Consider the following 124,826-nt stretch of genomic DNA (forward strand, 5'->3'; position numbering starts at 1 on the left):
ATTTGTTGGACCCTTTACATACCCCAGAGGGGCTGGACACAGCCTGTGACCCAGCCGGAGGGCGAGACAGGAGGGGACAGACAGCACAGGGTGGGAGCGGCTACCAACAGGGGGCACCAGGACAGAGAGCATCTGTCATGCCCTCCCCTGACCACTAGGTGGGAGCTGTGGGCTCAGATCCCTTCCCTGGCCCCGATCTCGGGCACCGTGTGTCTGTGCAGCGACCGGGGTAGCACAGAGAGCCTGGAGCACTGGGCCTGGGGCAAGATTTGAGGCCTGAACCGGAGGCTGTGAACCAAAGTCAGGCCGTGGGTTAGAGCAAATGCTGACAGGTTTGCTGTGCAGTTCACGTACTCGGCAACGTTGTCGCTAGTGTCCTAGGTACTAGAGATTTACGTAAATATAGCGTAGGTGGGACAAATACATTCACTTTAGTGCAAAATAAGATGATTGGACAAAATAATAAACAGGGGGTGTTTTGTCCAAGATCTCAGGCCCCAGGGGAGGTGACAGGTGAATGTGGTGACACACGGAAGGTGGGACGGAAACTGTTTGTCTCAGTCTATTGCTCTCGGGTACCTCATCGTCAGTCTGTGTGTGGCCTAGGAGACAGCGGCGATTCCCGTTGCCGACTGAGCCGCTCCTTGCCACGGGGCACTCGTGTTAGTGAACCTGTAACCACGGAGCCAGGGAACTAGGACTGCACCTTCAGGGCAATGAACCTGGCCGAGGGTCTTTGTCACCAGACGACTGTGCTCTGGTCTGTCTTTATAAGTAGCACATCCTGTCTTGTCTGCTCTTAGTGCTGACCTCAGTCACTGTGGGTCTGGGCAGCGCCCGGCCCAATGCAGGACTGATGTTGGTTGGGACCTATAGGCCCTGCCTTAATGCAGCGGGAGCTGGGGCACACAGCGTCTCTGGATCGGTCGGAGCAGGAAATGGTGGCACGGACGGTGGCTGACGTGCTGTCCCCCCGGTGCGGCGTTCCCCAGCTCTCCAGGCCGGTCTGTGCTCTGTGCCCAGCCTTGCCCAGGTTGGGATGAAGGTTCTGCCCCCGGGATCGCGCTGCCAGACCAGAATCGCTCCCTCCCACTCGGACGCAGTCTGTCGGCCCTGGTGCTGCTACAGACCCCTGAGCCCTGCTGCAAGAGCCCGGCTTGGTCTTCAGCAACCGCAGCCCTGGTGAAATCCCCCCAATCGTTCCTCCACGGTGGCTGGGCTCTCAAACAGCATCGGCACGACGGTTTATTGACCAACTACCTGGCCCCACCCCCGTCGCCCTGGCAGGTGCTTATAGAGAGCAGCAGGTGCCGGTGCCGGGAGCTCACTCTCCTCCCACCTCTGCAGGAATCCAGGTGGGCACATGCCAGCCCCCCTCTGCACCCCGCAGGGCGCCGGTCTCCATAGCCCAGCTCTGCCCCCAGCCCGGCTCTTCTCCCCACAGACCCAGCTGGGCAGTGTTAGTACAGCTGGGGCCAGCACTGAGCCTGCAGCTCAAGGGGCTGCCATGGGGACCCGGGGAGCTCGGGGGAAAGGGGGATCTGGGCAGGGCTGGGACGCTGCCCTCAGGCGACAGGCCGGGCTGGGAGCCCAGGGCAGCCGGAGCGCAGGGGGATCTGCTACCCAGGGGCTCTGGGTATGTTTGGCTCCGGCCCAGCAGCGCCCCCTCCTGCGGGTGGCAGGCGGCTGTGACAGGCGCGTGTCCCCACAGGGCCGAGCGAGAGGAAGATGCTGCTGCTGACGCGGGTCGTGTTGCTCTCAGCGCTCTGCGCCGCGGCGCTCGGTGAGTTTGGATCCCCCCGGGCCGGGGGTGGGGGGCAGGGCTGGGAATCCCTGATGCAGCGCAGAACCCAGGAGGCGGAAACGCAGGCATGGGAAATTAACGATGGAGGCGCCCAACTAACCCAGCCCCTGGCCTGGCGCCCGGGGCTGGACTTGCCCCTGCAGAGCTAGAGATGCCCCTCGGCTTCAGTCCAGCCCATCCCTCCATGAGGCAGGGCTGGGTCGTCCCCTGCCGCCCGTTCCCAGAGCCCTAGTGTTCATCGGCCCACGGGACGAGGCCCCTGGCCCTGCCCATGGGGAGCCGATCCCAGAGTGTCTTGTCGCACACCTCCCGCCCAGGCCGTGTCCCCTGCCAGCCCAGCTCAACCCGAACTGCCCTGGGGCAACCAAGAGCCAGAAAGGGCCAGCTCCCAGCAGCAGAGGGGCAGCGAGCTGAGGCTGTGTGGGGAGGGCAGGGGAAAGGGGGCTGGGGAGGGGGAGAGCAGGGGCAGAGGTGGGGGTGGGGGGGAGCTGTAACAACACTAGCTGGTCCCCAGCTCCCACCAAGGCCCCGTTAGCAGGATTCATGCTGGGAATGTCCCTGCAGCCAAGAAATCGCCCCCGGATCAGAGCAGGGCCCATCTACCCCGGTGCTCCAGCAGTGGCCAGTGCCAGATGGTCCAGAGGGAGGTGACTGGCACCCCCTAGTGGCCCATGATGGAATAACCCGGCCACAGGGCAATTTCCTTTCTGTTCCCATCAGTTAATGGCCCCAAGCCCTGGGGCGGGAGCCCGTCCAGTCCCACGCTGGCTGGTCTCGTTCTCCGTAGAAACCTCTGAGCCGTTGCTGGATCCTGCTCGTGGCCCAGTGACAGCCAGTGGCAGCGAGTTCCACAGGCTGATTGTGCCCAATGAGCCTTTTCTCAGGGTCGGATGCTCTGACCTTCCAGTTTCTGGGGCACTGGGCTCCATCCTGGTCACCCCGACTCGGACGTTCCTGGCAGAGGGGCAGGGGGGTCAGCAGTGGGAGACCAGAAGGATCAGGGGCCTCCCGGATGCAGAGAGAGCGGAAAGGCTGTACAGCGGAGGGGACAGGCTGGAGGGATACAAGTGACCGGAGGGGGCAGAGGAGACAGACGGGTTCTGAGCCGCACACCCTGGGTGGGAGCTTCCCCAGCCCGGGGTGAGTTTGGAGCACCAGCCCCACCCACGTTCTCCAGCCCAGCCCTTGTTTGGCCTCCCTCCAGCCTGGCCTGGCTCCCCGTTCGCCCCTTTCCTGCCAGCGGCGGGTGCTGCTGCACGGCGAGCAGGCTTCCGGCCAGGCCTCTCCCCAGCCCCGTCTCATTTAACGCAGGGCTGCGCGTCCCTCCTGCGCCGTGCACGGCCTTTGCTGGCCCCACCCCCACCCCATTGCTGCGGCCCCACTCAGAGCACCAGCTCTGGGCCCGATCCTGCTGCGTGGGCTGGGGCAGGTGGGGGGCAGCCACATTAACCCAGCCCTTTCTCCCCTCCCCCGCATGGCACAGGCTGCCCCCGCATCATCTCACGCCGACAGTGGGGGGCCCGGCCCCCGAGAAGCAGGGTCCCACTGAGGACCCCAGTGCCCTACATCATCATCCACCACACGGCAGGGAACCGCTGCACCTCACAGGCCTCCTGCAGCCGGCAGGTCAGGGGCATCCAGAACTATCACATGGACACCCAGCGCTGGCCCGACATCGGCTACAAGTGAGTGCGGCAGGGTGGGGCGGGGGCCTCCACAGAGCTGAGGGGCATATGCCCCCAGGCAGCCATGGGGGGCAGGAGGGGTGAAATGTGGGTTATACAGACTCCCTTCCATCGGGGGGGGGGAAGCACCCTGCGAAGGGGGGGCTGAGGGATGATGGGGAGCCAGGGTTGGTGCTGAGACTTGGAAGTGTGGGAACCGGATTTAGGCTGGGAAGGGCCAACCCAGTAGTTCCTGACTCTGTTTCTCAGGCAGTTCCTCAGCAGTTGGCCCCCCGTGTGCCCCCTCCGCCATGCCCTGCCCAAGTGCTGGTGCCCTGTCCCATCCCTCGCCCCACCCCAGCAGCTGCCGTTCATGCTCCTGCCCCTCCCCCAGGCCGGGACCCAGGGGGGCTGGAACACGGGACCAGGCTGGGCTGTGGCTCCAGACCCTCCCCCAAGTCCTGCCCCCCCATGAGTCACTGGGGGAGGGGGGCAGGTGCAGAGATGTGTTTGCACCCCCAGCCCTCCCAGCACTGCGAGCCCTGCCTGCCCTGGAGGGGGACGGGGGCCACAGAGCCCCTGGCAGGGGGAGATTGGGGGGGGGGGCTGAGGGAGTCCCTGAAGAGCAGGGGATGGGAAGGGGGCAGTCATGGAGCTGGTGGGGGGGATGGAGGGCCACAGGGAGCCCCTGGGCCATGCCAGGAGCTTGGCTGACAGATGCTGCGTGGCCTGTGCCCTGCTCATCTCTGACACTGCCCCCATGCCGGTGTTATCAACACCTTTCCGTGGGGCCGGCCTGACGCCCCGCAATGAAAACCTGGCCGGAGATTTTGCTCTGTGAAATGTTTTGAGATGGTGACGTCGGGGGATGGAAACCCAGCTGGGAATTTCCCGCAGGGCGGCGGGTCCAAGGGCTGTTCTCCTGCCCCACATCTGGGCCGGCTACAGCCCTCCCTCACCCCCCACCTGTGTCCAGGTGAAGCCCAGTACTGCTTCCATAAGGGGCATTACTCAAAGCGCCACCTAATGGCCAAACAGTGCAATACAGGTTCCCCCCCCCCCCGCCTTCCAGTCCCTTTACTCACTGGGTCTTTAGCTGCATGGCAGAGGAATGAGCTTCTAGCTCCGAGGGTCCCAGGTTCAAACCCGGGCAGGGCCAGCGACGACCCTGGGGGAGCTCCCGGGAGCGATGGGGAGGGGAGGCTGCGGCCGACGTGCCTGTGCGGGTCTCACACTGCGCTCTGCCTGCAGCTTCCTGATCGGCGAGGACGGCAGAGTCTACGAGGGCAGAGGCTGGAGCAGCGTGGGGGCCCACGCCTACAACTGGAGCGCCAAGTCGCTGGGATTCAGCTTCCTGGGCAACTTCTCCAGTACGTGGGTCCCGCCCCAGTCTTTGTTTCTAAGGTGTTTCCAGCAGCCATCCTGGGCCGGGATTCCGTGAAGAACGAGCGTTGATGATGTCACTCCCCTGCCTTAAATAGCCTTACAGATGGCGGGAATCCTTTGGGCACTCACAGGGCGGCTGCAGCTGGGGGCACTGGGCACCGTGTGCCCCCTCCCAGCTGAGAGCTCAGGGGCAGGGGTTTGGATTCAGCGAGAGATCTGCCCCGGGGCTAACCCAGCTGGCTTCAGCGCCATCCCGCCGGGCTATGCCACGGTCGAGCTCCCCCCTGTGGGGCACCAGGCTGGGGCACAGGGCCAGGAAAGGGGGGAGGGACCTTGGCTAAGCAAATGCAGCTGAGCGGGGGGGATGCATTACCGAATGTGTGGGAGGGAGTGACACTGACGTGGCCAATGGAGAGCGTGGGCAGAGGGGGGTTATTTATTCAGGCCACAGTCACATCCCCTGAGCAGCAGAGAGGGGCCGAGGGCCAGGGTGAGATTAACAGGGGGCTGTTCTGTCCTGCAGGCAGAGCCCCCAACGCTGCCGCCCTGAACGCCGCCAAGAGCCTGATCCAATGCGCCGTCTCCAAGGGCTTCCTGAGACGCAGCTACACCCTGACGGGGCATCGCAACGTGTTCCCGACCAGCTGCCCCGGGAACGCCCTCTACAGGGTCATCAGCAAGTGGCCCAGGTTCAAAGGCAAACCCTGAGTCACTGCCACCTCAGGGCAGCCCCTGCGCCCATCGCTGACCCCGCCTGCGGCTTCTGCCTTCTCAAGCAGCACCTCCGTCCTCCAGCAGGGGGCAGCCTCACGCTTCCCGCCCACCTGCTGCTCCTGGGGCCCGGAGAGCAGGGATCTGAGAGTTGGGGTTACGCTAGGGTGACCAAACAGCAAATGTGAAAAATCGGGACAAGGGTGGGGGGTAATAGGAGTCTATATAAGAAAAAGACCCAAAAATCGGGACTGTCCCTATAAAATCGGGACACCTGGTCACCCTAGGTTACGCTCCCGTCTCCCCTGGGCTCTGCTGCTCCCCCCCGGGGGGCTCAGATTTCTAATGGCACCTGGGAGCCACCTGCCTCCCCCAAGCTGTTTCCTTCGGCAGAGGCCAGGCCTAGCCCCTCGCTCCCGCCCGGAACGGGCACGTCGGCTCAGCCCGGCTCCACACACAGCCAGGCCCAGGGTCTGACAGCATCCAGGGGGTGGGGCCAATCCTCAGCCGAGCTCCGTGGCGACGGCCCTGCCAATTCCTGGGCAGCTCAGGGAATGTCGCCTCCATTCCCGGGTTAAATGTCCGAGCAATTCTCACTTCCAGAGTCAAACCCTCCTCTGCCCCCAGCCCCCTGACAGCTGCAGCGAAATTCAGCTGGACTCCCCCAGAAATTGGTCGCTATTTACCCCACCCCACAAAGGGAACCCCAGTGTCCCCGAGCCCTGACCCGCGGCTCGGCCTGGCCCCCGCAGGGTCTGGTTCTCAAAGCTTTCAGCCCCAGCCCCTTTCGCTCTGACAGTCCATTCCCGCCAGCCTCTCACCGAGGGGGGGTGAAGTGTTTGGATCTTCACACGGCAGGTGCCTGGGAAGGACCCGGCGGGTGGTTCGCAGAGTCCCACAAAGGGGTTTTAATTCAAGTGCAATTTGCCTCTAACCCAGCGCCCCTGCGGCTTAGCGCTTGCTTTGCTTGGGAGCTACTGAGCGGTGACAATAAACCAGCTTCTAGCACATGAAAAGTTGAAGCGCCGTGAATCATTTCATCTCCTGTTAAACCATAACCACCCCCCACCGCTGGGCTGGGCTGGGAGAGCTCAGAGGGTGAGATTATGGTCTGTCAGAGTGGCACTGACACCCCCTTGTGCTAGGTACTTTACACACAGAACATAAAACAGACAGGCCCTGCCCTAAAGAGCTCACAGTCTTACTAGACACAGGGTGGGAGGGGAAACTGAGGCACAGGGAGGGGAAAGGGTTTTACCCAAGCTCACAGAGCCAGTCAGTGGCAGCGCGTGGAACAGACCCAAGGGCTGCAGTCAAGTGCTCTGCCCACTAGGCGGTGCTGCCTCTCAGTCCAGAGGGAGGAAATAGAGGGAAACCAGGGGGCGCTGGTTCTGCACGGGTTACACACAGACAGGCCCGGCAGGAAGGGGAGGGGAGCTGGGGTTGGCTCCTGGTGATGGGAGCTGGGGCTGCGGCTGGAGCGAAGGAAACAGCCATGCCAGCAGCAGTGTCCCAGCCCCGCAGTGCCCAGGGCTGCCCAGCGTGAGGGGCGCTATGGGGAGGGGGCAGCAGCCCTGATGGGGCAGCTCTTTGTTACCAGAGTCGCTGTGGAGCAGCCCCCGAGCGAGGCTGGGAGCCCGGTGCCCCCAGGGCTGAACGGGCCCCAGAAATGGGAGCAGCAGCTGGAGGCCTCGTTGCAGAGAGCACAGGCCTGGACCCCCCGCAGCCCCCGGTGTCCTGCCCCCGGCACAGTCCGAGTTCAGCCCAGTTATTCCTGCTTCTGAGCCGTGGGCCCAACCTCAAGGGGCTGAAGCAAGAGGTTTCACAGACGCAGCACAATCTCCCTTCCCGTCCTCTCTGAGACGCCACCATCGTAACAGCTCCCCCGGCCCCTGCGGGGCTGCCACAGCCTGGGCCCCCCAAGCCGCCTTGCCTGGTCCCTGGGGTGTTTTGGCCACTGGCCCCATGGAGCTCGGCCCAGGAGGGGCGAAGGATCCCGCGAGGCCCAGGGAGAGGTTGGTCCCCTCGCCAGGGGAGGCTCTGGGCAGTCACAGCCACAGGTACTCGGCCAGGAAGGCAGCCAGGATCTTGCAGAGGTTCTCCACGGTCGGGGGGTGCAGGTTCTGCTCCGTGTCCTCCATCGTGTGCCAGACCCACGGGAAGGGGGTGGCGATGAGGTGCAGCACCGGCACTCCTGCAGCCAGACAGATACATGGACGGTCAGCGGGGAACCAACCCGGAACCTGCAGCGCTGCAAGCACCAGCCTCTATTGCTGGAGCTACAGGAGTAATTCCACTAGTGTCAGCAGTAGTAGACTATTATCCTTATGTGGCCCAGCCACTAGAGGGCGACGTGTGACACATTCTAAACCCACACACCGCCTCAGCAGATGAAGCCAGGCCCTCAGGGATCCGGGCACAACCTGACCTTACATCTAGGAGCCCTGTGCTCCCCTGACCTAACAACGAGCAGCAGGCCAGGTGCATTATGGGAACCAGGTTGGCCAGAGACATCAAACAGGTCAGGGCCAAGTGGCGAGATAGCAATGGTGTGTTTATAAAGTCTTTCACCCCCAAGGATCCCAGAGCCTACGTTCAAATTGCAGCCACCTCTGGGGTGAAGCGTGCCAGGCAGGCAAACAACATTTATAAAGCATTTTACCCCCTTAAATAACACCACTTAGCTCTTGCATAGCCCTTGTCCTCAGGGGATCCCAAAGCACTTTACAAAGGGGGTCAGAATGATTCCCCCCACTTCACAGATGGGGAAACTGAGGAAGACAGCAGCAAAGTCACCCAGCAGGGCATCGGTAGAGCCAGGACCTGAACCCAGGTCTCAGTCCCTTGCTCCACTCACGAGGCCAGGCTTGTGGGGGAGCCTGGGGGAGTCTCACCACACATTCTGCCCTAGCTCCTCCAGGGAGGCCCCCCCAGCTGTCCGCCCCCACTGCTCTGCGCCTGGACGCCCGGTAACCAGGGGCAGGGCAGGTACCTTTGCGGAGGAAGGGGACGTGGTCGTCTTCGACAGGCCCATACGCAGGCTCCCGCTGGAAGTACGTCTGCTCCCGGGGGTGGGATTGCAGCAGGCCCAGCTGGTGCAGACGCTTCTCTGGGCGAGACAGAACAGAGGGTGAGGAATGGGCTGGTTAATGGGACCTGCGAGGCTGGGGACGTGGTGAGACGAGCCCCACAGCGGCCTGTCCGCTCACACCAGAGCTCCCTGAGGGCATGGAGACGCTGCTGTCTCTGGGAGCAGGCAGGGGAAAACGCCAGAAAGGGAGGGGGGATTTCAAACCTGACATGTTGTGTTTGAGGGAAATAAAGTGTTGGTGAAAGATGCCAGGTCAACAGCCCGGGGGGACTGAATCCCCAATTCCCAGCTCTTTCCCACAGCTGGGGCTAGAACCCAGGAGTCCTGGCTCCCAGCCCCCTGCTCTAACCACTAGACCCCACTCCCCTCCTAGAGCTGGAGCGAGAACCCAGGAGTTCTGGCTCCCAGCCCCCCTGCTCTAACCACTAGACCCCACTCTCCTCCCAGAGCTGGGGCTAGAACCCAGGCACTTTTATTCATTATCAGACAGATGCAGGACCATCAGGACTGGGGGGGGAAGGGGGAGGGAGAGTAGCTGTCCTGCTACGGGTGCCTGGGGGGACAAGCACCTCCCACCCTTGGAAGGAAGGACGGTTCAGTACCGATGCCGACGAGCCGGTCGAACCAGGAGGCGGTGAGGGGGAAGTGGTTCTGGATGGTCGGGTTTCGGGCCCCCAGCAGGTCCAGCAGGACAAACAGGCTCTGGAAGGAAGCAACGAGGGGTTAAATCTGCAGGGGCCCAGTCACCCCGGGAGGCTCTGAGGTAGAGATTGGTACAAGATCCAGTGCACAGAGTGACACCCCCCCCCCCCCCCAGACAGGCACCCCCCCATCCTGAAAGATCCCCTGTGCAGAGCTCCCCAGAGGGGCAGGCGGGCGGCTCTCACCATAGCCTGGAGCTGGCTGGTGCCCGGCTGGTGTTGAGCCTTGGCCATGTGTTCAGCCAGGTGGCGCGCCCCGTACAGGGAATCCCTCTCGCTCCACTCCCCGAAGGCCTCCTCGCCGTCCAGGAACAGCAGCTGCAGCGTCACCTCGGAGCCCTGGGGAGAGACACGGGCTCGCTCAACCCCGGCACTGCCGGATAGGTGAGGGGACTGCACCAGGACAGCAGCAGAGCTGGGGATAGAACCCAGGAGTCCTGGCTCCCAGCCCCCTGCTCTAACCACTAGACCCCACTCCCCTCCCAGGGCCAGAGATAGAACCCAGGAGTCCTAGCTCCCAACTCCAACCATTAGACCTCACTCCCCTCTCAGAGCCAGAGATAGAACCCAGGAGTCCTGGCTTCCAGCCACCGCTGATTTTACCCACTAGACTCCATTCCTTTCCCCAAGCCAAGAGTAAAACCCCCAACCTGGGAAGCACTCACCTGCTCCTTGGCCTTTAGCAGCTCTGCATCCAAGGCTGTGGCCAGCTCCAGCAGGATGGCGCAGGGCACGGCCGAGTCGGTGGCCCCCAGGAAGGTGCGGCCCTGCCGGTCGCGGGGGAAGTACTTGGAGTCATAGTGGCAGGCCAGGACCAAGCGCCGCCCGGCAGCGGGGTCCAGCGTGGCCACTACATTGGCAAAGCTCACGACACCCCGCGGGGTCCGATCCTCGAAGGCGTCCAGCTCTACCCGCCAGCCCGCAGCCAGCGTGGCCAGGCTATCCACAATGAACTGGGACAAGATGGAAAAGCCGTCAGGGTGCTGTTGGGGGTGGGGGTGGGGGGCAGATGGCGGCGGTTTTGGGGATATCAGCAGGGAGGCCTGGGGGGGACAGTCTCACCCTTCTAAGGCAAGGGGCAGGGTCGGAGAGATGCTCACTATCTCCAAAGGGATCTGCCCAGTGCAATGGGGCTAGGATGCTCCGAGGCGGACCCCACGCGCTGCCTGACAGGATCAGAGATGCAGCCCACCTAGCCTGGCATCCCACCTCTGACGGTGCCCAGCACCAGCTGCTTCAGAGGAAGGCGACAGAACCCTGCAGTAGCAGCCGTGGGATGATCTGCCTCCCACGTTTGGGCTCATCCTAACTTAGAGACCAGCTCGATGCCTGGCACGGGTTCACTCTCTCCACCAGATTCTTGGTACTGACCACCCACTGCTCTGGGTATCCTTGTTCTCCATACAAATGTCCTGTTCCTTTGAGAATCTTAGTAAGTTCTCAGCCCTGGTGAATTCCTGTGGCAGTGAGTTCCACTGGCTAATCACACATCACAGGAAGCAGGTTTTCCTTTTACCAGATTTGACTCCCCCACCTTTTAATTCCCTGGAACGTCCCCTTCCAGGCGCAGGAGAGAAGCATCCTATCTCCCCTATCAAGTAACAACTGGTCTGGAAAGATTGCTGCCAAGATCCCTCTTGCTCATCCCACCCCAGAGTAACGATTCCGATCGGTCCCAGCTACACCCAAGAGGTTTTCCCGACTCTGCTCAGTCTTGTCCCCGGTCTCTGGACCCCCTTTGTTCGGTGCTATCCCATGTGAGATGGGGGCCATTCCTGAGCGTATCCAACTGGGTTAGCACCCGGGAAAAGCCGGAGGAGTTTGCATTCAGCGTGTGTTATGCTGCCCGTCACCAGTGAATTCCATCGGCATCGCGTCACCCCCCCCCCCATTGTTATTTGTTATTGTTATTTTTTTTTGTTATAATGGAGATATCCTGTCTCCTAGATACTGGAATGGACCTTGTAAGGTCATCAAGTCCAGCCCCCTGCCTTCACTAGCAGGACCAAGTACTGATTTTGCCCCAGCTCCCTAAGTGGCCCCCTCAAGGATTGAACTCGTAACCCTGGGTTTAGCAGGCCAATGCTCAAACCACTGAACTATCCCTCCCCTCAGTTAACTAATTAACATATATGCTAATAAGCTTGAGGTAGAAGGCCTAGTGAACTATGAGAGAAGGGCACCCTGACATTAGTAGGGTGAGGAAATACAGATGACGGCCGCGCGGCTTGGAGGGAACTTAGGTCGCAACCATGCACGTCGGGTCTTAGTCATTCTAACCACACTCGGCTTGATCTTGGGCCAGGAACCCACCAAACCTCAGCCCGGTGGTTGGGAAGATAAGTAATCAATGTAATTAATACACAATCAATAGATGAGGGAACAGTCTACACTGTGACCCAGGCCAGCTGACTCGGGCTCGGGCTGCAGGGCTAAAAGTTGCCATGTAGATGTTCGCTCTCGGGCTGGAGTCTGGGCTCTGAGACCGTCCCTCCTCATGGGGTCTCGGAGCCGGGCTCCAGCCAGAGCCTGAACATTTGCATGGCCGTATTATAAACCCACAGCCCCAAACCGCATCAGCTGAGCCGGGCCAGCTGCAGCGACGCCCCGGGTCTTTCATGGCAGTGTAGACACGCCCTGAAGCAGCTCTTTGCTTCCTGCCTCTTGGCCAGTTTTGGATCCAAGACAATATTTTGTCTCTCACGCCTTGGTGACTTCGCTTCTTTAGTCCCAAGTGGCGCTTAGAAGTTGAAATAACCTTCTCCATCAAGCAACGAGACTCTGAAGTCCCCTCTGCTTGCCTGGAACCGGTAGCCTCTCCGAGAAAGCTGGTACTGAGGTCTCGACCCCAACCTCCTTCCTATTTTCCACACCATTGGTACCAACGTGCACCATGAGCTCCGCCCCAGAAACCCATCTAGGGATCTCGTGACCTTTGCACCTAGCTGGTTTCATGGTCACCAGGTCCCCGTTGTCTACATTCCCAACGGTCCACTACCCCACAGCCCGTCTTCCCTCTCTGCTGCAATTCCACCCCCTGGAGCCATCTCCACAGGGCAGGAGAATCGCCAGGCTTCACTAATTGGGGGGCTTGGAGGATCCCCCACATCCTGCCTCAGGGTCCGTCCATCAGGCGATCGGACGGTGGGGGAAACCAGCCCAATCCCCAGTATCCTCCCCCTTCTTCCCCCCCCCAAACCAGTTGGGACATTTCTGACAAATCGTTTGTCCGTCAAAAAACACCAACTCATCCAAATTGTGTGAAACAGGGTCAGGTTCGACAATTCTCCCGCCTCGAAAAAATGTTCCAACTGTCCACATAAAACGTTTTGATCACTTCAAACAGTCCCATTTTCTGGGTCAAACCAAGAACGTTTTGCTCTGAAATTTCGGCTAATCAGACTGAAGAAAGGTCAAAACTGAAATTAAACATGGGAAACTGATCAAAACGAACCGTTTCCATTGACCCAAACTGGCAAAGAAACGGTCTTGGGGGGTTGCACATACCCGAGATTTTTGTCCTGATTCGAGACAGGAAAATATTTGGAACTTTCAAAAATATTTGCAGAACGGGAAAACCAATTCTCAACGGCTTGAACCTCGGCATGCTGGGTCTGCAATGGACATGTCGTTCGCACAGACGCTTCCAAAATGCACTGCGCTTTCGGCACCCACTTCAAAGCGGGTGTAGCTTCCCCAAGAGGTGCAGCAGACCCAACCCCAAAGATCTTCTGCATCTCTAGTTCAGGCCAGGGTGACTCCACAAACCCAGCTTAGCTTTGTCGTTTGGGTTGTGGAAAGAAAAAAAACAATATACCCTGGCTGCCAAAACCCCCAGTGTAGATGCAGCTGCCATGGAAGTGTCGTTCAGGGAAATTGTTCCTACACGGGCAAAACTCTTCTGTCAGCGTCCACACTAGGGGCAGTGCCAGAGGACAGCTATACCAGTACGGCCATATCTGCAGATCTTGTGTAGTGTAGACAAGGCCACAGACTAACCCTGTCCCCATTGCAGCCAGGGCCCTGTCACTCCTTGGGGCTGGATTCTCCCTCGTGCGATTACAAACACCAGTGCCCTGCGGACACTGAGTTAGCGGGTCTCTCGCGCCCACTTTGCACCAATGGCAGTGACTGCCCAGGGTCCCGGGTGCAGGGAGGCAAAGCCGCTGTTTGCACCGGAGCCTGAAACAGACGAAGCTGCCCCAGGGCAATTCCTGGCCTCGAGCCACTGGCTGCAGCTGGGGCAAACCCCTGGAGTGTGCAGGGCCCGAGTTTACTCTGGGGTCCCACATTCCAGGGTGTCCTCTGAGCCCAGGATGCGCCCCAATCTTCAGCACAGCACCAGGACCACACATCCCCAAGGCTTCGCCAGGCCACAGCCCACACTCACCTGCCGCACCTTCCTGTTGCCCGGGCTGCCCGGGTACCGCTCGATCAGCATGGGCCTCAGGAAGGAGCCCCAGAGGCGCTGGAGGTCCACCAGGGAGGCCAGTCGCTTCACCTGGCTGCTGGAGAGGCTCCGGGGCTTGTGGCCGAGCTGCGGAAAGGAACAGCGCTGGAATCCAAGGGACCGTTCAAAACACACCCCGCACCAGGAACGGACCCAGACCATCCAACCAACAGCAGAGGGGTCCTGCGGGCTGGGTCTCGAGCCAGTGGCTGTCTCCTTCCTCGTGTTCGTACAGCGCTGAGCACAACGGGGCCCTGCTCCGTGACTACGGCTCCCCAGGCATCCTGTCCCCAATACAGGCAGTGGCTGCGAACGGGGGGCGCCCTCCCACTGCGTCCCCCTGCGCTGCACGACCCCGCTAGGGTGACGGAGAACAGACCACAAGAGCCAGTGAGAATTAAAGGGGCTCTCCCTGCCCCCACCAGAGTCAGTGGAGGGGAGATGCCAGCGCTGGTGTTGCTACTGCCTTTCCAAGGGCTCTGGGCACCCGCACGTCACACCCAGGGCCTCCCCTCCAGCCTGCCAGCCCCGGGACTCAAATCGCCCAGCTCCCCTGCACCTTCCATGCCTCACTGCAACACCCCCCCACCCCGTCCCCCTCCTCCCAGGCACCCTGACTCCACACCCCCTCCCTCCCGGGCACCCTATCCCATCCATGCCTCACTGCAACACCTACCCCCCCCCATTACCGGGCACCCTGCCCCCACGCCCCCTCAGACACCCTGCCCCCATGCCTCTGGCACCCTGCCTCTACGCTCAACATACTCCCTACCCCCCCTTCCCCCCAGGCACCCTGCCCCCCCGACCCCATTCTTCCGAGGCACCCTATCCCATCCATGCCTCACTGCAACACCTCCCCCCCCCATTACCGGGCACCCTGCCCCCACACCCCACCCCCTCAGACACCCTGCCCCCGTGCCTCTGGCACCCTGCCCCTACGCTCAACATACTCCCTACCCCCCTCCCCACCCTCCAGGCACCCTGCTCCCACACACCCCATGCTCCCTACCCCAACTTTCTTGCCCCTCCCTGGGCACCCTGCCCCCCCCATGCTCCCTACTCCCGCCCCCACGTCCCCCAGACACCCTGCCCCGCGCACCCGGGCACCTGCCCCCCATGCTCCCCACCCGCACCCCCTGCCCCTCACCTGAGCGCCGGGCGGGCCCCGCGGCTGCCCCCCACCGGTCCCCCAGCCCAAGTACAGGCCGGCGCCGGCCACCAGCAGCAGCAGCAGGAGGAGAAGGAGGCGCGGGGGGGCGCGGCGCGGGGGGGCGCTGGGCTCCGGGCCGCCCCCTCCCCGGCCGCGCCGGGCCCCCGCACCCGGCCCTTTCCGCATGGCGCCGCTGGCAGAGACAGCGAGCCCCGCCCACGGGGAGGAGCCGAGAGGAGCCCGCAGCCAGAGGGGCGGGGCAAACGCAAGCCACGCCCCTGCGCGGCGGGTCCCATATAAAGCCCCAGCCGCTTGTGGGCGGGGGCGAGCCGCAAGACCCACCCATAGGAGGAGGGGCCACAACGTGTTACGCCCTGCTGGGGCGGGGACGCGTCCTTGGGGGAGGGGCTACACCCACAAGGGGGCGGGGCCAGGGAAGGACACCTCATCACATAACAAGAGCATATTACAAAATGTAACCCCTCCTCCCCCCGTGCACCCCTGGGTCCAACCCCCTCCCCAATACAGCCCAGGGTCTGACCCCCCCTGCACCCCTGAGTCCTACCCCCCACCACCATACCCTTGGGTCCAACCCCCCTTCCCCTAACACTCCCCTGGGTCCTACTCCCCCACTGCACCCCTGCCCTGGCTCTGACCCCCCTTCCCATAAACCATCTCTGGGTCTGACCCCCCCTCAACACACCCATGGGTCCGACCCCCCTTCCCCTAACAAACTCATGGGCACAACCCGCCCCCCCAACACACCCCTGGATACAAACCCCGCCCCCACTGCACCCATGAGTCTGCCCCCCCTTTGCCTATCATTCCCATGGGTACAACCCCACCGTGCCCCCATGGGTCCGACCCCTTTTCCTGTAATACACCCCGAGGTCTGACTCCCCCGCACCCATGGGCCTGACCATCTCCAGCACATCCCTGGATCCGATGCCTCATTCCTCTAATACACCAATGGGTCCGACCCACCCCATACACCCAAGGTCTGACACACACCCCCCATGCACCCAAGGGTCCGACTCCCCCGCAGCGCACCCATGGATCTGAATCTCCCCTCTCCAGTGCACCCAAAGGTCCGACCCCTCCCCGCACTGGGTCCCGATGACATGGGGATGAGTGCACATGGATGACAGGTCCATAGGGAGAGAGCAAGCCCATGGAAGGACAGAAGGACAGACTGACTATTGCAGCTGGGCCTGGAAAACCGGGGGCAGGGGAGCGTACAGGGATGGATGGGTGACTAGATAGGGGGTGCCCCTGCCCCCTGTGCCCCTCAATATACCAGCAAGGAAAACAGTGCTTAGAGCCCAGCTGACAGCAGCTGGATTGACCCCCCCCCCCCCGCTTGCTGCTGGCACAGGGCCCGTCTGCAGCATTGATGTCGCTGGGTCGTTCTAACCTCATGGGTCCCGCTGAGGGTGGTCCCTGCGTTCGACCTTCCTCCTGGGCTGTATAACAGGGTTTATCACAGGATTTGCCCCTCACTTACATGGCCAAGAGCACTGTGTGTGAGGTTGTGTGACACACACAGGGTGCTCCCAAGTGGCCAGTGCTTGTGGTTTCATCACGGTTCCCCTGGTATTTGGTGTGTCTCTTAAAGCACCAGCTCCCGGAGTCATGGGATGGAGTGAGATACTCGGCTTCCATTGAAACATAAGTTTCTAGGTGTCCATGCCACCAGCAAATAAAAAAATCTCCCCATTTTTTTAAGCTAATGATTTTTAAGCCCATGGCATGATTTTGGGGACCACTCCTGCGGTTTGAACGCTTGGGACTGGCGATGCTGTGTTCTGACAACTCCCTGACACAGCAAAATGTCCCAGGCAGAGCGGCTTGTGGATCCAAAAGTGTCAGAGAACGAGGAGAGGGGGCAAGTGGAAAGGAAGGCTGGATATCGTGATCGTGGAGCTCTCCGGGCCCAGGGGCAGGCTGTCCTGGCCTTAGTACCGCACAGCTTGGATCTGAAGCGGAAGAGTGCGTCCCTTGGATAACCAGACATGGTATGGTTCGGTTTACACTGCAGACCGGAACCGCACCGCGGCTGACCCAAGCGCAACCAGCTGCCTCCTTGAAATCATTATTTATTATACAGATAACTGTAGTGCCTTAGAGCACCAATCCCAGGACATGACCCCTTGCGCTAGGTGCTGTACAAACACAAAGCAGTCCCTGCCCCAAAGAGCTGACAATCTCCGGATAAGACACAAGCTGGCAGGTGGATTCAGACCGACCGGGGAGTCCTTGCTGGGCAGCACGACCGTCTGTGTGCTTGGAGCCTTTCTGGCTACAGAGGCATCTCCCGGAGGGAGCCCTAGTGCTGCTGGGGTATTTAAACCCAGACTGGATGCTGGGGAACGGATTCTCCCCTCCATAGACACTGGGTCCCTCCACTCGGCCCCACGGCAGCGTCACCCATCGGCTGGCAGCAGGCAGGGTTCCCTCAGCTTCATGCGTACTGGGGCAGCTCCTCCGAGGTGCTCAGGGACTGACTCCCACTTTGGGCCTACACGCTGCCCTTTAGTTTCTCCATCTTCCGCCCGCTGTGCCACCCGGGGCCACAAGGTGGGGGAATCAGCAGCAGCTCCCCACACACACACAGCGGGAGGAAAGCAAACAGGGATGCCAGGACGTGGCAGAAGAGGACTAATGGAGCGGGGAGAGGCTGGAGCTGGGGGAAAACAGGGGTGCGTGGGTGAGACCCAACGAACTCATCCCACCCAATTTCTAGCTTCTGGCCCCTTGGGCTGGCATCAAACCAGAAGAGAGGCCAGGCCTCCTGGCCTCTTACCCTGCAGGACCCATCATGCCCTTTGGAGGCCTTGGCTCTGGCTTGGTGCCATCTGTCACGGAGCCCCAGGATCGGGGCTACGCCCCAGCTTTGGAACAGCCTCTCGGAGGAATCCGTCAGTGGGCCAGGTCCCTCGGGTCTTACTCGTCCTCCAGGATCAGCCATGTGGCCTCCCCACCTCCGAGACTGAACCTCTGGGCTCCAGCCATCCTGCTGCACCCTGCGAGCTCTGCCCAGCGGGGCCAGCCAGGCGCCTGGGAGAGCCTTGTCCCCCTTGCAGGGACTGACGCCCCAGCAGCACTTGCAGGGACGCTCGGCAGCACTGGCAGACCTGTCGGGTTTATTGGTCCCTGAAGCCCACCACGGGATGGCCCCAGCTTAGCGCCAAGACACGGAGGTTAAAGCATCGTCCGGCCTGGTCAGCCCACGCCCAGCCAAGCTGGAATGGCTCCCACAGCCAGACTCTGTATCTCTCCCCATCTGACCTCCTTGGTCAGTTCCCAGGTGTCCCTTAGCCTGCCCTGAGGCAAACAATCCCTTTCCCTTCCACTAGGTAACCATGAACATCTAGGGGAAACTGAGGCACACGTAGGATTCATTCCAATATTACAGGAAATCCCCACTTTGTCACACCATCACTGCCCCCCATGCCCGGACACTGGGAGGATGAGCACCCCGCCCCTGGTGCCAGTTTTGTATTCCCACTGCCGCCTCTCTCTACTTACATGGCCGGCATTTAAATGCCCCTAAGCCACACTGGCTCTGGAGAGGATAGCAGCTTCCACCTGCCCTGCTGATACACAGCAACCAGCAAATGCTCTGGCTTCCCCGGACTCATCTCGCCCAAGGATCATGAGTCTCAGGGAAATTTGGCCATACACAGCCATGCCTCCGAGTCCTGTGTCATTGCATTCTTGTGCTCAACAACATAAGAGCGGCCAGACTGGGTCAGAACAAAGGGCCAGTATCCTGCCTCTGCCAGTGGCCAGATGCTTCAGAGGGAATGAACAGAACAGGGCCATTATCGAGTGATCCACCGCTGTCGTCCAGACCCAGCTTCTGACAGTCAGAGGTTTACGGACGCCCAGAGTATGGGGCTGCGTCCCTGACCATCTTGGCTAATAGCCACTGATGGACCTGTCCTCCAAGAGCTTATCTCATTCTTTTTTGATCCCTGTTATAGTTTTGGCCTCCGTGACATCCCCTGGCAGTGAGTTCCACAGATTGACTGTGTGTTGGGCGGAGAAGTACGTCCTTGTGTTTGTTTTAAACCTGCTGCCTGTTAATTTCCTCCAGTGACCCCTCATTCTTGTGGTAAGTGAAGGGGTAAATAACACTTCCTTATTCATGTTCTCCACACCAGTCCTGATTTTATAGACCACCTCTGGGGTGAATCACAACAGCTCTTTATACAGGAATCCTATCCGCTCCCACCAAGCACTGAAATGCAGCCACCTCTGGGGTGGAACACAGCAGCTGTTTATACAGGGCACAGCAATGCTACATTGCAGTTCAGGACACATCTACAATTTGCAAGTCTCTTCCCAAAGTCTGAGGCGCTCCCTCCTCCCAGATCTTGAGGCTCATACCAGACTTCCCCTGAGGCAGTGGGAGAAGTTGTTTTGAGTCATCTGGAGGCGGCAAGGTGCAGGTTATGTTTGTGGCTTGGGCGTGCGGGGAACAGGCAGGGAATTATACAAAGCAGAAGAGCCCTGAGGGCTGATTGAAACGATTCTGCTGCTACCCAGGAAAAGCCCCTAAATCCCCTTGGCCTTTATAGCCCCAAGAAAAGCCTAAAATCAGGCCATGCAGGAAAGAGGAAACCAAGGTGAAGGGCAGACTGGCTCTGACGTCCCTAGAGGGAATGGCAGATCGATGGGCCCAGCTGCTGTGGAGGGCTAATTGCCACAAATGGGGACTTAGCCCCAAAAGGCGTGCGTAGGACGGCTGGGTTAGGACCCAGCAGCCATGGGTTCTAATCCTTACTCTCCTGCATTCTCCTTACGTGACATTTAGCCAGCCACGATATTGCTCCGAGCCTCAGTTTCCCTGTGTAGAACGACCCAGCTCATAGGGCTGTTGGGAGGGAACTGCCCCTCCCCCCCTCTGTGTGTGAGGCTCAGTGACAATGATGGGGGGCCCATACAGAGCGGGGAGCTGAGAACTTGGCGATTCTCGGGGGTGGGGGTCAGGGCCTTGTGAGAATGTACCATGCTCAAGTGTGAGCCAAAGAGTCCCCTGCTCTTTGCAAACAACTCTCACCTCAGACCGGGCACACTCATTACATCAAATACGTTGCTTGCAGGGTACTTGACCATAAAAGGTAACATGGGAGGTCTCTACTGAAAGCTGGCAACGTATCAACGTTCACAATCCTGGCGTGATTTGTGTAGAAGTGAGAGTTATATAGTGAGAGTGTCACTATATTGGCATTTATGCCCTTTTGGTCTTAAAGTGAAAAGGAGGATGGGGGCAGGGAGATCCCTCAGGGACGGCCTGTTGGGGGGAGCTGCTACCCTCCCTGGCTCACTGCTGGTGATACAGCGCCACTGCCCTACCGCAGAACAGTCAATAGAAAGCCACCAAAGACAACTGCAAACAACCCAGACCAGGTGGAGGTGGAAGGGAACATTGCGCCAGACAGGGGATCTGCCGGTGAATAGAGAAACGACTGTTCAGTAGAACACCGAGTGGGGAGATGCCCTCTGCATCCATTCACTGAGGAGCGGCTTGGGGAGTGGGGTTTTCATGCAGGTTTGGATCCCGGGGAGCCAGCCAGCTGTGCAACGACTGAACCTTGGGATGGGCAGGACTTGCTGTATTAGCTAGGAAAGATAAAACGAAGGCCCGTTTGCATTGAATGATTTTGTTTTGTGTTGCAACCATTTGTTTCTCTCACTCGCTTGCTAGTGGAACCTCTGTTCTTTCCTAAATCAACCTTCCTGGGGGTCGTTACAAGTGCTGTGCATCACCGGAGCGGTAGTTTAAGGTTAAACTGGGGCATGCTGCACCTTTGGGGGCAGAGGAGCTGGGAATCCGGGGGGTAACCAGAGCCATGGGCTGGATATCACAGGGGGGATGCAGCAGAGGGACTCGGGTGCACCCAGAGTTACCCCGCAGGGCAAAGCCAGGGCTGGCATAGCTCGGAGGAGGGGGCTGGAGCAGTTCACGCCCAGTTACCATCAGCCAGGCTCCCTCATGCTGGAATTGGGGGGTGACTCACTGTTCTGGGTACCCCAAGAACTGTCACATCAAGTGGAGGGTTTTTCATCCCCCTGGAGCACTAGGGAGCTGGGTGCCTTAGAGAGGAGATGGGGAGGCAGAGCTGCTACAGTTCAACTCCCGGCGTGCGGCAGCCCTCAACCCCCTTCGTTCCGCTGCCCCGTCACATTCACACTCGGGGCCCCGTTTTCCTCGAGGTGGCCGGATGGACACGCAGCTGATGCTGTGATGAATCAGGGCACCCAGCGCCGCAGGTCGCTCGCTGCCCACCCCACACACAGCATGGCAGAGCCCCCAGGGGCAAGAGCTTTTCCCCATGCCCAGCCCGAGGCACGTCCCGGCAGCCTGACAAGGGCAGACCCCTCGACTCCATGCGGCCACGTGTGTCCGTCCGCTGATGGGGAGATTAGAAATAGTGCCCCCCACCACTGCCACTCCCCGTCAGCTTTGATCCAGCTTGGTTCTGGAGCCCAGATGGGGAAGGGGATTGTGAGACGGGCCATGCAACCCACAGAGATCGCACGAACCAGCATGGGGCGTGGCTCAGAGACATGGCTGGGGGCAGCCCACTCCCTTGAAGCAGATGAGCTGCATGTGGGTGCCAGGGCGGTTACATAAAGTGCTTGGCGAGCTGGGTGAGCATGGAGACGGCTCTAAGCCCATCGCTTTGGCTAATGGCTGGGTGGTCCGTGCTCCAGAGAGACCCAGCGCTTCCTAATGAAACGGCACCACCCGCTACGATTCCTTGACTCCAAGGCCACCTGGGACCCCGGTGATCTCCCAGCCTGACCAGCTGGGTGGCACAGAACTGGCCCCAAACCATTCCTGGAGCAGATCTGTTAGAAAACCAGCCAACCGTGATTTAAAAGTGGTGAGCGACGGAGAATCCACCACGCCCCAGGGTAAGTTGTGCAACTGGTTAATTAGGGGGTGTCCACACAATATATAACACCGGGGGGCGGGGTGGGGTGGCCTTAATTTTGCATGGTTCTTTCCATGCTACAAGCGGGGCTTGGAAAAATCACTCCCCAAATGTTACATGGTTTATGGACTCTCACTAGCTTCAACTTCCAGCCCTTGAATCCTGCCACACCTTTGCCTGCTGTACTGAAAAGAACCCATGAGCAAGGTTTTGTTCCCCAGGTAGGTACTTCTAGACTGGGATCGTCACCCCTTAACCTTCTCTCCCTCAAGGCCTCACCCATCCTGTCCAGCTTGGTACAGGAACTGCTGGCCATAATAGGACCAGAGAGGGGGTTCATGAAGCTGGGCCCCAGACCCTATGCGCCCAGCCAGCCTGAGGCCACATACCCATAGGTGAGCGGAGCCACCAGGCTGCATCGGACCAGGGGCTGCCCAGCCTGCCGGTGGCCAGTGCCAGAGGAAGGTGCAAAGATCCCTGCAGGGGGGCAGTTCGCAGATAACCTGCCCTCCAGGAATTCCCTCCTGACCCCTAGCAGTGGCTGGGTCCTGCCCAGAAGCAGGCTGGTTCACGGCCCTTCGGGGACTAGTTCAGCATTTGCTATTCTGAGTCAAGATGCTCGATAGCCAGAGAAGCGCCCAGTCCTTTTCAGCGTCCCCCTCAACTCTTGGGTCTCCGTAGCATCATGTGGCAGGGAGTCCCACTGGTCAATGCAGCAGCGTGGGAAGCAACCAAGGCTAGATCAGCTTTGAATTGGCAGCTGTAAGTTGCAGCGACCCTCCCCTCGGGCCAAACACTAGGAGGGCGGATGGCAGCTTACCCAGCACTGCCACGCCTGTTGTGAATACACACAATTAAAGGCTTGTCTTCACTGCAGAGTTATCCTGAGTTAGAACCTAAGCATTGCTCCTCAATCACCTACCGTCCACGGCGCAGCAGGGCCAGGAACGCCCGTTGGGCTAACATTCACGTTAGCACAACTCGCCCGCCCTGCAGTGCGGATGCAGGCTAGCTCCGGACGAGCGCGGCTCGCCCTCCAACGCCTTCCCACCATCATCCCACGGGCCCAGCACGGCCAGCCAAGTCCCGCCACAATACACTGCGGACGGGGGGCATTTCCCAGAGCGAAGGGGAAGTGAAAATCTAGCCAGGGTGGGGGCAAGGACACACCTCGTTGGCCACAAGGGGGGCTTGGAAAATGTCCCCCCAAACTTGTTTTTTTGGATGGGTAATTGGGTTAAGAAGTAAATGCAATAGTTCACAAAAGGCATCTGCTTCCTACAGACAACTTAGACTTGGATCATCCCCAAAACCCAGCCCGCCCGCAAATGATTTCAAATCAGAGAGGCTCATGGGAGCTGCCTCGTTTGCCCATTGCCCTTTATGGGCCAGACTTCCCCACTGGACTTCATCTCCCGCATCGCAGCCAGTGGCCCCTCTCCCTGAGCGGGGTGCGTCTTGGAAGCAATCGTCCGGCCCCCAGCTCCGAGGGACTAGGAGCAGGAAACATCCAAACTACCACTCCCATGAGGCACTCCCAGGACAGCCCCGTTGCAATATTTCTGCTTTCCCCCAGGAGTTCCAAATTTCCCACAGCCAATTTTGGCCCAAACCATTTTTTTCATTCTTATCAAAATGTTCCCACCAGTTTGCCTCTTGCGTCTCACTTTAGTTCTTCAAATGGCGCCGCAGCTCCAGCTGCTCCTCCCACGCGACCCGAGGGGAAGTGAGGCAGCCGCTGCCTGAGTTTGCAGAGAGCCTGAAATAACAGTTCAGACGACCGGACTGCCCGCTTCATTTCGACGGGAGCTGCCTCCGACACAACTCCGAATGCCGCTAACTCTTTCATGCACGGCAGAACGGGGCAGGAGGAGTGCGCTTTGAAGAGCTATCCTAGGAAAAGGTCGGCATTCAGATGGCGAATGCATTACCAGCCTTTAATGCCACACGGCTGGGTGGCAGGGGGACATGATTCATTTTATTTTGGAGGGGGGAAGCCAGCAAAGCGGAGGAGGCAATTTCTCTAACTTCCAAAAACCCCTTTTTGCCAGGGGATGGGACGAGGGCAAAAAAAAAAAAAAAAAAATCACCCCCAGAGTCAGTTTTTCTGCTGTTTAATTTGTTTTCCACTCAACAGTCATTTGAAATGTCACACATGCACAGAGACAGGCGTATAAATACCAGGCGGAGCTGGGCCCGGGCTGGGGGATCCGGAACCGGATCGGCACCTGGGGACTAGAGCACCACAGGCCGACAGCCTCCTTAGGGCAAGGGGGGCGGGGGGGATGCAAATGGGCCCGACGTGGAGGGCAGGGGACGGCCCCCTGGTTTCGGACCACAACACTAGCTGAGAATTGAGGTGCAGCCATTGGCCACGAGCCCAGCGACACAAGAACGGGTGCTGCCCCACCGTACTCGTGCATAAGCCAAGACACCAGGGCTAGGATTTCAAGGCAACTTGTGGTGGGGGAGCCCGGGGGGAGAGGAGATACGTTTTGTGGGTTCAAATGAAAAGGCTGCAAAAAGGAGGCATGGTCCGCAGCTGGGGGAGACGCAGTGGGTGGGAGTCCAGCACCCGGCTGGATGGAGATGGAACAATGAGGGGATAAGGCCGTGTGTAGGGGGCGGGGATCAGGACCCCAGGGGGCAAAGAGGCAGGGTGAAAGGCCGCTCTGGCTGTTAGCCCCAGTTCCAGGCACGGGGGGAGGCCGAGGGCCAGACCCCCAGCTGGCACGTCGGGCGGCACCAGTGAAGCCAACAGGCCCAGGCCGATTCAATCCAGCTGTGGGGCTGGCCCAGTGGTTATGGAAACGCCCACCCTCCCCTGGCACTGGGCCGCTCCGGCCTGTGGGGAGGGGAGAGCCGGGTTCCTTTGCCATACGGGGGTTCGAGTTACAGATCTGGACCCCAAAGAGCCAGTGACGCCGGCCAGGCTGGGGCTGACCCCCACTGCCAATCCCCCCTTCCACAAGCAACGCGGCTAGAAGAAAAGGGGAGGGACCAGCCGATGGCCGGAGGGAGGCCGGCAGCCGCCACCCCCTCTCGCTGAGAACCCACGCGTCCCAGCAGCTTGGCAAAGTCAACTGGTGGCCACCGTGCTAAGAAACCCACGGTCACGGCAAACTGCCAACAGCTCCGGAGAGGCGGCCGCATGTAGGCAGGGATGGGGACAAAGGGGGCTCTCTCTTTGGGGGGGGTGCCATCACGGAGGGATGGGGATCCCCACCCCGAGCTCCCTTGCTGCTGTGACCCACTGGCTGGCTCTGAGCTCCAGCAAGCCGCGGGTGGGGCAGGCCGGCCTCGGCTTGACAGGTTCTACCAAGCAGCGGTGGGCCCGCCTCTCTCTCTCTCTCTCCGGAGGCTGATTTCTTGCCCCCCGATATGTGTTCGCACGAGCGGCTTGGATTGGAAACGGGACCTCCAGCCGGCGTGACGCTCGCCGTGCCAGCCTGCGGGGCCGGGAGCACAGCGCCCTCTCTTGGAGAGGCTAATCACTGACCCCCGAACGAGGGCATGGGAAGAGCGGGCCCTAGTGGCGGTGGGGGTTTCACAGCTTCAGACAGCATAACCTGGCTCCGATCACGTGCTCCCGCCGGTCGCTGCCACGTGCCCGCTGGCAGCAGGGCAGAGCTGGTCTGAGGGGAGCGCTGCTCCAGCAACGGGGGCTGGAGAAGGAGATTTCAGGTGAATCCACCGATGACGTACCAGTGCTCACCAAGCAGGTAGGAGCAGCGGATGAGAGGGGCTGGACACAAGGGTCGGCAGCTAGCAGGAGAATTCACAGCCGCCAACGAGCTGCGAAGCTGGGGCACAGCAAGGACCCCCTGCCCAAGGCAGGCGGGCGGGGCTGGCGGCTGTAGTAGCAGGGGGAGGAGGCGATCTGGCCCCGGTCCTGTATAATTTTGCAGGTGGGCGAGTCAATTTCTTTTGGGAAGGGCTGCAGCCGAGATCAGCACCAGACAGCCAGGCAAACAAACCAAACCCCACACACACACACACACACACACACACACACACACGCACGCACAAGACCTCATGGGCTCCCGCCCCAGCGCCCGTCCGCCCCACCTCACCTCCCGTCCTCCCGCCTGGCCGCTCGGTCCCTCAGCATGTCGCAGGGCAGCACCCAGTTGTTATCGTGCAGCCCCACCCGGCAGCCGGGCGTGTCCTTGTCCGTGCGCCGGCAGCACATCCAGTAGGAGCGTCCGTAAGGCAAGTCGTGGTGGTAGGGCTTGGGGTGCCAGCGGCACAGGGACACGTCCCCCTTCTCGTAGTGCTTCTTGCACTGCTTGCAGGGGTCGTCCCGGTACAGCGGGTCCCGGTTCCAGCGGGAGTCCGTGGCCTGCACGCCGAACGTCTCGATGATGGATTTGAAGTAGTGGCAGGTGCATTTCAAGGCGGCCAGCGACTGGGTGGGAAGGTAACTGAAGATCTTCACCATGATGTGCTCGGGGAGCAGCAGCATGTACTGACGGGGCTCCAGCAACCGCTGGATCTTGAAGCGGATCTCCAGGAAGTCGTGGGAGACATGCCGGTAGAGACGGCACAGCGAGGTGTCCGAGGCCGCCGGCTCCAGCCCGGGCCCATCCGGCCACTCCACGCCCCCCTCGCCGGTGTTCTTGCTGTCCAGGAGGGAGCCGGCAGCCTCCCGGGTGTCCTCGGGCCGGGGGGGCTGGGCGTGAAGGAAGAAGAGCTGGCCGGGGGGTGGATCCTCGCAGGCGGAGCACAGCCCGTCCGGGGTGGGGGTCCCCACCGTCAGACACACCGTCTCCTCCTTCATGTTCTTGGTGCTGTCCTTGCCGAAGAAGACGCACTGATCCACCACGCCCGTCACCACCACGTCCACGTGGAAGCCGGCCACGCAGTCCCGGGGCGTTGCCGCTGGCCCCCCCAGCTTCTCCCCGGCCCTGCCTTCAGGGACGGCGTCCAGCTTGCCCGGCAAGGCCTGGCTCTCGCCGCAGTTCATCTCCAAATCGGGCGGCTCGCTGGCCCCGTCGCCCTTGGGCGCGGCACTGGACAACAGGAAGTCCACATTGTTGGGCAGGGAGTCGCGGGAGGGGCTGATCAACTGGTAGAGGTCGCAGGTGATCTTGTCCTTGGCATGGGCGCCGGAGCCGGTGGCAGAGCCCCCGGTGCCGCAGCTCATGAACATGCAGTTGGGGCGGGCGCCGGAGCCCACCTCGGGGGGCGAGCGGGGATCCCGGCTGCTGGAGATGCGGAAGGCGATGCGCACCTCGCCGGGGCTATGCTGGGAGTTGGCCACACACTCGGCCGCCTCGACGCTCCGCTCCTCCTGCTGCGACTCGAAATGGGCCACCGCCTCGGCCACCCGGCTGCAGTCCTGGCCCCCACCTCCGCCCGCCACTTTCTTCTCCCCATCCGCCTGCTCCTGATCCGCGGAGAGGAACACCACGGGGGAGGCCGGGGCCGCGGGTGCCCCCCCGGGGCAAGGCCGCGAGTAGCTCTGCAGAGCCAGCGCCGTCCGCTGCTCTACCAGGGCCACCATCTCGGCCACGGAGAGCAGGTCCGTGTCGCCGCCCGGCTCGGCGTGGGCCTCCGGGCACAGGTACACGTCCTCCGCCTCCTTGCTGCCGTCCTTGTCCTTCCCCGGGCAGGGCTTGCCCTTGCTGGGGTCATGCGAGCGCCGCCGGCGCTTGGCCTTCGAGCTGTCGCTCCCCCATTTGCCCTTGACCTTCATGGTGCTGGTGCGGCTGCTACTGCTGCACTGGTGGGCCACGAAGAAGGCGATCTTCTCCTTGGTGTTGCCTGGCTTGATGACGTACCAGGTGTCCAGCAGCACCCGGCCCTCCTCCCCCTGGCTGGGGCTGGGGGAGACCAGGGGAGGCGGCGGGGCCGGGGCGGGCGGGGTGTTCTCGGAGCAGGCCTCCCCGCTGTCCTCCCCCTCCTTGGTTCTGCAGGCGAAGTCCCCAAAGGGCTTCTTCACCGGGCTGCCGCCGCACGGCTTGTTCTGGGAGTAGGTGCCGAAGGGCCGCGGGCACCACAGCTGGATGTGCGAGAAGGTGTTCTGATCCATCCCGGGCTCATGGCACAGGCGGTGCCCCCCTAGCTCATGGCGCTCTGGTGCCGGACGCCGAGATCTTCACCGGCTCGGAGCCACCTGGGGAAAGGGAGAGACAGACACTGATCAGCGAGGCTGGCTGGAAACGAATCGCTCTGCCAGCTTAGGAACCAGCCCGGGGGTTCGCCCACCCCGGACTCAAGGATCTAGGAGTACGAGCCTCCACTGGGGATGTCTCCTTTCGAGAGGCAGCTACGATGGAACAAGCCCGCTAGGGGAAGCGGGTCGGGGGCTTCCGTTCGCCCAATCTCCTGAGACGAGGAGGAGGGGGCAGCCGGCCAAATGGAAAGGCAGTAAGTTCCTAAGGGGTCAGAGGGAATACATGTTCTCACGGTGTGCCGGGAGCCTGCGGAACTCTCTGCCACAGGACACCGTTAAGGCCAAGAGCAAAACAGGACACCGTTAAGGCCAAGAGCAAAACACGATTGGTCGCTACCATGCGGAAAAAACAGTGCCCAGAGCTAGAACAGCAAATCCTAGAACCCTAATCGCCTGGAGCTTGGGAAGGGACCTGACCGCCCTCAAGCCTTGAAGAGAAGAGGGCTAGGAAGGGATCTGTGGGGCAGGGAAGCGTGGGTTCCCCCAACGAGTTTTTTTCACTCTCCTCAACAGCAGCTTAGGGACAAATCTGGGGGGGACACACATTAATTTTAACCCACATGAACATCAATGGGATCTGCAAAATAAAGAGCCTTCATGAGACGCTCCAGACTTCTGTGAACAGACACGACCCCTGGAGAACGGGCACAAGCGCACGTAGGTGCAAAGGGGGATCGATCCAGGCAGCGGGCACATGGAGGAAGCCCGGGATTCTGGTGCGGGACCTGCTGCAGGGGCCAGCCTACCACGCGGGCATGAGAAAGCTGGCAGTGTCTTTCTGCAGCAGTGGGGGCCAGGATGGGAAAACCCGCAGCTGGCTCTGTGCCTCCCAGACACGCTCCCTTCCCCAGCGTGTGTGATTTCTGCCTCTCCCAGGGAGAGAGACCTGGACTCCCGCGGTCCCGGGCCGGCCTGCAGAGTCGGTGAGGCAGGCCGGAAACCGATCACGCCGCAGCATACCGGGAAACCTCGCTCCCCCCATCCCAGGCCTTCTCCGAGCGGAGCCTGCTGCGGCGCGCAAAAACCAACTCCCCGCCACCCACCCTGGCCCAGCGCGCCAGCCACGGGGTGTCCCAGGCTCGATCCTGCCTTCTCTGTGTCACGCCTGATTCGTACCGAGGCTCCAGACTGCAGCTTGGTGGGTCAGAGCCTGGGGGCTGCCTGGCGGCGCTAAGAGAATGGGCCACATGCACCCCTCTGTCTCAAGCTCTCCCACCTCCCTCCTCCTGACTCCCACCACCGACCCCTCGCTCTCACAGCCACTCTCGCGCTGTGCCAGGCCTTTGCCACGCTCTGCCGCTGCTCCAGCACGGGGGGCTGCGGGCGGGCTGCCAAGGCTCCCCATACACAGCTGGGAGTGGGCGGATCCACTCCATCATCGTTTGGGTGGGTCAGTCCGTCCCCCAGCAGCCGTCGCGAGCTCCCCCGGCAGCACGGTCACTAGTTGACCCCTCGTCGCCTGGGCCACCCCCTTCCGGGCACAGAGGGCAGGGAATTCACTAACAGAAAGACGGGTCTTCGTGACCTACCGAGCACCAGGGTAGCAGTTGGCCGGATCCGGACCCCTGGGGAAACTGGTCCGTACAAACCACCTAGCACTCAGACAGGTGATGGGCACAAGCACACAATACCACGTCGAGATCGCGCCCCCTGGGCCCGTTCCCCAGCCCCGGAGCACCAGCGCTTCGGGCCATGGCACACAATGCCCACCCTTCCTCTGTCTGCGGGGCTGTAATGTGCAAAACAGGACTGGGAGCCATCAACCCTCGCAGCCCAAGTTACCGAACCGAAGCTCACCTGCAATGGGCACTTTGCAGGGATTAACAGCTAGGAAGATGCCCTCCTATGCTACCCCACACATGCTGCCCGCCCCATCTCCCTGCGCTATGTGGCCTTTCACCCTCCACAAGTCCCCATGGTGCCTCTCAGGTCAAGTCCTGGTCTTGGTTCCATGCAGTACACATCACCACTGAAATGCAGCCGCCTCTGGGGCGGAACATGGGAGCTGTTTAACAGCACACAGCCACAGGATAGATGTGTGGGACAGGAAGTGAAGTATCCCCTATCAAACTGAGACGGCAGGACAAGCTCCCGGAGGCACAAGTCTGAATTTTGCACAGACGCTGGGGTTAAACCTTCCACTTTGCGCAAAAAGTGCAACGGATTTTTCTTTTGAATGGCCACGGTCTCCGTTTCAGGTATTATCAGAAAGATGGTGTCTCCGGCAGCCCGGACTGCCCGGGGAGAGCCCCCTACCGAGCCCACGTCCCGCTCCTTGCAGCACAGCGCCCCCTAGCACCACGCTGGGGCATTGGGGTCAGCCCTGACTGCCGGGGAGAGCGCCAGCCACCATCCCCTACCCACGGACTAACCAGACTAACTTGTGACCCCCGCTCTGGGGTCAAGAGGCCAGACGGGGCTGAGGCAGGAATTCAGGCCCCAATGAGAATGTACCCCAAATCTCATGCCCACAGTCTGCCCCTGGAGAAGCGCCATGGGGCCCAGGTCCAGAGTCTGCCCCCACCGACCCCAAGGCCTGGGGCAGCACCAGGGGCTCATGCCCACAGCCTGCACCCCACCTACCAGAAGGCATTCAGGTATGAAGGACGACTGCATCCCTTCCTCTGCAGCCTAAAGCCCCCGGGGAGGCGGGACAGAATCACAGGCCGTGCCCTCAAGGGAGGACAGGCTACAGTGCCCGCTCCCTGATGCCACCTCTTCCCATTCGGCCACAACTGAGCGCAGCACAGCCAGGGACCCCTTGCTAGGGATGACAACCGGGCACAGACCCCCCCGCAGGACTGTGGCTAGACGCTGGCCACCTGCAAGCGACACCAGAGCGCTGGCCCAGCGCCTGCTACGTGCCAGTCTGAGGCTGCCTGTGGCGGGGCCGGGTTCTTCTTGGAGTCGATGCTGCTCCCTACACGTCCAGGGGAGTAAGTCCCTCGCTTCCAGCGAGCACAAGCGCAGCCCGGCTTCCTCCACAAGGGAAGGGAGACAAGACTTGGGGCAGGGAGACAGTGACTCCATGGCAGAGCTGGTAGAACCCAAGAGTCCGGACACCCAGCCCCCCCGCAACTAACCACTAGGCCCCACTCCCCCTCCAGAGCCAAGAACGCAGGAGTCCTGGCTCCCAGACCCCACAGCTCTAACCACTAGGCCCCACTCCCCCCATCCTAGAGCCAAAAACAGAACCCAGGAGTCCTGACTCCCAAGTCCCTTGTTCAGCCACAATCCCCCCCCACCCCCCCACCCCGTTTCCAAACGCTGTGGAAAGAACGGGGTGTTATCCTCCGACCTGATGGTATCTTCATTTGACAAAATACAATATGAGGGGGAATGAGGAGTCAAGGGCTGGGAGCAGCCAACGTTGCCCGCCTGGGCCTAATCTGTTCATGCGTGGGGGGGGGTCTCCGGGCCATAGCTGGGGTGAGGCACTTTCAGTACTTCTAGGGGAGCCACAGCAGGTAGGTGGGGAGGCGGTTTGAAGACGGATTCTGCTCCCGGGGCTGCATCGAGTCTCCCTTATCCCAGGCATGGTCACAGAAGCGATTTGCACATCAACCAACTGCCCGCGTCCGAGGCAGCTGCCCGTCCGTTGGGACGAGTTCCTGGGAGACAGACTGGACAAAGAACCCGCTCCCCGGGCCAGCAACGCTAGAGACGCACAGAAGAATTCATCAGACCGGGAGCCCATCTACCCTGGTATCCCGGCTCCAAGAGTGGCCAGCACCGGCTGCTTCGCAGGGAGGTGCAAGAAACCCCCAGGGACAATTATGGAATAGCTGCCCCCGGAAAGCTTCCCCCTTCCACCAACCCTCATTCTCTGAGGCACCAGATCTTAGATCCCTCCGAAACTTACACCTATATCCTACCAAATCGATCTGTAGGCGGCGCCGTTATCCACATAAACGCCCCCCAATCCTTGTCTGGAGCCATCCGAACGCTTGGCTTCAACGGGATCATGTGGCAGTGAGTTCCACAAGTTCATTGGGCTAAACCCAAACTCCTTTCATTACACATTCAGTTTCACTATCCTGCCCCTGCTAAGGAGGCGTGGGAGTGGGGAAGGAAACCTGCATTTGACCCTTAGACTCGCTCCACAGGTTGGGGGCACTGCCAGAGCCCTGGGCCAGAGCTCTATTGATAAGCTCAGGCGGATCAAGGGGTAGCAGCCAGGTGCCCTCACAGAAGCTTGGGCCAGTCAAAGGCAGGCCTGGGGGGGGCAACATGGAGCCTGATCTCCCATCATCAAAAGAGGGAGACGTCAGAGAGGCATTTAAAAGCAAGAGCTGGGGAGCCAATGGGGCGGCTGGAGCATCCCGCCAACATCCCAGGCCAAGCAGACTGCTCCAGCAGATGGGGTCCAGGACTCCTGGGTTCCATTCCTAGCTTTGCCTCGGCTCCACGTGAGACTCTTAGCATGTCCCTGCCCCTCCGTGCCTCAGTTTCTCCACCTGTAAAATGGGGACATCACGCCTTTGGCGAGGGACAGCTCACCAGCTCTAGCTACTGTTATGCTGAGGGCCCACAGACCATGCCCACCCCAGTAATGGAAGTCCATGGGACACACTGGCACTGGCTAGAGCGGCATGCAAGCCCGTCTTCCACTGGGCTCTGGAGGGAGCATAGCCGACTGCGCCCTTTGGATCACAGACAGGCGCTGCCACAACCGATCAGAGCAGCGGAGAAAGGCACCGAGTCCTGCGCATGGCCACGGCCAGCACCAGACGCTCCCAGAAACCCGAGCAGAGAACGTGCAATAACCAGCGCACGGCGGCAGCCTCTGCCTAACCCCGGGCAGGGCAGGGCTGGCTTTGGGTCTGAAGCTGGGGAGTCGGGGGACGAGATCCTCTAGCTAACCAGCCTGCCGCTATCCCTATGTTCAGCTGAACGGCTGATTGCTTGACTCCTCCAGGTGGGACGGGGGCACAAACTGCCCCTCAGGATCCCCGGGGGGGCTCCCCCACCCCCATTCATGCAGCCAGCCAGCCCTGCTGGGGCAGGTTTGACTCCCACCCTTCAGGTGGCGTTATTTTAACCAGGCACAGAGCAGCATGACCCTGATGGACAGGGGATGGGACAGGCCCCAAGCCTGTCCCCTAAGGGCTTATCTGCTCGGCCCTTTCACCCACAGGTGCCATGCTGCTGGCAGAAGAGTGGTTTGAGAGTGGGGGGTGAGGGTACCACTCGGACCCCCCTCAGACCTTGCCCGAATTCCCCCTTGCCTCTCCCAAGCCAACTTGCTTTTTGAGTTCAGAGGGGCCAGTGGTTGCACCTGTCCGCCCCACCCGGGGGGGGTGGGGACCCAGGGTCTCCATTTGGGGGGCGTCCCTCCCCTAAGAGGAAGAATTCATTTCCCCTCCCCTTTTGCTGGTTCTGGAGCAGACTGGGGGTTTTTTTTTGGAGGTCCCATTTGAAGTTAAAAATAAACAAACAAACAGCTCTGGAAATCGAAGCCAGAATTTGGGAGGAAACCAACCCCAAGGATCAGGCCCGTGCCGGAGATCCAGCTGGCTTCCCCCCCCGGGGCTAATACGGACCCAGCCCCCGGCGCTGGGGGCAGGGGGAGTCTGGGGGATAAGGCACAGCGCTGGGAGTCCTGGCTGCTCCACCACACAGCCCCCTCCCCGGGGCAACCTTGGGCAAGTCACTTAGTCGCCCCGTGCCTCAGTTTCCCCCCTTGGCCTGTAGAATGGGGCTAATCCGCCTTCGCGGGGGGGGGGGGGGGTGCGCACACACCAGGCCCAGCCCGGGGGCGGCTCGGCCTAGGGCAGGAAGTGGCGAGTTACCAGCCCAGCGTGTGGCGGCCCCCGGGGGGGGGGTTCAAAGCCCGAGGCTCGCCCCCCCTCCCCACGCCGCTCCCAGCCCCGCGGGGCCCCGCCGCCTTACCCGAGCCCCCAAGGCGGGGTCCGATCCGCGCCCGGTCCCTGCTGGGGCCCGGCCAGCCACAGGTTGCAGCAGCCTCCGGAGGGGCGGGGGGGGGGGGGGGATCGGCAGCGGAGCCACCCAGGGCTGGGCGGTCCCGGCATCTGCCCCCCCAGGGCCCCCAGCTCCAGCTGGCTCCTGGTCCTTAAAGGGGCAGCGCCCCCATTACTCGGGCCCGCCGGTCCCTACACTACAATAGGGGCCTTTGATCCCGACCGCCCCCCCCCCCCCTCGCGGCTGCTCCAGCCATTTGTTGACAGACATATGCATGGGGCTGGCAGCCAATCAGAAGGCCGAGTTTGGGGCATGCCCATATATGGATGACAGCAGAACCTCAGCCTACCCAGGGGCTTCCCGGTTAGGGAGCGTGGAGCTGTTCCCCAGCCTGGTCGGAGGCGCAGGGCAGGGCTGGGCTGCTGGGGGGGAGGGGGGGTGAGAGATTATCCCACTGGCTGAACACATGGAGCACCCAGCGCCAACGCCCCCTCCTTGGCCTCCGCGCCAGCCTGGAGGCACAGATTGCCCTGCAAACACCCGCCCTGCCAGGGAGGGGTCTGCATGCCACCCTCTGGCTTCGGGTGGGGGTCAAGCGTCTGCTCACCGCTCCGCTGGGTCTGGTGACCTAGAGGTGAAAGTCTCCGGTATGAACCCCACCGTGAGCCATGCCCGCCTCTCAGCCTGTCGTTTGCCGCCTCCCGTGGGTCAGGACAGAGTTTGAAGCAGGAGCCCAGCGAGCCAGAGGGCCTGGGGTCCCGGGATAGCGGCACAGCCCAAACCCCAGTTCTGCGCTCTCGGGCTGCAGGGGCAGCACCCACATTTTAGGTTTCCTGGAGCTCCCCGGCTCGGTTTGGCCAGCCAGCTGGGGACGCAGCAGGCAAACCTCCCCTGGAAAGCTGGGGGCCTTCTCTCTTCATGGTCCACACGCGACCTGATGCCGCAACGTCTGCCTGACTCTGCAGACAGCCTGGGAGGATGGCAAGGTGTGACCCGCCCAGCACTTACATCCTAGCCCAGTGCACGTTAATTGTAGATGGGAAGGCCGCTCCAATCACCCAGCCCGCCCCTCCTGCATAACCCAGAGCAGAGAATAATAATTCCTGGGGAACTAGAAATAGACACATCCCAGCTGCTGGAAAGACTCCAAGCAACGGAGAATCCTCCCGCCCGTTATCCTGGAGGCGTGCTGGGGTGTCCGCCTTCCCCTACCAGGCCTTTCTGCAGCAGCAGACACACTCCTTGGCCTCAGGGCTGACGCCACCTTCGCACTGCTTATGTTCATGCTACATCCCCGTGGAGCCAGATCCACTGCCTTAGCCCCCGAATCTCGGCTGTACTGCGATACCCGGCAGGGCTGGACGCTACGGCGCACACCCAGCTCCCCTCATCCTGCAACCACCATCCCACCCACGCACGGGGGGAGCCCGGATTAGAACCCTGGTCCTTTTGTTCTATAAACGCTTGACCTCCTGGAGCCGGCAGCAGTAATATCTCCTTTTCCCTCTCTAGGGGAGGCGTCCCTCTCTGGGCATCGTTCCACTGGCATCTCCCCCGAAGAGGGCACAGACTGCGAGCAGGTCCGGGGCACATGCTGCCCCTGGAGCTGTACAGCAGTGGAAGGGGAAGATGCTAGCGGTTCGGGGTCGCCACAAAGCACGCAGAGGGAAGACGAAGATACGCAAGGAAAGGAGGAGGAGCAGGTCAATTACGGCCTGAACACCAGCTCTCGCCTTACCGAGAATTGCCACCCGAACCCTTCCACCGCCCAGCCAATGAGAAGAACCTCTACAATAGCAGCCAGAATTCATCATCCTCACACCCCAGCTTGGAGGCCCCTGGTCCCCAGCTTGTCCGTGGCCGACCCTGGATTAGACCCAGTGCCCTCTCCTCTTGAGATTCTCGCTATTCCAGTAGCACCCCGTAGTGGTGGATCAGCTCCCCAGCCTGGTAGGCAAGTAACAAAGAATCCGTGCCCTGGAGCCTCACTATGTAGGTATCACACGTCCACCTGTTTGCCAAGTGGGGCTAGTCGGGAAAAAATCTGCACAGGATACAAACAAAGCCCTAGGAGACATCTCCACCCGCTCCCAAACACGACACCTGCTGGGCCGGCTTCCCCCGTTCCAACCTCCCCGCTTCCCTTCGCTGGTTTTCTTCCTCTCTCCAAGTTACCCTGAATTTTCACTGCTCTGTGGGCTTCCTCCATCCCCAACTCTCCTCCCAGCCGGGTCTGCTCCGGTGCCATTAGAACGGAAACTCAGAGGGAAGGAACCGAGAAGCAGCTAGGGCTGGAGAGGAAAGCAGGTGTTGGAGGCAAGATGGTCCCAGGTGAGCCTAATGTAGACGCAGATTCTGGACCCCCAAGGCTCTGAACGCCAGGAGTTATGACAAGGAGTGAGATCTCAGCAGAGCAAGGACCGGGCCAGTGAATTCTGTGGTGCCCCTTTAAGCCAAGCTGGTGCCATCTGCGTTCTCCCTGGCCTTTAGACACCTCCTGCGCATTTCACTTCTGCAAGAAAGAGTTGCCAATTTGAGACGTTCCCTTGCCTCCCTGCACTGATTGACAAGCTGCATTTAAAGGGACAGCAGCCCCTGGTACACAGGCAACCCTACTGCCATCTGCTCAGGGAGGGGTGTCTGGGATGCCTGAGAGGAGAAGGCTCCATAGGGCTAAGAATTGAAACACTCCCCCCCCCCAAAAGACCTTGCAAGGGCAGAGCCGACTCCCTAAGCTTCTGAGTAACAAGGGGGATTTACCAGCCCTGCTCTGCACCCCCGGCTGCTCGCCCACCACTCCACGGCCGGTCCCGCCAGCTGCTGACACCTGTAGCCAGCTGCATAATCAGATCAGACACGAAAACTGCCTGAGCATCCCAGCTCTGCTCTCAAACTCAGCCCAGGTCCCCCCAAGCTCCAGCAATCAATGAATTTCCAGCGGGCTCATTGCTGCAACGTCTCGCTGCTTCTCCGGAGCTGGGCCCCCAGCGGGAAGTGGGCTCCCGGCTCTAGGCAAGCAGCAGATGCCGCGTGAGAGGGGGAGCGCTTTCTGCTCCGGTCCTAGAACAGTGCTCCTGGTTTGCTGGGTTTTCAAAGCCCTGGTCGCGCAGCCACCTCTACTCAACCCAAATCCAGCCGTTCAGACGACCCACCCCGGGACAAGTCGGATGCTGTGATGAAGAGGGTGTTATAAGTACCAGATGGAGGGATAGCGTCATGCCTCTTGCAATTAGGCCTGACGCTTCAAAGCAAAGGGATCCTCTCTCTCCCCACTCAGTCTCTCAGCCGGCCCGACTGCACAACAGCGACAAAGCGACACCTCCTAGCCCAGAGTTTCGATTAGCCTCAATCCCAGCCACACCTATGGGAGCGTCTGATTCTGCTGAACCTGGGCTGGTCCTGTGATGCTCAGCAGAGGCCTTTCCTCGCCAGGTGACAATTGTTTTATAGCCAGGGCATAGGTAGGAATTTGACATTTACCAACTCCCATCCATCTGATGCAGGCATCCGCACGCCCCATCAACTCCCCAGGCACCGAGCACACAGGGGCTGGAGAGCAGAGGGGTGGTGGAAAGCTGGAGATCAAAAATGCTAACCCCAGGGTATATCTCTGGGCATGCTTAACGCATTGTGAGTCATTCACCTATGGAACTCACTGCAGCAGGGTATTACCGAAGCAAAGAACTCAGAAAGGCATTAGGCATTTAAGGGTATGGAAAGCATCCACAAGGATGGAAGTCACAAGGGCTACTGAACCTCAAGTACCAGCGCATTTGCCAAACAATTTGATCTAGCTCAGGTATTTCCAGGGAACCCTTCAACACCAGTTTTTTGAGGGCAGGAAGGAGGGTATCCCCCTCTCCAGTGGGTGACAGTGGTACAGTGCTATCTGATTGGTCAGTTGAATATTGGGGGAGGAGGGGTTTACCTCTTCCTGAACCAATCAGGACAGGCTACTGCTGGAATCAGGACTGAACTGAAACGGACGAACCCAGGGCCCCACCTGCTGCAGTAGCAGAAGAGGCCAAAAGGACAACGAACTCACCAGCTCGACTCTGCTTGTCAGAACTCCTGGGTTCCGCTCCCAGCCACGGCATCGACTTGAGCAAGCCCCTTCCCCTCCCTGAACCTCATTTCCCCGTCCATAAAAGGGGATAATACCTGCCTTGCAGGAGGCTGGCCAGGCCCGGCTGATGAGTATTTGCAGCAAAGGTCCTGACGCAGAGCAAATGCTGGTTGCTATTTGGACAGTCTCCTTCCTCCAACCGAGGAGCGGGTTCCCCTTTCAGGCCACCACTTCCCCAGAGCTTTTCCGGGCAACACATTAGCACCTTCCTCCTTCCAGCTAACCTCACGACCCCAGGCCAAACCAGAGGGTTAGCGCACATACAAACCTCGCCTCCGGTAAGAGAACCCGCTTCCCACTAGGGAACGCCCTCAAACCATCCAGCATGAGCGCCGCAGGACTCGGGCAGAAGGCAACACCTTTGCCTCGTCTGAAATACAAGCTGGGTTCCGGGAACATTTCAAGCTCTTTTGATTTGTTTGTGTAAGGCCTACACAACCCCAGCCCCCACCTCTCAAACCCCAGCCCAACTGCGGGGCATGGACAAAGCAAGGACACACACACACACGAGTCGAATTTCCCTGTACACGTGGGGTGGGGTGGGGTGGAGGAACTGTTTACGGCATTTCTATCCTGCTGATTCTTGTTTGAGCTCATAGGCTGTGCCATTACTGAGGTATCCGCGCTGCTCAGATGCGTTGACCACCATGTCCCAAGCTGAATGAACTCTGAGGCCAAGATGCAGGTTAGCCTGGCATAAGGCTGTTACCAGGTTCACCTCCCAGTTGTTTAGGTGTCCAAAAAGAGGACACTCCACGGGGCCCCGGCCCTGCCCCCAGCCCCGCCCATGCCCCCGCCCCAACTCCACCCCTTCCCCAAAGTCCCCGCCCCAACTCCGCCCCCTCCCCTGCTTCCCGCGAACATTTGATTCGCGGGAAGCCTGAAGCAGGCAGCAGGTAAGCTGGGGTGGGGGGGAGGAGGCGCGGTCCAGTCTCGCCCCCCCGGCGTCTCCAGCCTGGCTCGGCTCGGGCCCTGGGGTGCCAGCCCCGGGCCAGCCCCCGGCCCAGCGCCCCCGGCCCAGCCCCCGGCTCAGCACCGGCCCGGCCCCCGGCCCGGCCCAGCACCGCCAGCCCCGGCCCCCGGCCCAGCACCGCCGGCCCCGCATGTCCCGATTTTCCCAGACATGTTCGGCTTTTTGGGATTTCCCCCCGGACGAGGATTTGAGGCCCAAAAAGCCGGACATGTCCGGGAAAATCCGGACGTATGGTAACCCTACAGTTGTTATACTGGGCTTCTTTCCTTTCGCCTCCTTGCCTGATGCCCAGAGAACTCACCAGCCCCCCCAAATGGGGCCCACTTTGGACCCTGGTGCTCCACTTGATCCCACCCTTGTCAATACACTACTAAGCATGGGGTGGTGTTTTTTCAGGCAAAGTGCTTCAGGAGGTAGGACAACAGGGGTCTCCATTATACAGATGAGAGAAATCAATGAGCAGAAATTACGTGACATTGTCTCCGCGGCAAAAGAATAGAAAGAACCCAAGAATCCTGCTCGGACCACTGCACCACATTGCCTCTGCTCCATTTCACACTCCCCACTCCAACAGCTTAAAGACCACTTGTTTGGGGGATGGATTATATGTACTCTCAGGTTAGAGAGGGCGGTGCAGCACCAAACAAGGGGTGTCAGAAACTGGAGGGGCCATGTTTGTTGTGGGAATATGGCCAGGAAGCTGAGAGGGAGGGGAGGGTTGCCAGAAGTGGAGGAGGCCATGTTTGTTATGGGCACATGGACAGGAAGCTGAGGTCAGTTCTCAGACTCCCAGGATTTATAGAATCACTGTACAGTTACTGAGACACAACCACACAACTGTTATGTAAATCAGACAGCCAATCAGCGCTCAGGGAATTGCACATCTGGTGTACAGCCCCTCCAATTGGCTCAGAGCACGTCTACACTGAAAACACTGCACCGATGCAGCTGTAGCACTTAAGTGAAGATGCTCTTACGCTGACAGGAGAGAGCTCTCCCATCGGCATAGTTAATCCACCTCCCCGAGAGGCAGTAGCTATGTCGGTGGGAGAAGGTCTCCTGTCAGCGCAGTGCTGTCTACACAGGGGGTTATGGATTTTTCACACCCCGAGTGATATTATTATACTGACATAGGTCTGTAGTGTAGACATGGCCTGAGGAAAATTCAGTGCCAGTATCCTGCGTAATCCACCCACCATCTCTTTCCTAGCTACTGCGGGGCAATCGGACACCCCGCCACAGCTTCATTTACAGAGAATCAGCCGCTGCCACAGCTTCGCACAGCCCTGCGCTCGGCCCTACTCAGCGCCCCAGCCTCGGAGCGACAGGGCTGCTGACCGCACCACGCTCAGCACAGTCCACGGCTCACAGCCATGCCACCCCTTTGGGGAGCCCGCCCACCTTTGCAGCCCTGTCTTTGGAAGATCGGTTTCAAACTACCTAGGACAGCTGCAGCATAGGATGAGAAGCCCAGTGAGTTTGATCACGCCTGAGCCATTCCCGTTCCGGGCCTGCACCTTGCAATAGCTCCGAGTGCTTTGCCCAGCCTTAATTTTAAAGGCCCCACGTGGGGAGAGGCCTCCTCAGCCAGATACATCTGATGGGTGAGCAGGGCCGGCTCCAGGGTTTTTGCCGCCCTGGAGCAGCAAAAAGCAAAAAAAGCAAAAAAAGCCGTGATCGCGATCAGCTCTACCACCACCGCTTCAGTCCCGGACGTGCCGCCCCTCACCGTTGGCCACCCCTAGCAGCTGCTTGCTGGGCTGGTGCCAGCCCTGTGGGTGAGAAGCTTCAGGGCTTAATTCGTAATCCCACCTTGTTACTTAGCACTTTTCAGGAGTAAATCTCAAACTGTTTTACAGACGGGAAACCAAGGCACCTAGAGGGCTGTGACTTGGCCCAAAGTCATCCAGCAGGACAGTGGCAGAGCCAAGAAAAGGTATCCTGATTCCCACCCCAGTGCTCTATCCACTAGGCCCCCATTGCCCTCCACACCCGATCCTGCAGGGAACTCCCTGCCAGTAGACCCCTTCATCCGCATGGCGCTGTAGGTAAGACTGACTCTTAGTCTTCATTTAGTCAAGCTAAATATTTGATTCTCAGCGTGGCCCCGTACTTCAATCCTTTCAGCTCCCCATGGCTGAATTCCCTCCAATGTGCTAATAGCTTTCTGGTAACGAGGTGCCCAAAGCAGGACAAAGGATCCCAGGTGAGGTCTCCCCAAAGCTGTGCAGCAGGGGGTTCCCTGGGTGCCACTTCACAACTAGATCCTTGTTATTAATCATGATGCTTAGTACGGTCCTACCTAAAGCCCAGCCAAGAACAGGGCCCCATTGCACAAGGCGCTGTATAAACAGATGGCCCTTGCCCCAAAATGCTTAAACCGAACCAGACCAGACAGAGACACCCCCATCTCATTTGCTGCCCACCAGCAGGAAACCACTTGCCAATGAGCAGGGGGTCAGGGAAGGTTCCGGTTTCTGGACGCACAAGTCCCCACCACGCCGTGCATTACTGATGGAAACCAGTGATCGGGTCATTCGCGGGTGGGAGGGGGCTTGCAGGCCACGAAGGACGCGCCAGTCGGGTGGGGCCTTGCCACAGGATGCTCAGTGAGCGAGACACACACAAGGGCGAAGTCCTTGTAACACACCATCAAAAGTCAGACCCTCCCCACCCCACCCCCAGTTCATCCCTTCGGACACCCCACAGCCCCACGAGCCCCCACCACACCGACAGCCTATAACCCCTGCCCTGCCTGCCCTCCCCCTGCAACACCCTATTGCCCCTCCCCCACAGCCCCACGAGCCCCCACCCCAACAGCCTATAACCCCTGCCCTGCCTGCCCTCCCCCTCCAACACCCTATTGCCCCTCCCCCACAGCCCCCACCCCAACAGCCTATAACCCCTGCCCTGCCCGCCCTCCCCCTCCAACACCCTATTGCCCCTCCCCCACAGCCCCCACCCCAACAGCCTATAACCCCAGCCCTGCCCGCCCTCCCCCTCCAACACCCTATTGCCCCTCCCCCACAGCCCCATGAGCCCCCACCCCAACACCCTATAACCCCTGCCCTCCCCCACCCTCACAGCCCCTCCCCCACAGCCCCATCCCCTCTCCTCGCTCCCCATCTCTTACCCCTGGACAGGGGCCAGGCGCGCTGCCCCCTCCCCCAGCAGCAACTCCTCCTCCTCCCAATGCTTCCGGGTTGCACTGCGCAGGCGCCCCCAGGGTCTGCACGCACAGGGGTTCCCAGAGCGCCCGCCGCCCCCGCACTGCATTCTGGGGGCTGTAGTCTCTGGCCCTCCCCATGGTCATCCTGGGGGCTGTAGTCTCTGGCCTGGCCAGGCCAGGGGCATTCTGGGGGCTGTAGTCTCTGGTCTGGCCAGGTCAGGGGCATTCTGGGGGCTGTAGTCTCTGGCCCTCCCCATGGTCATCCTGGGGGCTGTAGTCTCTGGCCTGGCCAGGTCAGGGGCATTCTGGGGGCTGTAGTCTCTGGCCCTCCCCATGGTCATCCTGGGGGCTGTAGTCTCTGGTCTGGCCAGGGCAGGGGCATTCTGGGGGGGCTGTAGTCTCTGGACCTCTCCTCCCAGCCCCCCCATATGCGCTATCTGCGATCTCTTTCATCAGCGATAGTCAGGGGTTTCCTCTCCAAGGCGGGGGCATAGTGGGGCAGATCCCACATCCTGGGGCCCATTGTCCCATCGTGGGGGGAAGTGGCCGGCACGGGACACCGGAGAGCCACGGTTGGGAATCTGCCTGGGCATTGCAGCTGTGAGCCACGCCCGGGGAACAAGGCCTAGATCCCACCTTCTCCAGACCCAGACCCAGGTCCCCGCCCCGGCCCTGCTGCTGGAGCTAAGGATGGAGCTCCCCGGGGTGCCAGGAGTAGACCTTGTATCCTCCCTCTGTCTGACCAGCCACTGGGTTAAAGCCAGCAGGGCCCATCCTGACCCAGATCAGATGGCCCAGCAGCCCGGGTGTGCAGCCCCTGCCTTGTGGGCGAGCTAGAAGGCAGCCCCACGCCTTGTTGCTGCAGTTGTGCGGCCGTGGCAATGAGGCGCTGTCGCCATGGTTTCATTTTATTCAGTTAAATACAGGGGGGAGACGGTGCAATTTCTAGAGGCTCTTCTACACCCCCGCCCCCATGTCCGAGGCTCTGGAGTACAGCACACTAACAGAGTGGGGGTTGGTCACACGCTTGCCCATTGCTTGTCTGAGCAACGGCAGGAGGTAGGACACCAGGTGAGATAAGCTAATCGTCCTGGTCTGGCAGGAGACAAGGATAAACTGGTGACCGGCCCCAGCACTTTGGTTTGGATCCCCTCTGTGACGTTGCACCCTCTATGATTTTATGAAAATATGCTAATGAGTGTGAATATAATGTAACTGGAATATGCTTCATGCAAAAGGTCTCTCGTTAAGATATCATTACGAAGCTTATTATCTACTGAGTGTGTTCATCCTATTTGTATGAATGTATCATTCTTGTGTCTGAAACTAGAAATATGAAATATAACTCTGAGGGCCTATTGTAATTATGGAAAGTGTGGGCCATTAATGGTGGTTTGGAATCTTGATGGCTCCCATTAACCAGAACAATTCACTGCAGATGGCTCTGTTTACTTGTAAGTCTTCCTGTATAGGTTTGTAATGAAGTCTTACAGTGACATGTGATCATGTGACCTGAACTGGAATCCATCTTTAACCTTAGAGACTAACAAATGTATTTGGGCATAAGCTTTCGTGGGCTAGAACCCACTTCATCAGATGCATGAAGTGGAAAATACAGGAGCAGGTATAAATACATGAAAGGATGGGAGTTGCCTTACCAAGTGTGAGGTCAGTCTAACGAGACAATTCACTTAACAGGATACCAAGGGAGGAAAAATAACTTTTGAAGTGGTAATGAGAGTGGTCCATTTCAGACAGTTGACAAGAAGGTGTGAGTAACAGTAGGGGGAAATTAGTATTGGGGAAAAGAGGTTTAGGTTTTGTAATGACCCAACCACTCCCAGGCTTTATTCAGGCCTAATCTAATGGTGTCCAGTTTGCAAATTAATTCCAGTTCTGCAGTTTCACGTTGGAGTCTGTTTTTGAAGTTTGTTAGTCTCTAAGGTGCCACGAGGACTCCTCACTGTTTTTGCTGATACAGACTAATACAGCTACCACTCTGAAACCTGTCTTTAACCTGGTGCTTTTCCTTTTAGAAGGAGGGGTGGGAACCCAGAGAGGGACAAAGGATTCCCGCCTTATGCAAAAGATATATAAGTGGGTGGAACAGAACAAAGGGGCTGCAATCATGAGAAATCCCCTAGCTACCACCTGAGCTGGAACAAGGGCTGTACCAGGGGAAAGGATTGGGCCCAGACTAGGAAGGTGTCCAGTCTGTGATAGAAGCTTATTGAAACATCTGAGGGTGAGATTTTATCTGTATTCAGTTTTCTTACCGTATTAGGTTTAGACTTGCGTGTTTTATTTTATTTTGCTTGGTAATTCACTTTGTTCTGTCTGTTACTACTTGGAACCACTTAAATCCAACTTTCTGTATTTAATAAAATCACTTTTTACTTAATAATTAACCCAGAGTATGTATTAATACCTGGGGGGGGGGGGGCAAACAGCTGTGCATCTCTCTCTATCAGTGTTATAGCGGGTGGGACAATTTATGAGGTTACCCTGTATAAGCTTTATACAAAACGGATTTATTTGGGGTTTGGACCCCATTGGGAGCTGGGCATCTGAGTGTTGGAAACAGGAACACTTCTTAAGCTGTTTTCAGTTAAGCCTGCAGCGTTTGGGGGATGTGGTTCAGACCTAGGTCTGGGTTTGTAGCAGGGTAGCATGTCTGGCTCAAACAGGCAAGGTTCTGGAGTCCCAAGCGGCCAGGGAAAACAGGTTAGAAGTAGTCTCAGCACATCAGTTGGCAGTCCCAAAGGGCTTTCTGTGATCCAACCCATTACACCCTCCCACTCACCTCTATAAGCCTTGCACTTACCCAGGTAGCACCCCACACTCTGCAGGTTCAAATCCCATCAAATTCAAAGGCAACGCATGCAAGAAAATCAACGCTTTTTTAATGCCACATACAGTTAACCTGTGGAACTCGCTGCCACAGGGTGTCACCGAGGCTAGGAGCCACTGGCCATTCAAAAGAGGTGGACACACATCCAGGGCCCATTTCCCCATCTCTGCACTTGAGGCAAGGATGGCAGGAGGTGGACTTAAGCTCCAATGCACTCTCTAGGCCCTGCCTGGCCCCTATTCTCTGTCAGGGAGACCTCAGGGGGTGATCTAACTGCTGCTCCACGTCCTAAGGGCCCGATACCTACAGCACAGTGGATTCCAGCTCCACCCTCTATCTGCCCCCTATTGGCCTGAGGGGGACGGGGGGCAGAGAATAGCCATTGCACAGTGCTATCTGGCCATGCCCCTGGTCCACCCCCTATGGGCCCTTGTGGGGGCGGGGAATAGCCACAGTGCAGTGCTCTCTGGCCGCGCCCCGAGTCGCCTCTACACAGGAGGTTGAGAGCAGGGCCCTTATGCCAGCTCCACAGTATCCAGGGAGCCCCCTACAAGGGAGGTGGGGGGCTGGATTCCCAGGGGGCTGGGTGTGCCCACCTCAGGCCCGAGGAGACGTGCCTCTGCACTGACCCCAGCTGGACGTCCCCCGAGTCTCAGCAACAGCTGTGGGCCACAGTGGACTCATACGCGCCCACGGCATTTGTCCACGGGCGCTCCAGGGGGGCACCGTGCCCTGCGGAAAGGATACCAGGTAGTGAAGGTATCCAGGTATCCTATGCGCCATGCCCATCCCCAACGCCCCCTTCCCTCCATCCCTACTGGTTCAGTGACGGCCCCCTGCCCAAGACAGGGACAGTCTGAAGGAGTCCAGAACCCGGCTCCTCTCTCCCGGCCCCTGGGCCAGCAGGCGGGAAGGGCCCCGAGTTTGATTTTAGCAACAGCTCTCCGAGATCTTGTTGTCCCCAGGCTCCCTGGCACTGGGGAGCAGTTCCTTGCCCCCCAGCCTGCCCGCCGGCTGCGTCTGGACCGGGATGTAGCAGTAGGATTTGCTGCCCGCGGTACTGGCGTAGGGGCGGCGCTGCTGCTGCTGCAGCTGGGAGCCGCCCGTGGAGTTCTCCGAGCTGCAGTTGGACTCCGCCTCTGCTCCCCTCTTCCCCGGGGGGCTGGGGCGCCGGGGGCAGCCCCCCTCCGAGGCCTTGCCCTGCTGGCAGCGGCAGGACGGCCCGTGGCTGCAGCTGTGGCCGGGTTTCTCCAGCAGGTTCGCGCCCAACTGGCACCTCTGCCACTTCCTCCGGATCTCAGACTGGACCTGAGGCAGGGCAGAGAAAAGGAGGCGGGCGGGGGTCAAGTGATGCCCAGGGGACGGGGTGAGACCCTTGGTTCATGGGGGGCAGGGGAAGCCATAGCAGTGCAAGAGGCTTCACACAAGCCAGCTGGGGGTTAAATGATGGTGTGATATTGGTATCCCATTGTGTCTTGTAAATGGAGAGAGAGAGAGAGAGAGAGAGAGCTGTATGCAAAGAAAGGTGTTCACTATCACTGGACCAGATCCCAGCTGGGGTCAATGGGCCGTAGCACCATTGGAGTCAATGGGGCCAGATCCCAGCTGGGGTCAATGGGCCGTAGCTCCACTGGAGTCAACGGGCCAGATCCCAGCTGGGGTCAATGGGCCGTAGCTCCATTGGAGTCAACGGGCCAGATCCCAGCTGGGGTCAATGGGCCGTAGCACCATTGGAGTCAATGGGCCAGATCCCAGCTGGGGTCAATGGGCCGTCGCTCCATTGGAGTCAACGGGCCAGATCCCAGCTGGTGTCAATGGGCCGTAGCACCATTGGAGTCAATGGGCCAGATCCCAGCTGGGGTCAATGGGCCGTAGCTCCATTGGAGTCAACGGGCCAGATCCCAGCTGGGGTCAATGGGCCGTCGCTCCATTGGAGTCAACGGGCCAGATCCCAGCTGGGGTCAATGGGCCGTAGCACCATTGGAGTCAATGGGCCAGATCCCAGCTGGGGTCAATGGGCCGTAGCGGAGTCAATGGCCAGATCCCAGCTGGGGTCAATGGGCCGTAGCACCATTGGAGTCAATGGGGCCAGATCCCAGCTGGGGTCAATGGGCCGTCGCTCCATTGGAGTCAACGGGCCAGATCCCAGCTGGGGTCAATGGGCCGTAGCTCCATTGGAGTCAACGGGCCAGATCCCAGCTGGGGTCAATGGGCCGTAGCTCCATTGGAGTCAATGGGGCCAGATCCAGCTGGGGTCAATGGGCCGTAGCTCCATTGGAGTCAACGGGACAGATCCCAGCTGGTGTCAATGGGCCGTAGCTCCACTGGAGTAAACGGGCCAGATCCCAGCTGGGGTCAATGGGCCGTAGCTCCATTGGAGTCAACGGGCCAGATCCCAGCTGGGGTCAATGGGCCGTAGCTCCATTGGAGTCAACGGGACAGATCCCAGCTGGGGTCAATGGGCCGTAGCTCCATTGGAGTCAACGGGCCAGATCCCAGCTGGGGTCAATGGGCCATAGCTCCACTGGAGTCAATGGGGCCAGATCCCAGCTGGTGTCAATGGGCCAGATCCCAGCTGGGGTCAATGGGCCGTAGCTCCCTTGAAGTTTACACCAGCAGAGGATCCGGCCTGAATAGATCCACTCCAGCCCTGCAAAGGGGTCATCACTGAGATGTCGCATCAGCTGAGCCTTGGCCATCAGGCCCCTCCACCCCTCCCCAATAAATAATAATGCATTAGCTGCTGTGCAATGCCTTGCCTCTACTCCCCAGCCCGGCTCTGCTGCCGGCGCCCCGTGGCATGCCGGCACCGCGTGATCTCTCACCCACCACTTTCTGGGAAGGGCGCCGGCCCCCACCCTTTCGCCTGGGAGCCAGCACTGCGGCGTGTGAAGGGTTAAGGGGAATCAGAAACTGCTCTGTCAGCTCCTATCGGTGGTGGTGGTGCGGAACCTACCTCCTTGTTGACAAAGCAGTAGAGGATGCTCACCAGAAGACCCTGCAAGACAAGAGCAGATAAAGGCAGGGCTGGGCCCAGTTCCCCTGGGACACACCAGGGTGGAGAGGTGGGGTGAAGCTGCCTTTCGGGAGGCTCCATGCCCAGGCCGGATTCCACGGCTGCTCGGCGTGGAGCTGCCCTCGGCCAGCTCCCTGCTCAGCCGGCGGCACCACACCTGCGCCTCGCAGGCCTCTGGGTGCCAGGGGGCTGACCCTACAGCACCCCACATGGCTTGAGCGGGGGATGCTGGGGAACTCTGTCCAACCCAATAGCAGGCACCTGCAAACAATCCCCAGAGCTGAAGCCCAGATCCTGGGTAGGCCGGTCCCTGTTCCCTCACCCCCATTCCTCCAGGGCTGGGTGGGCCCGGCACCCCCCTGCCCCAGACCCCACCCCCCAGCTCCGGGGTGTCCGGGCTCTGCTCCCTACCTGGAAGGAGCTGAGGAAGAGCTCAAAGAAGAGCTTGACATAGCGCAGCGTCCCCTGGGCCTGCTCCTCCGTCACCAGGGCAAACACCACCTCATGGATGCCCAGCAGCGGGATCAGGGTCAGCGTCGACTTGGCCAGCCTGGGGAGAGAGCAATAGGGAAGCGGGGGGTGAATTGCCCCCCTGCCAAGCCCCACAGTCGTCCCACGGGGCAGGTCAGCTCCGAGCCGGCCGCAGCCCAGAGCCCAGCCAGGCCGCACGGCCCTCCGAGGCAATGCTAAGGGAACCAGCCGCAGGGTGTGGGCCTCCCCCAGCGGGGCTGGGATCCCAGCCTGGCGTCTTCCCAGCCCCCCAGGTGGCAGGGCCAGTTCTCAGACCGCTCAGTGCATCCGGCTGATGCTCCGGGTTTCCACGGTGTCATGGGATAGTCCCTGGCCTCAGCTGGGGCACGGACCAGGCTTTCTGCGTCTTGGCCCTGAGATCGAACTTCCAGCAGCCCAGAGCCCCCTGCTGAGCCCCCACCTGGCTCCCTGCAGCCCAGCGCGCCCCCTGCCGAGCCCCCGCCCCTCTCCCTGCAACCCAGCACCCCCCGCCGAGCCCCCGCCTCGCTCCCTGCAGCCCAGCGCCCCCTGCCGAGCCCCCGCCCCGCTCCCTGCAGCCCAGCGCCCCCCGCCGAGCCCCCGCCCCGCTCCCTGCAGCACAGCGCCCCCCGCCGAGCCCCCACCCGGCTCCCTGCAGCACAGCGCCCCCTGCCGAGCCCCCGCCCCGCTCCCTGCAGCACAGCGCCCCCTGCCGAGCCCCCACCACCTCCCTGCAGCCAGCGCCCACCATCAAGCCCCCACCCTGCTCCCCTGCAGCCCAGCGTCCCCTGCTGAGCCCCCACCCCGCTCCTGCAGCACAGCGCCCCCCGCCGAGCCCCCGCCAGGCTCCCTGCAGCCCAGCGTCCCCTGCCAAGCCCCCACCATCTCCCTGCAGCCCAGCACCCACCATCAAGCCCCCACCCTGCTGTCCTGCAGCCCAGCGTCCCCTGCTGAGCCCGCACCCAGCTCCCTGCAACCCAGAGCCCCCCGCCGAGCCCCCACCCAGCTCCCTGCAGCCCAGCGTCCCCTTCTGAGCCCCCACCCCGCTCCCTGCCGCACAGCGTCCCCCGCCGAGCCTGCACCCGGCTCCCTGCAGCCCAGCGCCCCCTGCCGAGCCCCCACCCAGCTCCCTGCAGCCCAGAGCCCCCTGCTGAGCCCCCGCCCAGCTCCCTGCAGCCCAGCGCCCCCTGCCGAGCCCCCACCCGGCTCCCTGCCACACAGCGCCCCCTGCTGAGCCCCCACCCCGCTCCCTGCCGCCCAGCGCCCCCTGCCGAGCCCGCACCCAGCTCCCTGCCACACAGTGCCCCCTGCCGAGCCCCAACCCCGCTCCTGCAGCCCAGCATCCCCTGCCGAGCCCGCACCCAGCTCCCTGCCACACAGCGCCCCTGCTGAGCCCTCACCTGGCTCCCTGCAGCCCAGCGCCCCCTGCTGAGCCCCCGCCCCTCTCCCTGCAACCCAGCACCCCCTGCCGAGCCCCCACCCCGCTCCCTGCAGCACAGCGCCCCCCCGCCGAGCCCCCGCCCGGCTCCCTGCAGCCCAGCGCCCCCTGCTGAGCCCCCCGCCCCGCTCTCTGCCGCACAGTGCCCCCTGCCGAGCCCCCGCCCGGCTCCCTGCAGCACAGCGCCCCCTGCCGAGTCCCCGCCCCTCTCCCTGCAACCCAGTGCCCCCGCCGAGCCCCCGCCCTGCTCCCTGCAGCCCAGCGCCCCCCATCGAGCCCCCGCCCCGCTCCCTGCAGCCCAGCGCCCCTTGCTGAGCCCCCGCCCCGCTCCCTGCCGCACAGCGCCCCCCAGCACCACACTAGGGCATAAGGTCAGCACTGACTGTGAAGGGCGAGCACCCCGTACTGAGCTCCTGCCCCACGCCCTGGAGCACAGCGCCCCCTAGTGCCCCTCTGGTGCCAGCACTGACTGCCAGGGAAGAGTGCTGTGACACTCTGTACCTCCAAGTAGCACCCTGGAGCCCCCATATTCACCATGGGGAGATGATTATGATGTGTTTTGTGCAACGCCTTGTGAGGTATCATTTTAAAAGTCTTGATTTGTTGAACATGCGTCTCCTGTTGGGTTGTGTGTCCTATCGGATGGGAAGTTATGAAGTTGTGCTATGTGTGTGTTACTGAAATACGGTGTGAGGTTGGGAACGCCCACAGCTGGCCTTTCAGTGACAACAAAGGAGCATCTATCCCTGGCCAGACAGGTGTTAATGGCCCATCACGAAGAATCCACTCTCCCAAAAGGTCCTGAGAAAGGGCATGTTCACCAGTCAGGGCCGGATTAACGCCGGGGCTTTAGGGGCTGCAGCCCAGGGCCTCGGGCTAAGAGTGGCCCCGCAAACATAAATCCATAATTATAGACAATTCAGTGGTCACCAACCCGTCGATCGCGATCGACTGGTCGATCCTGGAGCCTCTGCCAGTCGATTGCGATCTCCAGGCCGCTAAAAGTCCAGCGGCGCAGCGGGGCTCAGGCAGGCTGCCTGCATGCCGTGGCCCCACGCCACTCCCGGAAGCGGCTGGCTGCTGGCAGGTCTCTGTGGCCCCTGGCGGAGGGGGGGAAGCGGCGCCGTGTGCTGCCCCCACCCCCTGCACCGTCCCCACAGCGACCATTGGCCGGTTCCCGACCAATGGGAGCTGCGGGGGTGGCCCTTGTGGGTGCGGGCAGCGCACGGAGACCCGCTGTTAGGGTGACCAGACAGCAAGCGTGAAAAATTGGGACAGGGGGTGGAGGGTAATAGGAGCCTATGTAAGAAAAAGACCCAAAAATCAGGACTGTCCCTATAAAATCGGGACATCTGGTCACCCTGCCGGCTGTCTCCCTCCCCCAAGGGGTGTGCAGAGACATGCCAGCGGCGGCATGGGGCCACAGCATGCAGGCAGCCTGCCTGAGCCCTGCTGCGCCGCCGGCCAGGAGCCTCCTGTGGTAAGCGCCTCCTGGCCAGAGCCTATACCTCACATCCCCTCCTACACCCCAACCCCCTGCCCCAGGTCAGAATCCCCTCCTGTACCAAATCCCTCCCAGAGCCCGCACCCCTCACCCTCTCCTGCATCCCAACACTCTGCCCCAGCCTGGAGCCCCCTCCTGCACCCAAACTCCCTCCCAGAAAGAAACTAATACATCAGCTGTTCTAAGGTAAGAAGTAGGCTATTTTGAATTAACTTAACTATATTCTACATGTTTTAAGACTGAACTGTAACCACAGAATGGCTTTATGTTAATTAAAAGGCAAATTTAGTATAGCGTTAATAGCCTCGATGTCATAATTGTGATCATTTTCTTTTAAATTAGGAAAAAAACTTGTATACAGGGCCCCACAAAATCTAATAGTCCCGCACCCACAGGAGAGATAATCCGGCCCGGATGCCAGTGGTTCTCAACCAGAGGCACGGGTACTCCTGGGGGCACACAGAGCTTTCCAGGGGGTACATCAACTCATCTAGATGTTTGCCTAGTTTTACAACTGGCTACATTAAAAGCGCTAGCCAAGTCAGTACCAACTAAAATTTCATACGGATGATGGACTGGTTTATACCGCTCTATGTCATACACACTGAAATGTAAGTACAATATTTATATTCCAATTGATTTATTTGATAATTGTATGGTAAAACTGAGAAAGTCAGTGATTGGTCAGTATTAGTGCGCTGTGACGCTGCTCTATTTTTAGGTCTGAATTTGTAAGCAAGTACCTTTTCAGTGAGGTGAAACTTGGGGTACGCAAGACCAATCAGACTCCTGAAAGGGGTACAGTTGACTGGAAAGATTGAGAACTACCGAGGTATGCACTGGAGACTGTCTGACCCCCCATGTCCAGCAAGGAGCTTTCTAGCAGATGGAAGAAAGTATAAAAGAGGGACAATGACAGGGGGAGGGATAGCTCAGTGGTTTGAGCATTGGCCTCCTAAACCCAGCGTTGTGAGTTCAATCCTTGAGGGGGGCCATTTGAGGCAAAAATCTGCCTGGGGATTGATCGCTCCTGCGTTGAGCAGGGGGTTGGACTAGATGACCTCCTTAGGTCCCTTCAAACCCTGACATTCTATGATCACTTAGCCTCTTCCCCTGATCTCAACATCTGGAAGACAAAGATTTTGAACTGGGGAGATTGGTCCCAGGCTGGAAGAGAACCCAGTCTTTGTACTGAGGAGCTGTAACATCTGTTAGGGTTGAATCAAGAGACCCTGCTTGATTCAAATCCCACATAGTTTGTTGAATTTAGACTCTGTTTCTCTTTATTTCTTATGTAACCAACATAGGTCTCTCTGCCTGCTACCTATAATCATTTAAAACCTGTCTTTGTGGAGTTAATAAATCTGTTTTCTATTTTACCTAGAACAGTGTGCTCTTGGCTGAAGTACTCGGGGAATCTCAGCTCAGATTACAAAGGCTGGTGCGTGGCCACTTCCCTTTGAGCAAGTGGTGAACTAATTAATGAGTTTGCACGTTCCAAGGCCGTCTTGAGCCGCGTATGCTGGTATATTTCTGGGGTGGCAGGCTGGGGGCTGGGGTGACTGGCTGGTGCCTCTCTCTGTAGGATTCATGAATGGCTCAGGGAGCATTCATGCAGTTTGGCTGGGTGTAGGCTCCACAGGCTGGTGGCTGAGTGATCAGGGCACCTGGAGGGGTTTTGCTGTTTGTCACTGGCATAGCTTTGTGTGAGACAGCGCTGGGTGGAGAGTTAAGGGGGCACAGCGGTCCCACAGTCCCAGGTTGTACCCCGGGGATCATAGGCGCCGACTTCCCCTCTGCCTTGTGGGTGCTCAACCCCCCTGCCCCTAACCCCCCTGGCTCCTGCACCACCCTTGCCCCCCCCCAATTCCATCCCCTTCCCCCAAGTCCCAGCCCCTGCACTGCCTCTTTACCACCTTCTCCCCCAAGTGCGCCGTGTCCCCACTCCTCCCCCTCCCTCCCTCTCTCCCTCCCTCCCGGAAAGTCCTAAGCGCCGCCAAACAACTGTTAGGCTGCGGGCAGGAAGCGCTGGGAGGGGGAGGAGGAGGCAAGGAGGGGGTGGGGGCAGGGGGAGCTTGGCAGCAGGTGGGTGCGGAGCACCCACTAATTTTTCCCCGTGGGTGTTGCAGCCCCTCAGCACCCACGGAGTCGGCGCCTATGCTGGAGATCCCATCACAAATGCCCCCTTCTGAGCTCCCACCCCACCCTGCAGCACAGCGCCCCCTAGTTCCCCACTGGGGCCCTGGGATCAGTACTGACTGCGAGGGGAGAGCGCCCCCTAGGGAGCCCCCACTCCGCCTTGCAGCACAGCGCCCCCTAGTTCCCCACTGGGGCTCTGGGATCAGTACTGACTGCGAGGAGAGAGCGCCCCCTAGGGAGCCCCCACCCCGCCTTGCAGCACAGCGCCCCCTAGTGCCCTACTGGGACATTGAGGCCAGCACTAAGTGTCGGAGAAGAGCGCCCCGAGTGAGCCCCTGCCCTGTTCCCTGGATTTGTCCCACTGGAAGTGGTACCACCACACTTAGTTTGCCAGATCTAAGAGCCAGAGTCAATGCCGCTGCAGGGAGCCGGGGCTCCCGGCTGGGGGCGCCGCGAGGGGTAGCCCCTGCCTACCTGAACTTATAGTCCGTGTAGCGCATCTGGTGAGCCCGGAGTTTGGAGACCAGGATCTTAATGATACGGAGGAATATGACAAAATTAACCTGGGGGAGAGAGAGTAAGTTACCCATGGGGAGGTCAGGGGACACCACTCCCCACTGGTACCCTCTGCCCTGGGGATGGGCTGGGAGACCCTGCAGCAGGGCTGGTGTTTACATAGGGGAGGGAGAGTGGCACTTTATACATGGGGAGGAGAAAGCATCACCCCCCGGTGCCAGCACTCCCACCCTGCTCCCCACAGCACCCCCTGCTGGGTGAGACCAGGACTGGCGTAGCTGGGAGCTCCCCCACAGCCAGCGCCTGCTCCCCACAGCACCCCCTGCTGGGTGAGACCAGGACTGGCGTAGCTGGGAGCTCCCGCACAGCCAGTGCCTGCTCCCCACAGCACCCCCTGCTGGGTGAGACCAGGACTGGCGTAGCCGAGAGCTCCCCCACAGCCAGCGCCTGCTCCCCACAGCACCCTCTGCTGGGCGAGACCAGGACTGTCATAGCCGGGAGCACTCTCACAGCCAGAGCCCTCACCTTGCTCCCCACAGCACCCCCTGCTGGGTGAGACTGGGAATGGAGAAGCCAGAAGTTCCCCCCACAGCCAGCACCCTCCCCACAGCGCCAAGACCAGTACTGGAGTAGCCAGGAGCTTCTCCCACAGCCAGTGCCCGCTCCCCACAGCGCCCCCTGCTGGGGGAGACCAGGACTGGAGTAGCCGGGCGCTTCCCCCACCGCCAGTCCCCGCTCCCCACAGCGCCCCCTGCCGGGGGAGACCAGGACTGGAGTAGCTGCCTCTTGGCTGTCTGAAGAACAGTGGGTGTTTGTAACTCACCAGGATGGCCAGCAGGATGGGGCAGCGGATAATCCACCAATAGGCCATGTTATCATTTCTCTCCCAGCACCTGGAAAACCAACTCACGTCAAACTGGCTGGGAGGGAGGAACCTACATAGCCGGGTGGGGTGGTGACAGGAGTTAGCAACCTCCCAGGTGGCACCAGCCTTCTCTCTCCCGCCATGAGCACAGTTCTGTCTGTGACCCAGATCAGCAGAGGGCTGGCCTTTGCTCCCCACCAGGGCCATCAGATCATCCGGCCTGAGCTCCTGTGAGCACCCGCCACTAAACCCCACCCAGCCGCCCCCACCCCAAGCCCGGCAACCTCCGTTAGATCAAAGTATTACAGCCCCCCGGAGACTAAACACTCATGGGCCACAGGCAGAGAATACCAGGGACCGATGGGCACTGGGGCCCCGCCAATGGCAGGGGATTGATTGGGCGATCCATGCCCCATACTGCAAAGGAAGGGGAAAAAGTCCCCCAAGGCCACAGCCAGTCTGACCTGGGGGCAAATTCCTTCCGCACCCCAAATCCGACCCTGAGCATGGGATCAGGGACCAGCCAGCCAAGCACCGGAGAGAGAATTCTCAGAGTCGCCCTGGCCCACCCTGGGGCTGAAGTTGAAGCCTCAGCAACTTAGCTTTGTGGCATAGGCGCCGACTCCGTGGGTGCTCCGGGGCTAGAGCACCCACGGGGAAAAATTAGTGGGTGCTCTGCACCCACCGGCAGCCAAGCTCCCCTCCTCCCCTGCTCCACCTCCTCCTCCCCTTCTCCTGAGCGCACCGTGTCCCCGCGCCTCCGCCTACCTACGAGCGCTTCCTGCCCGGCCGCTGCCAAACAGCTGTTTGGCAGTGTTAGCATGCTCCGGAAGGGAGGGGGAGGAGCGGGAACATGGCGTGCTCAGGGGAGGAAGCGGCGAAGAGGCAGGTCCGGGGCGGGGATTTGGGGAAGGAGTTGGAATAGAGACAGGGAGGGGGCGGAGTTGGGGCAGGGACTTTGGGGATGGGATTGGAATGGGGGCGGGGAAGGGGTGGGAAGAGGTGGGGCAGGGACTTTGGGGATGGGATTGGAATGGGGGCGGGGAAGGGGTGGGAAGAGGTGGGGCAGGGACTTTGGGGATGGGATTGGAATGGGGGCGGGGAAGGGGTGGGAAGAGGAGGGGCAGGGGCGGGGCCTCATGGAAGGGGTGGAGTGGGGGTAGAAAAACGGTTGTTGTGGCACAGGTGGGCTGTGGAGTTTTTATAGCAGAAAGAAAAAGGTTGAGAACCCCTGGCTGGAGCACATAAGAACCTCGGAGCTGTTACTCGCTCTGGCTAGCAGAATTAGCCCGTTAGCTGATACACCAGAGATGGATGGGTCAAGTCCTACAAGCGACGCTCATGCGTGGGTCTGGGGTCGCAAAGTGCTGTGAATGCAGCGAGCTCACACGCACCCGTTTACATGGGTGTGGAACAGGGATGGGGAAAACGGCGTCCGTCTCGGGCTGGAGCCGCTCGGGACATTTGATTCGACATGGTTTTTTTGGACAAGAAGTGACTTTTTCATCAAAATGGAAAGGTTCGTTTTTAGCCAATTTCCCCCCTCGCGTTTTTGGCAACTGAAGGCTGAGAAATTTTGGCTGAAATCCTAAAATCGTTTATTTTTTAAACCTCAGGATTTGGATTTTCGACGATAACCTGGACGTTTTTGAAGAAAACAAAACGGATTTTTAAATGTTTCCTGGCACCAAACCCCCCGTTTCCCGCCCTGCTCCCTGGAGACCCGCTGACAAGGCCACCCCATGTTCGAGGATTTCCAAGCACTTTCTTTCTGTGCTGGACCCTGAACCGGAGAGATTTCGCTGGCCGGACTTACTGGTTGTTTTCATAGAGGTATCTGATGATCACCCAGGGAATGACAAACAGGATGGGAGCTCCTAGATGGACAGACAGACGCAGCAGTTAGGGTTTTGTTCTCCAGCCCCACCCGTGAGATTCCCCCCTGTGTACAGCATCATACACTCTAGCATTTTCCCTCTCCTCTCCGGTCGGTGCATCTCTGACACTGGTGGGAGTGCTAGTGGTAGTGGAGACAGGTCTCCGGCGCGTTACCCACCGGGATGCCGAGACCTGCTGTGAAACACTGCAGGAGCTGTGGGTGGAGCCCCGCACTGCCCTTTGCGGCAGAGCAGGGCCAGGCTGGGGCAAGCACCTAAAAGGGATTATTTTGGGGGGCTGCTGGATGCAGACATACCCTGGGGCCCTTTCCAGCTCCCAGCCTGCATTGCCTAGGGTCACCAAAGGGGGTCTCTCTATGCCCCAGCGAGCATTGCAGTACCACCATCATGCCCCCTCCCGGCCATGCCTGCACAGCCCCACTCACCCCATCCGACAAGCAAGTAGCCCACAAAGCAGCTCTCCTCCGAGATGGCCATCAGCACAAGTAGGTTGTGCAGGTAGAGCCCTTCCACCAGTAGCCAGTAGTAGTTGGCCCCGACGCAGTACTGGGTCAGGACCTGAGCCAGGCGGCAGCCGGCAGCAGCCTGAGCCCCCAGGGAAGGGGAGGAGAGGAGCAGAGAGAGGTGGGAATGCTGGAGGGTGGCGGATGGAGGAGCCCCATCAAGTCACGGTCAGCCCATCCCCGCTTGGGACAGGGGCGTCCCCTACAGTCGGTCCCCCCATGGCTTGGCCCAGATTCCCATGGGGACGCTCCCAGCCCTTCCCCTGGGGAGGCAACTCCCCCACCCCACGGAGCTTCGAGTCAGGAAGCTTTGCCCGGAATCCAGCCTCAGTTTCCCTATACTGCCTTTCGTCCCATTGCTCTGAGTAATTCCCCTTCCTCTGTGGTGGGGACGCCCTACGGATACGCAGGTGGATCCCTCCCACCCCCGGATTACCTCGCTGATCCCACGCCTAACCCTGCTGCCCATGGCGCCTACTGGGAGTGGGTCAGCCTGGGGCCAGGTCCGGAACTGGTGTAAACAGGCCAGAGCGCCACTGGTGCTGGATCACAGCGGACTCGGCTCCATGAATTTCAGTGCTGGTTTAAGCCAGGTGGGGTCTGGCCCATACTTCCTAGCTGCTGATCTTGGGGGTCCCCGGGCTTTCACCCCTGATGTACGGGGTGCTCCCTGCAGTGCCCCCACTTGGAGGTAGGGATTCCCCCCCCCTGGGGTCAGAAAGGGGCTCTGAATCTGCTCCCCCTGCCCCCTCTGGGAGTGACGCCCAGGGCCGGGCAGTACCTGGTCCCCGAGGAGATGGAAGAGGTCCCCCTCGTGCCGCAGGTCCTTGGAGAAGCGCACACGGAGGAGGGCGTCCCGGGTGAGGATGGAGACGGCCCGCAGCATGAACGAGAGGAAGAGGTTCACGTGGATGTAGTTGCGGGTGCATCTCAGCTTCCTGCAAGGGGGGGGGGGGGACCATCAGTCGGGGGGATGGGAGGGCAGCCGTACTCCAGCATTGAAACTAATCAGCTGTGGTCATCTACACCAACTACCTGCAAGCATCACCGGGCGCTGACCCAGTGCCGGGCCCTTATGCCGGGAGTCACGCTGAGCGGCACGGCATCCCATCGGGCCCAAATCCAGGATCAGGCCCTTAATTACTAAAGGAAACTTGCTTTTTTAAGAGGGAGATGGTACAGATAAAACCCATGGGTCTGAACCCTGCCTTGCGACCTGGGTGCAAATCCCGAGTGACCTCAGTGCATGCCCTCTGCACTGACATCCGGATCTGGACCATTAACTCCATCGTGCCCCCGGGCTCTGCAGTACCTGAAAGCCAGGAGCAGCAGCAGGGCGAGCAGCAGGGAGACCAGCGAGAGGGAGTAGCCCACGGTGTACATCAGCCGGAACTGCTCCAGGAACCGCACCTGCTTCTGCAAAGGGACGCGGCGGAGGGTCAGGTCCGGGCTCCTTGCCCCTTCCTTCGCCCCCTCCCTCCGCCCCACCCCGCCACTCGGAGCATTTACAGGGGAAGGCGCCCCCTGCCAGGACAATCAGGTACTGGCGCGGGCATTGATCTGCAAACAGAGCGGGGACCCGGCGGCTGGATCCTTCCCGGGCAGCGCCGCATCCAGCCAACAGATCCCTCCAGCGCTGGAGAGGGAAGGGCTGCCGGAGCACAGAGGGAGCCGGAGGCTGGGTGGGAGCAGCAGGAGAGAAAGCCACGTAGCTTAGGAGCTGGGAGCCAGGCTGGGAAGCAGCCTGTGGACTGGCCGGCAGGGGCACTGACCTGGAAGGGGTGGTCTGTGCTGAGATCCTCGCACTGCGAGTGGTCCCTCCAGGGCAGCCCCGACTCGTCCGTCACCCACTGGCCAGCCGGGCCGCAGAGCCGCATCACGAACCCGCCACGAACTGCCGGGGAGGAGACCAGAGGGAGCCAAGTGGCAGGCGAGGGGGGGGAAGGGGTCAGCCACAGCCACACCGCCACTGCCCACAGATGTCCCCGCCCTGCCCTTAAAGTGACACACACCCCCTCGCGGCCTCAGTCATGGGGGTGTGGGGACGCGCGGGTTAACATCACCGTACTCTGCGTGGGCCTGAGCTCGGAGCTGACACCCGCAGGCCTGGTCCTCTGCAGAGCAGCCCCAGGCCAAAACTCTGGATTCCAGCAAGATCAGAATCGGGCCCCGTAGCTCAGGGACAGGGAGCGGGTCCCAGCAGGCGGGCCGAAGGGGCAGGCATGGGAAGGGGGTGTGGCTGGAACGAGCCTCGGAGGAAGGGATATTTACCGTGGTGATGCCAGGGCAGGTACCACGGGCAGGGCACCATGGCGGTGGTGTTGGGCAGAGTGTCCCCCCAGCAGGCGTACATATCAAAAGTCCGGTTACACACCAGGCCTGGGAGGGGATGAAGATAAGAGGTTGTTTAAAACACTCGCACGTCACAGAGACCGGCAAACGCCGGTCACACAGGCCTGGGCGGCCGCACGCATCCATGTGCAAATCACATTCACACGTGTGTGACCCATGCACGGCAAGCAGGCCTAAGCGTCCACAGACATGGGCAAGTCACGCGCATGTGTGTAAACCACACACACAAACTCACCTACACAAACGTGCAAATCACGTGCACATGTGCAACTCACACACACAAACTTGCCTCTGCAAACACAGACACGTGCAAATCACACACGGGTGCAAACCACACACACATAAACTCATCTCTGAAAACACAGACACATGCAAATCACACGTACCTGTGCAAACCACACACACACAAACTCACCTCTGTAAATACAGATATGTGCAAATCACACACACGTGTGCAAACCACACACACACACAAACTCGCCTCTGCAAACACACACACACGCATAGAAATGTGCCTGCATAACCACCCCCATCCACATGCCAACCACATGCATGCACATGCAAAAGAGGGCACACACAGACACCATGCTCAGGCATGCACATGGACCACACTAACACACTACCCCATGCAAGAACACACAACATGGGTTCGCAAACATGGCAACATGTGCCGAGAGGAGGGGCTGGGATGCACGAGTGGGTGCCGGGTGCACTCATGAGACCCGCTGGCCCCACCCCAACCCCGGCCCAGAAGGGACAACCCGTTCCCCTCACCTGTGGGATCCGGCTCCTCGGCCATGCTGCGCTCACACTCCTGCTGGTACTGCCTCCAGGCTGCAAACATGTCCTTGGCTGACTTCTCCGAGGAGCTCGCCTGCAACAGGATGGGAGTCAGGGCAAAGGGCTCGGGGTGCAGCCATGTCCCTGTCCCCCTGAATAGACTGCAGCCCCAGGGCTCACATGGAGGAAAATACAACTTCCTGGATACTCCAGTCCCAGCCTCTCCCAGCAGGAGGCGCTGTGGGGAGCAGGGCAGGAGTGTTGGCTGTGGGGGAGTTCCCAGCTACTCCAGTCCCGGCCTCTCCCAGCAGGGGGCGCTGTGGGGAGTGGGACAGGAGCGCTGAGTGTGCAAGGAGCTCCCAGCTACTCCAGTCCCGGCCTCTCCCAGCAGGGGGCGCTGTGGGGAGTGGGACAGGAGCGCTGGGTGTGCAAGGAGCTCCCAGCTACTCCAGTCCCGGCTCTCCCAGCAGGGGGCGCTGTGGGGAGCAGGGCAGGAGCGCTGGCTGCGGTGCAGTTGCTGCAGGGGATGGTTTTGCACCGAGATGGAACAACAGGGGTCTGAGGTGCTGCCTGGGGGGGTCACTGAGCTGAGTGCCAGCCGTGGGGGGGGGGAGCACCCTTGGGTGCAGTCTCACCTCTGCTGTTCCCTGGAGCGACATAAGCAGCAGGAAGAGGGTAAAAGGCTCCCACATGCTTCAGCTGCAGTGCAGACATGAGGCCAGCTAGCGGCGTCCGGCTCAGGGGTCCTGCAGGCGCCGGCGGTTGTCTCGGTCCCTCTCCAGCAGAGCCGGGGTGCACCCGGGGAGAGGCGCCCTGGGGGGAAGCAACCCGGATGGATTGGCAATGGGGCTCCCTGCTGGTCTCAACGGCAGAGCAGAGGCCCAGGGCACCTGCCTCCCTCTCCAACAGATCCCCCATCAGCAAAGCCATGAGCTGGTGCCATGGGGATGGGCACAGATAGATCCCACCCTCAAGCAGGGCTCCGACCCCCTCTGCTTCCCCCCACCCTCCTGAGCAGGACCTGGTTCCCGTGAGAACCCTCAGGCAGCAGCAGCTGGTGGGAAGGGGCTATTTATAGGGCACATTAGACGTGTCGTCCTGCTGCGATCCAGGGCCCCGGCCGAGGGAGCCGGGTTCGGGTGGGTGGGAAGTTCAGCGGGAGCCCGGGATAAATACAGCGCCTGAGACCTGACAGTGCGGGGAAGCCCCTCGGAGGGAGGGAGATCGGGGGGCGGGGAAGTGTCTCCAGTACACAGCCCACAGACAGACCTGGGGGCAGGGGAGCAGGCCGTTTCTACCGGGGACAACCATAAGGGGTTTTCCCCTAGAAGGATCCCAAACTGTCTATAGGGGTTTCGGGGACCATCCCGAAATTAGGGGCTTTGTCTTATATAGGCAACTATACCCCCCCCCCAAAAGTGACCTGATTTTTCACACTTGCTATCTGGTCCCCCTAATAAGGTTCCTGAGATGCAGCCACCTCTGGGGTGGAGCACAGGAGCTGCTCAACTGCTGTCCTGCAGCCCAGCTGAGGACAGGATGCGAAGACTGCAGGAGGCAGGAATTTCATGCCCACCCCGCCCGCTCCTCGCCCTTCTAGGAACAGCAGCGGGGAAGCTCACACCAATTGGGCGGTGTTGATGGGCTGTTGACCCCCAGCGCTACTCCACTGCCCCAACAAGAGACCAGTCTCTCTGCCTCGGAGTGGCTGGCGTTGACATAACCATGGTTACCACAGCACCACGGAGCGGAAAGCCGCTCTGTCCCCCAAGCGGGCACTGTCAGGGGGAAAGGCCCTGCTGAGCCCAGCTCCCTGGGGGGGGGACACAGGCCTAAAGAAAGAGCCGGCCCCAGCCTGGGGTCGCTGTCCCCCACCAACCCTCCCTTTGCCCCATCTGTCGCATGGGCCAGAATCTCCCTCAGCTCCCAGGCCGATGAGCCCATCCCAGTCCTGAATTTGCCAGACCTCAGCTTCCCCATGCAAACCCTTCCCTGGCTTCTTTGCACTCCCTGTTGTTAGCCTGAGGGGGCTGGCCTGGGGGATATCTCCTTCTAGGCCGCTTGTCTTACTTCTTCCCTAGTACTGAGGGATGGGGCCAGTGGTTGGAGCTGGGAGTCAGGACTCCTGGGTTCTGTCCCTGGCTCTGGGGTCCACTGGTTGAAGCGGGAGGGCTGGGAGTCAGGACGCCTGGGTTCTGTCCCTCGCTCTGAGAGGAGAGCGGGGTCCTGCCTTAATTGACTAGCAAACTCCCAAAGGTCTTGTCCTGTAGCAACCCCCACTCTTGGCAAAGGCCTGGAAATAATGCTAGAAAATGAATCCCAGAGGGAATCCAGACAGTGTCAGACCCACAAGCGTGTGAGGGAGGGGGGATTTGAACCCTCAGCCGTCAGCAGCCAAGGCGCAGCCTGAGTGAGGGTTGCTACCTGGCCAGCTTTGCCCAGCCCTTTTTGAAGGTAGCTGTGCTGGGAAATTTGTACGGTGCCCAGTGTCAGCTGGACCAGCTCAGAACCGCCCCAGATATCCTGGGGTTTTGCACCTCACAGGAGGCGTCCCTCGCAGAGCTGACTCCTCCAGCTGTGGGTCAGCAGCAGGCATTATCCTGGCTGGGGGCTGGGAAACCAGGGTATTACACAGGCAGACTCCCCACAGCGGCTTCTGCCCCACGGTTACCGTGTCCCCCCACCACAGGGTGCTCTGACTGGGGTTGACGCCCCCTGCTGGAGAAAAGCAGCTCTCCCAGTGGTTGGGATGTTGCCCTCTGGTGGCGGGGAGCCTGTATAGAGGGTGGACGCTCTAGAGCTGTGGTTTTCAACCTTTTTTCATTTGCGGGCTCCTAAAATATTTCGAACCCCTTTGGAAATCTTAGACACAGGGGCTGCGGACCCCAGGTTGAAAACCACTGCTCTAAAGGGATCAGATGCCCAAGGGGTGGGAAAACCAAAGACCCTCTGTGCCCCACGCATGTGACCACAGTGTCTGGCCCCTGCTAGTCCCCCTGGTGCAGACACTAGGATATACCATTATGGCTGGCAAAGGGAGTGGCACATCCTAGGGTTTGGCTGGGAGAGGCCCTGTCTGAGATCAGGACACATTGGGAGCGTCATGGCTGGCCTTGGACTTTGCTCCCGGGATAGGCTGGTGAGATGCAGCGGGTGGGTGGGACTGCCTGGGACTGGCAGACACAGGGGACCCAGCCCTGCCCAGAATGCCCACGGAGAAAGCACCAAAGGTGGCTGGAGACCCAGCGGTGGCCCTGTTTGGGCTGACAGCGGGGTTTGAACCTGCAACCCCCTGTGCTGAACATCCCTGCTGCAGAACTTAGAAGAGCCAAGCCCCAGAGTTGGCTGCTAGAGCTGACCTAGAAACAGTGCAGCAGCCACACGTGAGGGGCAAAGACCCTCTTCCCCTAGTATGGGCCACGCCAACCCCCCCAGTGTCTCCCCTGTGGAAACCCAGAGTCCGGGCAGCCCTGGGATGCCTGGCCCAAGTGGGGGCTGTTGGGGATGCTGGGTGGGCAGCGGGGAGAATGTAGGGATCGGTCTGTACCCAGAGCAGTGGCTACATGGCTGCTTCTTCTTGGAACCAAGGACCGGGGGGCTCGAGTCTGGTAAGAACCAGCCCCAGACCTGCCCCAAACCCTGGGCCCCTGTGGAGGGTCATTCACCACAAACAGAAGGAGTCGTGACCCATGGAGGCGGGCTGGAGGGCAGGGGGTCCCTGGACAATGGCCCATGACACGAGCACCATGCACACAGCAAAGAAACTCCTGTCTCCTCTTGCCCTGGGGCACTCCGAGAGTGGCATCTCCGCCGGGGATCCCAAAGCACTTTGCAAAGGTTCAGGGCACCCCAGGGAGTCAAATGGGGATTAACTGGCCAGGAATCATAGAGGCTGGGAAAGGAGATGAGTTCTAGCCATCAGAGGAGGGAGGGCCTGGGACAGTCTCCTTATAGCAGCAGCAGGCAAACTCCTAATCTAGCCTGGAGTTGGCTCTTGGTCAGTCTCCAACCTGGACTCTATGACATGGCTCCTCGGAGTCCCAGTGGCTGGATCTCCTGAGGGCCGTCAGCGTCTTGGGGAATTTCATCAGGTCAGGGTCATTATCCCTGTTGTACAGCCGGAGATACCGAGGCACAGAGAGGGCATGTGGTTCGCTGCGGTCCCACGGCCTCTGAGTATCAGCGCTGGGATTAGCCTCTGGACTGTCCAGTCTGCCAGGGAGGTGATCTACCCACAGGCCCCGCTGCCCCATGCTTCAGCAAGGAGTGGCAGAAAGCGCTTGGGTGAAAAGGGATCAACGAGAGTTGGGCAAAGTGTGTCCCTGCCAGCAGAGCAGAAGGCGTCCTGGAGAGCGTGCCCCAGGTCAGAACGCGCCAGCAAAGCCAGCCAGCTGCTGGCCCCATGTCGATGGGCTTTGCTGCAACGTTTAACCTATGTATGGCCCCAGATACTACAGACAGACGGAAGGGTGCGTATGGGGATGGAGAGATTGATAGGTGTATATAAGGATGAATGAAAGATAGATGGATGGATGGATGTGGATGGAGGTGGAGGGACAGATGTGTTTGGGGTGGATGAGTGAATAGATAGATGTGTAAGGAAATAGATGGACGGATGGATGGATGGGTAGATAGATGTGCATGGAGATGGATGGATGTGTTTGTGTAGGGATGGATTCATAGATAGATGTGTAAGGAGTTGGATGGATGGATGGATGGATGGATGGATGGATGGATGGATGGATGGATGGGTATGTATGGGGATGGATGAATAGATAGATATATAAGGGGATGGATGGACAGGTACATAAGGGGATGGGTGGATGGATAGATAGATGTGTATGGTGATGGATGGATGGGTGTGTATGGAGATGGATGGATGGATGGATGGATGGATGGATGGATGGATGGACGGATGGATGGATGGATGGATGGACAGATGTGTATGGGGACACATGAATAAATGGATGGATGTGTACAGGGATGGATGCCTGGATGGATGGATGGATGGATGGATGGATGGATGGATGGATGTGTATGGGGATGGATGCATGGATGGATGGATGGATGGATGTGTATGGAGATGGATGGACAGATAGATGCATAAGGATGTGGATGGACAGGTACATGTGGGGATGGATGGCTGGATGGATGCACAGAGGTGTATGGAGATGGATGGATAAATGGATGGGTGTATATGGAGATGGATGGACAGATAGAAGTATAATGGGATGGATGGATAGGTACATGTGAGGATGGATGGATGGATGTGTGTGGAGATGGATGACTAAATGGATGGGTGTATAAGGAGGTAGATGGAAGTCCTAATGCCCAGTCCTGTGCTTTAACCACTAGACATTACATCCCCTCTTAGGCCCCCACCATTGAGGAGGTGGCAGTGGAGGAAATCAGCCGCAGGAGCAGCACGGAGCCAGCCATGCAAACCGGCTGCTCCATGTTCCCGTCTCTAATCAATCACCCGCCAGCTCCCCGGACACTGCGCAATAATATTTACTCGGCTAAAAGCCACCGGGGAAGCTAAAAAATCAATGTTAACTTCTCGGCGTCTCCCAGCATCCGGCCACTCACGTCAGAGAGAGCCAAGCTGGGAGGGGGGGCAGGGATGGGGGGCTGGGAACCCGGGAGAGAGAGAGACCAATTCCCCCTCACCCTAACCGCCAACTCCTTCTAAAGGATCAGAGCCGTCAATCTCCTAGGGAGGAATCCTGCCCAGTCCCCTCCCCTGGGGGGCATTCGGGCCAGAGTCTACTCCAGCCCTTAGAGCCCCTCTCACACCAAGACCTGGGGGGTGGAAGATTCCTCCCCCTCCCCCCATTCCGTATGTGAAGATCCCCAGCTCCCAGCCAAATCACGCAGCCATGTGTTGGGGGTGAAGGTCTGACAACATGGTCTGGGCGGACGTGGCACTGCACAGGGAGTCAGGACTCCTGGGTTCTACTCCAGGAGGGGAGTGGGGATTAGTAGTCAGAGCAGAGGGGGCTGGGAGCTGGGACTCCTGGGTTCTCTTCTGAGGTCTGGGAGGGGCGTGGGGTCTACTGGTCAGAGCAGGGGGGCTGGGTGCTAGGACTCCTGGGTTCTGTTCCCAGCCCTCCTCTGGTCTCAGTCTCTTTCATACACGGCTCGTTGCTGAACCCTGGCCAGCCCGGCGTTGGCCCCCTGGCATAGCCGCGTTCTGCTGCTACCGTTCTCCTCATTTATAAACTAAATAAAAACATTGTGATTTGATTAAAAAGCCCAGCTGCAATTGGGAATGGGAGCCAAGCGCCGAGCGCTCCCCCGCCCAGTCCTGGGCACCCGTCCCCATTACACTAATGGACAGCAAGGGCCCGGAAGCTGAGCGGGGGCTCGATTCTGCTCTGGGCCCGATGCTGGTGTAAAGCCAGAAGAACTCCACTGACTACAAGGCAAAGGTTCTATTCTCGTCTTTCTTGCGGGGTCTCTCCTGGCATTTGAGTGGGTGCCGGGATCTGGGGGGCCCTGCCCCTCTGGAGGCGTCTGACCCCCCCATGCCTGAGCCGGGATATTCAGGTTTTGGCAGTGAATTCTAATCTGTTCTGGGTCTCGCCCCACGGGCCGCCTTGCCGTGTCTGAGCTCTGTGGGCATCTGCAGGGGGGCAAATGAAGCACGATCCAGCTCTTGACTCTGGGCCTCCTCGCAGTGTAACTCCCGCCCGTCCCCAGCCAGCAAAGCCATCACGGCCCAGCCCGACGCTCCCTCTCCAAACCCAGCTCGGGGCTCCCACGGGGTGGCCGGCACTGGGCAGCAGTGCCTGGTTGACAGTCCCGGAGAAGGCCAGGCTAATGGGGGGCAAGCTTCCCACAACTGTGCCCCCCAGCCCCTGCCCACATGCCTCCCCATGCCACACAGGGCGAGGGCCCAGATGGGGGTGCTGGGTTGGGAGACCCTCCGTCCCCCATTCTTCAACCCTCCCCATCCCCACCCGGCCAGTCTCCCCAACCCCTCAGCCACGGCTCTGGCCCATAAATGGAAGCTCTCTTTTCTGGAAGTGCACCCCTTTAAATTAAACACCAGTGGGGCCCAGCCTAGATCTCATTGTCCTGCAGTAGCGCCGCTTGTGTCAAGGGAGCTATTCTGGACCGAAGCCAGGGGAAGCTGACAGAAGAGTTCATCTCCACCCTGGGGAGAGCCACGATCCAAAACTTGATTAAGCCCCGTGTGAAATGAGATCAGAATCTGAACTGACCTCCCTGTACGCAGAGACGAGAATCCAGGTGGCCCCTGCTGGAAATGGGGATCCGGATCCAAACTGACCATGGACAGAGCCCAGAATCCGGACTGATCCCTGTGTACAGAGAGCAGAGTCCAGATGGTCCCTGCTGGAAATGGAGATCTGGATCCAAAGGGACACGTGGACAAAGACCAGAACCTGGACTGATCTCTGTGTACACAGATCAGATTTCTGATGGTCCCTGCTGGAAATGGGGATCCGGATCCAAACTGACCCATAGACAGAGACCAGAATCTGGATTGATCCCTGTGTACAGAGACCAGGGTCCAGAGAGCCCCATCTGGAAACAGGGATCCAGATCCGAACTGTCCCATACTGAGACCAGAATCCGGATTGCTTCTTGTGTACACAGACCAGAATCCAGATTGATCTCTGCGTACACAGACTAGAATCTGGATTGATCCCTGTGTACAGAGACCAGGGTCCAGAGAGCCCCATCCTGAAACAGGGATCCAGATTCGAACTGTCCCATACAGAGACCAGAATCCGGATTGCTTCTTGTGTACACAGACCAGAATCTGGATTGATCCCTATGTACACAGACCAGATTTCTGATGCTCCTGCTGGAAATGGGGATCCAGATCCAAACTGACCCATACACAGAACCCAGAATCCGGGATGATCCCTGTGGACAGAGACTAGGTTCCAGATGGCCCCTGCTGGAAATGGGGATCCCAATCCGGATGGCCCCCTGTGGACAGAGACCAGGACCTCAGGGAGGGAAGTGTAACCTAGTGTCTCTCAGGTCCCTGGGCTGGATTTAACTGTGCTAAAGAGATGCGGGTGGGAGCGCAGACTGCCCGAGCCCTGCTAACCCCCTAGAGCCCTGCAGAAGCGATCCCGCTGCACGGTCCCCCGAAGTCCCCAGCGCCCCCCGGATCCTCGGCTCCCCCCGAACTCCCCAGCACCCCCCGGATCCTCGGCGCCCCCCAACTCCCCAGCACCCCCCGGATCCTCGGCGCCCCCCGATCCTCGGCGCCCCCCAACTCCGCAGCACCCCCCGGATCCTCGGCGCCCCCGAATCCCCAACACCCCCGGATCCTCGGCGCCCCCGAACTCCCCAGCGTCCCCCGGCTCCTCGGCGCCCCCCCGCACTCCCCAACACTTCCCGGCTCCTCGGCGTCCCCCGGCTCCCCAGCGTCCCCGGAACTCAACAGCGCTCCTCTGATCCTCGGAGCCCCCCGGCTCCTCGGCTCCCCCCGAACTCCCCAGCACCCCCCGGATCCTCGGCGCCCCCCGAACTCCCCAGCACCCCCCGGATCCTCGGCGCCCCCGACTCCCCAACACCCCCGGATCCTCGGCGCCCCCCAACTCCCCAGCACCCCCCGGATCCTCGGCGCCCCCGACTCCCCAACACCCCCGGCTCCTCGGCGCCCCCCGGCTCCCCAGCGTCCCCGGAACTCAACAGCGCTCCTCTGAACCTCGGAGCCCCCCGGCTCCTCGGCGCCCCCCGAACTTCCCAGCGCCCCCCGGATCCCCAGCGCTCCCCGGATCCTCGGCGCCCCCCGGCGCAAGCAGCCCCTTACCTGTGCGCTCCGGCCAAGTGCCGCCTTGCGCCCGCAGCCTCCATCCCGGAGCCCCGCCGCCCCGGGCGCGCAGCGAAGTTTAAAGGGGCGCTCTCCCCCGCCCGGCTGGAGCTGGCAGCGCGTGGGTGACTGGGGAAGGGGCGGGGGTGGATTGATGCAAGAGAGTTGGGGTGTGTGTGTGTGTGGGGGGGGGACGCTGGAGTTCGCCGGGATCCGGCTCTATCCCTCCCCGCGGCAGCTCAGTAGCACGTCCCGCCAGAGCCCGGCACCTCCCCAAGCCACCTCGCCCAGGGCGCACGGTACGGACCAGTCGCGCAGAGCCGGTGCCCGGGGGAGGGGGTGCCGCAGGGCCTCTCATTGGGCAGTGCAGGTGCCAGTCTCGGAGGTGAAGTCAATTTATATTAACCCTTGCCAGGGCGGAGGGGGCTTGTGTCTGAGAAAGAAAGAAAGATGTTGCCAGTACTAGGTAGATGCTGTCGCTGCATATTTTTCATAGGTACCTTGCAGTGTCACAAAGGGGGGTTGGCATGGGGAAACTGAGGCACGCAGCTCAGGCGTAACTCGCCCAGGCTTCCACAGGGAGGCAGAGCTGGGAATGCCCTCCAGGAGTTGTGACTCTCAGCCTGTGGCCAGTCCCCTGGGCCCTTTACCGCTGGGTCACAAAGCCCTTAGTGCGCCACTGACTTATGCCAAGATCAGTGGGTGAAGCCAAGCAGTGTTTTCCCCAGGAACTGAATTGGGGGGAGGGTCGAATTTACAGGGGGCGAGGGCCAGCGGGTGAGACCGTGAGGGTGAAGGTGGGTTGAATGGCACCACAGTAAAAGTTAAAAAAAATGTTTCATGAGCATTTTATTAGATTGAACTCATGTTTTAAAATCATCACACAAATCAAGTTTTCTATGGAGCACGACATCTACATCCTTCTTGGTTTCTGGTTATAATTCTGCACAACTCTGTTAATGAACTTCTCGGAAGCAGTGTGTTCATCTTTGGTGGCTTCTTGTGTATCCGGTACTTCCAGTCCCTCAATTGATATGCTCATTAGTTCATTCCCGTGATCAGGCAGAAGGCGACTTCTTTCAGAACACAAAATTCTATTCAATGAGGAAAAAGACATTCAACTCTGGCTGTTGTGACAGGGAGTAGCAAGAGATGAATTCCTACTTCGTTCATCCCAGGAAACCGAGTGCGAAGATCAGGTCAAGCCACTAGCGATGATAAAGAAGTTGAAGTCAAATCTTCATTCATTCATCCTATGATATTCCGCTCTGTTCAAATTCTCTAGTCTGTCCTGAGCACATGGCAGCCCCATTGCTGGTAGTGCCTCACTCCACTCAACGGTCGATATTTTATAAGACAGGGATCTGTAAAAGCTAGTTAGAGGCTGAGGCCTGGTCCCCACTAAGCCCCCACTTCGGACTAAGGTACGCAAATTCAGCTACGTTAATAACGTAGCTGAATTCGAAGTACCTTAGTCCGAACTTACCGCGGGTCCAGACGCGGCAGGGAGGCTCCCCCGCCGATGCCGCGTACTCCTCTCGCCGAGCTGGAGTACCGGCGTCGACGGCGAGCACTTCCGGGATCGATCCCAGAACATCGATTGCCTACCACCGGACCCTCCAGTAAGTGTAGACGTACCCTGAGTAGAATCCAGAAGTCACTGTTGTGGATTTGTAAGAATCAAGTCTGTTGTACTTTTTCAGCTGGCTTAACAAATACTTCTTGTCCTCTTCACTTAAGGAGTCAATATAAATGCCTTCATTAGTCAACTTCTGGACTGAAGTCTTTGCCTCTTCCAGTACATTTTCAATGGATAGCTCTCTGATTGATCCAAGGGTAACTTCTATTGCTGGACAAAGGTCTACTACTGTTGTAGCAGATGCCTGGATGGCATTGTTTAATGACCCAAGTTGGTTTTAACAGTAGACTTACAAGAGAGAGAATGGGGATAGTCTTCTCTGAACGTAGTAGCAAAAGGAGTCCACCAGCCTCACTACTGAGATCCGTCCCACCTAGGTAGATACTTTCCAAAGCCAGCAATAACAGTGGCAGTCATTTTAAGACAACGGCCAAGGATCACTCATGAGAAAGCCAGCTGGTTTTCTCGGGTTGGATTGATTTGAACGTCAAACCCGGAGCATCTTCTATTTCTTCCAAGACATTCAGTCCTTTTGGATCCAATGGGGCAGGGAGAGGGCGGGGCCAGGGCGGGGATTTGGGGAGGGATCCAATGGGGCAGGGAGGGGCGGAGTTGGGGCGGGGGGTACAAGACAATTCGCGTCCGGGCGTAGGGCCCCGCACCTGCTAAAGCCGGCCCTGGACTAGATGACCTAAAGTATTAATCTAGACCATCCCTGATAGGTGTTTGTCCAACCTGCTCTTAAAAATCCCCAATGATGGAGATTCCACAACCTCCCTAGGCAATTTATTCCAGTGCTTAACCACCCCGGCAGTTAGGAAGTTTTTCCTAATGTCCAACCTAAACCGCCCTGGCTGCAATTTAAGCCCATTGCTTCTTGGCTATCCTCAGAGGTTAAGAACAATTCTTCTCCCTTCTCCTTGTAACAACCTAACCCAATTCTTTCAATTTTTCCTTGTATGTCATGTTTTCTAGACCTCTAATCATTTTGGTTGCTCTCCTCTGGACTCTCTCCAATTTGTCCACATCTTTCCTGAAATGTGGCGCCCAGAACTGGACACAATACTCCAGTTGAAGCCATATCAGAGTGGAGTAGAGCGGAATAATTACTTCTCATGTCTTGCTTACAACATTCCTGCTAATACATTTGATTTAGTTGGGGATTGGTCCTGCTTAGAGCAGGGGTTGGACTAGATGACCTCCTGAAGTCCCTTCCAACCCTGGTATTCTATGATTCTATGATCCCAGAATGATATTTGCTATTTTTGCAACGGTGTTACACTGTTGACTCATATTTAGCTTGTCATCCACTATGATCCCCAGATCCCTTTCCGCAGTACTCCTTCCTAGGCAGTCATTTCCCATTTTGTATGTGTGCAACTGATTGTTCCTTCCTAAGTGGAGCACTTTGCATTTGTCCTTGCTGAATTTTATCCTATTTACTTCAGACCATTTCCCTAGTTTATCCAGATCATTTTGAATTTGGATCCTATCCTCCAAAGCACTTGCAACCCCTCCCAGCTTGGTATCATCCGCAAGTGGACTCTCTATGCTATTATCTAAATCATTGATGAAGATATTGAACAGAACCGGACCCAGAACCGATCCCTGCGGGACCCCACTTGTTATGTCCTTCCAGCATAACTGTGAACCACCGATAACTACTCTCTGGGAGCGATTTTCCAACCAGTTATGCACCCACCTTATAGTAGCTCCATCTAGGTTGTATTTCCCTCGTTTGTTTGTGAGGCGGTCATGTGAGACAGTATTAAGAGCCTTACTAAAGTCAAGATAGACCACATCGACCGCTTCCCCCCATCCACAAGACTTGTTATCCTGTCAAAGAAAGCTATTAGCAGGGCCCTACCAAATTCCTGGACGTGTAAAACATTTCACGGACCATGAAATCAGACCACCCCCGTGAAATCTAGCTATTGGAGGGAAGAGGGATGGGCAGAGCTGGGGGCGTCATAACAGGGGGCTCCTACCATTCACTGGGCTCCAGCTGCTAGTCTGCTGGGCTGGGGAGAACAGGACCTTCGTCTTCCCCTGCATGGCCACTCTCGAGGAGAGATCAGATCCCTCTCTGGGTACCTCCTACGGCTGCAGGAAGCACCGCAGCTCTTCAGAATCCAGTTCTGAAGGCAGCACAGACACGGAGCTTCCCCTGGAGGTACCCGGAATTGGGTCTGATCTCCCCCTGAGAGCCATGCAGGGGAAGAGGAAGGTCCTGTCCCTCCCTCGCCTAGCTGGGACTAGCAGCTAGGAGCCCCCCGGCAGTACAGAGGAGATCAAACCCACCTCTGGGAACCTCCCCCGACTGCAGGAAACTCTGAAGGCCGTGCAGAAGTGAGGGTGGCAATCCCGCGACCCCCCTGCAACAGCTTTGTGACCCCCATGGCCCTCTGTCAGGTCAGGACCTCCACAGTTACAGCACTATGAAATTTCAGATGTAAACATCGGAAAACGTGAAACTGACCAATTAAAAAACCCTTTGGGCATGAAATTGATCAAATCGGCCCGTGAATTTGGTAGGGCCCTAGGTATTAGGTTGCTTTGATATGCTTTGTTCTTGACAAATCCATGCTGACGGTTACTTATCACCTTATTATCTTCTAGGTGTTTGCAAAGGGATTGCTTTAATATTTGCTCCATTCTCTTTCCGGGTACTGAAGTTAAGCCGGCCTCTGCAGTGTGTATCGGAGAGATGCGGGTTACACTTTTCTCTGAGCAAAACTTCCACTTTACCATGTCTTCCAGAGAAGTTTGTAGCTCCATCAAATGCACAAGCAGCCATCGGTTTGGGGTCCCATTGACAAGCATTTAACTCTTCTAAGATGTGGGTTGTCACAGATGCAGCCGATGTGTCTTCTATAAACTGAACATGTAGAAATGCATCTATTGGCTTACCACTGACATCAAAATAACGCACGCAATGACTTAATACTTGATCCCCATTTGCATCAGTGCATTCATCACCACGTAGGCACATTTTCTGAATGGGGCGAGAGAGTCCTTCGCTTTTTCCACTGCTGGGTCTTTCAGTGTCGCATCACATGCTTCTAACCAGTCAGTTAAGTTTCTTGCAGAAAGCTAGTGAGCATTTGCGGGTCTTGTTTGGAACCAGTGTCTAACTCCAGGGTTAACAAGTGTCAATGCATTTAACGTTGGCCTCCCGTTTGTAGGGTGTGGTATCTCTTGCTTAAATAGGAAGAATGATGCGACAGCCCTGTTTGTTTGCATAAACGGTGTCGTGTTTCCAGCATTCTTAACGGCTTCATAAAGTACTTCTAAAATTGCCTGTGACAGTGATTGGCTTTCTGCATATCCATGCAGTCCAGAGGCTTGGTGTTTTGCAGCCAATGAAGTGGGTTTTAGCCCACGAAAGCTTATGCCCAGATAAATTAGTCTCTAAGGTGCCACAAGGACTCCTGTTCTTTTTGCTGACACAGACTAACACGGCTGCTACTCTGAAACCTGTTTTGCAAGAGGTGCACCAGCCAGCCATCTTTTGTGACTTCAATAAATGGGCAATGTTTGACCGACAAACATCGGGAAGGTTGTGGAGATGCTGTTTCTTCAGTAGGTCGCTGGATTTGTGCTTTGGGCTGGTCAGATGTTGATACAGCACTTGAACCTTCAGATGACATGTTGATATATTCTTGGTATGTTCTTCATCTTGGTTGGTTTGACCACACCAGGAGGGGGTTGATGGGAGAATTCAGGAAATCCCTAGAGCCAGGCTCCTAACCCCCGTCCTGTGCTCGCTCCCCCCACTGGCTTTCCATTGTGGGGGGATTAAATCAGCAGCCCAGATGAGAAAAGAAGAGGGTGGGGGGTAGGGGGGAAGTGATAGCCCAGCACTGGGAGAAGGGGGGAGCAGCCCTGCTCTGACCAGACGAGAGGGAGGGACCGGCTAGGACAGAGGGGAGGTTTTAACCCTCTGATTTCAAGAGTCTCTGGCCCATTGGTCCATCCCCCATCAGTCACTGGGGGCTGCTAGGAACCAGCCCCGAGGCCCGTCCAGCCCCGTGTCCTGTCTCAGACAGGACTCAGCCCCAGCGGAAGGTGTGAGAACCCTGCCGTAGCCCCTGGGGCTAATCTCCCCGCACACTGGTCCCATCCTGCTCTCGGATAGTTAGCGACCGGCTCCAGCCCCAGAGCAGGAGGATCACCGGGGGAAGGCAGCTGCTGGAGTTCATCATTTCAGAGGGACAGAGCAACCTTGGGGGGAATGGCCACCTATTCTGGGCACCCAACTGGCAATGCCAAAAGGCAGGGTTTCGAGAGCGCTTAGCTCCCATTGCTTCCCATGGGGAGAGGGGATGTTCCATTGCTCCCCACGGGGCGGGGGGGGGGGAAGGGGGATGCTCCATTGCTCCCCATGGGGCGGGGGGAAAGGGGGGTGCCCCATTGCTCTCCGTGGGCTCTGGGCTCTTTTGACAAGCTGAGCCCACGTCCTGTGAGCCTGCAGAACTCCCCACCACAGGACAGCAGCCGGGCCAGGAACGGAGCAGGATTCACGTGAGGACCCGACACTTACGCAGAGGGTGAGAACGTCAGTCAGGATTTTTTTAGCTCTAACCCTTCCTGTTCCCAGGAGCCGGAGGGGCCCGAAGCTCACATCCCCGGGAGGCAGGTTACCCCACCATCACCCATTCAGGGGCATGAGCTGCACTTTCCTTCTCCGGTCTCAGCCCCAGGGCTGGAGCCGGGATGCTGCACTCAAAGGGCCGTTCAGAGGGGCTCTTGTGTTCTGCACGTGCTGAGCGTCCACCTTGCCCATTGGCTTGATTGGAGCCGGGAGAGCTCAGCCCCCGGCTAGCAGAGCACCTAGGGGATCTGATGCACAGCTCCCAGGGTGGAAGGAGAACCGCTGGCTCCGGGGGACTTTGGAGCGAGACCTTAGTTCGGTGCCTAAATGTGGATTTCTGTTCCTGGCTTTGGTGGCAGAGGGATCCAATGCGGCCGCCCTCCCCCAGTCTCCTCGTCCCATTCCCCAGCGGGCGGGAGGGAGCAGCGGCTCAGTGAGAAGTTACTAATTTACCTGCAGGTGAAGGTTATTTTTAACCAGTCACTTTACACACCTACGCCCTGATCCTGAGCTGGTCTAGAGCGCTGGAGCTCCAGTGACGGCAGTGGAGCTATGAGAGTTTACACCAGCTGGGATCTGGCCCATTGATCTACGGCCCATTGACACCAGCTGGGATCTGGGCCATTGACTCCAATGGAGCGACGGCCCATTGACACCAGCTGGGATCTGGCCCGTTGACTCCAATGGAGCGACGGCCCATTGACACCAGCTGGGATCTGGCCCATTGACTCCAATGGAGCTACGGCCCATTGACACCAGCTGGGATCTGGCCCCATTGACTCCAATGGAGCGATGCCCATTGACCCCAGCTGGCATCTGGCCCGTTGACTCCAATGGAGCTACGGCCCATTGACCCCAGCTGGGATCTGGCACATTGACTCCAATGGAGCTACGGCCCATTGACCCCAGCTGGGATCTGGCCCATTGACCCCAATGGCGCTACGGATGATTGACCCAGCTGAGATCTGTCCCACTCACTGATATTTCACTGAACATTTAATACAAGCAGCGTACAGCTGGGGATCAGGCAGAGCCCCCTAGCGGAGACACAGCATCCGCTGACAGACAGAGGAGGTCTGCTGTGTGAGAACACCGCCTTCCTGAACCATGTCAGCTGTGCCGGCAGAAGCCCTCTTCCATCCACACAGCTGGGTCTACACGGCGGGTTTCGGTGTCAGAGCTATGCCGGCTAGGGGCTGGGGCGGTTTCACACCCCTCACCAATGTACGCTGGGATACGTTTTCAGCGCAGACCAGGTGTTAGCAGTAATTCCACGGGAGTCCTGCTGGCTCCCCCGTTGAATGGGGCGCAACCACTGGCAGCTGTGGAGTCGCACTGATGTAAGGAAGAGGACGAAGTATCAGGGCGCTAAAGGTTTTATTTCTTCTCTGCACATCGCCTGCTTTCCTGTGAGGGACCATCCAGCTCCCAAGTGCTGGAGACATCACAGCGCCCCTCACTAGACGTGTGTGGATACAGCCGGGGAAATGGTCCTTCAGCCCGTAGGACGGCTGTACCCGGTGCGTGTCCTCCTGGGCTCTCCGGGCACTGTTACGGACTGCCCTGCCCCGCCGTGGCTCCGTACCCCGGCCTGCATGCTCCCGATTGAAAAGGGCTCCCAGAAGAGCTACAAGAACGATGCCTCATACGCCACAGAGAGCAAAGGCCTCGAGTTGTTCAGGTTACCCAAGGGGAGGCTGCGAGGGGATTTGGTCAGGGTCTGTAAGTCCTGGGACTCCATCCTGGCACAGCGGGAAAGACAAAGGGAATATGAGGCGGCAGGCCAGGCTGTCAGAGAGGGCTACCCCGGGTCAGCTGCAAACTGGCCGGAAACTCCCTGTGGGCTGGGGTGAGACTCCCTATGGGTTTCCCTTCTCCTTCACTCCCCCCAGGTACAGAGAGCCCAGCCCGGCCTCTTCAGGGCCCTGCTGCCAAGCCCCAGAGGAAAATGCCACGAGGCCTCGAGGATGGTGGGAGATCAGCTAAAAGCCTGAGAAAGAAAACTCTTTACAGGGCCAGCCTCTGCCCAGTCCCTGCCATGGGGGTAGGGAGACCAGATGTCCCATTTTTAAAGGGACAGTTCCGGTTTTGGGGACTTTTTCTTATATTGGTGCCTATTACCCTCCACCCCCGTCCCATTTTTTCACAGTTGCTCTCTGGTAACCCTACATGGGGGGAGATTTCTGAGAATCCGGCTGGAGCCAAAGCTGGCCGGATTCAGACTGGTAACAGGAGAAAGCTTGTTGCGGTGATGGAAACAAAGCATCGGTACAACTGCTCCGTGGCCGGAGGCGAGTCTCCATCCCTTGGAGTCTAAGAGACACGTTCCGGCCCCACCCGCCGCGACAGGCTGAAGGCACCATTGGCCGGCCGGGCTTCCCCGGTGGTCTCGGACTCTCTGAAAGCACCACGTCCCCTGGAGGTAAAGGCGGGTGCTGCATGGAGGGGCTGGTTTGGTTTCACACACCTCCGCTGACTCCTAGGGCAGGAGGAAAGGAGGGGAAGGAAGCCGGCCGAGGGTGTGGGCCGCTCACACTTGAGAAGGATTCAGCAGCACCCGTTAGGGACCCGAAATCCGTGGCCAGATTTTCTGGAGAGCTGAGCCCTGTTCAAAGCCTGGCCCAAAAGTGGGGTTGCTTTGGGCCAAACTGTGAACCCCTTAGGCGGCGGCGGCGGGGGGGGGCACTCACGGACGGGCCATGAGCCCCATGCTACAGACCCGAGACCCCGGGCCAAAATCAACAGGAGACCTCAGAGATGGGCCTGAGTGAGGTGTGAGGGTCAGCCAGAGAGTCCCAGGCTGGGTGAGGCCTCACCAGGTCCCCTTAATTCCAGTCCAGCCTTAACTACCAGGCCACCCCACCCTGTCGGCATCGCTGCGTGGCCTGTGTTAGGAGCTGAACAATGTGTCAATGCTTAAAACACTACAGTGCTCTGAGACGCGGCAGCCAGGCTGGTGGGAGAATTCTCCCAACGGCGTAGCGCTGTCTACACCAGGGGTTAGGCCAACTTAACTCCGTCTCTGAAGAGTGTGGAGTTTTCACCCCCCCCCCCCGAGAGACGTAGTCATGCAGATGTGAGCTCCCAGCGTAGATCAGCCCCGATGCTTCCCCTGCGGTGACAACTCCCAAGGAGCCAGGTCCTGCCCTGGAGCTGATCCCGGCCTGGTGGGGAGAGGCCTGGAGGATGTGCACCAATTAGTCTCATTAAAGGGGGCCACTTGACAGCACTTAGCGCTGGTCTGTTGTATCTTCATCCCCTTTAAGGTGGAAGGGAGCGGCATGCATTGCCAAGCCTTTGCGAGGCTGGTCAGTATCTTCATCTAGCTAGGGAAACTGAGGCAGTGAGCAGGGACGGGACCTGTCCTAGGTGAGCATTTCGCAGCTTACCCTCCCCTTCTCAGCCATTAGAGCTGTAGGAGACAAGTGAGCTCAAAAAAATGTGATCGAATCTGTGACCTTCAAGAAAAGCTGTTATTTGGTGGGGGGTTGTATTTCCGGAACCTCTTTCTCAAATGACCCCAAATTTTGACGACTAATTCTACCCCAGACCTCCAGGAGGCATAACAGATATCAAGACACGCCGCCTAAGCATGTGCGTTTCAGAGCCCTTTGAAAAAAAAATCAACCTTTAAACAGAAAAGACTTCTCAATATAAACGACAGCCGAGCGAGTTCGCCACCAGAACATTGCCTGAAACGGGTAGCTCCAAGTCCGTGCATGTGGCAACTGGCCCAAGTAATCCGCCATCTGTGCACTCTCCCTCACACAACCAATGAAACTGTTGCATACCAATTAGCTGTCGAGCGAGCGAGGCTCGTGATTGGTGGAGTTACACCATATCTCGGCTTGCGAGGATTAGATCTTTTTCGGTAAATGTCTGTAAACATCTATTTCACGGTACACACGCAAACCGAGGGAAAGATATTTCCATCGATAACAGGCTAAATTTACAGATAGGCAACGGAAGCAAAAGGCTGCTTGAGAATGTATTAGAGTCAAAATCTAGCGATTGAGACGTTCGAAGTAGGCTTCTTGCAGACGGGCTGGCGAACGAAGGAGCTCTCGAATGATGAAAATATCGCATCCCCGGGGGCAAACACATTGCACGAAGCGATCGCTCCATAACTGGTATTTCGGTGCTCGTCCCTGAGGGAAACCTGTCCAATGCCTTCAAAAGGCGAGCGGGGGAACGTAACGTTCACAACTCAGCGAGATGCGAAAAGCCGTGGACCTACCAGGGACGCTGGTTACATGGTTCACTACAGTACAACAAGCGGCACACACCACCCTACCGGCTACCTTGATTGCCCGCTTCAAACCCTTTATGCATAACCATCTGAACCAAAGTTGGCGGAAACACCCTCAAAGTGAAGGGCCATAGGGCCCCGTCTGCTGTGCCACTCCCCCCCCCCCGAGGCCCCTGCCCTGCCCATTGGCCAGAGCCCCCACCCTCCCGCTACCCCTTCCCCCGAACCCCCCACCCTCACACCGCCACTTCCCACCCTCGCACCACCGCTTCCCCTGAGGCCCCGCCCCTTCTTCCCAAACTCCCGCCCTCGCACTGCCCCTTCCTAGGCCCCGCCCCCACTCACTCCTCTCAGCTCCCTCCTCTCATCGCTTGCCCTTACTGCCAGTAAAAAAGGGGGGGGGCATGGACCCCTCGTTGCCCCTCCCTGTTCCAGCGCCCCCGATCTTCACCCCAGTTGCTCACTTCATTTCAAGTGACCACCTCCAACGTGTTAATCAATCGGTCCCAATTTGTATGTAGCGTATAAACGCTGCTTTCATATTCCCCCTTCCCCAGAAGAGCTCTGTGGGGCGGGAAAGCTGGTCTCTCTTGCCAGCAGAAGTCGGCCCAATAACAGATATCCCCTCCCCGCCCATCTCTGTCAGCGAATGAAAAGCAAACCCAGCCAGGTGCTGTTGATTTAACGAGGTCTACTTGGTATATTCTGACACGTGATGTTGACACCTTGTATTTTAATGGTTATAAAGCGTTAACTTTTTGAATCTCAGCGTCCACTGTCATTAAATAATTGTCTGGACCCTTCCCCCCACCCCCATCCCCCTAAAGCCGAACCCCACCCACCCATCGTGGTGACCTGCCTCAGCGGGTGGATTTGAACTCTCAGCCGTGGTGCACTGATGCTGCGAGTCGTTCCTGACTAGACCCCTCTGGGGTGCTCTGCCCACCCATGCCCTTGCAAGCTGTCTGGCACGGGAGTGCTAGGCCCACACCTTTCCTGCGCACCGGTCTCAGGTTTGTCCCGCAGCAGGCTAGTGGGTGCCATGGGCTATGTGATGGGACGGCTGCCCCACTCCTGGGGAACAGGGGTTAAAAGCAGCCATGCCAGGCTGAGTGGGGAAGCAGCCACAGCTGTGACCAGCTCGATCAGGGCCCAGTTGGCCCTGATAAGAGGGCTGGGGGCCAGGAGCTGAGGGAGTCTCACTCTAGCCCTGGAGGGAGAAGGGCCTGGCTGCCTGGGAGCAAGGTACCTGAAGCAGCCAGTGCTTGGGAAGGGCAAAGGGAGCTGGGGAGCTCCAGCCTGGTGAACCCCCAGGCTGCAGGCCTTGTTGAAGGCCCACAAAAGTACTGGGGCTGTAGAGGTGCAGGCCGGGATAGGCAGAGGCAGTTGGTCCAACCCCCTTGCCAGGGATGAGCGGCCATGACAGACTGCCGTCTGCCAGGGAGCGGGGGTTAGCTGACGACTGCAGGAGCCACTGAGGCGAGGTGGGTGTAGAGGGTTGTGGGTTCCCCTGGGAGGGGACACCCAGAGCGGGGGTACTGCTGGGGGCAGAACCCCGAGTTAAAGGGCACCGGGGTCTGGGAGGGACACGGGGACCTGAAGCAGGCGAGACACCGGCCAGCAGAGGGCGCGCCAGAGCTGGAGTTGAGCTAATTCCCAAGACGATCAGCAGGAGGCGCCGCTCCGGTGATGCTTCGCTTTGGTACAGGCTAGTTGGGGTAAATGTCCCACATCTGAGGCCATTTGGGGCATGGTCAGAACCATAGTTTGATCACTGGGTCTGCACAAAAACCATTGGTGGAATCTGTCAGCGTTAAGAAATGCTGGGGGTGGGGGAGTTATATCTTGGGAACCCCTTAGTTAAATGACTCCAGATCTGGATTGCTAACCCTATCTCAGCCCCTGGACGCAGTTTATGGGCCTTGGCCATCTGAGCCCTCTCGGAAAGGAGAAGGGCTGGCACATTTCTCTTTAATCTTTGGCTTCCCCAAGGCCTAGGACTCCGGGCAGCTCAGCCTCGCGCGTGACTAGATATGGGGGCTCAGGGGTGTAGCCTCCTGCAGCCCACCCAAAGCACTATGAGAAACCAGGCAGGGTTCAGAGTCGACCCCGAAGGAGGAAGGAATTCTTCACCCTAACTCTAGCAGCCCCGGCGCTCCACCATCATTCTGTTTTCTGTGGGGGTCTTACGATCCAGTACCAGCCCCTTCCAGTCATGCATTAAGTGAGGCAGGGAACGTCGGTGACACGTTGTTTCTTGAGAAGTGTGTGCCAGGGGTGTCTGGCTTTGGGGGAGCAGGGGAGGGGTTGTTTCGTTTGGTTGTGCCGTTCACTGCTGTGCATTTACATTGGAGAAGGCACGGCCTAAAACACCTCATCCCCTCCGCTGCGCCCCGGCCTGCAGGGACCCCCGACACGGAGACACGACTGCCTTCCCCCTGCTATATCCTAGCCCCGAAACCCCCCCAGCACTGAGGCATGACTCAATCTATTTAGCTTACCAAAGAGAAGGTTAAGGGGTGATTTGATCCCTGGCTATAAGTATCTACATAGGGAACAAATATTTAATAATGGGCTCGTCAATCTAGCGGAGAAAGGTCTAACACCATCCAATGGCTGAAAGCTGTGGTTGGACAAATTCAGAGTGAAAATAAGGTGTAAAATTTGTACGGTGAGGCGGGTAATTAACAACTTCCCAAGGGCTGTGGTGGATATTAGGAAACACTATTTCACTAGGAGGGTGGTGAAGCACTGGAATGGGTTCCCTAGGGAGGTGGGGGAATCTCCTTCCTTAGAGGTTTTTAAGGCCCGGCTTGACAAAGCCCTGGCTGGGATGATTTAGTTGGGGTTGGTCCTGCTTTGAGCAGGGGGTTGGACTAGATGACCTCCTGAGATCTCTTCCAACCTTAATCTTCTATGATTCTATGTTTCTATGGATTCCCTGTCCATGGCAAGTTTAAAATCAAGAGGGGATGTTATTATTATTTTTTTTTCTTAAAGATCAGCACCGTTTTAACCAGGAATTCAGAGCCGCGCCATGTCATCCCGGAGAGGTCAGACTAGATGGTCCCCTCCGGCCTTGGAATTATGTCTCCATCCCCTCCGCTACATTATAGCATCTGGAAACCTTCCCGCCTGTCGCCAAAGGCAGCGAGCTGAGGGTCCGGGGAGAGAGCCGAGGCGCCGGGCTCCATTCAGATATTGATCGGCCCCGGCCTTGGCGATCCGCCAGTGACCGTCACAGCTGCAGGAAGTTTTAATAAGTAACAGGGCTGGCCGGGTTCCCTGCACCCACCACGGGAGATGCCCTCCCACCCCCCAGGGTGAGCCGGCGTTCTCCCTTCCCCCCCGCAGCGCCTCGTGGGTCAAGGCTGTGCGGAGAAGCATGTGCCAAGCACATCACCTGTGTCAGGGCGGAGGCTCGCGCCACCTGGGACTGACGTCAGGAGGGCTGAGTCATGCTATACAGCCTGCTGGTATCAGCTCTTCCTGGTCTCTGGAGTGCAGCCTTGCACAGGACTAGATATTGGATTGAGGAGCACACAAGCTAAGGGGCTAGCTAGTCTGCTGGCCTCATTGCTCCTGCAGTCTCACCCGGATGACCTATCCTGCTTCACTTCCTGTCCTAAACTCTTGTGTCCACTGCTGTGTAAAACAGCTGCCACGTCCCACCCCAGAGGCAGCTGCATTTCAGTGCTGGGTGAAGAGATCTCTCCGTGGAAGACTAGGGATCTAGCAGCATTATGATAAGGCAGGGAGCGACTGAGTGGGGCAGGAATATTTAGTTGGGCTCCTCTCACATACCCCGGGGTAAATCCGCAGGAACTCCACCGAGGTCTGGGGTGTTGGTGGAGAAGAATCAGGTTCCAGGTGGGAATAACCTGCCCGTTACGCCCCAGCCCCTTCAGCCCGAGAGGTTTAGGCTCCATAGCATGGGCTGTACACTGATGCATTGGTGGCAGGTAATTGTCCGGCTCTGCTCGGCGCTGGTGCGACCTCAGCTGGGGCACTGGGTCCCGTTCCGGGCACTGCACTTTCAGACAGATGGGGACAAATTGGAGAGCGTCCAGAGGAGAGCAACCAAACTGAGAGATTTAGAAAACCGGACCTGTGAGGAAAGAGGGGCCTGTTTAGGCTAGAGAAGAGACAGCTGAGGGGGGCCCTGACACATGCGGAAGAGGTTGGTCTCAAGAGACCAGTGATCCATTATTCTCCATGTCCATGGAGGTAGAACCAGAAGGAATCGGCTCGGTTTGCAGCTAGGGAAATTCCGGTGGAATATTAGGAAAGCTTTCTAGCACAACAGACCAGGTCACCAGGGAGGCTGGGTAGCCCCGTCAATGGGTTTTTTAAGAACAGGTGAGACAGTCTGTTACAATCAGGGTCCAGACACCCGAAGGGGAGAACAGAAGGTCTGAACCCTCAACGTGAGCCTTTGAACCAACCGACCACAGACAGTAGCATTGAGCTACACAGGTGAGGTCTTCGATGTGAGCTTGTCAGGTTCTGAACCCGCTGGGCACGGGGAGACATGCGGCCAGACTGGGGTGGTAGGAATTCATGTCCATAGAAAACTGTGCTCAGAACCTGTATGACAACTTCACCGGAGGGAGGGGCTCCTCCCAAGCCGGCTCCGAGCAACCATCCATCATCTCCCCCCTGCCCAGGAAAAGACAATGATGGACCATTAGGTTAATGGGAAAACACTGAGACATTTCCAGATTTCTCCACTCTAAATCACCATGAGTCACCATGCTGGGAGAGGGAAGGAAGAAAGGAAAGAGAACCTTTTTCAAACCAGCCTTGGGACTGAGGGGTTTGTTAGCCAGAAACTGCGGGAGAGTCTCTGGCCGGAAGGGTGGATCTCAGGGAATGGGCAGCTTACATCAGAAAAGGGAAGGGGTGTATTCCAGAGGTGTCACACCTGGAGCCGCGTGGGTGGGTTTATTGTCAGCCTAGCTGCTCCGTGTTTGCCTTTGTTGTATCTGTGGTCCTGTTTGGTTTTACCCCGAAGCGAGCTGGTATCGGGGGGCTGGTTTCACAGCTTTGGGGGGATGAACCAGAGGGAAACAGCCTGAGTGCCTGGTAGTTCAGAACTTGGGGGTGGGGGGGATTTGGGGAGACTCAGGATCGGACCCTGCAAAGAGTAACTAGGCTGGCAGGAGCCGGGGGAGACCTTGAGCTTGTGGTGTCTGGGGATCGAACCCCAGCTGCAGAGCAGCAAGGCCCCCAAGGTTACAGGGCAGGCGGTGACAGCCCCTTACCGGTCTGGGGGATCCCCACACAGGGTATACTCAACCCTGCCGCAGCGCAGCCACGCGGCCTAAAGGCCCTGAGCCATGGGTCCCCGCCTGAGGACATTCATCCAACCGCCCACGTCCGCGTCTGTCCTTCCAGCTTGCATTGGGAGGGGTCTTCTCAGCCGTCCCCCCAGCCCCGGAACGTGCAAAGGTCTAGCGTGCTCTCAGCACACCCGTGTCCGCGGGCACCGGGGCTACTGGTGTCTCTGGGCATCCTTAGCGCCGCATTGCTAGACTTCCAAACGCCTGCGGGGTTTCCTACCCAGAACCTTCCCTCGGGGTCACTCACCGCCAGGGGGCCTCCATGCGGCCGGTCAGACGCCCCCTTCTGACAGTGGCTGGCTCCGCGTCTCCCCTCACTCTCCAGGTGCTACCGCTCCGTGACTCCGCCCCCGGGCCAGGGCACTGGGACGTCCCACTGGATCTGCTGTCCCCATGCCGTTCGGCTGCCGCTCCAAGGCCAGGGCCTGTGCCACTTCCCCAGCGGCTGATGGAGGATGCTGGGTCTGCCCACTGCTCCGGGTCCCAGCCCAGGGGCCCTGTGTCCAGCCGCCACAGTCTGCTTCCTCCCAGAGCCTGCCGCTATTTCCCCGGAGTCCTTCCTGCTCCTTTCTCGATCTTCCACCCTCACCCCCATGTTTCCCGGCCGAGCTCCCTCGTCCCAGGCAGGGACTGCAGACTAGCTCCCCAAACAAACCTCCCTTTCCCCAGGGAATCACTGCAGGCTGCTTCCCGGCCGCCCCCTCTGCTCGCAACTTCCTCCTTTATACAGGCCCAGCCTGGTCCTTCCCAGCCGACCTTCGTCTTCCATTGGGCTTTATTCAGCCCTGGCTCTGCTCCAGATGCAACGTACAAGGTTCATCGGCCCAAGTCAACCTGCTATACCCTGCAGGGGGGCAGATGCCCCACCACACCCGGCTTTTCTAACGTTGGGTTTTGTTCAGTGCACCAACGTCGCTGTTAAATATCCTCGGCCTCCATTCAGCTGTCAGCACCTCATCACTGTGCATAAGGGGCAGAGTTAAGGGGATCTCTCCCATCGGCATTTCCTGACTTTGGGACCATACTGCCAGGTTAACAAGGGGTGGGCTGGACATAACGTGGCACTCTGAAGCCACTGTGGGGGTCTTTGGGCACAAGAAGCAAGAAACGCAACCAGATCCTTCTCGTTCATAGCTGCCACTCCCTTACATCACTTTTAGGACATCCCAGCGGGATTCAAACTCTGAACTGCCTGCTCCATCAGCCCAGCCTCTTGAGCCAAAGGAGAATCCCTGTTTGGATGCGGCAATATAGGGCCTATGACACATGTAGTGGAGGGTTCTGATTCCATCCAGCGGAGGGGCACGTTTGCGCATGCACACGCTGCCACCCAGATACCAGTTCGTTGCTGTAGTGTGTAGGAATGGCGCAGTCTCCCTTTAAATTCCTGGTGGTACAATCACCCCCACTTTGCACCGATTCTCTCCACAGCGTCTCGTGAAGGCTGCTCCAGGACCGTGCCTGTCGCCTTGTTTTTGTTGTGCGATGAGCAAAAGACACACCAATCCCCCTATTTCATCCCTGTTGTCACCCGACTAATGGGGGCACCGGCCCTTTGGCGCCGAGACACCCATTAGCACTCAGACGCTGGAGCCTGGCGCTTGCCCATAGTCCAATCGTTTCAGCCCTGTGATTCCGATGCCTTGGCTCTGGGAACAGCCGGGCCCCTGCCCCAGCCTTCCCTGTTCCCTCACTCAGCTCTGGTGCTGGGCCGGAGACGAGGGTCTGACCCCCTGGACGCTCCCTGCCTGCTGGCGGTGGAGCCGGTGCTCTGAGCCCGGAGCTGCCATGGGGACGGGAGCTGTCAGGCAGTGACGTGAGACGCTCCGGCCCGCTGGCAAATCTGAGCCTTCCCCACTGCCTGCCCCACTTGCCCGCCTCCCTCCCCCTCCCCACCACAACCTGAAGCTGTTGGCATGGGAGGCGGGAGCAGAAAGAGGCCAGCAGCTCAGGGCAGTTCCCTCCACCCATCCTGTGAGCAATGGGGATGGGACAGTAATACTGCTCCTCTCCCCTCCCCTGCAGCACCCCCCTGGGAAGGGGCGGAGGAGGATGAAAAATCCCCCCCCCCGCCTGGAAGGGGAGATGGGACCCCTTTGGAGCCCCCACAGGCTTGGGGGGGGTGAAGAGCGGGGGGGAGGAGGAGAGGTGAGGCTGGGGGAGGGAACTGATGGGGACAGAATTAATTGCTGGGTAGGAGACAGGCAGTTGTGGGGTGAGAGCGATGGCCCCACTGAGTATCGCCCACACCCAGGGGTGGGCAGGGAGAGACCAGCAGCTGAGGCAGCCCCAAACCCACCAAAAACCCTCATGATCTTTTGGGGGTCAACGCACGATTTTTTTCTCTCTTGAGGTGGGCGGTTCCGAGCGCTGCCGGCCTGCTCCGGCTCTTCGGGCGGGAGATGCTTTTGCAGCCACTTCTGGGGCGCAGCCGGAGGGACGGGGCACCGGATGGGGGGCTCTGAGATACTACAGAGAATTCTTTCCCAGCTGCCCGGCTCCGGGGTCTTGCCCACGTGCTCAGGGTCTCTGATCGCCATAGTTAGGGTCGGGAAGGAATCTTCCCCTGGGTCAGATTGGTAGAGACCCTCGGGGCGGTGGGGGAGGTTGCCTTCCTCTGCAGCATGGGGCACGGGGTCAGTGGCGGATTCTCTGTAACTTGAAGTCTTTCCATCGAGATTTGAGGAGTCAGTAACTCGGCGGGAGGTTGGGCTCTGTTGTAGGCGTGGGTGGGTTAAGGTCTGTGGCCTGCAACGGATGGTATCCCCAGCCCACTGCCCAGAGGGCTGGGCGCAGGGCGAGGAAGCCTGGGGCTGCCACGTGGGTTCGACCGCGGCACGCAGCGGGGCGCCGTGGGCACGGCTGAACGCACAGGCCTTGCAGAACGCAGCTCCCCGGCGGCTCTGCGGAGAGCCGGTGTTCGCTGAGCGGGCGGGGAGGCCGTGGCAGGCGCCGGCGCGAGTCCCAAGGCGACACGCTCCATTTGCGAGGTGGGCTGGGAGCATGGCCCGTAGGGAGCCGCTGATGGCAGGGAACAGGCGAGTAAACACATTAGTTAAATGACTCCAAGCGAGCGGGGGGTGTTTAAAGAAAATAACAAAATTGGCGCCGCTCTCGGTTCTATTCCGGGCTCTGGGAGGGGAACTGTCATTACGAAGATGCTTCCAAAACTCGGAGCTGGGAAGGGGGGGCTCCCGCTCCCTCTGAGCCCCCCACCCGAACTCCTGGGGTTCACGGCGCCAGAAGGCAGCTGGACCCAGCCGGTGGGTGGCTGCTGAGCTCCGCATCGGCCCCTTGCGTCACACACCGTCCCGGGCATAGACGGCTGGTGGCTCCCCATACTTCTTTCCCTGGGCAGAGGCGGATTAGGGGTTTGTTGTGGGGCCCCTCCCCATCCCTTCAGCCTGCAATCCCCTCCTCCCCTGCTCCTGCTGGGGAGCGGAGTCAGGGCGCGGGGGCTTCCCCCAGTCCCCGGCAGGTGGGCCTGGCGGAGTGGGGAACGGGGGAGCCTATTTTTCCAGGGCCCCCCAAATGGCTGGGGCCCCGGGGCACGGGCTCTGTTGGCCCAGTGGCTAATCCGCCACTGTCCCTGGGCCTCCCCTTTCCTGCATGTTCGGCTGCTTTCCCGGGGAGCCGGGCGGGGAGCGGCAGGGAACCGCTTCTACCTGAGAGAGCCTGGCTGGGAGGCCGCGGCGGCTGGTCCCCTGCCCGGGTTCGGCTGCCTGCTGGGAACAGGGGCCGAGGGAGCTGGATCCCCGCTTTCTCCCCCGGCGCGCTTGGCCCCTGTCCCTGGCAGCCGAGCTCACTTCACACACAGCCCGGCTTTGCAAAGCGGCCACCGATTTGGGGGTGTCTCAGTTGCCGGGGAGCCCCAGGATCTCTCCAGTGCAGGCTCCAGTGTCAGCCTTTTGGGCACATTTTCGTGTGTGTTTGGGGGGGGGGAGTGGTTGTTCTGGGAGGGGCGTGGAGGCTCCCAGGCTCCAAGTCCTGCTAAACACCCAGGGTTGTTATTAGCAGGAGTTTGCAGAGCTCTGTCAGCGTCACCACCGCCGACCCTGGGCTCGGCAGCCCTGCTGTACGTGCCCCCCTCTCCTCCACACGCTGTCCCCCCCTAACTCGGCGCCCAAGAGCTGCCCATGGCCTCGGGAGAATCGCTGGCTCGTGCCGGGGTCTCCCCGCGCTCATGGATCCGAATGCCGCACGGGGCCCATGGGAGCGGGGGTAGCTTTGGGGGCGGCTTGCTGTGGACACACATCCCTTGGTCACTCAAACGCCCGGGGGCAGCAGGGACTGGAGCCAGTTGCCGGCCCTCCAAAACACTGGGTGACCCTGTGGGGTTCGAGGGGCTGTCACCCCCCTGCCTTGCACCCCTGCCTGTCTTCAACGCTCTGCAGCTCTGCCCCCCAGCCAGGACACCCAGACTCCCACCGCTGGCTCCCACTGTGCCGTTGCTGTTTGCAGAGTGACCCCAATGTCCCCCCCATCCCGAGTCCCCCCAGAGCAGCTTCCAGCCATGCCCAGCCCTCGCCCGGACGCTACCCGCAATGACTATGGTCACTGCACCTTTCAAGGGACACAAACAGCAGCTAGTCAGCTCGGCTGGCGTTAGCCAAGGCTTCGGTCAATCAAAGCACGGGGCTGGGGTAGCGAAGAGCGTCAGAGAGAGGTTTGCCGGGAGTTCGGGTCTCGGGGATCAGGCTAGAAAGGGCGCCAAACAAACCCAAGGAAACATCCGCTAAAAACCGTCACAAGTTACAGCCTTCCCCGTCTCCGCGCCAGGCAGAGACTTCAGCCCCCGGGTGAGGGACCCACCTTTCTCAGCCAGGCCCTCTCAGAGCTCCAGAGGGGCCCGGGGCCACGTCCCGCTTTGGCGGCCCCGACCCGAAATACAAATAAAAAATGACGACACACGAAAACAAAAGAAGGCACCGAAAAAAAGAGGGAGGCGTCATTTGAATGTTTTTTTTATTTACCAAATGCTTTTCTAGCCTTTTTCTCTGCAAATGCCCTAATTAATATTTATGAACATTTTTAACTCTTTAATATGACAAAAGCGAGATCAGTGAACAAAAAAAGTTCTGGCTTTTACCAAATCGCATCTCTTATTTGCTTACATTTGCAGCTCTGAGCTCACCCCGGAGGAGCTATTTCCTTTCGGCCTGCGGGCATCCGTGCAGCGTGTGGCTGTATTGTGAGCCCTGTTGGCTTTGAACCGGCGACTCTATTTTAAATAAAGGCCTCGGTTCTCTCACGCGCTGCGGCCCCCGCAGGTCTCCACGGAACGAAACGGCGACCGCGCCAAAGGGCCAAAAGGAACTCATTGAATTTGGTTACTGGTGGTGTGATCCGCATGTCAAATGCAAATTGAGGATATGTACATTAAAGATTACAGGAAACCCAGGGCTGGGCTGGAATCTGCCAGGGTGCTGTTGGTTGGGAATGAGGGGCAGTGGCAGAGCTGGGGGGAGCCCAGGGCTGGGCTAGCAGGGGGCTGCGGGTCGGGAGTGAGGGGCATCGGCAGAGCGTGGAGGGGGAGCCCAGGGTTGGACTAGTAGGGGGCTGCAGGTCGGGAGTGAGGGGCATCAGCAGAGTGGGGGAGAGGGGGAGCCCAGGGCTGGACTAGCAGGGGGCTGCAGGTCGGGAGTGAGGGGCATCGGCAGAGCGGGGGGGGGAGCCCAAGGCTGGACTAGCAGGGGGCTGCAGGTCGGGAGTGAGGGGCATCGGCAGAGCGGGGTGGGGAGCCCAGGGCTGGGCTGGCAGGGGGCTGCAGGTCAGGAGTGAGGGGCATCGGCAGAGCGGGTGTGGGGGGAGCCCAGGGCTGGACTAGCAGGGGGCTGCAGGTCGGGAGTGAGGGGCATCGGCAGAGCGGGTGCAGGGGGAGCCCAGGGCTGGGCTAGCAGGGGAAGCATATCAGGAGAGAAGCAATATAGGGAAGATGCTAGGGGATTTTAGCACCCGACAGGCCAAGCTGGGCCCAGGCTCTCCCCACTTCCCTTCTCCCCCTGCCCTCTCCCCCTGCTCTTGGCGCTGTGCTCCGGGCCTGGTGGGTGCGTCTCAGGTCACGCGACTGCAGGGAGCTCTGCCCCGGGCACCCCCAGCCCTGGGAGAACTGGCTGTCGCCTGAGGGAGCTGCCAGGGGCGCTAAGGCCGGGGGCAGGCGGGGAGGGCCGGCATATGATCCTGTTTGGGTGTGGTGCCGGAGAGCTCGTTTTGAGGCAGGCAGGTGACCCCTAGTGGGCAGACGGGGGCGTGGTGCAGCTGCCGGTATTGCCATGTGGCTGGACCTCAGGGGAATTGTGGGAGCTTGGCTGTAAGTTCCCACAATTCCCTTTGCTCCATCCCATAAATTTCTCCTTTCCCCTCATCATCAAGCCCCAGACCCAGGTCAATATACAAATCAGATCTTACCCACAAATCACGCTGTTGCCAATCCTTTAGAATCTAAAATCTAAAGGTTTATTCATAAAAGGAAAAAGATCTAGATGAGAGCTAGAATTGGTTAAATGGAATCAATTACATACAGTAATGGCAAAGTTCTTGGTTCAGGCTTGTAGCAGTGATGGAATAAACTGCAGGTTCAAATCAAGTCTCTGGAATACATCCCCAGCTGGGATGGGTCATTCAGTCCTTTGTTCAGACCTTCCATTTGTAGCAAGGTTCCTCCAGAGGTAAGAAGCAGGATTGAAGACAAGATGGAGGGGTTTTCAGGGCCTTTTATATTCTCTGCCCGTGGAAGGCGCCCTCTTTGTTCTTACTGTGGAAAATCACAGCAGTAAGATGGTGTTTGGAGTCACATGGGCAAGTCACATGTCCAGGCATGACTCAGTTAGTTTGCAGGCCGAGGCCATTGTTGACATGTTAGTTTGAACAGGAAAGCTCAGGTGTGGACTGGCGTCTCCCAAAGTTCATTGTCCGTTAAGTGTTTCTTGATTGGGCACTTACTGAGAATAGTCCTTTCTCAAGAAGCTGACCAAATGCTTCACTGAGGCTACTTAGAATTAAACACATTGAGATACAAGTACATAACCAATATTCATAACTTCAACTACAAAAATGATACACACAGACAGACAGCATAATCATAACCAGCAAATCATAACCTTGTCTTAGACACCTTATTTGACCCCCTTTATAAAAGATTTGGTGCCACTACAGGACCTTGGTTGCAAGAATGATCTATACAGTCCCAGTTTGTGTCAATAACATCGCACCTGGTCCTGCTGGCAGGCTAGAGGGCTATTGTAGGGCAGCGTGTAATCTGAGTGAGTCTGCAAAGAGCCAGCCTAGAGCAAGGTGGGTGATTTTGGCCTCGCTGCCCTAGGGAGCAGCCTGCTTTGTCTCTCTCTGTTTTTGGATCTTGTGTGTTAGGGTTCTGGAGTCAAAGCAATAAAGTCCTGTCACATTGCAACCTTCCAACAGGAGGATTTGATGTTTGTCTCTAACCTCTCTGGGTGCACGCTGTGAACACTCCCTATCCCCCAATCTCAGCCCAGCGGGCGAATGATTTGATTTAGGCTCTCAGACTGGAAAGCAAAGTGCTGCCCTTTCCACTGTTGACATTCCTTGTTTACTCTACAAGTGTGTTCCTAAAAGTCAGGCTGTCTAAACGACCAGGCTCACTCGCAAGGGTTCTTTGAACGTTTCTATGTACTTTACTTGAATGATCAGGTCCCAGTTTCAGTGTAATTCTTTCTGTGCTTGCAAAGCATTGATCTGGGTCTAGAAATGCTAGCTGGCTGCCCTGTGTAAGGGACCGGGGCGCAGGCAATCCGGCCTAGCAGTCACAGCTGGGCTGGTATCCACAAGGCAAGGCCGCCGGGAGGTGGTGGTCAGCGCACAGGGATCGGAGGAAATCACTAGAGCCAGGATCAATAGGCAAGAGTCAGAGTCAGGCCGGGGTCGGAGACAGGAGATCAGAAGGCCAGGTAAGCTCTGGGGCCAGACATCTCTGTGGCTTCCCAAACAACTTCCTGGAGCACCCGCCAGGGTTAAATAGTGAGCATGGGCCAATCAGAGGGCTGCAGAGAGCTGTCACCTTGGATCTTTTGGGCGGTACTTCCTGCAGCACCAGTCTCCGCCAGGCTCCTCGGCAGTGACTGCGTGGGCTCCCAGGGCAATCTGGGAACATCCGCGGGCACAGGCATTGCAGACCCAGTTCCCTTCCCTTTCGTTACTGCCCCGTCTGGGGTGCCCGTCCTCCAGGTCGGTGCTGGGCCTGGATGAAACCCTTTGACCAGGTCAGGGGCACGGACGTGGGCAGCAGGTTCCCAGAAGCCTTTTCGGGACCATCTCCCAGTGGATGAGACAGCACAGCCACCCCCTCGCATTTAGAGTCGAGGATCGCCGGCACTATAGAGTCTTGGTGCCCTTGGAGCTGGACTGGCGGGGGTGATGGTTGGGACCGAACAGGAAAGGGGTCCCCCAGGTAAAGTGTCAGGCGGGATACATGGAAAATGGGATCAAGGGAGCGGCAAGGTGACAGGTTGATTTGCTGACTAGGGTGACCAGACAGCAAGTGTGAAAAATCGGGACGGGGGTGGGGGGTAATAGGAGTCTATGTAAGAAAAAGCCCCAAATATCGGGACTGTCCCCATAAAATCGGGACATCTGGTCACCCTATTGCTGACCAATCCGGAAAGATCCGAGGAACTGGTGGTCTAGCTTGCGGATGGCCTGTTCCTACAGTGGTGTTCCTACAGTGCTGCAAGCCAGACCCTTTGGCCCACTCTGAGAGCTGGGCCTTCCTGGCGTCAACGGGCCGCCTATCGCTTGTCGTCCCTTTTCGCATCTTCGAAGCAGTCCTTGAGCTCCTCCTGGATACGATGAATTCGTTGGATCCAGTCGGCAGCTGCTGGGTTCGGGGAGGCTGCCAGCAAGGCCAGGTGGGACTGAGGGTGGAATCCGTAATTTGCAAAGGAGGGGCTCTGCCCCACGGAGGTTTGGTCGGCATTGTTGTATGAGACTCGGCAGGAGGGAGACCCAGTTATCCTGATGGTAGATGCCGAAGCACCTTAGATATTGCTGTTGATCTTGGTTCTCTCTCTCGCTCTGCCCATCCGTCTGGGGGTGGCCTGCCGAGGAGATGTCAGGTAACTGGAGTGTTTCACACCACAAGCATGAGACAAACTGCGGGTCTCGATATAGTCTGCAAGCCCCTGAACATGCCCCAGTAGGAGCTGAGCTGTTGTTTCAGCAGAGGGCAGGCACTCACAGGGGATGATGGGAGCTATTTTGGTCAGCTGATCTACAGTGGTCAAGACCACCATGTGGCCATCAGAGACAGGGATTTCCACTATGAAATCCAGGATGATCAAGGCCCAGGGTCTAGGTGGGGTCTTCAGGGGCACTTGGCTTAGCATGGGGATCTTGGTGTGTGCACAAGTCCTGGACTTTGGCTCTCATAGGGGGCCACCAGAAGAAATGGGAGAGCAGTTCTTTACAGAAGATCCCATAACCCCGTTCTGTGGGGGGCAAGCTCTTAGGAGTACTATGCGCAGGGGTGCAGCCCTGGTGGTGGCCAGCATCCCTGAGAGAGCAGGACCCCCATGGCTACATTGGATGCATCGACTTCCTCTCTGAATGCCTGGGCAGGGTTCTGAGGTGCTGTAACGGGAGCGGTGGGGGACAGCAGCACGGCACGTGGCAGGTGTCCAAACAAACCTCACAGCCCGACAGAGGAGGTTGGTAAATTCACAGAGCCCAGAAAACACTGCAGCTCCCGCGGGCACCTGGGCACTGCCCACCTGTGGATGGCTTCCACTTTCTGGAGCTCCATCTTAACGCCCTCTGGGGAAAGGATATAACCAGAAATGGTGACGAGCTGGTCAAAGGTACATTTTCCCCGTTTCCTATATGGGCCAGGCTCCGTCACCTTTCCAGGCGGGAACGAATGTCATAACAACAGTGCTCGGGGTTCTCTGAAAACACCCATACGCCACTGAGCTCCATGACTGCACCCTGGTCCAGGATGGCCCAAAATACATTGTTTGTGAAGTGTGGCAAGTTTGCGGGAGTGCTGGTCAGCCCACGTGGCATTACTCCCGATTCAAGCGACTGGTCTTCCAGTCCCCTCTGCCAGAATGCGCACGAGGTTGAAAGCCCCCCAGAGGTCCCGTCTGGTGAAATTTCTGGCAGCCCATACATGCTAGTAACTCCCAGGTTTGCGGCAGAGGATACTGGTGTCGGACCATCACCTGGTTTGGGGCCCGATAGTCTATACGGAGGCTTAGTGTCCCATCCTTTTTCTGAACAGAAAGGCCCAGAGCCCCTGCGGGGAGGCAGAACATCAGATAAAGCCCTTGGCCATGTTTCCTAGATGTATGGAGGAAGGGCTGCTGAGTCTGGCTCCGACACGGCCTAGCTTCATCTGTAAGGGCCCTTCGCCCTGGGCTGCAGGGCTGTGGGGCGTCCGTAGTCCCAGTGCGGAGGGAGAACGTCCACATTTTTCTTTTCAAAGACACCCACGTAATCCCAATGCTTGTCAGGACGCCGGGGCCTCAGGCTGGGCGGTGCTTCCTTCTGGCCAGCCGCTGCCACCTGGGGTGCGCCCGCAGGTGCTGTCACTTCCGATCAGCTGCGGGAGCCCAGCCCCGGAGGGGTGGGGTTGGCTGTATACAGGCCGACCCTTCGGCACCGCTCAGGGGAAACTGATCCTCTTCTCTCACCGAGCGAGGCCAGGGCCGTGCTGCTCCAGCCAGGGGCTGCTGAGAATCAGGGGGACGCGTGGGGAGCGGATCACAGTGAAGTGTAGCACTTCCCGATGCCCCTGGAGGGTGGCCTCTAGGGGCACTGTGATTCCTGCATCACTAGCCCCGAGGACAGGAGGGACCAGCCATTGGCTCTGCAAGAACCGACGTAGACTTTAACCAGAGGGGGGGTTTGGAGGCCCCGCGTGTCCCAGGCTGGGGTTCTTTCGAAGGCTGGGGGGTAGTTCCAATGCCCCAGTGGTACCCAGCCTGGCCACCCAGACAGCCTGGGCTTGCTCATTTCTCTATTCCTTGCTGGGCATCATGGGCAAGAGGCCAGGGCGTGTCCTGGTGCGTCACAATACAACCGTCACTTATTGTGCGGTCGCTGGTCCTTCTCTGCCAGGGTCAAGCGACGGGGGCCCAGATCAGCCTAGATCAGTTCATAGTTGGGCCCCGGAGTTTCCAGCGTGGGGTGTGAGGGAGGTGGAGGCCTGGGGCCCCACCTCGCCTCTTTCCGCTCACACACTGGTTGTTGATGCGGAGGGAGAAGTCAATGAAAGCATCCAAGCTGGTCAGGGTCTTGATGCGGGTGAGCTCATCCTCTCCCGCCTCACTATGTCCACACCGAAACTGGTGCTGGTGGGTCACCTCGTTCCGTGAGTCGCCGGGACTGGGCTGCGTACGAGGTAGCCGGCCCTCACCCTGGCTGGAGCGTTCGGAGCGCGGCTTCCGCTGAGCAAACACGACGAGGGGCATCGGAAACTGGGGAAAGCGCGCGCAGGCGGGCGGAGCAGGAAAAGGAGACGGCGTTACTCCATATTACAGTTGAACTAGACTTAGCCAGGGGAGATTTAAAGCCGGCATCTGCCGCTTGCCCAGAGCCGGACGATCTGACAGCCCCTGCGGTTTCGGCCCCAGACACTTGCACTGCCGCACCAACGCTGGGTGAAGCGAAGCGCACCGCCTGCAAACTGAGAAACGGACGTGCAGCCGGCGCTGGTGGCATCCCCCCAGAGCTGCTAAAAGGCGCTGTTGACCCGGGAGCGGAACCATTTCTGGCCACCTTCCTCCCGGCATGGAGAGCTGGGACCTCGCCAACTGCCTGGCAGGACGGGGTTGTGATCTCACTTTGTAAGGGCGAGGGACCGCACAGCGAATGTCGGAGCGACAGGCCGGTCACCTCGTCCGTGTTTGCGCCTGTTCTGCTGGCACGCTCGGCGCCTCTGCTGCATCGGAGGCGTCACCCCCAATTGTCAGGCTTTACGAGGAACGGGTCCACGTTAGAGGCGATTTTGCCGGAGATACACCGTGAGTTCAGGAAGCCCCTGCACATGGCCTACGTCCATCTCAAGGCTGCGTTTGATTCAGTTGACGGAGTCGCGCCATGAAAAGCCTTAAAGAGCGTAGGTGTCCCTACCACTCTGCTGGACTTGATTAGCGAGCTGCATAATGGACCCACTGCCCGTAGACGTCCAGGGAACCAGATGTCGGCGCCTTTTAAATCAGTGTTTGGTGTCAGGCAGGGCTGGGTGTGGGCCCTGCACTCTTTCGCCGGGCAACGAAGCTTTCTGTCCGGTCCCTGGGAATCCAGATCAGGGATTTCTCGCTCTCAGATCTTGCCTCTGCTGATGACGTTGTTTCGTGGGGCTCTCCAGCAAATGGAGGAGTTTATTCTTGTAATAAGAAAAGCCAAAGAGGAGTTTGAAGAACGGCTAGCCAAAAACTCCAAAGGTAATAACAAAATGTTTTTTAAGTATATCAGAAGCAGGAAGCCTGTTAAACAACCAGTGGGGCCCCTTGATGATGGAGATACAAAAGGAGTGCTTAAAGACGATAAAGTCATTGCGGAGAAACTAAATGGATTCTTTGCTTCAGTCTTCACGGCTGAGGATGTTAGGGAGATTCCCAAACCTGAGCCGGCTTTTGTAGGTGACAAATCTGAGGAACTGTCACGGATTGAAGTGTCACGAGAGGGGGTTTTGGAATTAATTGATAAACTTAACATTAACAAGTCATCGGGACCAGATGGCATTCACCCAAGAGTTCTGAAAGAACTCAAATGTGAAGTTGCGGAACTGTTAACTAAGGTTTGTAACCTGTCCTTTAAATCGGCTTCTGTACCCAATGACTGGAAGTTAGCTAATGTAACGCCAATATTTAAAAAGGGCTCTAGAGGTGATCCCGGTAATTACAGACCAGTAAGTCTAACGTCGGTACCGGGCAAATTAGTCGAAACAATAATTAAGAATAAAATTGTCCGACACATAGAAAAACATAAACTGTTGAGCAATAGGCAACATGGTTTCTGTAAAGGGAAATCGTTTCTTACTAATCTATTAGAGTTCTTTGAAGGGGTCAACAAACATGTGGACAAGGGGGATCCAGTAGACATAGTGTACTTAGATTTCCGGAAAGCCTTTGACAAGGTCCCTCACCAAAGGCTCTTACGTAAATTAAGTTGTCATGGGATAAAAGGGAAGGTCCTTTCATGGATTGAGAACTGGTTAAAAGACCGGGAACAAAGGGTAGGAATTAATGGTAAATTCTCAGAATGGAGAGGGGTAACTAGTCGTGTTCCCCAAGGGTCAGTTCTCGGACCAATCCTATTCAAATTATTTATAAATGATCTGGAGAAAGGGGTAAACAGTGAGGTGGCAAAGTTTGCAGATGATACCAAACTGCTCAAGATAGTTAAGACCAAAGCAGACTGTGATGAACTTCAAAAAGATCTCACAAAACTAAGTGATTGGGCAATAAAATGGCAAATGAAATTTAATGTGGATAATTGTAAAGTAGTGCACCTTGGAAAAAATAACCCCAACTATACATACAATATGATGGGGCCTAATATAGCTACAACAAGTCAGGAAAAAGATCTTGGAGTCATCGTGGATAGTTCTCTGAAGACATCCACGCAGTGTGCAGAGGCGGTCAAAAAAGCAAACAGGATGTTAGGGATCATTAAAAAGGGGATAGAGAATAAGACTGAGAATATATTATTGCCCTTATATAAATTGATGGTATGCCCTCATCTCGAATACTGCATACAGATGTGGTCTCCTCATCTCAAAAAAGATATACTGGCACTAGAAAAGGTTCAGAAAAGGGCAACTAAAATGATTAAGGGTTTGGAACGGGTCCCATATGAGGAGAGATTAAAGAGGCTAGGACTCTTCAGCTTGGAAAAGAGGAGACTAAGGGGGGATATGATAGAGGTATATAAAATCATGAGTGATGTGGAGAAAGTGGATAAGGAAAAGTGATTTACTTATTCCCATAATACAAGAACTAGGGGTCACCAAATGAAATTAATAGGCAGCAGGTTTAAAACAAATACAAGGAAGTTCTTCTTCACGCAGCGCACAGTCAACTTGTGGAACTCCTTGCCTGAGGAGGTTGTGAAGGCTAGGACTATAACAGCATTTAAAAGAGAACTGGATAAGTTCATGGTGGTTAAGTCCATTAATGGCTATTAGTCAGGATGGGTAAGGAATGGTGTCCCTAGCCTCTGTTTGTCAGAGGATGGAGATGGATGGCAGGAGAGAGATCACTTGATCATTGCCTGTTGGTCCACTCCCTGTGGGGCACCTGGCATTGGCCACTGTCGGTAGACAGGATACTGGGCTAGATGGACCTTTGGTCTGACCCGGTACGGCCGTTCTTATGTTCTTATGAGTCGGCCAAGGTCGGCCTCCATGTTTCATGGTCAAAGACAAAGCTGCAAACCCTAGGACCAGGTCCACCCGCGGCTCCAATCTCTGAAGAATGGAACTGTCGAAGCAGTTCCCAGCTTTGGCTATTTGAGTTCTATACTCACCCGTCCCTCCAGCTCTCATGCGGAGGGTCTCCACCGGATCGGCAGCGCAGCATCCGCCATGGGTCGTTTATGACGAATATGGAGTCAGCGTCATCTCGGCACAACAACCAAGTTCAGGACCCATTGGAGCTGTATCCTCTCCGTACTGTTGTACGGCTGTGAAACACGGACACGCCGCCGCTCAGACTGGGCAGCGCTGAAGGCTCTCTGCACAAAATGCCAACGTGGTATATTGGGCGTATCGCAAATGTTTACAGTCGCTCCGGTTTACAGACTACCTGGGCCATTGTCCACAGCTGGCGTCCTACGCTTTTCAGCCACGTCACAAGAATGCTGCAAGATGTTCCAGTGGACACCGTCCTCCGGGTGGCTTGTAACATCCAGGATAAAATCCCGCCATGCGAGGGGCGGAGGCGGCCCAGAGGCAGATCCCCTGCTACACGGGTCCATTGAGTCTGTTCCGACATTGGACTTTTGGCCCTTGCAGGTGCACAGGAACGGGCCAAACGCTGAACGATTGCTACAGCCGACCATTTGGTAAGCGTTGAAGAAGAAGAAGGAGAAGATTGATTCAGGAGCCTCTGTACTTTTGGTGGTTCCCATCAAAACCTTTGGGTAGTGGTACCGCGGGACCCTGTTCAGAGGGCAGTGACCCAACCTGAGCCTGGGGCATGGACGTCTCTTCTCGGACTGACCTAGCGGCTCACGCAGCATCTGACTTTCTGCTACGAGCTACAGCACTTGGGCCCGCAGCAGATGGTTCTCAGTTTGGAGATGAGGGACCTGCTTCTGCAGATCCGGTACCTCCTGTGGCCAGCGGGAGGTGGTGGACCTCCCCCTTCCATATGCCGGCTAAGGCGCTTCTGTGGAGGGAGTTGAAAGTAGTTGGGACAAAGCGTCAGGGACTGGGCCATAGGCAGTCTGGCCTAGTGGTCATGGCTGGTGTCACAAGTCAAGGATGCCATGGAGCAGTGGTCAGCGAGCAGGGTTATTGCTAGAGCCAGGTGCCAGCTCTCGGCAAGACTGCAGACGTTAGCTAAGAACTGACAGACTCATAGCTGGGGACCAGACCAGGTCATCTGTATGTTGGGTTTGCTCAAAATAGGCATTAGTTTATGTGACGTTATGAGTGTAATATAATATTTCATTGGAAGGTGACAGGGCCAGAAAGAGTTAATTAACTCACAGACTAACCTGACCCACGGGTGGATTGTAGAAACTGGTTAGGAAGACAGGTAAATGCATAGAGCTTTGAAATGCAAGTCTGCATTGTTAGAGATCTCAAGGGTAGATGTTTGCTCAGGTCTTGTGATGTAAGCAAACAAGTCTTGTCTATTGCTGTAACTTTAATTCAAAGATCAAAAAAGGAATATTAACATTTATGATGATACTTGAGGGAAATAGTATTATTGTCTCTATGTCTCTTTGAAGGTTGTGGTAACCTGTATCTGAACTGTTTAATGGATAAATTACCCTGTGCTAATTGCCAGGATGTTTGGAAGAAGGAGAGTTAAGCCTATTGTTTTCTCAGGCCGAAAGGCTGCTGGAAATGTATAAGAACCCTGGGACACGATCCTTCTGCATCTCAGATCTGCTTTGGGTTTCAAGAGGGGGAAACCTTAAGCCACAAGGATTGAGATCCCCAGTCATTGACTGGAGTCATCCTGAATATGATCATTGGACTATACCTAAAAGGACTTTTGGCAGCTACAAGCTCACCTCTGCTGTGTGTCTGAACCTCAAGAATTGAATTCAAGTCTGTCTGTATATTGATCTTTTAACCAACACTCTCACTCTTTTCTTTTTTAATAAATTTTAGCTTAGTTAAGCAGGATTGGCTATAAGTGTGTATTTTGGATAAGATCTGAGTTATAATTGAACCTGGGTGTGTGGCTGATCCTTTGGGGTTGGAAGAACCTTTTCTTTTATATGATGAGATAAGATTTTCAGTAATCATCATCATCTCTGACAGGTGTGTCTGGACGGAGGCCTGAGGCTGGGCACTTTAAGAGAACTGCGTTGTTTGGACGTCTGCGTAACCAGTGAGGTACTACAGAAGCTGTTTTGTGCTGGTTGGTAAATCTAAATCCTGGACTATCCACCAGCGTTTGGGGTTTGTTTGCCCCGTTCTGTTTGCAGTTCACCCTGATTGAGTGACCTCAGCTGGCTCCCACAGGCAGCACCGTCCCAGTCTAACAATAATGTATCGAGTGTTTAGACTCTATGAAATGTGTGTGAGTTGCTGCCGGCATTAATCTCACCTGCAGCATCTGTATTCCAAGGTATAAGAGGCTTAGGGACACCTGGAGCACGGGGTCGGGTCCCTGCCCATCTTGGTTCCCCTAAGGACTTGGTCCAACCCCAGCAACCTGGAGCGAGGACACAGGGGGGCTGCGTTGCAAAGTCTGCTGCTTTCCCTAGAGCCGTAACGCTCTTGTGCTTTTTTGAGAGTCAGGTGTCTGAGGCTCAGAAATCCCTCTGCTGGATGTCCCTTTTTTGGTGCCACCTCGCCCCTGAAGGGGTTAACTAGCAACCAGCGCTTCCCCAGCCCGAGGGACACGGCAGGGACATGTCTAAGCAGCTGGGGGCTCAGGAGGGCTGGGACATTGGTTCTGGGGCCCAGGTGGTCAGACTTCGGGGTTCTCCTGCTCGAGGAGGGTGTCTGCCCCGGGATCAGTCACTGCCTAGACACAGGGGCTGGGCCGGTGTCTGTTTAGAGAGCAAGGCTGGGCCGGGGGTGACATTCCCCTTGTTCCTGGCATCTGCTCCACAAGTCGATGGCCGGCAGTGGGGGAGAGCCCAGTTAGGGACAGGCAGGTGGACTTTGCTCATGTGACTAGCTCCAGAGGAGCCCATGTTCCCCTGAGTCAGAGGCTGGGAAGTAGGGGTGGGGGCTCCCTGAAATTGCACAGAGCAGGCGATCTCTGCAAAGCGGGTCTTGCCGCTGGCTGCTCTGGGGCAAGGGAACAGGCAGGGGTACTCCCAGAAATTTTGCCCGTGGTACCCACAGCTGAGCCCGTCTCACTTAGCGCGATCCCACTCAGCTTTGGGCCGGCGACCCCTCGGTCACACTGGAGGGGCCGCCAGGCCAAGTGTCAGTGAGTGGCATTGTGACCCAGCGTGCCAGGCTGCAACACCGCTTGGTTTAGGGGGCCCTTCCAGACCCTCCGTCTCGGATGGCTGGAAACCTTCTAATCTCGCACCTCAGTGGCTGGACCAACATCCGCCTCTAGCTTCAGTGGCTCTCCCCGCCATGTATTTCTACAGAGCAATCAGACCCGCCCACCCACGGTCCAGGTTAACCGAGCCCAGCTCTTTCCATCGCCTCTTGGCTCTCCGGTCCCCTGCTCTGGGCCTGCTCTGGTGGGAACTCCTCTCAAAGGGGACACAGCGGATACCAGAGCCGTGTGCAGTGGCACTGAGATGTCCCTTTCTCTACATGGCGTCGCGCTCGTGCAAATGCCCTGCACTCATGCCAGGTGTCCCCTCTATGGGTGGGCACTGGCGCAGTGCCCCTACCTGGTGGTGCTCTCGTGTTACTATTAGAGATGGACAGGAAACCAGAGTCACATCCTATAAGATGAGTGCACCTAGCATAGGAGCCTTGCACTATAGAATATCAGGGTTGGAAGGGACCTCAGGAGGTCATCTAGTCTAACCTCCTGCTCAAAGCAGGACCAATCCCCAGACAGATTTTTGCCCCAAATCCCTAAATGGCCCCCTCAAGGATTGAACTCACAACCCTGGGTTTAGCAGGTCAATGCTCAAACCACTGAGCTATCCCTCCCTCAAGCGCAGGGCATCTCCACGAGGGTCTGCGCTCCAGTGCGATGCCATGAATCTCCCTAACATTGCGCCCAACACAGACAGCAGCTGCCCCCAGAACAGCCCAGATCTCGTCGGACCTATGGCTGGACCGTGCCCCAGATGCTTTAAAATTCATTAACTCTGCCCCGCCCCGGGTGGGTAAAGCCCCCCCCCAAACCCTCCCTGCGCAGGCAGATGCTGTCTCTGTGGTGCTGAGTCCCTGAACGTTCCCTGCTCGGAGCCTCCTCCCACATGCGGAGCACAGGGGTCTCTGCTCCCAACTCCCCTTTCCCTTTTTACACCAGAGCCCGGGGGTGGGGCAGGCCTGCAGGGTGCTCGTGTAACACTAATAACAAATAACACTGATTCCCGGTGCCAGGCCGCAAGCAGCACCTGCCATCCTGCCCTGCAAAGCCGGAGACTCCAGGCACCCGCCTCTCCCCTGGCGACGCATCGATCCAGCAAGCGACGAACAACCCAAGGGCATAAGGGGGTCCGGCCAGGCCATCCCACTAGGAATAGCCCCTTGGTGAACAGGGACTCCCCGGGGTAGGCACTGGCCTCTGGTGGTGATAGGAGGAACAGCACTTTGATGGCTGAGAATATGGGTAAGATGCTGCCCTCCTGGGACGGCAATGGGAATAACACCTTGCTTACCTTGTATTATTAATAATCAAGTGTATTACAGTGGTTCTCAACCTATGTATCGGTGTGAGCCACATATGCCGCTCTGTGGGTGTTATGTGGGTTCAGCCACACAATATATATACTACCTGTATGGCCCTGAGGATGTCACATGGGCCACAGCTGTGTGCGGATTGGGCCACAGGTTGACAACCGCTGGTTTATTACAATCATGCCTGAGCGTGGGCAAGGGTCAGGGCCCCACTGTGCAAGGCGCTGTACAAACAGCACCAGTGGAGTCTCTGGGAATAACTCCTTGATTAATATCAATTAACCCCAGGGAGGCGCAGGCCTTGTGTTAGGTTTCATGGGAGCTGGCCAAATTTTTTTCAAATGAAACATTTTGGTTTTGGTAGATGAATGGCCTTTGGGGGAAAGTTCAGGGGGGTTGTGGGGTTTTTTTAGGGGGTTGTTGCAAAAAGTTCAGTGCCTCTTGAAGAGCTGTTGTTTGTTTGTGCTAAACTTTTATCAAAACCACCCGTTTTTAATGCCTAGGAATGTTCGGATAAAGGGTTTGGTTAAGATTTCAAAGTCGAGCCGGGTCTAAATGTTTGTGAAAAAAAATCCCCAAATTATGGTCAAGTTGGATCACTTTGAAATGGAAACGTATCCGCTACTTGCCAGGTGAAAATAAGATTTCTCTTTTCAAGCCCTGCTCTACAATTGGTACTAACAAAATGCCATTCCCTTGGGGAACATCAGAGGGCAGTGTCTGTCCTTACCTAACCGGCAAGGTGCTCTTCCCACATCCACCCCGAAAGCTCAGTATGCTCAATCCAGGGCTACTCCCCTTCCCCCACATGGTGTGTGTCGGGTCAGCTCTTGGGGTCAGGCACCAGCTTGTGATCTGTGTTTGTACAGCACCTTGCACAAGGGAGCTCTGATCCTATCTGGCACCTGTGAGGCACAATTAATAATAATACTAGCTATAAATGACACAGCATGGAGAGATGCAGATGCCTGGTGGTGACAGCAGATCTGCTAATAGAAGGTGTTAGTCCACTCCCACCATACTGTCTTCTTACCTTAGACCAGAGGTGGGCAAACTACAGCCCGTGGGACCATCCTGGCCGGCCCTTGAGCTCCCAGCCAGGGAGGCTAGTCCCCGGCCCCTCCCCTGCTGTTCTCCCTCCCCTGCAGCCTCAGCTCGCCGTGCCGCCAGCGCTCTGGGTGGCGGGGCTGAGAGCTCCTGCCGGGCAGCGCGGCAGTGTGGCTGGCTCCGGCCGGGCAGCACAGCTGCTAGTCCTGGTGCTCTGAGTGGCACGATAAGGGGGCGGGGACCAGGGTTGGATAAGGGGCAGGGGGTTCCAGGGGGCAGTCAGGAGACAGGGGGTGGTTAGATGGGGCGGAGGTTCTGGGTGGGGGGTAGTCAGGGGACAGGGAGCAGGGGGCGGTTGGATAGGCGTGGGAGTCCTGGGGGGCCTGTCAGGAGGCGGGGGTGTGGATTGGGGTCAGGGCAGTCAGGGGACAGGGAGCAGGGGGGGTTGGATAGGGGGTGGGTCCCAGGGAGGCGCTTAGAGGTCCCGGAAGGGGCGGTCAGGAGACAAGGAGCGGGAGGGGTTGGATGGGTCGGGTTCTGAGGGGGGCAATCAGGGGGCGGGAAATGGGAGGGGGCGGATCGGGGCGGGGGCCAGGCTGTTTGGGGAGGCACAGCCTTCCCTACCTGGCCCTCCATACAGTTTTGGAACCCCAATGTGGCCCTCAGACCACAAAGTTTGCCCACCCCTGGCTTAGACCTTGGTCCATCCCGTGCTTTGCTGCACATTGGACTACCCACATTTGCCATCCTTGCCTGTCAACTGCCCTTCTCTCCAAATCTTCCCATTTCATGTGCAGGTGCTTGATGTCGTTCAGAACTGTTCGTTTCCATGTTATTCTCGGTCTTCCTCTCTTTCTTCTTGCGTTTTCTGGCTTCCATTCAAGGGCGGTATTTGGTAGGCGTTCTTTTTCCATGCTCAGCACATGTCCCAGCCACTGAGGTCTTCTTTTGTAGATGATTTGTGAGAGGGTGCCTTCATTCGTCTTCCTACCTCTAGATGTTATTCCCAATATTCTTCTTGGACAGTTGTGATTAAATGCATCCAGCTTTTGCATCTCTTTCTTGGTAAGTTGCCATGTTGTGATAGCAATAACAATTGCTTGGTACACGTTCGGTTTTGTCTCGAGGGAGCTGTTTTTGAGTTGCCAGATATTTTTGAGTCTTCCAAATGCAGCGTTTGCCTTCCCGATTCTTCTTCTTATTTCCTCAGAACTGGTACCATCTTGGCTGATGGTACTTCCAAGATACGTAAAATTGTCCACCTTCCCCAGTTTCTCTTTTTCAATTTTGATTTCTGTCCCTGTAGTCCCCATTAACAGGACTTTACATTTCTTTGCAGTGTAGCTCAAACTTATCTTCTCCCTTACTTCTTTTACTTGGTTTGTGCATTTTTGTAGCCCGTTGGCATCTTCATTGATAAGAACGATGTTGTTAGCGAAGTCTAGATCAAATAGCCTTGAATTGTTCCATTGTAGGCCATATGTATCACTGTCACATTGTTTGCATTCATAGCCAATGACTAGTATAAACAAAAAAGGAGACAGGACTTACACCTGTCTTGATGCTGAATACCTCACTCCGCCAGTGCCGGTCCCAAGCCCAGATCAAAAAGGAGGAGGGTTGGTCAATGGGGCAGCTTCCCGTCACCGTAAAAAAAAAATTCTAGCTACAGAAACTACTCACATAAACCAAAGCTCACAGCCTGAGGAGGATGGAAAGCGTTCGGATGCACATACGACAGTAGATGGTCAAATCCATCGGGAAGTCACCCGCTCAAGGGTCCAAATTCTGACGGCCAAAAAGCGTACATCCATTGCTACCTGGAGCGTACGAACCCTGAATAGTGCAGGAAAATTAGCACAGGCAATCCAAGAAATGGATAGATATAAAATTGTCATCCGAGGACTTTGTGAAGTTAGATGGAAAGATCAAGGCATGATAACATCTGAATTAAAAACAGTGTTATATTCAGGTGGAAGCCAACATGAGAGAGGTGTAGGAATCATCATGAATAGCACTGCAAAGAAATCACTTATGAACTGTCTTCTTACCAAGATGGTATTCCTATCATCCACACTGGGGGCCAATGTCTCTGGGGGGCTGCATCTTCTCTCTCAGACACTCCTAGGGGAGACAGCTGTTATTGACCGAATTGAATCCAGCTGCCAATGCCATGTCTGGCCTGGGAGGAGCTAGAAGACATCGAGGGACAGTGCCTTCTGCTCCCTCTACTGGAGAAAAGGAGAAAGACAGCCCTGCAAGCTCGTTTACATGAATTCAAATAGGATTTACCCATAATCCCACTGACTCGGGGTTGTGGTTTTGGCTGAGTTTTGTTTCCATTTTGATGTGTGACTGTGATAACTGAGGATTATTTGGGATGTGCTCATGCTAGGACAGATGGATTTGTGCTGGATATGGCCAGGGTAAAGGTCACCCTGACTGAACAAGCATCAAACTTGGGCTAGTAACAAATATTGGCACATGAAGGATTTTCCCCGCAAAAAAATGTGGGTGTTTTTGAGATAAAATGTTTTGGTTTGTTGCAAAATTTTCTCTCATTTTATTTTTGAAAAATTCAGAACTGTTTACAAATGGGGAAAATCAAAACTAAATATTTTGTCCAACTCAAAACAGAGATTTGCCTTTTCCATTGCCCAGAAATGCCAGCAAGGTTTGGTTTAAATCCAGCCGCAACCAATTTTTAAAAATTCTTTTGGAAATTTCCAAAGAACCAGAAAATCTGTTATTTGCCCAGCTCCGGTGCTGAGGCAATAAAGGGGACACAGTTTTGTCCTGGCAATGAGGGGTCTGGTCCAGCCGAAGCCCTGGCTGAAGGTTTGGGTCGCGCTGGGTCCTCTGAAGCGTCTGGTCTCTGTGCAAAGGATTCCAGCAGGCCTGCCCGGGTCGGGGCAACAGCAGAGCAGAGCTGACTCCATCAGTGCAGCAGTGACCGATTGCACCACGAACTGGCCCAGCTGGCCTGTGGGCACAGAGCTGAACTGGCTGAACTGGCCCAGGTTGCTTGTTAGGGAGGGATATGGTGGGGTGGGTCCAGGGCTGGCGCTTCCACTAGGCGACCCTAGGTGGCCGCCTAGGGCGGCAGGATTTGGGGGGCGGCATTTTGCCGTTCTCGGCGGAAATTCGGCGGCGGGTCCTTCACTCGCTCCGGGACCCGCTGCCGAAGTGCCCTGAAGATGCGGAGCAGAAGGACCCCCGCCGCTGAATGCTCAGAGGAGGAGCGCTGCCGCCTAGGGCGGCAAAAACCCTGGTGCCGCTCCTGGGTAGGTCTATCCAGACTGGAGCAGAGAAGTGGAGACTGCCGGAGACTGACGCCCCGGGGGTGTAGCCTCATGGTGAGGCAGGTTTTCTGGCCCTCCAGCAGCCGGACATTCACTATTAAGCTGGGGTGGCTGACCCCACTCCTGGGCGGTGGATCAGGGTGTTTGGTTGCTTATTGGCCGAGCACAGCACGGTCCTGCACGCAACTCGACAGCATGTGTCTGTAACGCGATAACTTCCGAATGCCACTCCCAGAACTCCAGGGGATGTTTGAGGCAAAACCTTCCTGATCTGGGGGGGGAGAGCGGAAAACCAGGCGGGGAAAATGGGGAACACATGGCCTGATTAGCAAACCCTGTAGCTTCAACCCCCTCTGTAACTGTCTATACAGCAAAGATGCCTGGCAGCCACCAACAAGTTTCAGAAAGGGGAATGACCCAAAAATGAGGAAAATGGAAATTAAAAGGTACAGTCTCCAAAGTGAAACGCCTGCAAGCTGCATGGAAACTTTAAAAAAATGCCATAATTGAGGTGCCGATTAAATGCATACCCCCAATTAAAAAACAGAGTAAAAGGACCAAAAAAGTGCCACTGTGGCTAAACAACAAAGTAAAAGAAGTGGTTAGAGGCAAAAAGGCATCTTTTAAAAGTTAAAGCCTATTGAGGAAAATAGAAAGAAGCATAAACTCTGGCAAGTCAAGTGTAAAAGTATAAGAAGGCCGGCCAAAAAAGAATTTGAAGGGCAACTAGCCAAAGACTCAAAAAGTAACAGCAAAAAAAAATGTCAGTACATCAGAAGCAGGAAGCCTGCTAAGCAATCAGTGGGGTCACTGGATGATCGAGGTGCTAAGGGAGCACTCAAGGACGATAAGGCTGTTGCGGAGAAACTAAATGAATTCTTTGCATCGGTCTTCACTGCAGAGGAGGTGAGGGAGATTCCCACCCCTGAGCCATTCTTTTTAGGTGACAGAGCTGAGGCACTGTCCCACATTGAGGTGTCATTAGAGGAGGTTTTGAACAAATCGGTACATTAAACAGTAATAAGTCACCAGGACCAAATGGTTTTTACCCAAGAGAAAGGAACTCAACTATGAAATGGCAGAACTACTAACTGTGGTATGTAACCTCTCTCTTAAATCGGCTTCTGTACCAGATGACCGGAGGATAGCTAACGTGATGCTAATTTTTTTAAAAGGCTCCAGAGGCGATCCTGGCTATTACAGGCTCATAAGGCTAACTTCAGTACCAGGCAAATTGGTTGTATACCTTGGGGGAGCATCCCGGAACCCCCATATTCCTCGTTTTTATATCGTTGTGATCTTGCATCTAAAGCATGCGTTGTAAGGTATCAGGGGAAAGGTTATGATCGGCAGAAACCCACTGGTCTATCTAAATATGTTTATCTTTAGTGCATATGAAGTTATGAGATTGTCACTAAAACATGCTGTAAGTTGGGGAATCAGCCAGATATTAGCTCCCCAGAGACAACTGCAAGGAAAGTAACCAACTCCCGGGTGGGTGTCAAACAACCATCAACAGCCATTGTCCAGCAAGGGAGCTACAATGCAACGGCTCACCTGCATGAGGCCACACCGGGGGAATTGCTCAGCCTGGCCTGGAGACTCAGCAATGCCCCCCAGACACGCCTGGACTTGTGCTCCCCAAGCACATGGGACTGAGGATATAAAGCAGAACACGGGGGCCACATGCTGGGCCTTTCTCCTTCCCCCCCCTATGCTGCAAGCAACAAGGACACTCTGAAGGCTCCAACAGGGGGCACTGGCCCAGGTTTCAAGGGTGAAACCTGTGTACTATGAACTGCAATATCCACTGGGGTGAGAAAATCTGCTTAATCTAGAGGTTGCCCAGAGTTTAGACCAGTGGTCTCCAAACTTTTTTGATCCCACACCCCTATCAGTAAAAAGTTTTTGAGCACGCACCCCCCTGCCACGCCGGCTCTACCATTTTTGCCAAAGCAAAAAAAAAAAAAAAAAAAAAAAGCGTTCCTCCTGTCACGCACCCCCAAGAATCCTCTTGTGCCCTCCCTGGGGTGCGCACACCCCACTTTGGAGACCACTGGTTTAGACTGTGGGGTTATATTTTATTTTGGTAACTAACTCTGACTCTTTGCCTATCACTTAATATCACTTAAAATCTCTCTTTTGTAGTCAATAAACTTCTTTTGCTGTTTATCTTTACCAGTGAGTTTGCCTGAAGTGTGTGGCACATCTGCTCAGGTTTGCAAAGGCTGGTGTATGTCCACTTTCCACTGATGAAGTCAGGGCCGTCCTTTGGATTTATAGGGCCCTACGCAAGATTATTAAACTGGTGCCCCTGTGCCCGACTTGCTCTTAGCAACACAAACATAAGCTGACAGTATTGGAAAACTTGTCACATGCACTTTATTAAAACCAGTTTAAACTAATTAAGCACACTGTAATGCTGATGGACTATCCTTGCACTAAAGGAGTAGCGCTATAGAAAAAATTCTGATTTCTTGGCAGAATGATGCAAATAATATAACTTTTTTAATTTGTTAACATTTTATTGGAAATTTCTATGAAGAGGTATTGAAACAAGGATTTGTTTTTAATTAAAAGCAATCTTTCCGGCTTTTTTGGCTGCAAAATCAGTAATAACGTCATCGTATGACAAAGACAAAGTGATGTCTTGTTCGATTGCAAGAACAGCAAGACCAGTCAAGTGTTCCTGGCTCATTGTAGAGCGGAGATCATTTTTAATGAGCGTTAGTTTTGAGAAACTCTGTTCTTCTGATGCTACTGTTACAGGAAGTGTCAGTAGAATACGAGTGGCAATGTACACATTAGGATATTTGTCAACACGTTTGCTGGTATGAATAAACGTACAATGTCCATCACCGATTTTGCATGTGACAACATTGATGACAATATACTCAATTCCTTGTACAGTTGAAGTCCATTTAAATCAGAACTATCCCCGTGCTTCAGGAGGTGCTCTGGGTTCTTGCACTTTGTCATTAGCTCCTCTTGTTTTCCTATTTCGTTGAATTTTGTTCTGTCATACCAAAATCCAAACTGTTCATGGGGTGCTCGTAAGGTATTAAACCTTTCATCGACGGCAGATATTGCTTTATCCATCACAACATTAAAAAAATTCAACCTCAAATTTATTTTCTGGATCTTCTATGGGCTTATCTGTTCCTTCATCTTCCGCTTGCTGTTTTTTCCTCGAAACTCTTGTCACGTTCGGACACGGAAATTTTGGTTCTACACCGAGTGCCTGTGCAAGCTCTCTCGCTGTAACCTGTGCTTCTTTGAATCCGTTTTCTCTGTATTTCACTAAAAAGTCTCGTGTGTTGTTTCGTAAGGGAAGTGTTGAATCAAGCTGCATCGTTGGACTTTGCATTATTTTGCTTACACTTGAGATTTTAACAAGAATGTCATACCAGATTACAGCAGATGTTAGAAACTTGACGCTGGATATATCAGAGGCCAATGATCGTGCTTCACTTTTAGCTTTTGGAACTCTGGCTTCTTCCGAAAGAGCAACCAGTGCTTCGTAAACTTCCTCAGGTTGATATCGCAATGTTTTTGCACTCTCTACTGTGCTTTCCCAGCGTGTCTCAGATAGAGGCTTAACAGTAATACCACTGACATGTGCTTTGAATATTTGCCATCGTTGAGTGGGAGCTGACAAGAGCACGTAAATACATTGCAGCAGAAGACATGGCCATATCACACAAAATCAAATTAAGGCTGTGGCATGCACACGGAACAAAAAAGGCTGGTGGATTTTCTGCCAACAATCTAGCTTGCACGCCAGACATGCATCCTCTCATATTGGCGCCATTATCATAGCCTTGTCCTCTAATGTTCATTACAGACAGTCCCATTCGTTTTAGTTCATCAAGGAGAGCCTGAAGAAGTCCAAAACCTGTAGTGTCCTCTACTTCTAAAAATGTGATAAATCATTCCTTAATTGTAATCTGTGCTGAATCACTAATGTCGACAAATCTCACTACTAACGACATCTGTTCTTGATGACTTATGTCTGGACTGCAATCTGGAATTACGGCAAAATATTTTGCCAAAGAAACCAATGAAACAATTTTGTCTCTCACTTTACCACTCATTAGCATGATCGGTTCATTTTGAATTCTTGGTCCCAAATAGTGGTCATGTATTTCATTTTCAGTTACTTTTCGGAGATGTTCCCTCATCACTGTGTCAAATTTTCCCAGCAGTTGTACAAGGCCCCCAAAATTGCCATTTTGGGGCCGGTATAATTTCTCAATGCTTCCTCTAAAAGCAAGATTGTTTGTTGATAGCTATTCGACGATAGATAAGAGACGTTCAAGAACAAGTCCAGTGCTGCTTCTCTGACTCCAGCAATCTTTGATTTTGGGCATCAAGAGTTGTTTGATTTTTTTAACCAAACACTCGTCTCGCACCATTAGTGCATACTTTCAATGTGGTATTGTTTCTTTTCATGTTGCGGTAATGTGTGACTAAGATTTTGCCAATCATTAATACCCATGGTTGCTATTTTAAAATTGCAACTGTTGAAAATCTTGCATGGGAAACAAAATACAGCATCCTTGCATTTAGAGTACACAAGCCACCGTCAGTTGACAATTTCACCGTTAGAAAGTCTTTTGTAGTAATTGTTTTCTGTGAATTTCCAACCTCTAATGTCTTTAGGATATTCAAGACCTTCTATTCTCACAGGGCCTCTCTCAAGTATAATGGCACGGAATTCATTGTTTAAAGATTGCGGCCATGCACCAATGTCACCTATATCCCATGCTAGTACAGTTTCAACTGTTGTACTTTCTTGGTTTCTGTCTGCGTCTGTTTCAAATGATTGTTCTGTGTTTTGTTGCGTTTCTTGAGCTTCGTCAGCATAAAAATTTTCTTCAGCAGTTACTTGATGATCTTGATCAACTTTGTTGTTTTCATCTTGATGATCTTGATCAACTTCGTTGTTTTCATGACGTACAAACTTAAGAATAGAACCCTTCTGTGCTTGTATAGCTAATCCTATTTCACGTTTCCGTTTTCTTTTCTGTGACCCGGAAAGTTGTTTTCGATAGGACATAACTTATAAGGGTGTTTTGTTAAAGGAAATAACTGTTCAAATTCTTGTCAGATTATCAGAAATATTATTTAAAATAACTAATAGAGGATAGCCGTGAGTCTGTGACCTTGAGCGAGTGTGAAGACACCTCACAAGATGCTCCACCCTGACTGAGACACGGTAGAGTTGGAAACCCAGGTCATTTTTACAAAGCCACTTTTTAGTTTTAAATGTATAGTGGGCATCAGTCTTAATTTTAGTGACAACTCTATATCAACCTTATACTGTAAATAGATCAATGGCATTATCCAGTTTAATAAGCTGGGTTTCCAAGCAGTGGGAAAATATAACCCTAGTTTTACTCCTAGGTAAAGCACAAAGAGACCAAAATGAAGTCAGCACAGAATCATCTCCTCTAGATTAAGGTAGGACAGAAATGTTACAGAAGTCATGGAAAGCATGGACAGAGACAAGCCAATTTCTTTTTCCAACATAATGTGCCCTTGTTACAGAAGGACCCTCTCCAGGTTTTGTCACTCATCCTTTCTGATCAACAATGTCAATTATGACACTGAACTTCCATCACCAGTTCATTTTACACAGACCGCTGAAGAATCAGATGATGAGAACTTCTGATCACTTGCAATCGTGACTGGATATCAGAGTACTATGCTAGCAGGATGACTGCTTGAAGACCCACTCTTTTCCATCAAGAGCTTATTCAGAAAAAAAAAAATTCTTTGACATATTTCTGTGTTGCCCCCACACCTCTAAGCTCTGCCTGTCCATACGTCTGACCTTAACGTTGTCCAGTCCTTAAATTGTGCCTTTTTTTTTGGAAAGACGTTAGCAATAGCAGCACATTTTGGGCACTGCCAGAAATACGTGATAAATCACTGCCTCTAAAGTTCCATCAAAACCGGACATTTTCACAGCTCTAGCAGATTCTTCGCAAGGTGTCCCTGGCCTGTTTGACTCACGTTAACCGTGTATTTGCTTTATGAAAGTTGGATAAAACATTGTGAAAACTTAAGACATTGGCTGCCCAACCTCTGGGCTGGCAAACTATACTGATTCGCTGGGGAAAAAAAAAGCAAGAGAATCTTAGTACGACATATGGTCACTCTGTACACTAGTCAGGGGATGAGCATATTACGGTTGGTGGAGGGCTCTATTTAGCAGTAACAGGGCTAGAGGAAAGCTTGTCAACATTTTTTGTTTCTCTGATGAAAATTGGCCCAACCCCTGCCTCAAACCAAACTTGTCACAAATACTTGTCAACAACTTAATTTTCTGTTTTTGGCTAAGATACTGATTGTGTGTGTTTTTTTCCCCCTAATATTGAAATTGGATTCAGGATCATTAGCAAGCATTTTTGGCAAACCAAGTTGTTAAATGACATTCTAAACGGCAACACAGTACTGCTTGGCTCACCCCCGGCCTGCTGGTCCCACAGCTGCAGTAGAGGAGGAGATAGGTGGAAAGCTGCAGGACCCCAAAATCCACCTCTTGGGGTGCAGAATGGCAACCGCAGCAGCAAACCCTCAGGTCAGGTCACCACACCACCGGGCACCACGGACCATGGTGACGTTAGTGCTGCATCTGATCTCCGGGACGGGGGGCCCGCGGGGGCCACGCAGCTCCCCCCGCATCGGATGGCTCGCGGCCTGGCGGGGGAGAGACCCACTCCCCACCCCAGCTCCGCCAGCTGCGTGTGCGGGCTCCCAAACCAGCCCCTGCTGCTGGGCTGGCAGCCGGGGGAGTGAGTCACTTTCACTTCCAGCCCGAGCAGCACCTCCCCCACCCAGCCCTGCCAGAAGGGGGTGTCCTCCACGGGGGCGCGATGCACCTTATGGGGAGCAACAGAGGATAACACCGCAGCCGCCCAGCCTGCCTGGCCTCACGCCGGGGAGAGTTTCACACCCAGGTGAGTCCTTCCCCTGCCCCCGCCCCAGACCCAGAGCCCCTCCCCCCGCAGCCAGTCTCCGCCCTCGGAATGTGCCGCCCGCGCCAAGCCCGGCTCCCTCTAGGACCCAGCCCTGCTCCCGTCCCGTCCTGGCAGAGCGGGGCCCCCCACACACCGGGGCCTTGTGCAGCTGCAGCGGCGGGTGTCTAAGCACCGCCCCGCTCCCGGCCTGGGTGGGGTTTGGGGCTTCCCCATTGGCCCCGCAGCCAGGCTCCGCCTACCCGAGCGACAGATCCCGGCAGCGCCCCCAGATCCTGTGGGGTTTGCTCATCACGGGGGTGGCTGCCCCAGAGCAGCTGGGGCGGGAACGGGGGGCTGGGGGCCTGCGGCACCAGGGACATGTGCGGGTGGCAGCTTGGAGGTGCTGGTTGATCCAGTCTGCCGAGTCCAGGGGCATGTAAGGGGTCAGCCTGGGAGCGCTGGTTAACCCAGTCCGCTCAGACGTGTCTGATTCTGGGGAACCCAGGTAGGTCCTGCATAGGGTGACCAGATGTCCCGATTTTATAGGGACAGTCCTGATATTTGGGGCTTTTTCTTATATAGGCTCCTATTACCCCCCACGCCCGTCCCGATTTTTCACACTTGCTGTCTGGTCACCCTAGTCCTGCAGTATAGCTCCATTGGGAGGGCACCGAGGCCCTGCAGGGTGGTGCCATTGGGAGGGGACTTGCAGCAGGGAGAAGTTAAGCTCTCTGTTACGCTAAAGAGGTGAGCTCCTGGCGTCTCACTGTGACAGGTCATTCCGACGGGGCTCCGCTTCCCACCCCCACTGCTAGCACCCACTCACAGATGCTCTGGGGTAGACCCCCGGCCACCCCCCTGGATGGGTCACTCACAGGTCGGCACGGTGGGTACCCCCGGCAGAGTCCAGTCACCACACCGGGGTACTCCTCATGGGCTCCCCGGCTTTACGGAGACACCCGTGTCTCTTAAGAAGCGGGGTCTGGTCCATCCCCTGGAGTTCCGAGTCGGTTCCTTTTCCAGCCCACGTCCCAGCTGCACAACGCACCGGAGAAGATCCAGAATCCCTGTCATTGCTCTGGATGGAGGCAGGTACCAGAGAGGCAGGGGCTCTTTGCAGCCATCCAGCCATTGAGTTCAGCTCCCCCAGCACAAGGCAGCCGGGAGGGGGCCTCCACTTTGGCCCAGCCTGTGGCCTCAGGGGACGGCAGCCATGTCAAAAGAGGCCAGTTCTTCATGAATGTCTCTTCAGGAAAACGTTATTCGCCAGCCTCCGGTGAGGAGGGAACTTCTGACAATGAAGAGCCATGCTAATAAAGACCATTGCACCTAACTCCATTAACCCCATCGCCCCAGGCCCACTCCAGACTGGCCCTAGAAGCTCCTTTTCCAAAAGGACCCATTTGAACTCATCAACCAGTTTGCGGATTTACTTGGCGACTCTCAGAAGGCGGAGTCCGGTCTCCAGGCGCCATCCTAGGGAGGTCAGGGACCAGGGTTTATTCTCTCCATGGAGTGGACCTCAACTCCCTGCTGTCAGTGCAAAACTCACCTCCGCCTGGCCTCCAGACGTCTCCCCACAACAGGTGCACGAGGTTCAGGGGACTTTGCAGGCCAGACACCAAACACACCTGTTACAGACTTGGTTTAACTGGCCAGTCTGCTCTAGCACCTGTGGACGACCCCGGGTGACGAAGTGGGGTTTTCCCCCTTGTTGTGTTGTATGGGAGTCTTACCGTTTTGCATGAATACTGTGTGTGCCTCAGTTTCCCTGGGTACTGTACCAATGCTTAGGTGGTGGGAATATGGGTGTGTGGCTTTTGCTGAGGCCCTCAAGGGCAGGTGAGGCTGCCTGCATGTAAGCGATGGACGATGGACCATGTCCTTCGTAAGCTGAGACCCAGGACGGATATGTGACCAGGTAACACTTTGCCTGGGAAGCGAGACAAAGACCGGAGGAGGGGCAGTGGGAAGCTGGACAGCCGATTGTTGGGAGACTCGGAGAGGGTGGGGGAGTCCCAGGAGTGCCGCCAGCTTTGGCGGAAGGTCCCGCCCCAAAATGCCGCCCCCCCACAGAGGCAGCGGAAGGTCCCACTGCGGAAATACCTCCGCGGTCGCCGCCCCCCAAATCGCAGTGCCCTAAGCGCCCGCCTAGGTCGCCTAATGGGTTGCGCCGGCCCTGGGGAGTCCAGGGCATCTGGCCCGGGGTTCTCCAAGATGGACTTTGCTGAAAGTCACCGATTTCTGTGCTACCAAGCCCCGTTCTATGCCGTGTTCCTTCGGCTAATAAACCTGTTTTACACGCTGGCTGAGAGTCATGGCTGCCTGCGGAGTGGGGGTGCAGGGCCCCCTGGCTTCCCCAGGTGGACCCACCACGGGAAGAGCACGGTGAGAACAGGGATGCTGAATGCTCTGAGGTCAGACCAGGAAGGCCGTCGCTGAGGACAACGTGCCTTGAAGGGAGTCACGCTCCCCAGAGTCCTGGTTGGCTTCATCCAGACCAGTTCCAGAGCATGGGGCCGGCGACTCTGTCACACCCCACTCCATGAATGTTCAAACATGACAAATGACTGAAGGTTGGTACTTCATGACGTCAATAGCCCGAGGTGACCGTCTCTTTGAATTGCTCGGCGAGCGCCCGTATCAGCCCTCTAGGGTGAACTCTGACGGGGATGTGCTAATTATCCCAGAACCATGCGTTCGAAACCCAACTCCCGTCCAACGCAAAAGATATCCCAACATGGTGATGCCTAGAAATGCACAGCTGGAGCGATACTGCTTGGGGAGAGGGAATGAAGGGTTGTGAGTTCAATCCTTGAGGGGGCCATTTAGGGATATGGGGCAAAAATCTGTTGGATGATTTAATTGGGGATTGGTCCTGCTCTGAGCAGGGGGTTGGACTAGATGATCTTCTGAGGTCCCTTCCAACCCTGATATTCTGTGATTCGATGAAATACCTGATGTGCTTTAGCTAAAGTGGTCCCAAAGATACCGAAATGCCGTAATCAGATGGTTTTGCGTTGCCTCAGCTGGGGTGAGTCAAGGTTCTTGCCGAAGGAGACGCTTTCCGTTATGCATAAAGGGGAACTGATCATTAACCCTTAGCGCCAAAGTATTTACGTACACAAGATGTCAGGCGGTTTGGGCGAGCAGGTTCTGCGGCGGGGCGGAGTTAAGGTTGTTGGGTGTCCGGCCTGTGCATTCGCAGATCTTAATGTCTCAGGACTTTTTAAATTTCACCTTAATTGTAAAGATTGTGGTTGTGGCTCCGGGCTGATTGCAAGCTCCAAGCAGTGGGGGCAGTTCTTGTCGGGGAATCGATATTCCCGGGTGTCTGGCAGTGTCTGTATTTAATGGCTCCCAAACTTTGTGAACCGTTGCCTTGAGCTGCTTCAGAAGCCGCAATGATGAATCGAGCCAGTCCTTTAAGGACCCAGACAGCGAGGTGACACATACCCCTCCTGTGCCCTGCTCTGCCCCAACCGCCGCTGTTTAACCCTTTTCACTCTGTGCAGGGCAGTGCAAAGCCCAGGGGGAAACTGAGGCACAAGTAGGCATCTTAAATATGTTACCAAAATTCTCTCTTTGTCTGGCTTTGCCTCGCCAGGGCCTCTGGCAGCCTCTCCCAGCACTGTTCCCGCTCCTGCTCCTCAGTGACACCCTGCGCCTTACAGGGTCTTTACACCTGCCCCCTTCTCAGCCGTGTTTGATTAATGAGCAGCGTCGCTGGGCCCAGGCCACTGGTCCTTACAGGGCCGGCCACCCTTTACCCATCCCTCCAATGTCAAGCCTTGGGCCTTTACCCCCACCTGGGCTGGGATCCCGCAGTTCTCCTGAGCTCAGGGCATGCACCCCATTTACTGACCACACTGACCCAGCAGGTCCCCTGCTGTTCCTGTCATTGGGGGTCAGCGACCCGGCTGCCTGCTCCCACCAAAGGGGGTGTTATTTTGCAGTAGGAACCAAGGACTTAGAGGAAATGAATTTTAAACCACAGTCTGTATGCATGGGGAGGGGGGATGCCCTGCTATAGGGGATGGGGGGGATGGGTGCACTGCTTTGGGGGGGAGGAAGGGAGATGCATGCCATACTACAAGGATGTGGGGGGTGGATGCCATGCAATAAGGTGAGGGGGATGGGGACTGGGAGGGGAGTAGCTCACAGTGCAGGCAGGGGCAGCTTAGGGTGCAGGCAGGGGCAGTTTAGGGTGCAGGCAGGGGGTAATTCAGGGTGCAGGCAGGGGGTAGCTCAGGGTCCAGGCAGGGGGTAGCTCAAGGTGCAGGTCGGGGGTTGCTCAGGGTCCAGGCAGGGGGTAGCTCAAGGTGCAGGCGGGGGGTAGCTCAGGGTCCAGGCGGGGGGTAGCTCAAGGTGCAGGCGGGGGGTAGCTCAGGGTGCAGGCAGGGGGTAGCTCAGGGTCCAGGCAGGGGGTAGCTCAAGGTGCAGGCGGGGGGTAGCTCAGGGTGCAGGAGGGGGGTAGCTCAGGGTCCAGGCGGGGGGTAGCTCAAGGTGCAGGCGGGGGGTAGCTCAGGGTGCAGGCGGGGGGTAGCTCAAGGTGCAGGCAGGGGGTAGCTCAGGGTCCAGGCAGGGGGTAGCTCAAGGTGCAGGCAGGGGGTAGCTCAGGGTCCAGGCAGGGGGTAGCTCAAGGTGCAGGTCGGGGGTTGCTCAGGGTCCAGGCAGGGGGTAGCTCAAGGTGCAGGCGGGGGGTAGCTCAGGGTGCAGGCGGGGGGTAGCTCAAGGTGCAGATCAGGGGTTGCTCAGGGTCCAGGCAGGGGGTAGCTCAAGGTGCAGGCGGGGGGTAGCTCAGGGTGCAGGCGGGGGGTAGCTCAGGGTCCAGGCGGGGGGTAGCTCAAGGTGCAGGTCGGGGGTTGCTCAGGGTCCAGGCAGGGGGTAGCTCAAGGTGCAGGCGGGGGGTAGCTCAGGGTGCAGGCGGGGGGTAGCTCAGGGTGCAGGCGGGGGGTAGCTCAAGGTCCAGGCAGGGGGTAGCTCAAGGTGCAGGCGGGGGGTAGCTCAGGGTGCAGGAGGGGGGTAGCTCAGGGTCCAGGGGGGGGGTAGCTCAAGGTGCAGTCAGGGGTAGCTCAGGGTGCAGTCAGGGGTAGCTCAGGGTGCAGGCGGGGGGTAGCTCAAGGTCCAGGCGGGAGGTAGCTCAGGGTCCAGGCAGGGTGTAGCTCAGGGTGCAGATAGGGGGTAGCTCAGGGTCCAGGCAGGGGGTAGCTCAGGGTGCAGATAGGGGGTAGCTCAGGGTCCAGGCAGGGGGTAGCTCAGGGTCCAGGCAGGGGGTAGCTCAGGGTGCAGGTGGGGGGTAGCTCAGGGTCCAGGCAGGGGGTAGCTCAGGGTGCAGATAGGGGGTAGCTCAGGGTCCAGGCAGGGGGTAGCTCAGGGTCCAGGCAGGGGGTAGCTCAGGGTGCAGGTGGGGGGTAGCTCAGGGTCCAGGCAGGGGGTAGCTCAAGGTGCAGGTGGGGGGTAGCTCAAGATGCAGGCAGGGAGTATAGAGCCAGTTGTATGCTCAGTGCCTAGTTGGTACAGTGGGGGCTGTTCCACGGGGCAGGGGCTGGGGTAAGGGGTGCGCTCTGCCTGCCCGGGTGCACGGGGGGCAGGGAGGAGGGGGACACCCCGACCTCAGCCCCCACGGGCTCTGGTCCTGAGCAGTGCTGCCAGGGGCGGCTCCATGGCTGTGGGGGGCTGGGGAGGATCACCTGGGAACCTGCAGATGGCAGCGGAGCTGGCAGCAGGAGTGGGGGGTGGTACCATCTTCCCTCCCGCTGCAAACTTCCCCCAAATGTGGCACAAAACTCGGGGGGCAGGTGCCTCTCCACTCCTGCAGTCCCTAAATGGCGCCCCTGCACTGAGTGTCACCACAGGATGTCAGGCAGGGCCAGGGTTTCCATAGAGAGTGGCATGGATGCCCTGAGATAGATAGATAGATAGATAGATAGATAGATAGATAGATAGATAGATAGATAGATAGATGGGGTGTATGGGGATAGATAGATAGATAGATAGATAGATAGATAGATAGATAGATAGAGGGGGTGTATGGGGATAGATAGATAGATAGATAGATAGATAGATAGATAGATAGATAGATAAGGTGTATGGGGATAGATAGATAGATAGATAGATAGATAGATAGATAGATAGATAGATAGATAGATAGGGTGTATGGGGATAGATAGATAGATAGATAGATAGATAGATAGATAGATAGATAGATGGGGTGTATGGAGATAGATAGATAGATAGATAGATAGATAGATAGATAGATAGATAGAGGGGGTGTATGGGGATAGATAGATAGATAGATAGATAGATAGATAGATAGATAGATAGATAGATAGATAGATGGGGTGTATGGGGATAGATAGATAGATAGATAGATAGATAGATAGATAGATAGATAGAGGGGGTGTATGGGGATAGATAGATAGATAGATAGATAGATAGATAGATAGATAGATAGATAGATAGATAGATAGATAGATAGAGGGGGTGTATGGGGATAGATAGATAGATAGATAGATAGATAGATAGATAGATAGATAGATGGGGTGTATGGGGATAGATAGATAGATAGATAGATAGATAGATAGATAGATAGATAGATGGGGTGTACGGGGATAGATAGATAGATAGATAGATAGATAGATAGATAGATAGATAGATAGATAGATAGATAGAAGGGGTGTATGGAGATAGATAGATAGATAGATAGATAGATAGATAGATAGATAGATAGATAGATAGATAGATAGATAGAGTGTAAGGGGATAGATAGATAGATAGATAGATAGATAGATAGATAGATAGATAGATAGATAGATAGATAGATAGAGGGGGTGTATGGAGATAGATAGATAGATAGATAGATAGATAGATAGATAGATAGATAGATAGATAGTCAGTCTATGGGGATAGAGAGAGAGTAAGAGAGTGGGGGTGTATGGGGATAGATACTGTGCAGGGAAGGACAGACAGTCAGATACTGTGGACAGAGGGACGGATGCTGTCCGTGGAGACGGGATAATCTCCGCCTGGTGCAACAACTCCCTATCCGTGCCCCCACCCCCGTCCCTGCTCCCAATGAATGCAGTGGCTGTGGCAGCCCCCCCGTCTCCGGCTGGCACCCGCGCTGCAGCCTCTCCGCCTCTGGCCTGGCACTCCCTGCCTGCCTGTCATGGACTCTGTGTCCCCCACCACACTGGGCCGTGCAATGGATCTAAGCCTCCTGACCCCGTGCAGGCCCCCCAGGGTGACAAGGTGACCGTGAGGGGAGGGGGGGCAGTGGGAGCACAACAGAAGCAGCTTGGGCTCTGTACTGAGGGGGGGCATCCTGATCCACCCCAACCCCCTCTCAGTCCCCCTCCTCTCTGGGGGGCTGAAGGGGGTGCAAAGGGCTAAGGGGAGGGGCTGAGAAGCATTCAGGGGGGCTGACAGGGAAAAGGCTGAGGGGTGCAGGGGACTGAGAGGTCACAGGGTGGCTGAGGGGCTGAAGAGGGCATGGGGGTGCTTCGAGGGGAGAGGCTGAAGGGGGGCTGAGGGGGAGGGGCTGAAGGGAATTCACAGGGGCAGAGGGGCTGGGGGAATGCAGGAGGGCTGAGGGGAGAGGGGATGAGGGAGGCTGAGAGGGGAGGGGCTAAGGGGAATGCAGGAGGGCTGAGGGGAGAGGATGGGGGGCTGAGGGGCGGGGCTGAAGGGCGCTGAGGGGGAGGGGCTGGGGGAATGCAGGAGGGCTGAGGGGAGAGGATGAGGGGGGCTGAGGGGCGGGGCTGAAGGGCGCTGAGGGGGAGGGGCTGGGGGAATGCAGGAGGGCTGAGGGGAGAGGATGAGGGGGGCTGAGGGGCTGGGGGAATGCAGGAAGGCTGAGGGGAGAGGATGAGGGGGGCTGAGGGGCTGGGGGAATGCAGGAGGGCTGAGGGGAGAGGATGAGGGGGGCCGAGGGGCTGGGGGAATGCAGGAGGGCTGAGGGGAGAGGATGAGGGGGGCTGAGGGGCTGGGGGAATGCAGGAGGGCTGAGGGGAGAGGATGAGGGGGCCTGAGGGGCTGGGGGAATGCAGGAGGGCTGAGGGGAGAGGATGAGGGGGCCTGAGGGGCTGGGGGAATGCAGGAAGGCTGAGGGGAGAGGATGAGGGGGGCTGAGGGGCTGGGGGAATGCAGGAGGGCTGAGGGGAGAGGATGGGGGGCTGAGGGGTGGGGCTGAAGGGCGCTGAGGGGGAGGGGCTGGGGGAATGCAGGAGGGCTGAGGGGAGAGGATGAGGGGGGCTGAGGGGCGGGGCTGAAGGGCGCTGAGGGGGAGGGGCTGGGGGAATGCAGGAGGGCTGAGGGGAGAGGATGAGGGGGGCTGAGGGGCTGGGGGAATGCAGGAAGGCTGAGGGGAGAGGATGAGGGGGGCTGAGGGGCTGGGGGGAATGCAGGAAGGCTGAGGGGCGAGGATGAGGGGGGCTGAGGGGCTGGGGGAATGCAGGAGGGCTGAGGGGAGAGGATGGGGGGCTGAGGGGCGGGGCTGAAGGGCACTGAGGGGGAGGGGCTGGGGGAATGCAGGAGGGCTGAGGGGAGAGGATGAGGGGGGCTGAGGGGCTGGGGGAATGCAGGAGGGCTGAGGGGAGATGATGAGGGGGGCTGAGGGGCTGGGGGAATGCAGGAGGGCTGAGGGGAGAGGGGATGAGGGAGGCTGAGAGGGGAGGGGCTGGGGGAATGCAGGAGGGCTGAGGGGAGAGGATGAGGGGGGCTGAGGGGCGGGGTTGAAGGGCGCTGAGGGGGAGGGGCTGGGGGAATGCAGGAGGGCTGAGGGGAGAGGGGATGAGGGAGGCTGGCAGGGGAGGGGAGGGGCTGAGGGGGAATGGGGACCAAGCCCAGCAAGGGAATCGGCGAGAGAAAAGGCGTCAAAAACTGGGCGACACCTGACATGTCCATGCTGACTCCGCCCCTTCGCCTCCGGCTCCGCCCCCTCAGACCTTTCCCCAGCTGCTCCTCTCATTTGCTACTGGTGGGTGGGTGGGCGGAGCCTCGCCAGTGACTCTCCAATCAGTGTGGTGTGTCCCCGCGGCACCTCAGGCCAGCCCCCCGCCCCCACCTGGCGCCCCACTGGCCCCGCCCCCTGGTTCTCAGTGGGGCTGGAGGGAGGGAATCCGCCAATCAGAATCTGGTCTGGCATCTCCTCCCCCCCACAGCTCTAAGTTCTGTCCGTCCCCCCCGCTGGGCAGCCCGGGAATGGGGACGCGGGGGGGAGCTCGGGGGGAGGGGCGGGGGAGCTGAGTGGGGAGCCGCCCTGGGGACTCTGGGGGGC

The 124,826-nt window shown here is 57.6% G+C and overlaps 4 protein-coding genes across 7 annotated transcripts in view; 1 reads left to right on the forward strand and 3 right to left on the reverse strand.

Annotated features, from left to right (window-relative positions):
- Positions 1 to 5,748, forward strand: part of LOC101936596 (peptidoglycan-recognition protein SC2-like) — a 6,212-nt gene extending 464 nt beyond the window's left edge. The window contains exons 2-5 of the mRNA XM_005313206.4: positions 1,712 to 1,783; positions 3,288 to 3,489; positions 4,720 to 4,838; positions 5,378 to 5,748. Coding sequence (XP_005313263.4) covers positions 1,729 to 1,783; positions 3,288 to 3,489; positions 4,720 to 4,838; positions 5,378 to 5,562 — 561 coding nt within the window. The 5' untranslated portion in view covers positions 1,712 to 1,728 and the 3' untranslated portion in view covers positions 5,563 to 5,748. The remainder of the gene's footprint in view (positions 1 to 1,711; positions 1,784 to 3,287; positions 3,490 to 4,719; positions 4,839 to 5,377) is intronic.
- Positions 5,749 to 6,579: 831 nt separating this feature from the next.
- On the reverse strand, positions 6,580 to 15,216 carry QPCTL (glutaminyl-peptide cyclotransferase like). Of its 2 annotated transcripts, none has more exons than XM_065571579.1 (7): positions 14,955 to 15,216; positions 13,748 to 13,894; positions 10,023 to 10,310; positions 9,544 to 9,696; positions 9,259 to 9,358; positions 8,558 to 8,669; positions 6,580 to 7,759 (listed from the first exon to the last, which is right to left on the reverse strand). In XM_065571579.1, exons 1-7 carry the CDS (start codon positions 15,141 to 15,143, stop codon positions 7,159 to 7,161), a joined length of 1,590 nt encoding a protein of 529 aa, XP_065427651.1. In that variant the 5' UTR covers positions 15,144 to 15,216; the 3' UTR covers positions 6,580 to 7,158. The 2 variants fall into 2 exon arrangements, with proteins under 2 accessions (XP_065427651.1, XP_065427652.1); XM_065571580.1 differs by having other exon boundaries at positions 8,558 to 8,674; positions 14,955 to 15,212.
- An 8,786-nt stretch (positions 15,217 to 24,002) lies between these two features.
- On the reverse strand, positions 24,003 to 42,392 carry FBXO46 (F-box protein 46). 3 transcript variants are annotated; one of them, XM_065571608.1, is made up of 2 exons: positions 42,237 to 42,392; positions 24,003 to 28,022 (listed from the first exon to the last, which is right to left on the reverse strand). In XM_065571608.1, the coding sequence occupies exon 2, from the start codon at positions 27,936 to 27,938 to the stop codon at positions 25,974 to 25,976; it is 1,965 nt and encodes a 654-aa protein (XP_065427680.1). In that variant the 5' UTR covers positions 27,939 to 28,022; positions 42,237 to 42,392; the 3' UTR covers positions 24,003 to 25,973. The 3 variants fall into 3 exon arrangements, with proteins under 3 accessions (XP_065427680.1, XP_065427679.1, XP_042701327.2); XM_065571607.1 differs by lacking the exon at positions 42,237 to 42,392 and adding an exon at positions 33,975 to 34,388; XM_042845393.2 differs by lacking the exon at positions 42,237 to 42,392 and adding an exon at positions 31,958 to 33,743.
- A 2,761-nt stretch (positions 42,393 to 45,153) lies between these two features.
- Positions 45,154 to 69,556, reverse strand: GIPR (gastric inhibitory polypeptide receptor). The gene is made up of 14 exons (XM_065571492.1): positions 69,421 to 69,556; positions 61,259 to 61,436; positions 60,618 to 60,717; positions 59,763 to 59,870; positions 59,264 to 59,385; positions 58,804 to 58,907; positions 58,273 to 58,429; positions 57,414 to 57,573; positions 56,907 to 56,967; positions 55,049 to 55,118; positions 54,184 to 54,272; positions 48,551 to 48,689; positions 48,080 to 48,121; positions 45,154 to 46,431 (listed from the first exon to the last, which is right to left on the reverse strand). The coding sequence occupies exons 2-14, from the start codon at positions 61,313 to 61,315 to the stop codon at positions 46,054 to 46,056; spliced, it is 1,587 nt and encodes a 528-aa protein (XP_065427564.1). The 5' UTR covers positions 61,316 to 61,436; positions 69,421 to 69,556; the 3' UTR covers positions 45,154 to 46,053.
- Between the last annotated feature and the right edge of the window lie 55,270 nt (positions 69,557 to 124,826).

The sequence above is a fragment of the Chrysemys picta genome, chromosome 17 (assembly GCF_011386835.1).
Source record: "Chrysemys picta bellii isolate R12L10 chromosome 17, ASM1138683v2, whole genome shotgun sequence".
NCBI lineage: Eukaryota > Metazoa > Chordata > Testudines > Emydidae > Chrysemys > Chrysemys picta.

Coding starts and splice junctions, on each gene's coding strand:
- QPCTL (XM_065571579.1), bottom strand. CDS start 15,143: ATGCGGAAAGGGCCGGGTGCGGGGGCCCGGCGCGGCCGGGGAGGGGGC. Junction 9,697..10,022: donor TGCTAAAGGCCAAGGAGCAG/GTGAGTGCTTCC, acceptor GTCTCTCCCCAG/GGCTCCGAGGTGACGCTGCA. Junction 7,760..8,557: donor CGTCCCCTTCCTCCGCAAAG/GTACCTGCCCTG, acceptor GTCTGGCTGCAG/GAGTGCCGGTGCTGCACCTC.
- FBXO46 (XM_065571608.1), bottom strand. CDS start 27,938: ATGGATCAGAACACCTTCTCGCACATCCAGCTGTGGTGCCCGCGGCCC.
- GIPR (XM_065571492.1), bottom strand. CDS start 61,315: ATGTGGGAGCCTTTTACCCTCTTCCTGCTGCTTATGTCGCTCCAGGGA. Junction 58,908..59,263: donor GCACAGACCACCCCTTCCAG/GTCAGTGCCCCT, acceptor GTCCCTTTGCAG/AAGCAGGTGCGGTTCCTGGA. Junction 48,122..48,550: donor TCTTCCTCAGCTCCTTCCAG/GTAGGGAGCAGA, acceptor CTTGTCTTGCAG/GGTCTTCTGGTGAGCATCCT.